The sequence below is a fragment of the Notolepis coatsorum genome, assembly GCF_963971535.1.
Source record: "Notolepis coatsorum genome assembly, chromosome: 6".
Lineage (NCBI taxonomy): Eukaryota > Metazoa > Chordata > Actinopteri > Aulopiformes > Paralepididae > Notolepis > Notolepis coatsorum.
The window spans coordinates 114,593,363-114,737,541 of record NC_140170.1 but is presented as its reverse complement, the minus strand read 5'-3'; the positions used below and the strand labels follow the sequence as shown (position 1 = coordinate 114,737,541).

The window sequence follows — 144,179 nt, the reverse complement described above, 5'->3', positions numbered from 1 at the left end:
GAGAAAGGCCCCTTAAAGAGCACCTACGGGAGGCTGCAATTAGAAACTGGCCACCGTAAATGTCCAAACCCCCCCACCCCTCCTAATAGACAGTCTCCTCCCCACCGCATGTATATATTCTCTTCCCACCGTATGTATATTTCTCTCCCACTGTTATGGTTTGACACCGACCCCAAACGCTACGACACAAAGAGAGTTGTTTCAGAGTTGCCAAAAACAAGGGCTTGTTTTATTTCACTAAATAGCAGCATAAACTTGGTAGAGAACAAACAAAGACTGGGATACAAGCATAGATGAATGTTGCTGCTCTGCAGCTTCTCCCGGGATGGTTCGTCTGGGGAAGCAGACGGTGACGTCAGAGCCGCTCTGCAGATTCCTCTCGGCAGCTCTCCGAGGTGGTAAACGGGACCGAGAGGGAGAGAGGGAGCGGGTTAGCTCAGAGTACAGTTGGGAACAGAGCAGGTGACAGGAGAAGTGACTTGTCCCAAAACAGAGTAATCCAAGTGACTGAATCTTCGGTGTAAATACACACTGTGAGTAATGTCCCAAACACAAATCCATGTGATAGAATCTTCGGTGCAAATAAACACTGTGAGCGAAGTCCCAATAATAATCCAAGTGACAGTATCTTCGGTGTGAATACACACAGTGAGCGAAGTCCCAATAATAATCCAAGTGATAATATCTTCGGTGTGAATACACACAGTGAGCGATGTTCAAGCAAATATTATCCCAATGAACAATCCAAAAAGCTGACACTGGGTGAGTGACAGTCTGACAAAAAGCAGGATATCTTCAGTGTCTAAAACACACGAAAAACGAATAGGGTCAAAGACAGTCTTGCAAAACTCACCCAGGCGCTGTGCGTAAAGAGAGCAGGATCAACAGGGCGAGCGCGTCGCCACGGGGAACGGGTTGTCCAAGCGGAATACTTCTTGAATATCCTGGGAGGCAAAGCACAGGGAAAAACAGCAGGCAAGGAAGGAACGGCGAATGCTGATGAAATATCAAAACGATCCAACAAAACTTGAATGGGGAAACGGGGTATATATAATCAAAGGAATGCTTAATTGACAAGCTGTGACAGCTGCGGGATGAGATTGACAAGCGTGTGGTTGGGGGAGCACCAATCAAACGGCGTCTACGGGAAGAAGCGTGTGAATAGGGGAATGCAATTGATTAACAGAAAACTAAAGGAACAGAGCGAGTAGGCTTAAAGGAACAGAGCGAGTAGGTGAGCAACGGACAAAAACCTCACAGTACCCCCCCCTCCACGGGAGCCACCCGGCGACCAGGCCGACCCGGCTCGTCAGGATGGGCACGATGGAAGTCAGTGATCAAGCCGGGATCCACGATGAGCTGTCGGGAGACCCAGCTCCGCTCTTCAGGGCCGTAACCCTCCCAGTCCACCAGGTACTGGAACCCCCGACCCCGCCGTCGAACGCCCATCAACCGGCGGACCTGCCACTGGGGTTGACCATCCACCATCTCGGGATGCGGAGGATCAGGAGCTGGAGGCATCAGGGGACTGAGGGAGACGGGCTTAACCCGGGAGACATGGAAAACGGGGTGAATGTGCATGGACGCAGGAAGTTTCAGACGCAGGGCCGCCGGACTGAGTACCTTCAGGACCTCGAAAGGTCCGACGAAACGGGGGTTAAGCTTCTTGGCCGAGGACCGAAGCGGGAGGTCCTTCGCGGAGAGCCACACCCTCTGCCCAGGGTGGTAAGTCGGCGCAGGAACCCGGCGCCGGTCGGCCCCACGACAGGCGCGCTCAGATGTCCGGAGCAGCGCGGTCCTGGTGATCTCCCAGACCCGTCGGCAGCGGTCGAGGTGGACCTGCACGGAGGGAACTGCCACTTCCGTCTCCTGTGCGGGGAAAAGAGGGGGTTGGTAGCCCAGGGAAACTTCAAATGGTGAGAGGCCGGTGGCGGAACTGACCATGGAATTGATGGAGTACTCAACCCAGGGAAGGAAACGGCTCCAGGAAGCTGGTCTCTCGGCTGCCACACACCGAAGAGCAGACTCCACGCTCTGGTTCATCCTCTCCGTTTGTCCGTTAGTCTGGGGATGATAACCAGAGGAAAGACTGACCGTCGCCCCCAATCCCTTGCAAAAAGCCTGCCATACCTGGGAGGTGAACTGGGGCCCCCGGTCAGAGACGATGTCCTGGGGAAAACCATGAAGGCGGAACACGTGGTGAGTCAGGAGATCCGCCGTCTCGGCCGCCGAGGGAAGCTTGGAAAGGGCCACGAGGTGAACCCCCTTGCTGAATCGATCCACCACGGTCAGAAGGCAAGTGTTCCCCTGGGAGGAGGGAAGACCTGTGACGAAGTCTAGCGCCACATGTGACCAAGGACGGCTCGGAACGGGAAGTGGCTGTAAAAGCACGGAGGGTGCCTGGTGCGAGGCCTTGCTGCGGGCACAGACCGCGCAGGCCAATACGAACTCCTTGACGTCGTTCCGCATGGTGGGCCACCAGAAACAACGAGCCAGGAAGGAGAACGTGCGATGGACGCCCGGGTGGCAGGCGAACCGGCTGGTATGGCCCCATAGCAGCACCCGGGACCGGACAGAGTCGGGGACGAAGAGTCGATGAATCGGAACGTTGCTTGGAGCACGCTGGAAGCGTAGGGCACGTCTAACCACCCCCTCGATGCCCAAGGTGATGGCTCCAACCACCCTGGCCTCCGGGAGGATGGGAGTCGGGTCCTCAGAGGGTGGAGCCCCCTTGGAGTGTAACCGGGACAGGGAGTCGGCCTTCGTATTGCGGGAACCAGGACGGAAAGTCAGCGAGAAGTCGAACCGACTGAGGAAACTGGCCCATCTCGCCTGCCGACCGTTGAGGCGCTTGGAAGCGCGGATGAACGTCAGGTTCTTGTGGTCCGTCCAGATGGTAAAAGGCTCCTCGGCCCCCTCAAGCCAATGACGCCACTCCTCCAACGCAGCCACGACCGCCAGCAGCTCCCGATTGCCGGTGTCGTAGTTCCTCTCGGCAGGGAGGAACCGACGTGAGTAGAAGGCGCAAGGATGTACCTTCTGGTCCGTAGGCGAACGCTGGGATAAGACAGCCCCCAGTCCAGTATCCGAGGCGTCCACCTCTACAATGAACTGTCTCTTGGGGTCAGGGTGGAGCAAGATAGGGGTGGAAGTGAACCTCTTCTTGAGGGAGCGGAACGCAGCACATGCCGCTGGGGACCAGTCGAACGGCAGAGCGGGAGAGGTCAGTCTGGTAAGTGGCTCCGCCACCTGACTGTAGTTCCGGATGAACCTTCGGTAGAAGTTGGCGAACCCGAGGAAACTCTGTAACTCCTTCCGAGTGGTGGGTTCAGGCCAATCCTCCACAGCTTGGATCTTGCGAGGATCCGCTCGGGTCAAGCCCTTCTCAACGATGAAGCCCAGGTAGTCGACGGAGTCGGAGTGGAAACGGCACTTCTCCGCCTTGACGAAGAGCCGATTGTGGAGGAGGCGCTCTAGCACACGGCGGACATGCTGGATGTGCTCCTCGAGGGTCCTGGAGAAGATGAGGATGTCGTCCAGGTACACCACCACGAACACCTCCAGCATGTCACGAAGGACGTCGTTTATGAGTGCCTGGAATACCGCCGGGGCGTTGGTGAGGCCGAACGGCATCACCAGGTACTCGTAGTGGCCCCTGGGGGTCTTGAAGGCGGTCTTCCATTCATCGCCCTCACGGATACGGACAAGATGGTAGGCACTCCGGAGGTCCAGCTTGGTAAAGACGGTAGCCTGGGTGAGTGGCTCGAAGGTGGAGTTCATGAGAGGAAGAGGGTACTTGTTCTTGATGGTGATCTCGTTGAGCTGGCGATAGTCGATGCAGGGTCGAAGGTCCCCGTCCTTCTTCCCAACAAAGAAGAAACCGGCCGCCACCGGGGAGGAGGAAGGCCGAATGAGTCCTGCCTCCAAGGACTCAGAGATGTACTGATCCATCGCCTTCTTCTCCGGAACGGTCAGACTGTAAAGGCGGCTGCCGGGAAGGGGAGCCCCTTGGCGGAGGTCGATGGCGCAGTCGTAAGGGCGATGGGGTGGAAGGGCCTGAGCCCTGGACTTACTAAAAACCTCCAAGAGGTCGTGGTACTCGGGAGGTATGGATGAAGAGTCCGGAGGCGACTCACCAGCGGGCCTCCGGGGCGGGGGACAGGACGCCGCCTGCAGACACAGGGCATGACAGGAGGAGCTCCAGCCCTTGATGGTACCGGAGGACCAGGCGATGTGGGGCTCGTGCAGCGCGAGCCAGGGCCTACCCAGGACCACCGGGACAAGAGGGGATCGGGTGATAAGGAACTGGATTCTCTCAACGTGGTTCCCAGCGATGGTCAGCACGACTGGGCAGGTGCGTTGAGAGATGTCGGCCAGGCGGTGTTGGTCCAATGCAAAGATCTCCAAAGGCCTCACAAGGTCCTCAAGTGGAATGTTGGCTCGGGTAGCAAACTCGAAGTCGAGGAAATTCTCGTCTGCCCCAGAGTCGATGAGTGCCTCCACCGTGGCTCGTTGGTCCGCCCAGGCCAGGGTGACGCTCATCAGATGGCCAGGTGGTGCGCGGCTCTGGGAATGGGAAAAACGGCTCACCAGGATTTCCCGGGGTCTCGGCGAGCCTGGTCTTTTGGCCGGGTGGGGCAGTTGGCGATTCGGTGTCCCTCCCTTCCGCAGTAGAGGCAGAGACCGGACCTGAACCTCGCCTCACGTTCAGCCTGGCTCAGATGAGAGCGTCCCAGCTGCATGGGTTCCTCCTCGCGAACCGAACGGGAGGGTACGCTACCACCAGTCGTGTTGAGGGCAGGGCGACCAGCAGTAACGTCATGAGTACGGGGGGTCCGGGGTCCCTCAGGAGGTAACAGTCGGGTCCTCTCACGCCTTCTCTCCTGGAGGCGTCCGTCGATGCGGATGGCGAGGCTAAACAGGTCCTCGAGGGAGTCAGGCTCCTCCCGGGTAGCGAGCTGGTTCCTGACTGCGTCACTGAGCCCCCTCAAGAAGGTTAGGCGAAGTGCAGGGTCGTTCCATCCACTCTCCACCGCCGCCAGTCGAAACTCCAGGACGTAGTCAGTTACCCCGCCGCTCCCCTGTCGGAAGGTACCCAACCGGGCTCCAGGGTCCAGACCACGGGCTGGATGGTGGAACACCCTGCGGAGCTCAGCCACGAAGTCTGGATAGGAGAAACAAAAATCTGCATCCATTGCCCAGGAGGAAGTGACCCACTGGGCAGCCCGGCCTGAAAGCAAGTTTGTCATATAGGCCACTTGGGCTCCTCTAGAAGTGAATCGACTGGGTTGATGACGGAAAACCAACTCACATTGCATGATGAATGTGGCACACTCCTCGGGATTGCCGTCGAACAGCCGTGGGACGGAGAGACGGGGTTCCCGAGGTGCGGGATCGGGAAGCGTGGGAACTGCTGGGGCTGCGGGGAATGCTCCTGAAGGAAGTGAGGGAATTAAAGCGTTAACGGTGTCGCTCAGCGTGTGAAGCTGACCGAGTATACTTGACTGTTGTCCAGCCAGAGCGGCCAGGGACCCTTGAATAGGCTGGACCTGTTCCCTGAGATCATGCACCGCAGCCGCAGCCCTCTCTAGTTGGTGACTGTGATCCTTGGTCAACTCGATCTGATTAGCTAGTGCTGTTCTGACTCTCTCTGTGTCGGCTGGGGTCGTCATTTTGGTGTTGGATCGTAATGTTATGGTTTGACACCGACCCCAAACGCTACGACACAAAGAGAGTTGTTTCAGAGTTGCCAAAAACAAGGGCTTGTTTTATTTCACTAAATAGCAGCATAAACTTGGTAGAGAACAAACAAAGACTGGGATACAAGCATAGATGAATGTTGCTGCTCTGCAGCTTCTCCCGGGATGGTTCGTCTGGGGAAGCAGACGGTGACGTCAGAGCCGCTCTGCAGATTCCTCTCGGCAGCTCTCCGAGGTGGTAAACGGGACCGAGAGGGAGAGAGGGAGCGGGTTAGCTCAGAGTACAGTTGGGAACAGAGCAGGTGACAGGAGAAGTGACTTGTCCCAAAACAGAGTAATCCAAGTGACTGAATCTTCGGTGTAAATACACACTGTGAGTAATGTCCCAAACACAAATCCACGTGATAGAATCTTCGGTGCAAATAAACACTGTGAGCGAAGTCCCAATAATAATCCAAGTGACAGTATCTTCGGTGTGAATACACACAGTGAGCGAAGTCCCAATAATAATCCAAGTGATAATATCTTCGGTGTGAATACACACAGTGAGCGATGTTCAAGCAAATATTATCCCAATGAACAATCCAAAAAGCTGACACTGGGTGAGTGACAGTCTGACAAAAAGCAGGATATCTTCAGTGTCTAAAACACACGAAAAACGAATAGGGTCAAAGACAGTCTTGCAAAACTCACCCAGGCGCTGTGCGTAAAGAGAGCAGGATCAACAGGGCGAGCGTGTCGCCACGGGGAACGGGTTGTCCAAGCGGAATACTTCTTGAATATCCTGGGAGGCAAAGCACAGGGAAAAACAGCAGGCAAGGAAGGAACGGCGAATGCTGATGAAATATCAAAACGATCCAACAAAACTTGAATGGGGAAACGGGGTATATATAATCAAAGGAATGCTTAATTGACAAGCTGTGACAGCTGCGGGATGAGATTGACAAGCGTGTGGTTGGGGGAGCACCAATCAAACGGCGTCTACGGGAAGAAGCGTGTGAATAGGGGAATGCAATTGATTAACAGAAAACTAAAGGAACAGAGCGAGTAGGCTTAAAGGAACAGAGCGAGTAGGTGAGCAACGGACAAAAACCTCACACCCACCCACCCACCCCCTCCTAATGTACAGTCTCCTCCCCACCGGATGTATATATTCTCTCCCCACCGTGTGTATATTTCTCTCCCACCCACCCACCCCCTCCTAATGTACAGTCCCCTCCCCATAATATGTATATACTCTGTCAGGATCTATGGGTAACAGTACTGTATATTTGCATATCGTATATGTCACAAATGTAACAGTACTAAATACCTGTATGTCATGTATGTGGCTTATGCCATAAATGTCATGTATGTTGTGTATGTCATAAATGTCACTATGAATTGAAAATGGGGGACCCTGATGTAAACAAGACAAACGTCTTTCTCTGGTCTGCATCCCCTTAACAATTGTGTGGGGGTTCCAAGATGGCGGCGTAGAGGAAGGACGTAGTGGATCGTGCTCCTACACAAAAAACTGATGTATCGAATATACTCCGCCTAACTTAAGTTTATGTCAACTCACGCTTATTAATCACATATCCAACAAAGAAATGCCACCCAAAAGGACCGAACCGAGCAGGAAGACGGTGACATCGCCCGGCGTTAGCACTAGTGCTAGCATGAGACCGCAAGGAGCTAATGCACCAGCTAACGTCGAAGCTAACGCACCAGCTAACGTCGAAGCTCACGATGAAACACCGCCGACATGGTTTATTGGGGAACTGGAGAAAGTATTCGACAGAATTCAAGCCATGATGGAACTTAAGATGAACTCTCTAAGCATCTCGGTGGAAAGACTTATCAATGACAACCAGGCACTGGGGCAACGTGTTAAGGAAATGGAGGGAGTGCAAGCTAGCTTCGGTGATAGCCTCGACTCCCTACACCAAGACCTCAGCGATCATAGGAAAGAAAGACACAGAGGAGGAAATCTGCGGTCTGAAAGAAAAGCTGGACGACTTGGAAAACAGAGGGAGAAGAAGGAATCTGCGACTGGTGGGATTCCCAGAAGGTGTGGAGGGGAAAAACTCTATCGATTTCCTACAAGAATGGCTCCCCAAAATACTGGACCTGGACACCGGGCAACCCATTGAGATAGAGCGGGCTCACCGTACACTCCAACGCCGTACCGAAGAGGGCAGCCTCCCCGAGCCATAGTGATCCAGCTACTCCGTTTCACCGATGTGACGCGAATCCTGGACGCGGCGTGGAAAAAGAAATCACTGGCATACGGTAATTCTACTATCAAGATCTTCAAGGATATGTCCACGGCCCTCTACAAAAAGAGAAAAGCCTTCATGCCGTTGAAGAAGAAGCTACACGAGAACAACGTCTCCTTGAGGCTACTCCACCCCACCAACCTGAGCTTGGAGCTGCCGGAGGGCAGACGCACCTTTATCACCGGGGTCGGCGGAGATGTATCTGAGTAAACACCATCCGGCTATGCTAAAGTGATCCAGCGGTCTTCACTCGACCAGAAAGGAGCGGTAAATAAAGACACATACCAGGCAATAAGCCTCATACTCTAATTACTTTTTGAAATGATAACCGCCGGGTAATATGTGTCATTATTGGCGACACTGGACTTGAGATGTTTAAGCCTCACGGGACCTTTTGATGTGAGTTCATATTACTACGGTTAATTTCAAGTTGGTTATGTGCTTATGGGTATATTTAGGTGTACATGTATTATATATATATGTGTGCACATTACATTTATGCATTTTAAGCGTTGATATTACCCCTAAAAAAAGAAAAAAAAAGTGTATATATATACATGTTTTGAAATGCTTAAAGGAGTTGTTCGTACCCACACCTTTAATTACTTAACCTAAACCAAGTAGGGAGCCCGGCTCCGCTTGGTAGGGTATGTTATACGCAAGATTATGGGAGGATATATAGGCCAGGGTATTTTTTTATGGGAAGGGGGGGTATTAAGGGGAAATGGGAGGGGTTCAGACAGGACTGTCTTTTTTTAATTGGTTTATAATGTTTACACATCTAGGTATTGTATACTATGTTTTCAGGTATCCCAGTGTCCTACTAACCAGCTATACCAACCACATGGGTGAATGACATACTCGTTTCTGAGTTGGAATATTAATGGTCTTAACCGGCAAGTTAAACGCCGTAAAGTTCTTAGCTTCATCAGAAGTCATCAAATAGACGTGGCCTTCCTGCAAGAGTCTCACTTGGATGACGCAGAGCACAGCAAACTGGGGAAACAATGGCAAGGTCAAATATTTTTCTCCTCATTTACATCTTCAGCAAGGGGGGTGGCTATTCTGGTAAGAAAAGGGATCCCCTTCCAACCAAACCTAGTTGAAAAGGATAAAGGGGGAAGATATATTTGAGTCAGGGGATATATGGGAGACCAACTGGTCACTATGCTAAATGTATATGGTCCGAACCACGATGACCATAACTTCTATGTGAACCTTTTTCTTAAAGTGACATGCACTTATAATTGGTGGTGATTTTAACCTGGTATTAGACCCTGCTATTGACAGATCCTCCCCTACCCCTAAACCTTTAACCTCAGCAGCCACAGCTCTTAAAAAAGAACTTATAGATCTTAATTGGTTGGATATATGGCGGGAGGGGCATGCATCTCAACGGGAATATAGCTTCTACTCACACATGCACAACAGCTACTCTAGGATTGATACGTTCTTTATACATACAGCAAAACTCCATCTTGTTTCATCCTACGAATACTTAGCCATGACACACTCAGATCATGCCCCCCTTTTGATTAAAATAGCCTTAAGCGACTCTCACACAAACTCCAAACGCTGGAGGTTTCCTAACTTTCTAAATAACGATAAAGATTTTATCAAATTAATTAACCAACAGTTGGACTGGTATTTATTGATTAATAGAAACTCTGCCTCCCCAGCTATAGTCTGGGAGACCCTTAAAGCTTACATAAGAGGCTCCATTATTAGTTACTCTTCCTGGAAAAAGAAACAATATCAAACCAAATTACGCTCACTAGAGACTGATATAAAAGCGCTTGAAAATCAACATTCCCTATTACAATCACGGACCTTATTGGATCAGATAACGGCAAAAAAGGCAGAATATAACACTATCACCTCGCGAGAGGTAGAAAACGCTATGTCAAGGTTGAAACATCGCTACTATGAGCAGGGTGACAAGGCAGGGAAACTACTAGCGTGGCAAATTAGAAGGGAGGATGCCGCTAGGTGTATACCGGCCATTAGGGTAATATAATATATATATTAATATAAGCAACAAAGGGGAGTTGACCCGGAACCCACTGCTCATAAATCGGGCCTTCTCAGACTTCTACAAGTCTCTCTACTCCTCGCAGGGGGAGAAGCGACAGGAGATGTGTGAGTTCTTAGACAACCTAGATATACCTACGATAACAAAAGGTACAAGGGGGGACCTTGACGGGGAGATAACTAAGCAAGAAATACTAGATGCCTTATCAAAACTGACGTCAGGGAAAGCTCCAGGGCCGGACGGCTTCTCTATAGACTTCTACAAGGCATTTATTAGCAAATTGATAGACCCTCTCCTAGAAATGTTCAACTACTCCATTGAGAATGACCAGCTACCGGATACCCTTGAGCAAGCTCTTATTATAGTCCTGCCAAAACCAGGGAAGGACCCTACTTTATGCGGGTCATACAGACCAATTTCAATCCTTTCCAACGAATATAAAATGTTTACTAAAATCATAGCCACTCGACTTGAGAGAGTAACCTCCTCACTTATTAATACGGACCAGACCGGTTTCATACAGAATCGCTCATTAATAGACAACGTGAGAAGATTTATTAACTTGACGCACTGTGCCAAATCCATAGAAGACCCAGTCAGCGATCTCGTTGGACGCGGAGAAGGCATTTGACCGCGTAGAGTGGCACTTTCTCTTCGCTGTTCTACAAAAAATGAACTTTGGCCCAAATATGCTAAGAATGATCCATATGCTGTACCTTAACCCTACGGCCAGGATACAGACCAACTCCGAGATTTCACCTTCTTTCCCTCTAAGGCGCGGTACTAGGCAGGGTTGCCCTCTTTCCCCTACACTTTTTGCACTGGTAATCGAACCCCTGGCTATAGCAATAAGGTCACATAAAGCTATTAGTGGGATCAAAGTGGGTATTGAGAGCCATGTCATCTGTTTATACACGGACGACATAGTCCTGTTTCTAACCAATCTTGACTCATCCATGCCTGCCCTTATGGAACTACTGTCAAAGTATAATGTAATCTCAGGCTACAAGGTTAATGCACAAAAAAGCGTGGCCATGAATAAATACCAAGGTCCAATTTCCCCTTCCAGTGGAACTCACAATTTGTAACATATTTGGGTCTAAAGATCCCAAACCAAATAGATAAAATGTTCTTACTAAATCATGACCCACTACTTAAAAAAGTGGAGAAGGACCTAGATAGATGGATGCAGCTACCTCTCTCGCTAATTGGACGTGTGAACTGCATTAAGATGAACGTCCTTCCTAAATTTCTCTATCTTTTTCAAACCCTCCCTATATCTATACATAAGAACTTCTTCAAGAAATTACAAAGGATAATATCTGCATTCATATGGAGAAGGAAGGTCCCTAGAATTAAAATTAAAACCCTATATAATTCCCCCCAGTGTGGTGGACTGAAACTCCCGGACTTCCAACACTATTACTGGGCTGCACAGACAAGGGCTCTGTGGATTTGGCAGAATGGGTCGACTAATTCCCTTGCCTGGAGACAAATAGAACAATGCCATACGATGGACGTACCGCTGGCCGGAATTCCTTTTATCAGGAAGTACCACACCCTGAAGAATAGTTCAAATAACCCATTTATTAAACACACAGCAAGAACATGGTTTGAGATTCAGACACATCTTGGTAGCTTTATTGCATTTCACAGGAATACTCCCTTCCACAACAATCCAGCTTTACCAGAATCACTTAGAGATGGCATCACCAAGAAGTGGTACACTCAGGGAATTAAAACTTTTGGGGACCTATATGATAATAACATACTTATGTCCTTTGAACAGTTACGCGCCACCTTCCACCTTCCAACTACTAATTTCTTCAAATACCTGCAGGTCAGACACTTCATAGGTACAGGTCAGGGAGGAAACTCCACTCTTCCAAAACCCCTCCTCATAGATGATATTCTAAAAGGAGTTATTCACACTAGAGGCATCCTATCATTAACATATAATAGAATTCTGACCAGTACAGAAATAATACCCCTAAACGCCAAGAACAAATGGGAGCGGGACCTGGACTGTACCTTTGAGGAAGATGAATGGGAATCACTATGTGAGTCCGCACTATCTTTTTCATATAACACTCGACATAAACTTATGCAATTTAACATTCTCCATAGAACCTATTTTACGCCGGAAAGACTTCACAGGATGAATGATGCTATCTCTGACCTTTGCCCTAGGTGCTCAACGGAAACAGGTAGCCTGCTCCACATGTTCTGGGAATGTAACAAACTAAGGCATTACTGGGGCTCAATTTGGGAGATTCTCGAAGAGGTCACAGGGTTTGAGATCCCATGTACACCTAAATTAGCATTATTAGGAGACATGTCTGACATTTCTCCAGATAAGAGAGGCAAGGTGCGGATCATTAAATTGGCCATGATTGCAGGGAACAAGTGTATTGCCATGCTGTGGAAAAGTGCTGAATCCCCCCCCCCCCCATGTCTATGTGGCTTAGTGAAATTTCTTCGTACATGGCATCAGAGAAAATAATGTTCAATCTTAAGAAAAAACCACATCTCTTTGATAAATGCTGGGCTGGGTTTAGGCAATACTTAGAACAGATTACATAGTAGGTTGACGATGTAGGCTATTATTGATGCTCCCTTTTATCTTTCTGATGGGTATATATTGCAATGAATGATACTGTAAATGTTATTATTTGCTCTTTGAAGAGAAAAGATGTACCGTTAGATATTTATTTGTTTGGTATAGAAGTATGGGCACCTGTTCAGACGGGTGTAACTGGGTTTACTAAATTCTCAAATTGTGTAAAAAAAATAAATAAATTGAATTAGTTGAGGTCCTAGTCTGGGGGAGGGGAGGGGGGGTCTGGCCTTGAGGTTTTCTTTTTGTTTATATTAATTTGTATTTCTTACAGGGGGGTGGGGGGGGGGGGGGGTAATTTGTATCTATTTTTTCTGTAACTCGGGTGGAGGGGAGGGGGGGCAGTTGGCAGCATTTCCTTTTGTATTGATGTTGAACTGTTGAACTGATGCTGTAAAACTGACAACAACAAAAAAATACCAATAAACATATTGTTTAAAAAAAATTGTGTGTATTGAGCCGTACTGTATTGTACCCATTCTGCAATCTGTTAAATAAAGTTTTCATTAATTAATTCATTCATTCATTCATTCATTCATTCATTCATTCATTCATTCATTCATTCATTCATTCATTCATGGAAACCTCACAGCCTATACAAAAATGGCCAAGAGTATTGGTATTCTTGATAAAACACGTCACTTGTTGAGCACTGAGGTTGCCACAATGGTATATGGTTTACCCCATATATCAATTACTGCAATTTAGTTTGGGGTAGTACTCATCAGACTAAACTTGAGCCCATATACCATCTGCAGAAACGAGCTCTAAAAATAATCAGCTGTGTACAACAAAGTCATTCTATGGTCATGCTGGACCTACAAAAGGCCTTTGACACGGTCAATCACTCCATTCTGATTGACAAGCTAAAAGCAATTGGTTTTGATAGTCTATCAGTGAGCTGGATGCAATCCTACCTTGAGGGGAGGGAACAGATGGTGGAGGTAAACGGTACCCTATACCCCCCCCTCACAGTGAGCTGTGGTGTTCCACAAGGAAGCATACTAGGACCGCTACTGTTCCTAATTTATGCAAATGACATGTCGTCAGCTTGTGACTGCAACTTGTTCCTGTTTGCGGACGACTCAGCCCTGCTGGTCTCTGACAAGAACAAGTTACAGGTTGAAAAAACCCTCAGCTCGGAACTAGGCAGAATCTGCATATGGCTCGCTGATAACAAACTATCATTACACATGGGCAAAACAGAGTCCATTCTCTTCGGTTCAAATAACAAACTCAGCAAGACCGACGGCTTCTCAGTTACAGTGGGTGACAATATTGTCACAAGGAAAGATGAAATTACCTACCTGGGTTCCATCCTAGAGGCTAATCTCTCCTGTGACAAAATGGCATCCAATGTAATAAAAAAAGTCAACCAACGAACTCGATTCTTGTACCGGATCTCCTCTCTGGTAAACAAGAACACCCTGAAGACTCTGGCAGGAGCACTCATTCAGGGGTACTACGACTATGCTTGCACCTCATGGTACCAAAGCACCTCAAAGGCGCTAAAAACAAAATTACAAACATCTCAAAACAAACTGGTCAGACTACTGCTTGACCTTACTCCTAGAACCCACCTCACCCCTGCCCACTTTGACAACCTAGGATGGCTTAGAGTAGATGACAGAGTACAACAACTTGCAATGGGCCTGGTCTACAAGATACACTACACGACCAAGGTACCCATGTACATGTCAAAATACTTCCCAAAGGTCAGTGAATACCACGATCACAACACCAGAGGGAGCTCCACAAATCATGTTAAACCCAGATTCGGCTCAAATAAGGGACTAAACACGTTTCGCAATTATGCCACATCAATGTGGAACGCCCTACCCAAAGCTGTAAAGGAATGTGGATCACTACCCACTTTCAAAACCTCTCTCAAGGGACACCTACGGGAGACTGCAATTCAACACTGGCCCCTGTAAATATCCTAACCCAACCCCCTCCAATGTACAGTCATTTACCTAGTATGGTTTTGTCAATAGTTCAATGTACAATTGTGTTTGTTTGTACAGTGTCTCCTCCCCCCCCCCCCTCAATGTACAGTGTTACTTGTTTATACAGTGTGCCCCCCGGCCCCCCCCCCCCCCAACCACCTCCAATGTAAATTACCCAGTATGGTTGTCAATATCCCAATGTACCCAACCCCCCCCACCCAACCTCCTCCAATGTACAGTTTCTACGTCAAATGTATATACTCCCTTTTCTTGACTCCTTCTGTATCACAAACAGTACTGTATTTGCAAATCTGGTATGTCATAAATGTATAGATGTAGCAGTACCGACTATTTGTATGTCATGTATGTCATATATGTCTATATGAATTGAAAATGGGGGACCCTGATGGAAACAAGACAAACGTCTTTCTCAGGTCTGCATCCCCTTAACAATTGTATGTATTGAGCCGTACTGTATTGTACCCATTCTGCAATCTGTTAAATAAAGTTTTCATTCATTCATTCATTCTTCTCGCCTCTATTCTATAAGTTAGGTATACTCAGTGTTTATCACGTGAATCATCTTCAGACTGGTTTATTTGTGTATAGTTCTTTAAACAGAGCCCTTCCCCCTTTTTTCATGCCATGTTTGCCCACAATCACCAAATTCATAATTACCCCACAAGTAGTTCCTGTTTGCTTAGACCACCCCTTTCCCGCACTTCCCAATCTCAGTTTTGTTTACTCTACCAGCCAGGGTCAAAGTTGTGGAACTCTTTGCCTCCACATATTTTGGAATGTTCTTTTCTGAAGTTCAAAAGTGCACTGAAATCTCATCTCCTACCTAGATCACCAATATTTCCCATATGGGCTCCCTTTACAAACTGTGGTCTGATGGCTTGTTGTATTTTGTTATTGTATTTTCATTTTATTATTATATATTCTTCCTGTCATTAGTTGTTTTCTCTATACCCAAAATCGTATGGCATGGGTGCCTGCTTCGCTTGTGTGTATTGTGAATGAATGTTCCTTGTGTGTGTTGGTTTGGGGGGGGGGGGAGATTTTATATTTTATGTTGATATAATATCAGTGTAATTTTGCTTCCTGGTGAATGCCACATGCAAGCCCCTAGCCAATGGTTTTTAGTAGGGATGTCCGATATTATCGGCCGACCGATATTATCGGCCGATATCGGCAGTAAAATGTGATATCGGAAAATATCGGTATCGGTAAAAAAAAATTAAAAAACAATAACAATATTTGTTATATATATATCCAGTGAAATTATTAGTTACCTGAAATTATTCAGTTTTTTGGGGGGGGGAAACCCTGCATATATCGGTATCGGTTGATATCGGTTGATATCGGTATCGTAAATTAAGAGTTGGACAATATCGGAATATCGGTATCGGTAAAAAAGCCAATATCGAGCATCCCTAGTTTTTAGGCAATTCTCCTACACATCCCTATGTGGATTGTATTGTGTTATGTAATTGTTTTATATGTGTAAATAAACAAACAAACAAACAAACTAAAGGAGTGGCACACAAGATGCTTTTGATGTTTAGTTTGATGAGCTCGCTTGATCTTGTGCTGTAACCTGTAAGTGCTATGAGAAAGGTGTAGCAGGGAGGAAAGATAAGGTGGGGTCTTGCCCAGGATTGTCTTGTAAATAGGGTGGAACCAATGTTTGAGTCGGCGGGTGTGGAGGGAGGGCCAGTCTGTCAACCAGTTTGTAAAGGTCACAGTGATGTGTATTAGAGGGGGCATTGGTGGCAAAGCGGATGGCAGAATGGTGAAGAGTGTCCAGTTTGTGTAGATCCGTCTTTTATAGCCATTTTATAGATGACATCACCATAGTCCAGGATGGGCAGGACAGTCATCTTTACAAGGGTGAGTTTTGCGGAGCATGTGAAGGAAGCTTAATTACAGAAGAGAAATGCCAGTCTGGCTTTCACTTTAGACTGAATATTGTTAATGTGAATGGAGAAAGAAAGGGAAGAGTCCAGCCAAAGCCCTAGATATTTATAGGACTTGACAAACTCCAGGTCGGTGTCGTCAGTGCAAAGGCTCTTTTTGCAATCGAATAAGATGCATTTGGTCTTTTTAGTGTTAAGCCGAAGGTGGAGGTTATGAAAGGACTGCTTGATGGAAGTGAGACTGTCTTGAAGAGTGGAGGCCGCGGAATGGAGAGAAGGGCCAGAAGCATACAGGATGGTGTCATCAGCATAACGGTGGATCCGAGAGTTGCCTGCAGCCTTCGCCACATCATTAATATAAATGGAGAACAGGGTAGGACCCAAGATTGAGCCCTGAGGCACCCCTTTAGTGATGGCAAGTGGCTCAGACAGGATATTCTCTGTCTTGACCTGTTGGATCCGGTTAGTAAGGTAGCTGGCAAACCAGTTGCAGCAGGTGGGGGATAAACCAATGCTGGACAGCCTACCCAAAAGGGTATTGTGGTCAACTGAATCGAATGCCTTGGCTAAGTCTATAAAGCTGGCAATGCAGACCTGCCTGTTGTCCAGGTCAGTGATGATGTCGTCAAGAACCTTCTTTTTTTAAATAGTTTTTCAAATGAAAATTATTTTAATTGTTTTCATTTCAGATATTGATTGAAGAAGTATCTTGATGTTGTCAATATGTCAGTGTTGTATTTCCCTGTGCTGATAACCACATTCTCCACATTCTGGTGGATCTAAATATGTATGCTATCTACAGTATATGGTGCATAAAGGTGATTGTGATTCTGTGAGAACAGCCTCTTGGAGTGGTGGCCTCAGTCACTGCTGCTGCTACTGCTGCTGCTGCTGCTGCTGCTGCTTGAAGACTATAGTAAACAGAAAGAGAGAGAGAAAGATAGAAATATCATAATTATAGAACTCGTCCATTTCATGAAAACAAATATAGTGTAATTTATCCTTAATCTTTATTACGGATCCCCATTAGTCATCACTGCAGCAACAACTAGTCTTGCTGGGGTCCACACACAACAAAACAATACATACATACATAACATTATAGTAGCATACATTTAAAAATATATTCCAATTGAATGGGGAAAGGTGAGTTCATTAGTAACATGTGGTAGAGATCACATATCTCAGGTGATATGAAGGAACGTTAACGTGTCCCACTGTCCCAGCAACACGTTGCATTTGTGCAATGCATTATTAGTCCTAAAAAGATTACTTGTTACCATGGCAAAACTGTCATTAGGCCTAAAACATTGACATGTTACCATGGGAACGCTGTCATTTGGCTGAACGTTCCATTCTCCCTCATTATCATCCACTAACCATACAGAAACGCATGCTTATTACCACACATCAGTGATGGAAGAATTACACAGTTTATTTCTAAGTCAATTAGACACATTATTACACCCAGATAAAATAGTACTGGTAAATGTAAAAGTCCTCCATTTAAAATTCAACTTAAGTAAAAGTAGCTAAATATTGTACTTAAGTATCGAAAGTAAACGTACATATTCTATGACGTTCTAGTATTTCAGTGCTTGGAAGCATTAAATTCCCAATCCATTGTGGTGTGGTCTCGACTAGTTGTGTGCAGGCTTACAATGAGAAAGTAGTAGAACATAATCTTCATCAACCATTCTTTCTTCAAAATAAATAGTATGGATGATAGGTTCAGATACATGTAGTGGAGTAAAAGTAGAAAGTTCCCTTAAGGCGAGACACTCCATGTGAATAGGCAAATATAGTTTTTTTGGTTGATTTTGTTATATTTTGCTTCCTAAACATGTCTTCTATGAAACTAGTGACAATAAAACGTCAATAACACGCATTTAGTTGGTTATTTTACAACATTTTGCCTGATTGCATCCATAAATGTGCACATATTTAATGGGGAAGTGCCTCATTTGCATATCTAAACATACAATTCAGAAAACTTGCAATATATTTTTTCTTAGTTTATATGTACATAACAAACTGGGAAAGTTTCATAGTGATATCTATTCAAATATTTGTTTTGCCTATTAGGGGGTACTACACTGTTACTACACTGTTACACTGTTTGTAGCCTGTGTGTAGTTCTGTTCAGTTCAATAACATCATTATTATTATGTTATTCAGTTATCAGGCATGTGTTTAGGTTGTATGTTACTAATGGTTTGATTAGGTATTGTGTTTGTAAATAGCTGTTTCAAAAAAGAATGTATGGCATTTTACAATACAGAACTTTGAAGGCGTTTTCCCCTAAATTAGTTTTTATGCGTTTTTCTTACATGTAAACATGTACCATTTCCATAGCACCTACACACACCATACTTTCCACATTTCTTCCTATATATACCCTGCATCTTTGTCCAGAGGGGTTTGTTGATATATCATTCATAGCCTGATTTATAGTACATTTATACCAAAAAACCTGGCGAAAATATATTTTTTATGACTGTAGACAGCATTTCCTGATTTATGGGATGATAAAAAGACATAGCCACAATCCCTTCTGGACAAAGTTCACTGTGTTATGTGTCAACATAATGAAACAAATTTTTTAAATCTGGCATCATCCAATGACCAATGTTGGTATTTATACCCTAACGTCATATGCAAATTAGTGCATATTTAATTAGGTAACGCCTATTTTGCACATATAAACATAAGATCTCAGAAAACGTGCAATAATTTTTTTCTTAGTTGTTATGTACATAACAAACTGGGAAAGTTTCATAGTGATATCTATTGAAACATTTATTTTGCCTATTCACCAGGGTGTCTTGCCTTAAGTGAAAATAGTACCTTGGAATAGTATTTGAGTAAAAACAAATCATACTTTACTCTCTGGCTACTTAAAAAATTCGCTAAAAATTTATATTCACCTTTGCCTTTATAGAAACTGTAGTCACTTTTTTATGATATCTATTTTATGAAGCACTTTGAATTGCATTAGTGTATGAATGTGCTATATAAATAAGCTTGCCTTGCCTTACTTAGTTAATGCTCATTTCCATGACAGGATCATCAAAATGGTGGTCAACTTAGGTGTACTATATAGGAGATAATTACCATGATACACTGGGGAGTATCCTGTCTACCCACTCTATTTCTATTGTCCACTCACCTTGCCACGTCCATAGTGCATCATCTTCTTCCACATCTTTTTATTGGCTTTGTGTCCAATGAGCCCATTACCATTCCTGTTAATCCCCCATGATGATCCTTATGATGGCCCTTATGGTGGCCCAATTTAGGAGAGTGGGGGTATGGGCCTGGGTGGATACCTGCCAGGTGGACTCCAGGTTAACCCCCAGGAGCTACCGGATAGGGGATACTGGAACACTATATAGGGCATGGTCCCTGGAAGCATGGCTGGGTTCATGGCGGGGTTCATGGCTGGATGCATGCCTGGGTTCATGGCTGGGTTCACACCGACAGGATATCCTGGATATTGGCCAGGCGGGTACGCTGGATTCAAAGCCTGAGGGAAGAATCCAGGAGGGGGTGCATGTGGGGTAGTGGCCTGGAGCATATGCAGGGTATGGTGAGCGCCCTGGGGGTGGAGGACCTGTGGTTCAAAACAAACAACCAGGCAAACAAACACATTATTCTTCAGAACATCTTGTACACTAATGGTGGTCTTTAAACACATGTACTGGTAATAAATGTGTCTTGTTTCCTACCTTGGTTAGGCCACATGATAACCTTTGTGACACGTCTCAGATGACACCCTGAGGAAAAGATAAATACAAGTATGTATATTGCTCACAGAGATAGATGCACAATGTGTATCTGTAAAACAATATTAGTGTAAATTGTAATGGTGTGTTTTAAAACAGCCATCACGCTATTTGTATCAAGATTATGTACACAGATAGTATTTTTGGATTTTGACTTCCCGGATTAAAGTCATGTGATCATCCCAATATTTGCTAGAAAGAAGAACTAGAAAGAAGTGGATGTGGACATATTTAGATACATTGAATTGTGGGACAGACAATGACATAAAAAGAAACAGCCACCCGTAAGCACCCGTCCATTGACTTAGCGTCCTTTTCGTCCTGAGATGTAGTGGGGAAAGAAGGGACAGAAGAACTCCAGTGATCACAATAGTTCAAGCAGCCACCGATATTATATAAATACTAAAACAGTTTCAGAACAGTAGTCTATTTATGTTCAACAAGGTGAATCTATTTTAAAGGCAGATATACCCTTCCATCTCTATATCCATTAGTATTGTCCATGGAGTATTTAGCATGCCACAAGACAATAGGTGGGACTTTGTTGAATGAGATATATCCCTATTTTGCAGAATTTTCCTATTGTTTATATCTAAAAGATAACTGGTAAAACACATGGAATAAATTAAATGTTTCTTACCACCAACACACCAAAGTGTTTGTAAATTGAAACAAAATACATTTTAATATACTATATATTGTACTATATAGTGTCTGATATTTTGAAAATACAGTATCGTAGACTATGGAATGAAGTCATGTCTCTTTCAAGACATAGCTTGTAGCACCTAAACTCTGATCACTATACTAGCATAGTTTACAATTCTTGTTTTCAGCATAGTTAATAAAAAAAATACATGATTTACAAACAAATAAAAAACAAGGTAAACAGTAGCACAAGGAGATCATTAGGATAAAAAACACTCAACACTCATGGGTTGGGGGCGGCTACGTGGCGCAGTGAGCAAGGCGCTCGCAACGAATGCTGGAGACTAGGCTCGAACAGGATGCTGTTCGAGCCCCGCTCTCCACATTGCTTTCAGTTTAGCTGGTCATTCACAGTAATACACATTGGCCGTATTACGGGGAGGGAAACTGAAGGGTGGGGATCGGGCGTTGTGGACAGCGACTCCTACAGGTCGGTTGGTGCGCCTGCGCAGTACAATCAAGAAGCGACGGGGGCGGGGCCCCTCCAAAGCCCAGACCCCCGACGCTGAAAGATCGAGCCGCGCAGGTGAAAAGATGCGACGGCTGTTACCTCGAGTATCGGAGGGGACTCGTGCTATGTATGACTTAGTCCACATTGCAGCCGGCTTGTGGGAGGCAAGAAACAACGTTCAAAAGACAGGGGAGGGTTGAATTGGACGATATGAAAATTGGGATGGGAGAAAAATAGAAAAATGCGAGAAAAAGTGGATACAAAAATAAACACTCATGGGTTGGGAGAAACTTGAGGGTAAGACAATAGAAAGTAAACGTCTTGTTTAAAATTAAATCAGTTATTAGTAGTAGTAGTAGATTTCATAAGACTACCTTGGAAGCTTGTCTTCAACCAGACGGACTTGATCAGGAATTCAGTGTTAAATGTTTCTTCCTTCAGGGTGGACTGCAGTACAAAGGAACAGACAAGCCCATATACAGCCCCAAGGACAATTAAGCCCCACACACCGGTATGCAAACCATCTTCACATTGTCATCAGTCCAGTCCTTAACGTAATGGAGCCTGAAGTAACTCAACCAAAGGTTATCCCTCTCTTCAAAACGGGAGACAAACATCAATTTACTAACTATAGACCAGTGTCACTACTGTCCCAATTCTCCAAAATACTTTAAAAGCTATTTGTAGAAAAATTAGACCAGTTCATTGAAAATAACATGTTACGGAGTGAGAGTCAGTATGGATTTCGGTCCAATAGATCCACTGCTTCAGCTGTGACAGACATAGTGGAGGACATAGCAACAGCTATGGATAACAAAATGTTCACTATAGGGGTGTTTATTGATCTCAAGAAAGCTTTTGATACGATAGACCATTCCATACTATTGTCAAAGCTTCACTCATGGGTGAGAGGAATAGTGCTAGACTGGCAAAAAAGTTACTTAGATAACAGGCAACCGTTTGTGAACTTCATTGGAAACGTATCTGAACATATGCACATTGAATGTGGAATTCCACAAGATTCAGTTTTAGGACCTAAACTGTTTATTTTATATATCAATGACATATGTGAAGTGTCAAAACTAAGTGTATTATTTGCGGACGACACACATTTTTACAGCTCAGGATATGATTTAAAAGCTTTAGCAAGCATTATCATGCAGGAAATGGACAAATTCAAGAAATGGTTTAAGGAAAATAAACTTTCATTAAATGTGAAAAAAACAAAGTTTATGATCTTTCGCAAGAGAAAAAAAGAGGAACATGTTGTATTGTCAATAGATGGAGTTAATATTGAAAGGGTTACAGAACTGCGTTTTTTGGGAGTATTGCTGGACGAAGGTTTGACCTGGAAACCTCATATTGCACACGTAAGGAAAAAAAATTCTAAGAGTATTTTTATTGTGAATAAAGTTAAATATGTATTAGATAACAAAGCAATGCAAACATTGTACTGTGCACTCATATTGCCGTATCTTAATTACTGTGTGGAAGTATGGGGTAACTCCTAAGAGTAATATAAAACCACTGTATCTCCTACAGAAGAGAGCTATTAGGATTATTTGTAAAGCAGACTATCGAGAACACACCAACATATTATTTATTAATTCTGGATTATTGAAATTGCAAGAGCTAGTAAAGTTACAGACATTAGTATATGCACAAGGCCAAAAGTAAAGCATTACCAGCCAATCTACAAAACAGGGTTGTCCTCATATCACAAAATGGAGAGCATATAGGGAAGGTCATTTTAAACTTCAGTGTGCACGGACAACCCTAAAACAGATGTGTATATCAGTGGTGGGAGTCAAACTCTGGAATGAGTTGAAGTACTGTAAAAATATTTTCCAACAAAAAAATACTATTAAAGACAGAACAATGAGAACATATGAACAGCAGGTATACATTTCTCTGTATCTGATTTTATTTATTTTTTGTTTATTTCTTTTCCATGCATCTGAGGCTCGTGATGCAGGTTTTTTTGTTTGTTTATTGGTATCTAGCAATATTATTATTATTATTGTTATTATTACTATTATTGTTATTATTGTTATTATTATTCATGGTCATATTATCATTATTATTATTATTATTGTTATCATAATTATGGTAATGATTATTATAATATTATTATTATTATATGGTATGAAGCTGTTAGGTGCACTTGAGCTGACCATTATGTTAAAATAAATATGAAGTTAGGAAGGGGGCAGGAAACATACGTTTTCTTCATCCTGCTCCTTTTCGGCCATGGGTGTATCATGGTAAAAAAAAAAGAAAAAAAAAGATGTTGGTGATATTGTGCATGTTTCGTACCCCCATGTACGAAACAAAATAAAATGAAAAAAAATAATAATAAAACCCCCCCCCAATTTTTACACATAACAATGGTAACTAATAGGGAAAAAACTGGTCTGGTGGGTTTGTTATTTATGAAGGCTAAACACACCTGAATGGACTCAATGACTCACACACACCATACCAAGTCATGGAAACATGACGCCATGGATCAGTACAATATCAGACAACACCATACATGAGTTCAATGTTTTTATTTGGAAACTATAAAATAACAGAAATGTGAATCAGAAATGACCAAAAAAAACAAAACAAAAAAACACTCAATCAAAATCAAAAGACTAATAACGAAGGTTATCCCATAACCCTAGTTATATGATTACTGGCAAGTGTCTTGCTCGCTTATTGAACTGGCTCGTTTATACCTATTGTATACATTGAAAGTATTACTCATGCACCTTACATCTATCCAGCCACGCCCACCTCCGGCTACGTATATAACCCCGTGGCGTGGCTGTGCTCCTCCTTCCGAGTCTGAGTTTCATTCGAAAAACAGTCAGGGGTCCTCAGGGCCGCAAAGCAAGACGCTTGCCAGTAATCATATAACTAGGGTTATAGGATAACCTTCATTATATTTCATTACTGGCTACGCGCCTTGCTCGACTATTGGACTAATGGGTGGAGCAAGGCGTGTAGACCCGATAAATGTACCCACTGAGGTCCCTTACGACCATCAGAAAAAATGGGGAGGGTCCTGGCCCTCACACTTGTCCTAACGAGGAGCGGAGGGATAGAACTCCGATTATGCGTAAATAGGGCGCAGTTCCCCAAAAAACGCAGAAAGTGAGTAGACGGCGTCTACTTCACCTTGCATCCCGCCCATCACCTAGCGACGGGATGCAGAGGAGGTTCCAACCCTATGGACCGCACGAGAAACAGGGCTCTCTGTCAGGTCCATGAGCTAGAACCCGACCAAGGGACCTGGTGAGGACAACGAAGCTGCGGCATACGTGTCCTCCACAGGCGTTGTTTGTGACACCACCTCCCCTTCGTCAGGGCCACCGTGCCTTAGGGGCCTTTCTCACTCAACATTCTAGTCCGTTCCGTTCCGTTCCGTTCTGGTCCGTTCCGTCTCTGATGCAAACCCCCCCCCCCCTCTCCCCCCTCTAGTTTGTGTTCACACTTCAGTCTTGGTGCGCTCCCGGCACAATTGTGGAGAGCAACACTCCGATACAGCAGGTGACGTGTGTGCGCCTACTTGGTTTTTGCGGTCGCCAATGAGCCAATGAACACAAGGGTATACTTGCGTCATCTAGTACGCGACAAGTCGTACAATCACACAGACAAGTCGATTTCATACACAGTTCAAGAGACGCAATGGAGTCCTTCATGATCATGTGTCTACTCTTTTGGAAGCTATTCCTCAATCAAGGTACCAACATATCTCAACGTCGCCGTCGTCGCCGTCGTCTCCGTCGTCGCCGTCGTCTCCGTCGTCGGCCACCTTCTCTAGTCCAGTCACCTTCCAGCATTCGAATTAACCGTTGACTGGTAGGTGGAGGTTCAGGATTAGTCCTGAGATCTAGCCCCTTTCGTGACTGTGATGCACGCCAACAAGGTTTGGCCGAGTGAATCCACAGTCCCTTGCTCCTCAATGGCAAACCAACCTAGATTTACTCTGAAGAACTGGTTCTAACCGAACAGTTCGTTATACAAGTATCACAGAGACATTTCAAAGGTACTCACAGTTGCACAAGGTTTTCGAACAGACAAACGTTAGGGTTTGAAAGCTTGGCGTTGCTAATAAACATTTTAAATAGTTTTTATAAACTGGTCAACACTGGTCAACACAGCTTTATTTCCGGCATTGGGTGCCTGATGCGCCTGCGCTGTGATCACTGTGATCATATAAAGCTTGGCGTTGCTAATAAACATTTTAAATAATTTTTATAAACTGGTCAACACTGCTCAAAGCGGCTTTAGCTGCCCCTCGTGCAACTGTGAGTACCTTTGAAATTTCTCTGTGATACTTGTATAACGAACGGTTCGGTTAGAACCAGTTCTTCAGAGTAAAGGTTGGTTTGCCATTGAGGAGCAGGGGACTGTGGATTCACTCGGCCATCACAGTGTCAGTGTGCATCACAGTCACGAAAGGGGCTACCTGAGACCCTGATGTAGCCGCAACCTTTATAACCGGTGACCAGGCGGGGGGGGGGGGGGCGTCTGGTATGCTGCGTGATCACTGGCATACCGAGGAGACATCCACTCCTTGAGGAGGATTTGCTCCTTTAACCCATGCAGACAGGTTCCTTAGCGAGAGCAGGGCTCGACCGTGCCTGGAGGAGCCACACAGGGGGCGTTTAGATGGCTGACTGCTCAAAAAACAGTACCTCGATGGCCCACCCGCTGGAAAAAGACAGTCAAAAGACCGTCCCGTGGGACGTGGACGGTGGCCCTGCTCCCTGCCTATCATTGATATGGGTTCTCGCCCTCCGCAGGGTCTCTGTTTGGGGAAAAAAAGTACTTCTGTATTTTCCCATAAACGCGGAGGACGGGGCCACTGAGCAGGCTGACATCATCCTCTTTAGCCGGTGGGCTGTTGCTTAACAGGCGCCTGCGAGGATGGTATTCTGAAGGTTTTTTTCTTTTTACAATCGGCTGATTGGAAGATATGTTCAGTATGAGCCTGACCCTCCCCTCCCCGTTTTCTTAGGTATCAGAAAACAGGGGATAGACCCTTACATTACAACCCATTCATCGGGACTGTAACTGGCCTGCTTTGCCAAAAAAAGACATGACTCGAATCGATCTTTGTTTGGCCAGGGCTGTCGTAGCTGCAGGCTGATAGCAGAGCCAGGTTCAAAAAACCTGTGAACGGCGTTGGGCATATTGATAAGCCCTAACTCATAGTTTCTCCCCTATCTGTAGGAGCCCTTGACATGGGATTTCCATACAGAACCTGGGAAAAAACACCTGTCGTTATAGCCACCTCTTTGAGAGGCGGATGCCATTAGTTTATCCCACAGAGCCAGATCCATTTGACAGCATGAGCTGGGATTTTAGCTAAGCAGCTCAACAATTACCCCCTCTCGGATTAATTCAGAACTGGGAACCTGTGATGACATTTAGGAGGGACCCACACATAACCCCACTCTTTTAGTCGGCGGGTATGGGGAACCCCCCCCCCCCCCCCTCTGCGCCGAGCAGGATATGTTAATATCTGCTCTGATGCTGAGGACGTCAGATTATCCTGACAGGGCAGGACCCCACGTACATACGCCATCATGTCGACGCGTACAGGGATTCCCCTTAATGACGAGCACACCTGGCAAAGACTCTCGCTTATTACACACACCCCTTGTCAGGTCTTTGTCTTGACATAATTGATATATCATACCCAAAAATAAGGGTTTATATTTCCACCCCTCAGACAACCTCATGAAAGCAAAACATACGTGAATCTGAAACCTCGAGGAGCAGTGTTTAGCCCTGTGTTGATTATAAGTGGAAAACATACGCAATGCATATGCCTTTTATCGCTTAAACCCAACACGAAAACCAAACCACCATTCGTGGGCTCTGAGCTACGTTGTTTAAAAACGTGTCACACAAGAGCCACCATGGCTCCATTTCACAAGACAAACAATTGTCGCCCGTTTACTTTTCTTTATCAGACAGGGTAACGTGGCTCACTTGTTATTTAGTTTGAGGTACACATTAAACACATTAGTGAAATGACTGCACGATTGTTTTAACCAAAAAATGCTGCTCTACCAAAGAGTGGACTTTTTTTTTATTTAACAAAAATCATATGCAGGGGAGAGGGGGGAGGGGGAAATCACAGGCGTCTTAGGCCTGGTCCCACAACCTTCACCTCTTGCTGCCTCGTGTGCCCTTGTGTGCCCTTGTTTGCCCTGATGGGCAGATGACCTGGTTGGACGGGTCGGGGTCGTGCAGCAGCCGCTGGCAGGTCCCTACCTTCCCAGCCGAGCGCAGGGTAAGCGGAGGCGCTAGACTCGCCGCGGGAGCGGTGCACGCTGCTGGGCCCATCCCGTTGCCGTGCGCACAACGCCTCTCTCTAGGGAGCGCTGGGGGGAGTGCTGTGGGGAGCGTTGCGGGACGCACTGGCCGCGGCCTTGCGAAGCCTCGCGTTGGGTCGCTCCCTGGTCTCCGGCCTGGAAAATGGCGGCCAAGGAGCAACCGCTGCTCCTCCATCTCTCGACAGGCCACCGACACCTCCTCGATGGACGAGCCGAATAAGCCGTCCTCGGAGAGGGGGGCCAGGAGTAGAGGCAGCCTTCTCCGGTCCTCCAGAGAAGACTGCTCTAACCACAGGTGCCTGTGTATCAGGGTGGTCAGCGCCATTAGTTTCCCCGACGCTATGCCCTATATAGGGCCTGGGGCGAGGCTAGCCCCCAGGGCCTGGGCGAGGAGCTCGCAGTGGTCAGGGCCCAGCGTCTCCCCACTCGTCACCAGCCTCGATTGGAAGGACGAGAGCTGGGCGATGTTGGTTGCGGCGGCCAGGTTTTGGGTTGCGGCAATGTAGGCCTTGTCGGCCCATTCCGCCAGCTGCCGGGCCGATTTCCCCCTCAGCATTGGCTTCTGTTTTGGGTGCCACATCATTTGGGGCAGAGGACTGCTGCCAGCGGCTTATCCACCCGTGGCACGCCAGTCCTCAAACCCCGGACCCGACCCTCCACCTGTCCCCTGGCGACGTAGGCGTCCATGGGCGGAAAGCCCGGGCACAGCATGTCAGGCCTGCCACGCGGGTCCTCCCTGAAGAAATGTTCCACCATGCCATCGGGGACAGGCATCGGCAGGGGCTCTGGCAACGGGGTACCGTTGGCTGCAGCCGCCACTGCCATCAGCCTCGGGAAGAGAAAACAAAGCTTATTTTGCTGTCTCTCTTCCTCCAAGGTCACATCTTGCGGGGTCGGGGTTGTTAAGCCCGACGTGCCGAGCGAGGCATCGGAAAAGGGATCCTCCATCTCCTCCGTCTCCACCGACGGTGGCCTCAGGAAGGTGTATGGGTCCTCCTCCGGATCCAGTGCTTCTGCGGCACTGAAGGCCTCCAGCGAACTCTACTTCCTCATCCCTCGACCACCCGCTACTCTCGCTCTCCGTTGGACGGGAGCAAGCGTGAACGGAAAGTTTGAGCCACAAGTCATCCGCCATCAGAGAGACCACACCTGGGCTGGTTGGTGGTCTACCCAGACAGGGCTGGGGATCCTCCTCACACGCGAGGGACCCGCCACGGCCTCCAGGCGACTCAAACTCGGCACAGCACGCCGCAAGGGCTCACCCGCCCGCCTCGCAATGAGCGGTGGAGGCAGAGAGATGGAAGCGCCGGTGGAGTCCTGAAAAGGACTTTTTGGTTGGTGGCATTGCCATCTCTAAACTAAATTCGCTTATCAAACACTACCTCTAACTCTCACACTGCAGAGATGCTTCCGAGCAAAACACTTTTGAATGAAAGAACGAGGGAGAAGGAGCACAGCCACGCCACAGGGTTATATACGTAGCCGGAGGTGGGCGTGGCTGGATAGATGTAAAGTGCATGAGAAATACTTTCAATGTATACAAAAGGTATAAACGAGCCAGTTCAATAGGCGAGCAAGATGCGTAGCCAGTAACGAAATATAACTAGTATGCTGGTGGACACATTGGACCTCATTATCGAAAGTGTAAGTAACTATCTTCGTAATTATCTCGTAAGTCCGTTCGAGCATGAGGACCATTGTTTTTTTGTTTATTTTTAAGTAATTTTTTTTGCGTTTATCGCTTTTTACTACTGGGCAGTCCAGTAGAGAGAGAGAGAGAGGAGTAACGGGAGACAGAGCGGGGGGAAGATATTCGGCAAATAACGACCGTGCCGTGACTCAGCGCGTTATGTGGTTCGCCACTGGGGCGCCCGAGGACCATTGTTTTTAATAGAAACAAGGGTAAATACTTTAAAAAAATATAAATTTATATTAACACTTTGAGTGCCAGCAGGGGGAGCCAGATTTAGCGCTTGAATGCCAGCGCTTAAGTCAATGAGAGGGCGAGCACATTTGCGAACACATAAACTATATCTTAAATTATGGCTATGTGTCTAATACGCCCGTCGCTTATCAATGACTTGCTTGCAGTCAACATGTACGAAACGGATTGTTTTTTCATCTGTACATTTCCGTTTTATACCATTTTGAAAAACGCTCGTTTTTGGACATTTCCAGAAAAAATATATATTCCGCAGGAATCGCCCTTTAGTGGAATACACAAAACACGTTGTAATTTTTCGGCATATTTATGAATCGTTTTCAAATAAACGCTAGATTATCGATAGTATATGTGTACTTATGCACGCTAGAGAAGCGGGCTGAAAAATCGATTATCTATTTCCTGATCAGCACACACACACACATATATAGGGGACACGTTGATATATATGTGAAAAAAACTCTGATTACCCCAAGACTGGTAAAATAGATTCCTTACCTCAGATCAGATGTTCTCCAAAAAGATTATTCCAATTCCTGATCGCCATTCCAAATATCGATCGCGTTTATTGATCCAACGCTGGGTGCTTGAAACACATATTCCACGCTGTTCAGAGGGACCACAATGACTGCAATCGGCTCGGGTTACATGCCTGAAAAGTAAAATGTGGATTCCGGATTTTCTTTTCACCATGCATTTTCATTCAATCCATTCCAATGGGTGCATTACCATCCGGGAGACGATAGGGGGCGGTATTTTCCCTGTTCGAGCTCAAAGCCAGTCCCAATGGTAACGTGAGGCTAGATTGATGAAAAATGAATGGAAATCGCTAATAAAATAAAGAATGATTAAATAATAAGATTTCTTGTACCTGGCACTCAATGCATGGCATGAAATAACGAGATTTCTCGTGGCTGGCACTCAAAGTGTTAACATATCAGTGAATGGTGAGAGAGTGGTGGAAGGGAATATGAATCAGGAAGCTCAATAATGCAAATTTATCAAGATATTCTATAATTCTATATAGTGACTGACAGTGCAATACAATGCATTTCATGCTAACACAAATGAAAACCATGCTAAAAGAAAGAAAAACAATTACAAATCATATAGATTGAGAAACATGAAGTGTGAGTAATCTCTCTGCTACACATGCAGCGGTCAGTCTGGCGTCTGCATCGCAGTCCCAGCAGTCTGTCATAATGTCTTGCATTGCAGACACCTGAAACAGACATGAGTCAAATATAAAATATTGATTTGATTCACTTCTCTCTCTTTATTTATATTGGCCTCCTCTGGGAAGATTGACTGGGGACATTCAAGGAACACGCCAATATTATGGGAAATGCACTTACCGTCTTCTCCAGAGTCAGACAAGAAGATAGATACCAATCTCTGTGTGTTCAGTAGAAAACGATCCGGCTGCATGCTAGCCTAGCTTAGCACAAATGCATGGAAGATACGGAACAGCTAGCTTAGCTGTTGGCCAAAAACGCCTCTCCCGGAGGCGTCTATATTAATCCCAGCCGAAGAGTGCAAGAGCGCTTCTGCATTTTGCCCTGATTGGCCCCGGTAACGCCCTCCAAATGCGCATTTTCTTTTTCGCCGCTCAGACGCCGAAATGAAATGGAATACATGTATATTATCGCGACGCGGACCAGATTCACTCGCAATGACATAACGTTATTTCCCTGTACATTGCAACGTTACGGAACGCAGCTGTCAACTGTACTTTACATATTATCCAAACGAGGACCACATAATGCCATAACACGCCATAACGTTATTTCCCTGTACATTGTAACCACAACGCAGCTGTCAACTGTACTTTACATATTATCCAAACGAGGACCACATAACGCCATAACGTTATTTCGCTGTACATTGTAACGTTACATATTATCCAAACGAGGACTACATAACACCATAACGTTATTTCGCTGTACATTGTAACGTTAACACAACGCAGCTGTCAACTGTACTTTCATAACGCCATAACGTTATTTCGCTGTACATTAACACAACGCAGCTGTCAACTGTACTTTGTAACGTTATGTTATTTCGGGCATTCATAACGTTATTAACAGATTGCAGAATGGGTACAGTACAGTACAGCTCAAAACATACAATTACCAAAGTAAACAAACCCTGGTCACACAATACAGCAATTACAATTAAAACTCATAGTTACATGTTGTCTAGTCAATGTAGTCCTTGTATCAAGAAGTCAATCAACCAGTCTCCTTAATTTCTTATTGTTTCTGGTGGTGGAGACTATACCCTGTGGTTTACATTTGGATCACTGATTGGGCCTTTGCTGCATAATTAAAATAATTGAAGACACACATTACTTTGAAGGTGACTTTTTATTAATTCAGTACACTCACCAGAGGTCTGAACAGGGGAGACTGTTATAGCAAAATCAATTGTATAAATCTCAGATTAGCCTATTTTATAACCCCTCAACCTCAAACATTCCATTTGAACAACCTTTGAAATTCACATATTTGACATTCACATAGATGTACAGTATTTTCGCAATAAAACATACCCCATAATACGCCCATGAACAATAGAAACATGTACCGGATGGTCTCAGCCTTTCAGTTTAATGTTGCCATTACAACACCAAGCGAGGACCTCATGCGCATGCGCGGCGAGCACCTGGGCGAAGGAAAAGGAAATGCGCATTGCTTACCGGCGAATGGGGAAGAATGCGCGGCGAGCACCTGGGCGAAGGAAAAGGAAATGCGCATTGCTTACCGGCGAATGGGGAAGAATGCGGAAGCGCTCTTGCACTCTTCGGCTGGGATTAATATAGACGCCTCCCGGAGTTTTAAGCCAGGCTAGTGGTCCGTATCCGCTTATGTATGTTCCTTTAACTCTTTTTCAGCAATGCCCTGCTTCACACTTCATACACTAAACACATTCACATCTGGGAGCTGTCCAGTAGGCTACAGCCATAGTCATAGTTCAAGTTCAAGTTTGTTTTTATTTGTCAGAACAAAATACAGGATACTTTATAATGAAATGCTTGTTTCTTATGAGCCCCTGAGAGTGTGCTACATACAGTAAAGAGAAAGTAAGTAAAAGATTAAGAAGTAAAAAGTAGGTAAAGTCAATATACATAATACAATATACAATACAGAGTAAAATGAGTACCAGTGAGGTAGAATGCAGAGGTACAAAACTTGGGGTAGAGTGCAAATGAGGTATGAATGTGGTGCAAATAATAATAGATAAATATAAAGTGTGTTAAAGTGTCTAAAGTGAATAAAGTGAGTGGTAAGGTGAGTGTTTGTTTAAAGTGAGTGTGTACATGTGGATGTGTGTGCAGTGTGTAGAAGATGATGGGTTGTTACATAGTGTCATTGTCATTGAGCATCCTGATGGCCTGGGGATAGAAGCTCCTTCTGAGTCTCTCTGTACTGGCCATGAGGCTCCGGCCTGACAGTAGCAGTTCAAAGAGGCAGTTGTTTGGGTGACTAGAGTTCCATAGTACCTGTAGGTCTAATGTTACTGCAATCCAGGCTTCCTTTTTATGTAAAATGTTTTATTTAAAAAAATGTATATTTAAAAATATTTTAGGGATATAAACGTGTCCATATCCCCCCACGTTTTCCAAAACACAACAATAAACAAGGGGGGGGACGATGCCATACTCATGCAAACATGATAGGAAAATGATCCCCTGTGTAAAAAAAAAAGAAAAGAAAAAAAAAGAGACACTCATCCTGGAAAATACCTGGGGGATCCGTTTCCAATGTTTAGGTATGGAGGGCCGCTTGTTCATATGGGACACAAGTAGAATGAGCCTCTCCAATGTCAGACTGGCTGCCAGCTCGGCTTCATAAGGCAAGCGATGCTCTGGTACTGGGCAGCCTGCAGATGGAGACATTGTTTGGATTTGACATCCCTTTAGTATTAGCTCATAAAACAATAATATATAGGTGAAAGGGTGGAGTGGGACGAAGGGATGGTGGTGGATGGGATTCCCTCATCTCAATTAGTTTATTAGTGTTACAGTTCTTTAGAAAATGCTCCAGCAATTGAAGACAATGGATCTGAGATTAATGGACCACTTCAACATTTTCAACCTCATCTCTATCTATCCAAATTAGGGATATAGTGTTAAAAAACGCCTGCAGTTGTTTCCGATGCTGTGACGTGTATGACGCGTGACGTGTATGACGTGTACAGGTGCCGGAAGAACTACAGCTTGAATTTCTAGTAGCCAGTGGGTGTGGTCTAGATGCCACTCATCAAAAACAAAAGTTGTTCTCTTTGCCTGTATTGTAAACGATAGGTTATGTAGATAACCTAGTTATATTAGTATTGGCTAAGCGTCCCGCTCTGAGCCTTACGAGATACTCCTATCTCCTGTGATACCTAATGTATCTCCCACGAATAAAAACACATGCACCCCACCTGTATGGGGCCCCGCCCCTTATTGTGGCACCGCCCATATAACCATGACCCTGGTCATGAAACACCCTTCCTCGCCAAAACCCGTCCCAGGAAAAGATCCCTCAAGAGGGAACTCAGGGCGCGCAGAGCGAGACGCTTAGCCAATACTAATATAACTAGGTTATCTACATAACCTATCGTTATATTTCGTATTGCATCGCGTCCCGCTCTGAGCCTTACGAGATAATGGGGAAGAGCGGGCGCGAGACCCGACAGATGTACCCCCTGAGGACCCGTAAGCCCACATCAAGGGGTGCGGGGAGCCCTGTCACCCCATCCTTCCTAACGAAGGGGGGGCGCAGTCAACTCCACCTGAATGCGAACAAGAGGGAACTAGAACCCCTTGAACACACCGTACAGGCGGAACCACGTGTGACTCAACACACTGTGGCCCAAACCCATACACTCCTGCTACCCGACCAAAGGACGGGAAGCAGGAAAGGCCACAGACCCCAGAACCGCCTGGGAGACAGAACCCCCGGTCATGTCCATGAGGAAAAACCTTACAAAGGAGCCCGGGGAGGACCATGAAGCTGCAGCACAGATGGCCTCCACCGAGGCCCCACCCAGGAGAGCGGCAGAGGCAGCCACCCCACGAGTGGAGTGCGCCCTGACGCCCCCAGGGGGATCCTGCCCAGCCAACGTGTAGCAGAGGGTAACACCCTCGCACAACCAATGGGACAGGCGCTGCTCCGACAGTGCCTTACCAGCACGAGCCCCACCGTAACAGACAAAAAGCTGGTCGGTAACCCTGAAATCCTGAGTACGGCTGAGGTAAATCCCCAAGCACGGACTGGACATGACAGGTGAAGGCCCGCATCTAACTCACTAGTGTGAGGAGGAGGACGAAACGCCTGAACCACAATATCCCGGGAGCGGAAGGAACTCCGGATATTCTTAGGCACGAAAGCAGGATTAGGTCGCAGAGTGACACCGCAATCGGTCCGAAAAGACAGGCACTCTGGACGTACCGAGAGAGCACAGAGCTCACCTACGCGTTTAGCGGAAGTGACAGCCAGAAGGAACGCGGTCCTGAAGGACAGCTGTCCCAACGGCGCCCGCTCGAGCGGCTCAAACGGGGCCAAGGACAACCGACCGAGGACCAATTGAAGATCCCAAGTCGGAGCCAAGGAGCGTTGCACCGGCTTAACGCGTCGAGCGCCAAGCAGGAAACGCTTCACAAGAGGGTGGCTGAACAAGACATCCCCTCAAACCCCTCATGATAGGAGGATATAGCTGCTGCATATACCCTCACCGTCGAAGCCGACAGTCTATCAAGGAGAGACTGGAGGTAACTAAGGACAGCATCCAGGGGGCAGGAGACTGAGTCCCGGCCCCCCGCCTTACACCACACTTGGAACATACGTCATCTGCCCGCGTAAGCGCGACAGTGGAGGGAGCATGCGCATTCCAGATGGTAACACCATCAGGATCAAGAACCTGCGCCCCTCAACGTACCCGTCCCAACAACTGACCTAACAGATGTATGGGGAAGAATCCCTGGCGGCACGGCATCGGTCCCAGACCTGCCTGGCCATGTCCAGACACAATCCTCACCCGTCAGGATGAGGGCCGCCCCGCGACAGTACACCTGCACCCACATTCTCCCTGCCGGGGATGTGGGGAGCCCTTAGGCCGCGCAGATGGAGGACGCCCATAGCCAGCCGCCCGCCGCCTGGTGCAGACAGGGGGAGCGTACTCCTCCCTGTCTGTCGATACACGACACTGACGTCGTATCGTCCGTCCTGATCAACACCATTTGTGGACCAGAAGGACCGCTTTCAACACCAACACATTGAACGTAGCGCAGACCGGGCAGCATGGTTTGCCAGCTGCCCCCTACTGCGTTGGCCCGACGCATCACCAGCGAGGGAGGCGTCGGTGAAAACGCGACGTGAGACAGCGCCGTAACCGTCCTAGGACGGAACCTCCCGAGCGTGTTGACAACACGCTCTGAGATGGATGCCCATAGCCCTCCAACCGTTGACTGGGAAGAGGAATACTCTACATCCAGTCTACAGCAACCCCAGGCTGGTAGAGACCTGCCTGGTACGAGACCTGACGATCCACCTTGACCGCGAAGGACCAGAACGTCATCAGGGCAGAACACTCCGTAACCCCGGATGACGCAGAGGCCCCAGTGCGGCCTCCACGCACTTGGTGAAGATGCGGGGGCCAGAGAAAACCGAACGGCAGCCTCTGGTACTCATACGCTAACCCTGCAAAGGAAGCGTAGGTAAGCCCTAGGATGGAAGATCGGGGATGCGCATACGCATCCTACAGGTCTATGGAGGAGAACCAGACCCCCACCTGACAGTGTTCAACAGGTAGGAGACGATCCAAAAAATGCTGAACCTTCCCATGGGACAGGTCCAGCCTGGGTCTTACACCCCTCCCTCCCGACTTCTCGGGCAGAGAACACCGGGAGGAGAACGCCACGACGATGGCTTGCTTCGTCCACAGAGATTGGATCTCGTCGACCAGAGCTGTCCCTGCTGGAGACCCCGACAACAGGGTCTGTACCAAACCTGAAAACGGGTGGGGTTGTGTAAACACAAGTCCCCGCCTCACCATTCTCTCCATCTACCTCGACATATGGTACTGCCGTAGTCATATGTGACGACACTCCCAACGCACCTGCCGTCACGTGGCGCAGGTCCGCCAGGAACTGTAGATAGTTGGCCCGGTCCCCCCGCTGTGCGAAGACAACCCTGGAACCGTGCGAGGAGCGCGTTCCGTGTCGGAACACCTGCCCTGACACCACCCACGAGGCAATCGCACCCAAGGGGGAACCCCGACAGAAAGGGCCTGTCTGATACGGGGGGCTTCCGATCAAAAAAGCCCCCCCACTGAACACCCCTCCAGAACATGCTGAAGGAGTTGTTCTGCAGCCGGACATGCAAGGTGTAAGGCCCCCATGGGTTCCTACACACCGTAGCCCTGCAGTGATATTACTACCACCCCAAACCATGTGAGCTGCGACCACTTGCCAATATTTCAGGAGTGGGAGCACCAACATGATACCTGGCCTGGCGAAGGCGAGGCCGGGGAAGCCCGCACTGTGTGCCTCAAAAGGTTTCGAGCCCCCCTGCTGACAACACTTAAGTTGACAGACGTAACACCAGGCTCAACCAACACAGTTCAAGGTGTGGGAGCCGCTTGACAGCACAACATTCTCACGGACAGACCCAGGCTCAGCCATCAACTGGGTGTCAGCCCCTGTCCCCATGAGAAGCGAAAAGGGGGGCCGCCCGCGCATCAACGAAGGCACGCGGCCCGCAGCCAAAGGAAACAATCATACTTTTTTAGAGCCCACTTCTTCCGCTGGTGTTGGGGAAGGGAGTGATCGGAGAGCGGGCTGCTCGCGGCAGGACGGTGACGGCTTGTTTGTTCAAGCCGAACCCATCCTACATGGCCGATCCCTCGGCCGCCAAGGCTGTCGGCCTTGTGGACACCTGTCGAATCAACGCCCAGGATACCTCTGGCGGGGGAAAAACATGGCCGCCTGTCGAGGGCCCCGTCATCGCCGCTGACGAGGCCGTGCTCTCTCTTCTTCTGGCTGCGCGGTGTGAGGCGGTGTAGGGCCTAGGACAATACCGCCCGCGCTCCAGCAGAAGACCAAAATCCCCTGCGGAGAGGGGAACCCTGAGCGGTTATAGCTTGCGGCTGGGTCAAAGCTAATAACGTCAACAACCTCGCGCGATGTGTCGACGTCGGCTGGCCCCAAGGCCCCTCCACCAGACACCATTTTTCTTAATAGAAAAAACACCAATTCGAACACAGTTCTAATCGTTGCCAATTCCATACCGTGGCGGTATAAGCCTTAACAGCCCACCAGCCACTCGCCAGGCCGACCCACCGAAGGTGTCGGCCGGGCGGGGCATTGTTTCAATATATCAAAAACAAAGGACTGACGTTAACATGGAGCACCAGTGGTGATTGCAAACAGCACCCTCCACTGTGGTGTGCACCATGAAAAGGTTAAATGAATAAAAGAGCTAAACCACAAAAACTGTAGAATGAGCAAACCCATACACACAAAGTTAAGGGGAGACGGACCAGACCCGTCTTCATTCAAAATATTCACAACAGAACACCAGCCCTAGTTTAGCCCATTTACCAAAAAAGGTAAACAAAGCCCCCCCCCCGCACTACTCCTCCAGTATACCGATTGACCGTCAGTATGAATGGTTTGAGAGGAGAGAAAGCTGTAGCAAGACAGACCTTCTCATAGCAGAGTGACAAAACGAAACAATAGCCCCCTACACAGGGCCGCCCCAGGAGATGGGGGGCCTCGCGTCTAAAAACGCACAGGGCCTCACATTTCTCCCAGGCGGCCCTGCCCTTATACTACTGCAGCCTAACGCCAGGCAATGTGGGATCCAAGACAACAATTGCCTGTGCACAGACACGCAACATGTTTATCATGTCGGCTGGACCCATAGCCCCACTACCCGACGCCAACCCAGATGGGAACACCGTTCAACAAACCCCGCCGGAACACAAGGTAAAATACCTGGCTAGGAACCTAGCCACGACCTACCCCGTTGTCAACCTATTTACCCGAAAAAGGTAAATAGAACTCAAAAACCCCACAACAGCTACCGACTGACCTTCATTGATGAACCGGGCAAGAGGCGGGAGAGTGACAACATCTCACGGCGGAGACATTAAAACAGCATAGCAATTAGCAGTAGTAATAGCATGCGGCAGTAGCGATAGCATGTTAGCATAGCTTTAGCTGTTTTAGCAGCACGCCCAAGACAGCTTGGAAACCGTTCCCTGCAGAGAACGTTCACCAAACCATCCTGCCCCCGGCGCCAACACACAACATGGTTGTGTTAACAAAACAAACCAGCATTACTAACACTAATACCCATGCCTGAAGACACAGGGCCTACCTGAGTACAAGCTGGCCCGACAGCCAGCCTTGTACAGCTGAACCTCGATGTGCAGTCATCAAACGAGGAACATCACAGGCCCGTCGTGTCGCCGAAAACATGCGTCGAAGATGCCAGGGGCCAGCAACCTCCGGTAAGCTTCCAACATTATTAATCTTCCTTAATCTTTTCATTCCGCTAGCTCGTATGGTGCACGCATCCAATACGCTGGGACGAAAATAGAGGAAGGGTGTTTCATGACCAGGGTCATGGTTATATGGGCGGTGCCACAATAAGGGGCGGGGCCCCATACAGGTGGGGTGCATGTGTTTTTATTCGTGGGAGATACATTAGGTATCACAGGAGATAGGAGTATCTCGTAAGGCTCAGAGCGGGACGCGATGCAATACGAAATATAACTAACTTTGTTTTCAACAGCGAAAATGGCATCCCAAAATTTTGTGTGCAGAGGATTTTATGGACGAGGACACATTCCACAGTGTTTTGGCTGACTCGGATATTCAGCCATATTTATTCAAGCCAGAGAATAGTAAAAATGCAGTAGCCAGCCCCCAGAGAGCCTGTGTGTACATGAAGGTTTTACTCCTCACTTGGACAGAGGTGTGCTGGGTAAGATAAAGTGGAAAAGACAACCAAGACCATGCAGCACTGTTGCAGCAGGGCCAAGAGGGCAGATGATTGAGTGAGTATTTTGATCACCTAACGCTAGTGAGGTCAAACGTTCAAATGTAATCACAATGGGAGCTCCACTCCAGTGGCGAATCCTTATGGAAGCCAACGGAAGCCATGCCTCCCTAATATTAAAATATGAATTAATATCAAATATGAAATATGAAAAAATATATATATATATATATATATTTTTTAACACTTTGGTTGCCTAAGGTTAAATTAATGATATACCATAGATTGCCAGCGCTATTTGTCTATGGAGAAAGTCCCCTTCTTTGCAGGGCTATAACTTTTTAAATTCTATTGCTACATTGCCATTATTAGGGCCCATTCAAAGTCCTATATGTATTGTTCATTGTGTAGCAACGTTAAACTTTTTCATTCACATATTCATAGTAAAGTATGGTCTAATGTATAAGTATGTTTTCATCTCTTTCTGCAGCTTTCTCCAGAACGTGATATATAGCCCCAAATGCATTATATTGATGATGAAATACAGTTTGATGGCAATCAGCGCGATATAAAAAATTCCAACTAGACGTACTTCTAGAAGTTACTACACGTCATCTGATGTTGACCGGATGGGCGAGGGGGCGTTTATAATTCCGTGGGCAGCGTTATACCAATCATCTAATGTGGGTCAAATGTTGATAATATCAGTTATTATCGAAGACGGTAACGTTACACGCTGAAACTCACCCCAGTCTCCGCGCGCCGTTGGGCGATCATCGTAGAGTAGAAATGTTATCATTATGGGATATATTATTACCCGGTCCATCTCCAGCTTGTATAATGGTATATACGTCCAAATCATGTTGTTTATCGAGTTATTGGCAATCGATCGCTATGTAGAGTGACGAGCTAGAGTCACGGGACATGTACCGAGTGGCCGGAAGCAATACGGACGTCTAGCAAAACCTCTAGTGCGCTTCCTGTTAAGCGCTTGCGCCGATCGGCCACCAGATGGCGCTCCTGAACCGCCAGAGAGCTCAGTGGGTCCTGCTGATGGATCTCAGGCCAGCGGAGGGACATTATGAATCCGATCGCAGATTTTTGAAATATTGATATAAAGACGACGTACAGCGTCCCCCGGCAACTTTAGCATGGCCAGCAAAGACGTCTAAAGACGGCTCCCGGCACCCAAAGTAGTTTACATTCTTTTTCTGTGTTATAATTTTTTTTTTTTTTTTTTTAAATGTCTCCCTCTTCTCCTTCTCACTCCCTCTAACACACTGTCAGACTCACTGTGCTCACTGCAGCTAGTATAGGAGAGAGGCAGGGGGTAGGTCTCTTTCTCCAGGCTTCCAGCATTATAGAGTCCAAATCCGATCCTAGCCAATCAGATTCGAGCTGACTGCCACACCCTAAAAGTTTAAAACGGGGCTGTGAGGAAGACACTCAGCATATTTTCCCCTCTGCACTCTGAACATTGTATTAACCCGTAACTGTTCCCACGGGCCGAATATTGCCCCGATCCTCGCGAGATTAAATCCACGGGGACCTCTCGGCGTGCCGAAGCTTATCCTAAATCACTTCCATCATCGAAAACGAGGGGAAAAGGTCGGCTCGCGACCCTGAAAATGTCGCGTGATTTTAAAAACGCTGTATTAAGTGAGCCTATTATGGGATCCACGCGAGCTTTCTATCGTGGAAACATCTGGGCGTCCCGCAACTTTTACTCATTCACATGTAGCCCCGAAAATGCTTAGAAAAGGAAAACAGAAAGCGTGGAATAAACTCGCCGAAACGGAAAAGTGTCCCACGGGCGCGCCGTGATTCCGATCCGCGTGAAAATATTCACGGCCATAGAGGAGACCGTGGGACACCTTTTTGCAACCGAATATGTGTCTCGAATTTGCTCCCACGCGGCGCGCAAAATCGTGCAAGGAAAAGTCGGACCAAAAATGAACCAATGCTCCAGCAGTATTAATGACCCTGATGTAAACAAGACAAACGTCTTTCTCTGGTCTGCATCCCCTTATACAATTGTGTGTATTGAGCCGTACTGTATTGTACCCATTCTGCAATCTGTTAAATAAATAAAAAGAAAGTTTGACTGGCCGCCGAGCCATACTGTAGTGTACATGGTGACTGCTTGACTAAAAAAAAAAAAAAAAAAAAAAAAAATATTAATAAAAATATTTAATAATTTTTTTTTTTATCATTTTTTTTGGCTTCCCCTGTTATTTTACCCACGCGACGCCACTGCTCCACTCACCGACTTCTGGGTGCTTTTTAACTGACCATTTACCGGTAACTCTGAATTGCATGATATAAGCTAATATAAAGCTATGAAGAAGCTAAAAAAATAAGTATATATTTATATAAAGTACATTAGGAGCTCAACAGAGCAATTGTTTACGTTTATAACCCGGGTATTATTATTATTAATTATTATTATTATTATTATTATTATTATTATTATTATTATTATTATTATTATTATTATTATTATTATAATAATTATTATTATTATAATAATAATAATTATTATTATTATTATTATTATTATTATTATTATTATTATTATTATTATTATTATTATTATTATTATTATTATTATTATTATTATATTATTAAGTTGACCGTGCTGATGGGAGTTTTGTATACAGTTAACCCCAATTGAAAACGCTTACGGCTCCGTGAGTAGGATAACTCAGATTTCTCTGTCAATATTGCTACACACTGAGGAATTTACTTTGCTTCAATAATAGACTACATTTACCATCAACACTGATTGGACATCCACATAAAAAGTGGCAAAATTCCCATTTAAGTGATGGATTTTGACTTGTGTTACTTTGATTTCTATGATGTTTCGAAGCTCCAGGCATAAGGCAACTACCCACGGTACGTTGTCTGATCGTCAAACTCTTGTGGGAGAATGGGACAGGCTTGGGCCAAGATGAGCACAACTAGAAACGTCCTTATCCACTGAATCTCTCGTTCACCCATTAGGCTACCTGACCAGGGCCGGATTAACGACCGGGCCGTCCGGGCCGCGTGAATATTAAAGGCAACCAACTTGAGTTGGTTGCCCGCGCTGCCGCTCGCGCGCGCTCCTTGGATTTCATTTGGGACGTGGGACGACCGCTTGCCTGCGCGTGGGGGCGCGGCTAATCAGAGAAAAGCCGAACACAAGTTGGTTGCCTTTAATATTCACGCGTCCGGGCCGCGGCCCATGGGCCTCTAGTGATGAGGGGCCTAAAAAAATGTAATTAAAATTTTTATTTTCATTTTTTTGGAGGCCCCTCGTCACTAGAGGCCCCAACATTTTTTTAATTTTTTTTTAACTTAAATTTTAAATTTCTTTGAAGGCCCCTCGTCACTAGAGGCATTTTGGAGGCACCTCGTCACAAGAGGCCCCAAATTAGTATTATAATTTTTTTAACTTTTATTTTTTATTTTTTTGGAGGCCCCTCGTCACTCGAGGCCTTTTGGAGGCCCCTCATCACTAGAGGCCCCAAATTATTATTATTTTTTTTTTTACTTTTTTTTTTTTTTTTTTTGGAGGCCCCTCGTCACTAGAGGCCCCAAATATTTGTTTATTTTTTTTTTACTTTTATTTAAAAAAAATTTGGGGGCCCCTTGTCACTAGAGGCCCCACATTCTATTTTTTTTTTTTCTTATTTTGGAGATCGATGTCATACTGTGACACTGAAATTAAAACATATTATCAACTAAAATATTTAGTCAACAAAAATATTTCATCAACTAAAATATACAGTACGTCACACCCTGCCATCTGCAAGTGGCTAATCTTGAGTATTTTTTCTCCTCTTCATAAGAGTTTGAGGTTTTCCGTTTGAGGTAAAAACAGCAATAAAAAGTCAAAACTTGCATCTCCACATCCCAGCCCCGACGCCTGAATACTTTTACCAACGGATTTCCAGGTCCGCGTTCGCGTTCTGCGCTCTGATTGGCCACTGACGTTTCTGGTAGCGCCAATCGTGTGACGCCTCTTTCTTTCACCGGTTAATCTTAGGCACTCTTTCGAAGTTGGTTAAGGTTAGATTTTGTCTTAGAGCAGGGCTATAGAACATCAGCCCTGATTCCATACTCTAACCTTAACCAACTTCGAAAGAGTCGCCTAAGAAACGTCAGTCAATATTTCTATTGTATTTTTTCTTTTATACATACATACATACATATATACATACATACATACATACATACATACATACATACATACATACATACATACATACATACATACATACATACATACATACATACATACATACATACATACATACATACATACATACATACATACATACATACATACATACAGCCCTACCCCCACCCAGTGGCGTCCTTTCACTAAAAGGCAAGGTATGGCGAGGAGGGTGGGGGGGTGAAGGGGCGGTTTCCCCCCCTTGGTGGATTTTTTTGTCAAATCAGTTGTGCAATAGTCACTTTTGGTGAGTTGTTTTCTATACAATTCAGTTATATGACATTTAGGTATGACACAGGACTACACAAGCATTTTTAGTATAGAAATGTGTCAACAGACTAAAGCAGGGAACCACAATATTTTGCATACGAATTATGCAGAATGTAATATCATAACTGTCTATTACTTTTCTTGCAATTGAGCCAATTTTCCTTAGGTTTTGAGGTGTGTGTTCAACAGAATGTAGTATCAAAAACACATTCACAAAAAGTATGGGTTACTGAATGCTGAACTGCACTGTTATAATCACTAAGCCAGACCTTACCTGTGTCCCTGTATCACTTGTCTCTGCTGCCCTTTGATAAAAAAACATCCCTATGTCCATTTTCCTTTTTTTTGGGCATATTTCAGTTAGTCACAGCAAAAGTCACCTAATAAAAGTGAGATAATTGACAATATCAAAACGTGCTAGGGCTGTACCGAATAGTTCGAAGCTTCGTTCATTATGTTGACATTCAAATTCTAAATCAACATAAAAAATTGTAAAAAAAAAATATATATATATATATATATTTTTTTTTTACGTTTTTTTTTTTGCCAAGGTATGGCGAGTGCCATACCTTGCCATACCAAATGGACGCCCCTGCCCCCACCTAATAGACAGTCCCCTCCCCACCGTATGTAATGTATATATTCTCTCCCCACCGTATGTATATTTCTCTCCCACCCACCCACCCCCTCCTAATGTACAGTCCCCTCCCCATCATATGTATATACTCTCTGTCAGGATCTATGGGTAACAGTACTGTATATTTGCATATCATATATGTCACAAATGTAACAGTACTATATACCTGTATGTCATGTATGTCCCTATGCCATAAATGTCATGATGTCATATATGTTGTGCATGTCATACATGTCACTATGAATGGGGGACCCTGATGTAAACAAGACAAACGTCTTTCTCTGGTCTACATCCCCCAATTGTGTGTATTGAGCCGTACTGTATTATTTGTACCCATTCTGCAATCTGTTATACAATTTTCATTAATTCATTAATTAACAGACAGTAACACAGGACAAAAACACATTTCAACCCCCTCCCTCCCCTAATTATAATTTAAATTGACATTCACGTAAAAGTAAGCTTACTATTCTAATATTATATTCTTGTCTCCAACATGATGTGTTTCTTTTCTCTTCTTGATTGATTGATTGAAAACTTTATTAACAGATTGTAGAATGGGTACAGTACAGTACAGTACAGTACAGTACAGTACAGCTCAATAATTGTTAAGGGGATGCAGACCAGAGAAAGACTTTCGTCTTGTTTACATCAGGGTCCCCCATTTTCAATTCATCATAACATATAACATACATGACATACAGATAGACAGTACTGCTACATCTATACATTTATGACATACCAGATTTGCAAATACAGTACTGTTTGTGATACGAAAAGAGTCCAGAAAAGAGAGTATATACATTTGACGTAGAAACTGTACATTGGAGGAGGTTGGGTAGGTGGGGTGGGGTTGGGGGGGTGGGGGGTACTGTACATTGGAGGTGGTTCGGTGGGTGGGAGGGGTGGGTGGGTGGGGGACACTGTACAACTGTACAAGCAAAACTGTGCATTGGAATATTGACAAAACCATACTTGGTCATTTACTGTACATTGGAGGGGGTTGTGTTAGGACATTTACAGGGGCTAGTTTCGAATTGCAGTCTCCCGTAGGTGTTCTTTGAGAGTGTTTTTGAAAGTGGGTAGTGATTCACATTCCTTTACAGCTTTGGGTAGGGCGTTCCACATTGATGTGGCATAATTGCGAAACGTGTTTAGTCCCTTGTTTGAGCCGAATCTGGGTTTAACATGATTTGTGGAGCTCCCTCTGGTGTTGTGATCGTGGTATTCACTGACCTTTGGGAAGTATTTTGACATGTACATGGGTACCTTGGTCGCGTAGTGTATCTTGTAGACCAGGCCCATTGCAAGTTGCTGTACTCTGTCGTCTACTCTAAGCCATCCTAGGTTGTCAAAGTGGGCAGGGGTGATCAAAGTCCTTTTAGCTTGGCCCTCAGAGCCCACCACTTCTAAATATTCTATATATTTTTTAAAGTGACATATAAAAACGCCACTGTGCGTGCGTACACGTGTATGTGTGTGTGGGGGGGCCTCCACAAGAATCTGGCCCAGGGGCCTCTGAAGTCTTAATCTGGCCTTGTACCTGACCCACTGACACGCAGGGGGGACTCACCGTCAGACAGGTCCGAGCAGCGCAGCCAGATCTCCCAGAGCAGCAGGGCCAAGGCATAGATGTCTCCTTGCAAGAGACCCCAACCACTGCTGAGGTCTGCAGAGCCCTCCAGGATCTCGGGGGACATGTAACGCAGTGTGCCCACCAGGGCACGACCCTGCAGGGAAATAGAGAATCGACACAATTAGCCCTCGAAAACGTGCTAGATGTCGCTACTGCGCATACAGGTTTAGGTCTTTTCAAGCTGGGACAGAACATTTACAGTTAATTATTAAATGAATACGCCACAACTGCTCCATGTCCACCAAGGTGACATTTAATGTTTTTAATATAGAATAGAATAGACAAATTCTTCAACTGTTTACTTATTTTTTTTACGAGTTGATTGTTCAGTATTGTTACTTACTAGAGTGCCTAGACTGAACTTGGTAGACCTGCTTTTGGCTTTTTTGCCCCTACATCATGGAATACCCTGCAGGAAACACTGAAACTAGACACTCTATGTCTATGGGTCGGTTTAGAACCTTAATAATCAATCAGGTCACCACAATAATTATGTAATTGTTTTAAAATGATTACCTCTGTTTAAATTTCTTGCTATTTTATTCTTTTAAAAATGTTTATTTTAATTTGATTTATTTATTTAATTTTTCTCGCCACAATACGAATGACTCGCCTTCACAGTTCCTTGGTGGTTCTGACAGCTGTGGCGACCAGGACATGTACGCAGGATGGTGGAGCAGCCGAAGTCACTCAGGGCACAGGTGCCATCTGCTTGCACCAGAACGTTACTGCTGCTGAGGTCCCGGTGGGCCACCGCTGGTTTGTGCACACCTGCAATGCATGAACGCACACAATACACACACACACGCACGCACGCACGCACGCACGCACGCACGCACGCACGCACGCACGCACGCACGCACGCACGCACGCACGCACGCACGCACGCACGCACGCACGCACGCACGCACGCACGCACGCACGCACGCACGCACGCACGCACGCACACACACACACACACACACACACACACACACACACACACACACACACACACACACACACACACACACACACACACACACACACACACACACACACACACACACACACACACACACACACACACACACACACACACACACACACACACACACACACACACACACACACACACACACACACACACACACACACACACACACACACACACACACACACACACACACACACACACACACACACACACACACACACACACACACACACACACACACACACACACACACACACACACACACACACACACACACACACACACACACACACACACACACACACACACACACACACACACACACACACACACACACACACACACACACACACACACACACACACACACACACACACACAGGGGTGTAAAAAGTACCCAGAAATTATACTTAAGTGAAAGTATGGGTACCATCTTTTTAGTTAAAAGTCCTACTTTTAAATGTACTTAAGTACTAAAAAGTAAAAGTACTTTTTTTTTAAAGGGATAAACCAGGGGTCTCAAACTCATTCCATCGTGGGCCAAGTTTTCATTTTAACTATACATTGCACCAGGTGAGTTAGTTGAAGAGGTGAGCCAATTAGTGAAATCATCAGCTGGTGTTTAGGCAAGGCTGGAATGAAACCAAGCATACACTCTGCCCACAATGGAATGTGTTCTGTGATAGACAATGCTGAAATGAAAGAACAGAGGACACTTTTTTAGCATTAAAATTATTTAATGCACTTCTCCATTGAAGGTAAACTAACATGGACGGCATTCACATCACAGCATGAATAATATCACAATATTAAAAACAGAATGGTGTATCCTGAATAATATCACAATATTAACCACAGCATACTGGATTATCCTGAATAATATCACAATATTAAAGACAGAATACTGGAGTACCCTGAATAATATCACAATATTAAAGACAGAATACTGGAGTACCCTGAATAATATCACAATATTAACCACAGCATAATGCAGATCTGACTGTCTATTCTTCTGATAGCAGGTGTTCAATCAAAGATCCCCGCTTTCTAGTGTTGCACAAGGACCAATCAGCATGGGTATGGGCGGGTTCATTTTCCATTGATGGGGATTTGATTGGCTGTTTACCTGCGGTCGCAGGATTAATAACGTTAACGTTAGTTCGGCCAGATAAACAATTAAAATATACGAATTAAAATGGTTGGACCTGTGAGATTTGTACTTTGTACTTTGTAGGTCTGTATTTTAAATGTAAGGAGTAAAAAGTATTTTTTTTTTCTGAAATGTAATGGAGTAAAAGTACAAAGTATACTAACCTAATAATACTCGAGTAAAGTACAAATCCCCCAAAACAGTACTTAAGTATTGTAACAAAGTACAATTACTCAAGTACTTTACACCCCTACACACACACACACACACACACACACACACACACACACACACACACACACACACACACACACACACACACACACACACACACACACACACACACACACACACACACACACACACACACACACACACTAAGATGCATTGCGATGCGGACATGTATTATCGCAATGCGGATTATTGTATTATTAAAGATAGTGCTCTGGTCATGCATCCACTCAACTCATAGAAAATACAGCATCAGGCTATTCTAAAAGTATTGATACTAATACTGATACTAATAAAAAGAGTATTGAACTGTTTTTAACAGTTGGTATCGAGATCTGTATCATGCAACACTAGTAAAGACATTTATTTTGACATTCTGATTTAAGAACTTTCTAAATAAAAGTTAATTTATCTGACTGCTTGTATTAATTGATGAAAAAAATAGCCATGTGCAGTAATATAGATTATAAAATTCAGGATGTAATGTATTATTGAGCTGCATCGAGATGCATAGTAGAATAGAATAGAATCGAATCTGTGAGGATTGGTCCGATTCCGCACGCTTCAAGGTACCAATTACCTTCGCGCACCTGAAGTGAGTTCTAATCAGCTCGGTGGAGCCCTTATATACTCTGGTGTTCCTAACGTTCTGTGTCGGGTCGTTTTGGATTACCACTGGCTGCTGCTTGTTTCCTCCCGTGTTGTACCTCGTCTGTTTTTCTCCAGGACGTCTATGGAAGTCGCCGCTGTGGCTTTTCTCTGCCATCCGTTGGATCTGTGCCTCGTTGCCTGCTTTGCGCAATTGCGCCTGGGTGAGTTTTGGAACGTACTTTTTTTGGATACTCTGTTTTTCCTCGCATCTTCCTGACTCGGGACCTTTCTGTTTTTTGTGTGTTTGGGTAACACTGAAGATGTGCCGTTTTTGTTTGTACTGGACTCAGCTAAACTTGTGTGTTTGGTAAACACTGAAGATTTGTCACTTGTGTTTATACTGGACTCAGCTAAGGAGGACTGGACTGCCTTATTCCGTTCGCTTGTTTGTTGACAATTCTCTCTCTCTCTGTTCCTCCCCGAGTGGATCGTCAAGTAGCTGCAGAGCCGCAGAGTCAGAGGCGCAACGCCACAGTGCCGTCTCTGCTCTGAGACGAGCTGCAGAGCCACAGACAACTCTGCCAAGAACATTCCCCACTTGTGCTTTTTGTTGTTTTTGCATTTCTCTGTTATTGGAAATAAATACGCCCTGGTTTTTGGCTAACTCTGAACTACCTGTCTGTGCCGTGCTGTTGGGGTTGGTAACAAACCATAACATTACGACCCGACCATGTCGACCCCAGCCGACACAGACAGAGTTAGGGCAGCGTTGGCGGTCCAGATCGAGTTGACCAACGACCACACCCAACAGTTAGGTGCGGCTGCGGCTGCTGTGCAGGACCTCCGGGCCCAGGTCCAGCCTATTCAGGAGTCTCTTAACACTCTGGCCACCCAGCAGACAACCCAGGGTAATCAGCAGGCTGATATTCTGCACCAGCTACAGGCTCTCAGTGCAGCATTTAACACCCTGCTTTTAACCCCACCTGTCCCAGGAGTCCCAGCCAGATCACCACCCGCAGCCGCGACAGACCCCGCACCTCCCGACCTCGCACCTCGGGAGCCCCGTCTCTCTGAACCACGTTTGTTCGACGGTAACTTCGAGGATTGTGCCACATTCATCATGCAATGTGAGTTGGTTTTCCTTCATCAACCCAGCCGATTTACGTCAGAGGGAGCCCGAGTAGCTTACATGACTAACCTGCTCACAGGCCGAGCAGCACAGTGGGTTACTGCTTCCTGGTCTATGAGATTTTTGGTTCTCCTACCCAGACTTCGTGGCAGAGCTCCGAAGGGTTTTCCACCACCCAGCTCGTGGCCAGGACCCAGGAGCTCGGTTGGGCACCTTCCGGCAGGGCAGTGGCAGTGTCACCGACTACGCGCTGGAGTTCAGACTGGTCGCAACCGAGAGCGGTTGGAACGATCGGGCGCTTCATCTCACCTTCCTGAGGGGGCTCAACGACGCTGTAAGGGACCAGCTCGCGACCCGAGAGGAACCCGATTCTCTCGAGGGCCTAATCAGCCTCGCTATTCGCATCGACGGACGCCTCCAGGAGAGAAGGCGTGAGAGAGCCCGACTGGGACCCCCAGACGTTCCCCAGACCCCCCGTACTCGTGACAGTACTGCTGTCCATCCTGCCCCCTCCGCGACTGGTGGTCCTTTCCCCTCCCGGTCTGTGACCGAGGAGGAACCCATGCAGCTGGGACGCACACACCTTAGCCAGGCTGAACGGGAGTCCAGGCTCAGGTCCGGCCTTTGCCTCTACTGCGGCCGGGATGGACACCGTATCTCCAATTGCCCGTCCCGGCCAAAAGACCAGGCTCGCCGGGACCCCGGGAGATCCTGGTGAGCCGTTTTTCCTGTTCCCACACCCGTGCACCACCTAACCGTCTGACGAGCGTCACCCTAGCCTGGGCGGACCAACGGGCGACGGTGGAGGCACTCATTGACTCGGGTGCTGATGAGAGTTTCCTGGACGTTGAGTTTGCCACCCAGGCCAACATTCCACTTGAGGACCTCGAGAGGCCCTTGGAGGTTTTCGCGCTGGATCAGCACCGCCTGGCTGACATCACTCAACGCACCTGTCCTGTCCTCCTCACCATTGCTGGTAACCACGTTGAGAGACTCCAGTTTTTTATTACCAGATCCCCTCTTGTCCCTGTAGTCCTGGGTCGGCCCTGGCTCGCGCTGCATGAGCCCCACATCGCCTGGTCCTCCGGCACCATCAGGGGGTGGAGCTCCTCCTGTCATGCCCAGTGTCTTCAGGCGGCGTCCAGTCCTTCGCCCCGGAGTTCCCCTTGTGTGCCGCCCCCGGACCTCTCAACTATTCCCCCCGAGTACCACAACCTCGGGGAGGTTTTCAGCAAGTCCCGGGCTCTGGCCCTTCCGCCTCACCGGCCTTACGACTGTGCCATCGACCTCAGCTCAGGGGCCCCCCTTCCCGGCAGCCGCCTCTACAGTCTGACCGTCCCTGAGAAGGCAGCGATGGAGAAGTACATCTCTGAGTCCTTGGCAGCAGGCCTCATTCGGCCCTCTTCCTCCCCGGTGGCGGCCAATTTATTTTTTGTTGGGAGGAAGGATGGAGACCTTCGACCCTGCATTGACTATCGCCAACTCAACGAGATCACCATTAAGAACAAGTATCCTCTTCCTCTCATGAACTCCACCTTCGAGCCCCTCACCCAGGCTACCGTCTTCACCAAACTGGACCTCCGGAGTGCCTACCATCTGGTCCGTATCCGAGAGGGCGATGAATGGAAGACCGCCTTCAAGACTCCCAGGGGTCATTACGAGTACCTGGTGATGCCGTTCGGCCTCACCAACGCTCCGGCGGTATTCCAGGTGCTCATGAACGACGTCCTCCGTGACATGCTCGAGGAGTTTGTGGTGGTATACCTGGACGACATCCTCATCTTCTCCAAGACCCTCGAGGAACACGTCCAGCATGTCCGCCGTGTGCTGGAGCGCCTCCTCCACAATCAGCTCTTCGTTAAGGCAGAGAAGTGCCTTTTCCACTCCGACTCCGTCGATTACCTAGGCTTCATCATGGAGAGCAGCCTGACCCGAGCTGACCCGAGCAAGATCCGGGCCGTGGAGGAGTGGCCGGAACCCACCTCTCGGAAGGAGCTACAGAGCTTCCTCGGGTTCGCAAACTTCTACCGAAGATTCATCCGGAACTACAGCCAGGTGGCGGAACCACTTACCAGGCTGACCTCTCGCTCCCTGCCGTTTGACTGGTCTCCAGCGGCCTGCGCTGCCTTCCGTTCCCTCAAGAAGAGGTTCACCACCGCCCCGGTCTTGCTCCACCCAGACCCCAAGAGGCAGTTCATTGATGAGGTGGACGCCTCGGATACTGGACTAGGGCTATCTTGTCTCAGCGGTTGGCGACGGACCAGAAGGTCCATCCGTGCGCTTTCTACTCACGTCGTTTCCTTCCTGCCGAGAGGTACTATGACATTGGCAACCGGGAGCTGCTGGCGGTAGTGGCTGCCTTGGAGGAGTGGCGTCATTGGCTGGAGGGGGCCGAGGAACCGTTCACCATTTGGACGGACCATAAGAACTTGACGTACATCCGTGCATCCAAGCGCCTCAACGGCCGGCAGGCAAGGTGGGCCAGCTTCCTCAGTCGGTTCGACTTCTCGCTGACCTTTCGCCCTGGGTCCCGCAACACGAAGGCCGACTCTCTGTCCCAGTTACACTCCAAGGGGGCTCCAACCACTGAGGATCCGACTCCCATCCTCCCAGAGGCCAGGGTGGTGGGAGTGGTCACCTTGGGCATCGAAACCGTGGTCAGGCGTGCCCTACGTTTCCATCCCGCTGCCAGCAATGTACCCGTTCGTCGCCTCTTCGTCCCCGACTCAGTCCGGTCCCGGGTTCTCCAATGGGGCCATACCAGCCGGTTTGCCTGCCACCCCGGCGTTCATCGCACTTTCTCCTTCCTGGCTCGTCGATTCTGGTGGCCCACCATGAGGAACGACGTCAAGGAGTTTGTTCTGGTCTGCACGGTCTGCACCCGCAGCAAGGCCTCCCACCAGGCACCCTCCGGGCTATTACAGCCACTTCCCATTCCGAGCCGCCCTTGGTCCCATGTGGCGTTGGACTTCGTCACGGGTCTTCCATCGTCCCAGGGAAACACGTGCCTTCTGACTGTGGTGGATCGGTTCAGCAAGGGGGTTCACCTCGTAGCCCTTCCCAAGCTTCCCTCAGCTTCCGAGACAGCGGACCTCCTGACAAGCCACGTGTTCCGCCTCCATGGTTTCCCCCAGGATGTCGTCTCGGACCGGGGTCCCCAGTTCACTTCCCAGGTATGGCGGGCCTTTTGCAAGGGATTGGGGGCAACTGTCAGTCTTTCGTCTGGTTATCATTCCCAGACCAACGGACAAACAGAGAGGATGAACCAGAGCGTGGAGTCTGCTCTCCGTTGTGTGGCCGCCGAGAGACCTGCTTCCTGGAGCCGGTTCCTTCCCTGGGTCGAGTACGCCATCAACTTCCTGGTCAGTTCCGCCACCGGCCTCTCGCCATTCGAGGTATCCCTGGGCTACCAACCCCCTCTTTTCCCTGCACAGGAGTCGGAAGTGGCAGTTCCCTCCGTGCAGGATCATCTCGACCGGTGTCGTCAGGTCTGTGAGATCAGCAGGACTGCGCTGCTCCGGTCATCGGAACGCGCCAGTCGTGGAGCTGACCGACGCCAGATCCCTGCGCCGACGTACCACCCTGGGCAGAGGGTATGGTTGTCCGCCAAGGATCTTCCGCTTCAATCCTCGGCCAAGAAGCTTAACCCCCGGTTCGTCGGCCCTTTTGAGATCCAGAAGGTGCTCAGTCCCGTGGCGGTGAGTCTTAAGCTTCCTGCGTCCATGCGCATTCACCCCGTTTTCCATGTGTCCCGGGTTAAACCTGTCTCTCTCAGTCCCCTGATGCCTCCTGCTCCAGATCCGCCTCCTCCCGAGATGGTGGACGGACACCCCCAGTGGAAGGTCCGTCAGCTCATGGACGTCCGACGGCGGGGACGGGGGTTCCAGTACCTGGTGGACTGGGAGGGATACGGTCCGGAGGAACGGAGCTGGGTCTCCCGCCAGCTCATCATGGACCCCGCCCTGATCACCGACTTCCATCGGTCCCATCCGGGGAAGCCGAGGCCGGGCAGGTCGCCGGGTGGCTCCCGTGGAGGGGGGGGTACTGTGAGGATTGGTCCGATTCCGCACGCTTCAAGGTACCAATTACCTTCGCGCACCTGAAGTGAGTTCTAATCAGCTCGGTGGAGCCCTTATATACTCTGGTGTTCCTAACGTTCTGTGTCGGGTCGTTTTGGATTACCACTGGCTGCTGCTTGTTTCCTCCCGTGTTGTACCTCGTCTGTTTTTCTCCAGGACGTCTATGGAAGTCGCCACTGTGGCTTTTCTCTGCCATCCGTTGGATCTGTGCCTCGTTGCCCGCTTTGCGCAATTGCGCCTGGGTGAGTTTTGGAACATACTTTTTTTGGATACTCTGTTTTTCCTCGCATCTTCCTGACTCGGGACCTTTCTGTTTTTTGTGTGTTTGGGTAACACTGAAGATGTGCCGTTTTTGTTTGTACTGGACTCAGCTAAACTTGTGTGTTTGGTAAACACTGAAGATTTGTCACTTGTGTTTATACTGGACTCAGCTAAGGAGGACTGGACTGCCTTATTCCGTTCGCTTGTTTGTTGACAATTCTCTCTCTCTCTGTTCCTCCCCGAGTGGATCGTCAAGTAGCTGCAGAGCCGCAGAGTCAGAGGCGCAACGCCACAGTGCCGTCTCTGCTCTGAGACGAGCTGCAGAGCCGCAGACAACTCTGCCAAGAACATTCCCCACTTGTGCTTTTTGTTGTTTTTGCATTTCTCTGTTATTGGAAATAAATACGCCCTGGTTTTTGGCTAACTCTGAACTACCTGTCTGTGCCGTGCTGTTGGGGTTGGTAACAAACCATAACAGAATCGTGGACAGCTGAAATGTAATCTAATCGAATCGTGAGGCCAGTGAAGATTCACAGCTCTAATACAGATACATAGTCTCTGCCATATAGCCTGGCTACCTATCTACAGCAGAGACTGTGTACAATCTTGCAAGTTGTTTGACCCTCTTCTTTGATAGGATTGCAATTTTTAAGCAACAGCAAATTTATGAACATGTCTGATACACACACACACACACACACACACACACACACACACACACACACACACACACACACACACACACACACACACACACACACGCAGTACTCACACACATATGAGCAAAATTGTTGAATTGTGTCTGGTCCATACCGTGGCTGTGGAGGTCAGAGTGGAGATAGGCCAGTGCCTGTGACAGAGACAGGGACAGCTTCAATGATGACCTCCAGTCACTGGTGTTCTTACACAGGAAAGAGTGAAGGGTACCCTAAAATAAAATAAAGTGAATAAATGTTTAAAGACAATCTTTATGGTGTTTTTTATCTTTATGATATCTTTATGATATAGGTTACTCGCATCATTATGTGTCCCTAACTAAATGAAACCTAATGCTTACTAGGAGTGATCCAGAACGGCTACAGTGAAATGAACTCTGATGGAAGCTGTGATGTCAAGTTAAATCAAATTAAAGGATTTAGAGATGGAGGGAATGTGCACTTATAAAGTATGCTGTTCCTCACTGTATGATGCCATTTGAGTCAGATGATCTTCTACTACACAACATGTGAAGGGACGGTTGACTGTTCTCTCGTGTATACTGCCACCTAATGGAGGGAGTGTGCACTTATGAAGTATGCCGTTCCTCACTGTATGATGCCATTTGAGTCAGATGATCTTCTCTACAACATGTGAAGGGACGGTGTACTGTTCTCTTATGTATACTGCCACCCAATGGCTCCCAATTTATTCTATAATGAGGCGAATGATCCCTAAATTGCAGTAATGTGTTCAGTGTCCCGACCACCATTGAATCTCAAACTAGGAAGAAGCAGTGTTGTCTCCTTGTACTGAATGTACTGTATCTCTACTGTACTATCCAGATCATACAGTATCTCTACTGTAGTATCCAGGTCATAGTATGCACCCCAGCTACCAGGGCACCCCATAGATCTAGGATGCAATCAAATCTGTAATCCAAATTTAAACAAACAGAGAGCTCAGCCACTGAATGACCAACCGTGAGATTGGGGAGATTCTTTTTTCAATCTCTTGAAACTGAAATGTTTTGTTTACATTCGTAATGTTTCAATACTTTGATTTATTACAGTTCCATCTACGACTCAAACCCTTCAAGAATATATGTGCCTATAGCCAAAATATACAGTATATGGTCAAATAAATTACAGATTGTGCCTTTAAAGCCAGAATAATATCTATATCATACCCCACATCATGTCTCAAATAAAACCCAAGAACGTACTTGTAGAGAATGGGGATCACATTCCATGCTCAGATCAAAAGTCACCGCTCACATATGCAGCGAGGTCCATGACGATCAGCCACTCCCCACTCTCCACGTTTCTCCCGGCACCCAGGAAGTGGACGATCCCAGGATACTCCATTAGTGGCAACTCATGGACCTCCTTCTCCCAAGTGAACTCCTGTTTCCACCCTGCAGGGAAAACCTTTACTGCCACCTCAGACTGCTGGTAGTTCCCCCTCCACACCGTGGCAAAATGTCCACGGCCCACAATCTGAAAGGAATACATGAGCTGTGAAGATATACTGTTGAGGCGATGGGAAGACAAACATGACACATGAGAGATAGAAGAGAGCATGGGTGGAATTTATACTGATCCACAAGGATTTTACAATAATGACCAGTGCAAACTGTACATTTCTATGGGGTCTAATGGAGCTGGTATGAATATGACAGTGATCTACCAGGCATGTGCTCAACATTGGTAAGTTACACCCCTAGGTGAAATATGGAATGAGAGAAGGATATACAGTAAGTAAAATATGAGCCTGTCATGGTCTATGGTCACATGGGTAGGGCTCCAGGCTCATGATTGGAAGGCCATGGGCCAGGGTGCTGTCGGAAAGCGGTGGTGGATCCGCCATCAGCTCTATTTTCAATCTTTCAAAATGTTCAGTTGCTATGTACTTATTTGTGTTTCATTACACGTATATGTACATGCTTATCAACTGTTTCACCTGTTTTATAGCAACACTACTATAACCGACAAGAAGGGAGATCCCTCCTTGAACGGCCCTTCTAAGGTTTCTCCCCTCCACATTGCCTGTGGTGCTTTTTTCCTATTGCTAGGTTTTTAGTGAGTTTTTCCTTACCTTCGCGTGGGGTATGTCTGGGAGTGTTGCATTAATAAAAAGAATTATTTTACATTCTATTTAGGATTTTCTGGTGTTTTTGTCTTTGTTTTTGATTTATTGTTTCTTCTTGACTTGTTTAAAGAAGACGTGTCCGGCCCATGGGGACATTAACGTGTGTTGTCGGGCCTTACAAATAAATTTGATTCGAAATTTTGATTTGGTGTTATCCAGTGGGGAGCCCTCTGTCTGGACATGGTAGTAGTCAACATGGCAGGGGCACCATACCTTTGCTTGTGCCGTCCTTCCGATGAAACATTAAAACAAGGTCCTGACTCACTATAGCCTCTGAATAATTATATTCTATTTTGAAGTGTCGGGGTTCCCCAATCTTTCTGGCCAAATTCCCATTCAAGTCTCTGACACCAAGGCCAGCTAATCATCCCTCTCCTCAATTGACTGATATCAATTCCTATCTCCTGGGCCTTTTAGCCATTGTGTGTGTCCTGGTACCAATGTATGGCAGCTGTGGCCCTGTGCTTCACCCCAAGGTTGGAGGCAAGTTACCCTCTACATTGCAAAACGCTTTACACCCTATTACTTGAAAACCACAATATAAATTCCACCATTCATTATTGGTATATCCATGGGTGTAAAGTACTTGAGTAATTGTACTTCGTTACAATACATAACTACTGTTTTGGGGGATTTGTACTTTACTAGAGTATTATTGGGTTTGTATACTTGTACTTTTACTCAATTACATTTAATTACATTTTTAAAATGCAGACCTACAAAGTACAAAATACAAATCTAGCAGGTCCAATCATTTTAATTAGTATATTTGTTTCTCTAGCCGAACTAACGTTAACGTTATTAACTTATTAATCCTGCGGCCGCACTTTATTTAAAAACAGCCAATCAAATCCCCATCAATGGAAAATTAACCCGCCATGCTGATTGGTCCTTGTGCAAGACTAGAAAGTGCACGGGGATCTTTGAAGTTAAACCAAAAGTGTTGAGTAAATACAGCTACTGCTGAAGTTAACATGGCACATTCTGGTCTTGTGAGCAGTTGTGAGCAATTATTTTTATGTGTATTATTTTTCTATGGCAGTGGTTCCTATATCTGTCTTCAAGGCACCCCATGTATTTGCTTTGTTAAATTCCACCAACAGCACACTTGACCTGAACTTAAATCAGGTCAAATAGTTGAAAACCCTTTTAAATTCTGCACTATGCTTACTGAGAAATGTCCACTGTAAGCAATGCTAGTGGTGGAAGCGAATGGGGTCAGCTAGCCAGTATCTGGTTTGGTAAACTAGCAAGCTGAACCCATTTGTTTCTATTAGCATTGCTACAAAATGCTAACAAGCTTTCAGTGGATATTTTCATTAACCACTAACCAGTGCCGATTTAAAAATGATTTTCAACTATTTGACAAGAACCTTAGGATGTGCCATGTCGAACCCACGTATACATTTAAAAAAATAAAATAAAAAACTAAACCCTTAATTTTGTCCAAGGCTGTAGTTTGGCCAACTTTACAATTGGATGCTGTGATGTGAATGCCGTCCATGTTAGTTTACCATGACATGTTTTTTCAAATTCGAAAAAGTGCATTAAATAATTTGTATGCAAAAAAAGTGTCCTCTGTTCTTTAATTTCGGGATTGTCTATCGCAGAATATATAGACAATTAATAAACCCTGATTTTCCCACACCCTAACTCACACACTCCCATGCAATTTTATCCTGCCCCCTCCCCCTTGTATCTCTTCTTGTGCTCCTCTGTGTGCTATATTGTACTTTGTGCTTCCCTATCCGTGTGTTGGCCTACCTATTCTCTGAATGTACTGTCTTGTCTTGCTGTATTTTATATGTATATTGTATTTTTTGTATTTTTGTATTTTATATTATGACATTTTATGCTTTGATTGTACAGCACTTTGGTTGGCTCTTGAGTTCTTAAACGTGCTTTATAAATAAATGACTTGACTTGACTAGAACACATTCCATTGTGGGCCGAGTGTATGCTTGGATTCATTCCAGCCTTTCCTAAACACCAGCTGATGATTTCACTAATTGGCTCACCTCTTCAACTAACTCACCTGGTGCATAGTTAAAATGAAAACTTGGCCCACGATGGAATGAGTTTGAGACCCCTCGTCTATCCCTTGCAATAAAAAAGTTTTTAGTTTTACTTTTTAGTACTTAAGTACATTTAAAAGTAGAAACTTTCTTACTTTTACTCAACTGTGTTTTTAGCCAGATACTCTGACTTTTACTTGAGTACGATTTTGAGACGGTACCCATACTTTCACTTAAGTATAATTTCTGGGTACTTTTTACACCCCTGGGTATATCCCAGAGAATCAATTGTGCCTGGTGCTACTACTTCTAAAATCTAATTTCATCCATAGGCCTACCTGCTGTAGCTCTAAGCTGTCACAGTCCATCACAGATGTTTCTAACGGACAGCAGGAACACGGTGGATTGACGGTAACCTCACTGAGAGACTGGAACTTTGTATCTGAACAAGAATGGAGATATATGTACCATGAAATGCATATGACACACTCTCAGGACACACTTGCTAGCCAGGAAACTGTGACACTATATGCCATCAATTCATTTGAACATAGCTTGAAATCTATCTGAAAGAATGGCTACAGAGGAGAGTGTGAGATGAACGAAGAACAGTTCAATTACTGATTACTACTAAGGTCAGTCCAGAGCAAAAGAGAGAGTCACATCATGAGAACTGTATACAATGACAGGGATAATTCTATTAAGAGAGAATTAGGGTTGTCACAAAAGCATTGATGCATTCTGGTGCAAATCAAACAACACTGATATACGGTTGGAATCAAGTTTCATTGAAACTAGAATGGAGATGCTATACCCACTCTACAGCACATGAACCCACCCTCCAGTCATGAATATTTAGGAGAACACCAAGTAAGTAGTAGGAGGAGAATCATAATATTGTATAGTCCAGATCTTGCGTTAAACTAACTTGCATCGCCACCAGTAGCATCATAGAGTTATTATCAGGGGCGGGGCGGGGCGGGGCTAGGGGGTGGCTACTTGGGCTCAAGCCCAGAATGTTTTCTGAAAAGCCCCGAATCTACTTTAAAATAAAAAAAATCATTGTTACATGAAAATATGTTTGCACCAGATTTAGCAGAAGCTAATTTCCATCTGTAGTCTATCCAGCTGCTAACTGTATTTGAGTGAGTTAAGTCTTGGTGTTATGGTAGACTCAGACCTAAGCTTTAAATCACAATCAACAAGTTGACAAAAACATAATTCTTCCACCTTAGAAACATAGCAAAAGTACGGCCATTTATAAATCAAAAGGACGCTGAAAACCAGATCCATGCCTTTATCTCAAGCCAACTCGACTACTGTAATGCACTCCTTACCGGCCTCCCGAAAAAATATGATGATAACTATTTCATTGCAATGCACTATTGCATTATTTTTATTCTATTTTACTAACTATTTTATTGCACTGAACTATTTTACTTTGTATCAGTGATAATCAAACCGTAAACAAAGACTTATATTAACACTTTCAGCGCCAGATGGCGCTGTTTACTGTTACTGTTGAAAGGCCAGCGCCTTTTAACATGGGCATATGTGGCTGTGTTTGCAGGCCTAAAGCTATATTATATATTATAGCTATGGATCTAATAATATAGTCGATTGTCATTGAGTTTCTTCCGGTCAAGATGCAAGAAACAGATAATTTTTCCATCCATACATTTCCGTTTTATACCATCATGAATATGAGTGTAGTTTCAGGGTGGTCTGGTGTAATTTCCAAAATGCTTCGTAATGGCCGGCAACGTGTATTCTAGTAAACGCGTTATAGTTTCTTCCCTGGACTAGCTACTGTTCTCAAATCAAATATCGAATAAAAGAAACAACGATGAAAACCCGACTATACTCTGGTTTTCGGGGGTCCTGGCGCTCAACGTTCGGCGAGTTAACCCTAGATCTTAGATCCTAATATGAAAAACGATGTGATTTAATGTTCTATGTCTTACCTTGACTTTGTCTATTTTGCTGCCATCTGTTTTATGCTTTATGCACTTTATGCATTGCTCTTGATCTGCCAATGTTGTGCTCATTTTATGTCTGTCTTTTTTTACTGCTGTGAAGCACTTTGAGCTGCAATTCTTGTATGAAAGGTGCTATACAAATACAGTGTATTATTATTATTATTATTATTATTATTATTATTATTATTATTATTATTATTATTATTATTATTATTATTATTATTATTATTATTATTATTATTATTATTATTATTATTATTATTATTATTATTATTATTATTATTAATTATTATTATTATTAATTATTATTATTATTGTTTGCTTCATTAATTAAAGGGTGTGAATTTAAGTGTTCTCTAGTGCCTTTTGTCCGCTTTAAGGTGGTGGTATATGTTAAAGGTTGTGGTGTCGAAGTAAAAAAAAATCGTCACCTATCTGGGCTAAGCCCCGGTTCCCCTACAATCCTAAATCCGCCCCTTGTTATTATGCCTAACATCCTATATTAACCTCTTTAACGTAGCATCTCTTTAACCTAACATCCTATATATAACCTCTTTAACCTAGCATCCTATATTTTATTTTATTTATTTCGCACCATTTCAGCAAAACAGTAAAAACATTGACCATGACAGAAAGTGTATAAAGGTGCTGAGTAGAGGAAAGAGACCCAGATGGGCCTATACGGGGCCTCAACTCATTAAATCATTGCCATTGTATTAAAAAAAAAACACACAAAAACAAAAGTAAAGTGAAATAAGTTCATAAAACAATTAGCATAATATTAAGATAATAATAACAATAATAATCAAAGTAATAATAATAATAATAATAATAATAATAATAATAATAATAATAATAATAATAATAATAATAATAATAATAATAATAATAATAATAATAATAATAATAATAATAATAATAATAATAATAATAATAATAATAATAATAATAATAATAATAATAATAACAAAAACAACAACATTAATAATTAGTCTAAACAAATTAACATGAAACTGTAAAACAAAGTGACATTAATGGTTTTATGAGATTGAAGCTATTCATTTAACAATGTATATTTAAGCTTGGATTTGAGTGATGAAATAGATGAGCACATTTTAATTATGGAGGATTTTGAATTCCAAATAGTAGGACCTCTAAATATTATACTGAACTGACCTAATGTTGTGCGGAAGAAATTACGATGAATATTGTTTGATTGCCTTGTTGGATATGAATGAATACTGGAGTTTGATATGAAAAAACTATGGAAAACAATAGGAAATAAATCTAAATTAAAAGTGCAGTTAAACATAAAAATACACATCTGGTATACATTAATATCAAAGATTGATAGTATTTTAAGTTGTTTAAAAAGAGGAGCAGATGGTTCAAGGTGATTAGAAGTGGCAAGCCTTATGAATTTCTTTAGCAATATAAAAAGTTTATGAAGAGAAGTAGGAAAAGTACTGGCCCAAATAATATTACAATACGATAAATATGGGTATATCAAACTATAATAAAGTGTCAAAAGACAGGAGTGATTCACAAGAGAAGAAATCCTTTTAATAATGCCATATGATTTCATAACTTTTTTGCAAACTAGCTCAATATGATTTTTCCATGTAAGGCCTTCATCAACAATGACACCTAAGAATTTAGCATGTGACACCTGTTTAATTTCAATATTATTAATATGTCATTTAGAGTACTGTTTTGAATATTTTTATATATATATATTTTTTTTTATAATATTTTTTTATTATATATATTAACCTCTTTAACCTAGCATCCTATAGGGCGGCTACGTGGCGTAGTGGGCAAGGCGCTCGCCACGAATGCTGGAGACGCTGGGCTCGCCTGTTCGAGCCCAGCGCTCCACATTGCTTTCAGTTTAGCTGGTCGTTCATACTAATACACATTGGCCGTATTAGGGGGTGGGAAACTGATGGGTGGGGATCGGGCGTTGTGGACAGCGACTCCTACAGGTCGGTTGGTGCGCCTGCGCAGTAGAATCAGGAAGTGTCGGGGGCAGCGTGAGCCTCCCACGCGTTACTCCTCGCCACTGAGAGATCGAGCTGCGCAGGTGAAAAGATGCGACTGCTGTTACCTCAAGTACCGGAGGGGACTTGTGCTATGTATGACTTAGTCCACATTGCAGCCGGCTTGTGGGAGGCAAGAAACAGCGTTCGTGACAGGGGAGGGTTGAATTGGATGATACGAAATTGAGATGGGAGAAAAATATAGAAAATGGGAGAAAAAGTGGACAAAAAAAAAACCTAGCATCTTATATACTTCTTTAACATAGCATATGAACCTCTTTAACGATAGGTTATGTATATAACCTAGTTATATGAGTACTGGCTGAGCGTCCCGCTCTTCGCCATATTGAGATATACCTCATCTCCAGTACCTACTGTACTACATAACAAAAACAAAGCACCCTTGCACTTGACCAGGCCCCGCCCCAGTGACTTACCCATAAGACACCAGGCGTGGTCACACTCGCCCTTCCTCGGGAAAAGTTTTCCATCAGAAACCCCCCCCCCAAGGGACCTCAGGGCATGCTAGAGCGGGACACTCAGCCAGTACTCATAACTAGGTTATATACATAACCTATCGTTATATACTCGTACTGGCGATCGCGTCCCGCTCTTCGCCATATTGAGATATGGGGCAGAGCGGACGCAAGGCCTGACAAATGTACCCCCTGAGGACCCGTAAGCCCACACCAAGGGGGAGGGGAGTCCCGTCACCCCTCCTTCCTAGTGAAGAGGGTGCGGCAGTCAACTCCACCCAAGTGCGGTCAAAAAGAGGGAACTAGAAACCTCCAAACGCACAGCACAGGCGGAACCACGTGTGACACAACACCTTGTGGTCCACACCCACACATCCCTGCTCACCCACCGAAAGGCGGGAAGCAGGGGAGGTACCAGACCTCAGAACCGCCTGGGAGACAGAACCTCCAGTCATGTCCATGAGGTAAAACCTTACGAAGGGACCCGGGTAGGACCATGAGGCCTAAGCACAGATGTCCTCCACTGAGGCCCCTCCTAACAGGGCTTCAGAGGCCGCCACCCCACGAGTGGAGTGCGCCCTGACACCCCCAGGGGGGGCCAGCCCAGCCAACGTGTAGCAAAGGGCAATACCCTCGCACAACCAATGGGACAGGCGCTGTTTCGACAGTGCCTTACCAGTGCGAGAGCCACCATAACAGACAAAAAGCTGATCGGTAGCCCTGAGGTCCTGAGTACGGCTGAGGTAAATCCCCAAAGCCCGGACCGGACATGACAGGTGAAGGCTCGCCTCTAACTCACTAGCGTGAGGAGGCGGATGAAACGCCTGAACCACAATATCCCTGGAGCGAAAAGAGCTCCGGATATTTTCTGGCACGAAGACTGGATTAGGCCGCAGAGTGGCACCGCTATCGACACGAATAGACAGGCACTCAGGCCGCACCGTCTGGCCACACCCCTATCCGCTACCTTCATAAGCAGGTGTGTGGCCCAATCTTTCACCACAAGGCGAGATCAAAGGCTGCAGTGGCATCCAGACGCTGAGCGTCACCAGTATTCATAGAACTTGGTTATATTCATAACCTTATGTTCTATATCATACTGGCTGCCGCTCAGCATCATCTGCACTACGGGAGCTGAACGGGAGCCTAAAGCTCGACAAATGTACCCCACTGAGGCCCCCCACAACCATCAGAACCGGGGGCGTCTTCCTTAATGACAAGCAAGCAGTGCAAGAATGTACCGTAGTGGCGTGCAGTAATGCGCCTTTCATTTTCCTTCGCCCAGCGCCCAGGTGCGTGCACCGGCGGCGGCGGCGTGCTCGCTCGGCTCAGGTGCGTGCGTGCGCCGGCGTGCTCGCGAGGTAAAGGTTGTAATTCCTTCATAGTTAAATACAGTAGAGGTTGCATACTTCATTATCTAAAGATGGTAAGTTAGAGTGTTGTGTTCACTCATAGTTAAAGACTGTAGAGGTTGAGTACTTCATTATCTAAACATGGTAAGTTAGTTAGAGTGTTGTGTTCAGTCAGACAGTAGAGAAGTAGAGGTTGAGTACTTTATTATCTAAACATGGTTTGATTGATTGATTGAAAAGTTTATTAACAGATTGCAGAATGGGTACAGTACAGTACAGCTCAATACATACAATTGTTAAGGGGATGCAGACCAGAGAAAGACTTTCGTCTTGTTTACATCAGGGTCCCCCATTTTCAATTCATCATAACATATATGACATACATGACATACAGATAGACAGTACTGCTACGCCTATACATTTGCAAATACAGTACTGTTTGTGATACAAAAGTGTCCAGAAAAAGGAGTGTATATACATTTGGCGTAGAAACTGTACATTGGTGAGTTAGAGTGTTGCGTTCATTCATAGTTAAAGACAGCCGAGGTTGAGTAGTTTCTTCTGATATTCCATAGTAAAGTACACGTTAACGTTACAATGTGTTGTGTTCACAACAGCGTTTAGTCCGCCGACGCGTCGCGATAATATACTATATTCGCGAAGTACACGTTAACGTTACAATCGTCGCGATAATATACTATATTCCATAGTAAATTACACGTTAACGTTACAATGTTGCGTTGTGTTCACTCATAGTTAAAGACAGTTGTGTTCACTCATAGTTAAAGACAGCCAAGGTTTCAAGTGATTCGTTGCAATGTACGCGGAAATACCATAGCATTTGTCTAAGCGGGGCCTGAAAAGAAAGGCGCTTTACCGTACTGGCATGCGATGACGAATGCGGAAGCATTTTTGCACTGCTTGCTTATCATTAAGGAAGACGCGAACCGGGGAGGACCGAGCCCCCCCGACCCTCCCTAATGGAGGATACCCCCCCTATTGGAGGACGGGAGGGAGACGGATCCGACCGTGCGAAGAGAAACTTGAGCAACTCAACGCACAGGGTGAGCAGACCGTGGCTTGACCCCACGACTACCCACACGCACAACCCGCATGCCACCAGGGAACGAACGGAAGGAACAAACCTCGTTACCGCCCCAAAAAACACACGTGGTCGAGAGCAAACTCAACCCTGTGGCAAGGCCGTAGCAGCGGAGCGCGAAGGAAGACCCAGACCCACTGAAGGGACTGGATCCCCCGGAAAAAGGGGGCCCGGAGAGGTCAATGACGCCACAGCATCAAGACCTCACCAGGCGGTCACTTAGTGACACCGACCCCCACATCGCCAGCGTATTCGGACAGGGCCCCTCCAAGAGCGGGCCCTTCCCCCCACTAGTACGCCGCCTGGCACACTGACCCTGACAAACTCAGGCAGTCAGCATGGCCGTAACTCGAAGCACACAAAAGGCTACACTACAGCGGAAGCAGGCAGCGCACCGGGGAGACGACCCCAGAGGGGGTCGATCCCTCAAACCAGGCAGCAGGCGTTTGACCCAAGCCTGGAGCACTGCGGACGAGACAGGCACCAAAGGGGTCAACTGAAAACAGCACCCCGGTGGAAGGGGCGTATGCTGGCATTGTTGCGCACCATGTCAAAGCCTCCACCAAAAAATCCCGACCCAGAGGGGCCGAGGCAGAGAAGGCTGACACGATTGGCAGACGTCATGAACGTGCAGGGGCACACTCAACCGGGTAACCCGGGAGTTGACTCTGCTCCAACACACCAGGGAATCAACCACCCTCTTGGTACCACATGCGGTGGTTGTTCCTATAACTGCTCAAGAAAAAACTCCAAAACACACCTGCGGGTACACACTGGCTATACCGCAGTACAAGTGTTACAGTTTTCAAAAAGGGGTTATTCCAGGCCTACGGGTCGACGAAACACAACTTTGGACCGGGCCCGGCGGCTCGGGAAGCACACAGGGCTGCCAGAGGAGGTCCATAAGACCACCCCAACAGCCCCCTCTTCGCCATGCGTAAGAGAGGAGCGAAAAGAATGGAGAACCAGCCCCTTCATGATAGCGCAGGGTACAACATGTACCCAACAAAGGGCCTCCATAACGCCCAACCCTGTGACACCCGGGCCGACCCGGCATTTTCCCCCCCGAAAAAAGCACAAGTCCCTCAGGGTACCAGAACAGCAGATCTGCGTCCCCGGCGGACAACGGGTTAACTGACCTGGACCAGCTTGACCAGAACCAGTCCTGTGCCCTAACCACGCCGACATCCCCACTCCAAGAGAGGGGGTAGGTACGCGTGTCGATCTAAAAACATGAAAAGAGGGCGCCACCCAGACGGTCCCATTCGTACCGCGCTCAGTGGCCCACCCCAAGGGCGTGAGACCCCTCTACCTATGTTTTGATCTATTCCGTTAACATCCCCCAGATATGAACGAGAATTCGTCGAGACCTAGTAACAGGCGCTCGGAAGAGAAAACCTCCATCCCAGTTGCCCTATAAAAACCCGTTTTAATAATGAGCAACCAAGGCGTACCAGCCTCATGCGTGATTCTTATCAGAAACACCCCGAGCCAGCACTATGTACGCGTCGAGACCCAAACACATCAATGGATAGTCCAACCAGACTCCAGACATTGGTCCTTCAAGTCGCCTGGGAGAACGACAAGGAGTTGTCGTGCTTCATATTCTTCCCTCTTTTTATTAAAAAGAAAGAAACACAGACTGACATGAATCCCACGTGACGCGGCTGAGGGTAAAACATTTTCATTCTTACATCCTGCCACCCTCACCACAGAGAGGAGACGGGAATCCTCAGAGAGACTTCCCACGTGAGCCATGATTTGAAAAGTCACGGTAACATTGAGCCATGTGACCAACAGACTCAAGTTACACGTATATCGAGCGTAGCAGAACACTAAGTTCCTACGCTCTGCCCCGACAACTTGACAATGACAGACCCTACATACGGGTCTGAAAAAACTCACGGAAGCCGTCGTCCAATAGAAACGTGCCCAGTTTGTCTATGGAGAAGTTCCCCTTCTTTGCAGGGCTATACATTTTTTAATTGTATTGCTAAATTGACATTACTATGGCCCATTCAACGTCAATTATCTAGCGTTCAGGACGTAGGATACTAAAATACGGTCTAAAGTATAAATATGTTTTTATCGTTTTCTGCAGCTTTCTCCAGAACGTGATTTATAGCCCTAAATGCATTATATTGATGATCAAATACAGTTTGATAGCGATCTGCGCAAGATAAAAAAATTCAAATGGACGTGCTTCTAGAAGTTACTACTTATCATCTGATGTTGACCGGATGGGGGGGGGGTCGTTTATAATTCCGTGGCCAAGGTTAGATGATTCATCTAGTGTGGGTGATATGATCATTAGAGCAGTTTGTACCGAACACGGTAAAAAAAAACGCTGAAACTCACCGTAGCTTCCTCGTAGCGTTGGGCGATGAGTGTGGAGCAAAAATATTCCTATTATGGGATGTTGAAATATGCGATCCATCTCCAGGTTGTATAATAGTATATACGTCCAAATCATGTTGTTTATCGAGTTATTGGTAACAGATTGCTATCCATTGTGTCTAGCTCGAGTCCCGGGACTATTAGCGAGTGATCGGACCAAATTGGAATGAGCACCAGCTTCCGTTTCCGGTTTCCGGTTTGGGCGATCCGCCAATCGGCCACCAGATGGCGCTCTTGAACCGTTGGAGAGTTGAGAGGGGATCAACAGTAGATCTCAAGTCTCCGGGGGAGAAATATGATTGCAATCACAGATTTTTGAAATATTGATCTCAATGACGTGTTACGGCGTCATTGGCAGAATTAGCATGGCGGGGAATGACGAGTTTAGGCGTCTCTGGCAGAGAAAGTGTTAAGTAGCCAGTATGCTAATGAACAGCGCAAAGCTAATTCAATGCGCGCTAGCCACAGACAAGTCTGTGAACAGGGTTTATAACAAGGCCAAAGTTATATATGTGTGAACCCGACACCCGTGTTTATGTTGCAAGACACAGAAAATCTGATAGAGAGAGAGAGCGGCCTGAACCGCGGTACCTTTACACACACGAGCATTACTGCAGACCAACACAACAGTGTTGCGGCTCAATATCACTGTATAAGCAACAGAGCACACAACTAACCTCTACCTTTATGTGAAGACCTAACTTTCAGGTCGAGGCAGAAAAAACCTTTTTCAACCGAGTGTAAGCTGCAGGCCTTGCTTAAGCTCTAACATGAAATGTAGCGACCAACAAGACTTAAAAGTCTAGCCCTTCTATCAAACCCACACTAGCGAAAGGTTCACACATCGTATCCCCATCATATGTAGTGCATAAACACACAGTTTGTAACAAAAAATAGTCCCTCCCAGGAGGGACCTTTTATTTTGTTACAAAATCATATGTTGGGCCGGGAAGGGAACAGGGGGGACCACAGAGGGAAAAAAGTCACTTTTAGCGACACCTGCCACGAGCCGCTTGGGACTTGCCACCCCGGGGAGCCCCGGAGGGACGGTAAAGGATAGGAGGCTGGTCACGACGATCCTTACCGTCACCTCCGAGCGTGGATGGGCCGGCTGCAGTGGCAGAGGCGCCCTCTTTCCTCCTGGCCTTCTTTGCTGAAGGGCCAGCAGTGGCGGTGGTAGCAGCGGCGGCTACGGCGGCGGAACCCCGACGACAAGCCTTCCGTCTGACTCCACCGGCGACATCGGGCGGGGGGAAATGAGGCTGGAGCACGGAACGCTCCTCCTGCATCTCCCTGCAGGTTGAGGTCATCAGCTGCAACGCCGACCTGAAGAGCCCAGCATCGGAGAGGGGTGCCGTCAGAAGTGGAGTCCTCTTCCTTTCCGGCACCCGCGCCTGCTCCAGCCAAAGGTGGCGCTGGGCTAGAGTGGCCAGGGCACGTACTTTCCCAGCGGCGATGGCCTGCAGCTGGATCAGATGCAGGATGGCTCCTGCCGACTGGGCGAGCTGATCATGTTGCAAATCGGTCAGCTCCGTACCGCCCATCAGTATCCCGGACATGAATCTCGCCAGCTGCGCGATGTTAGAAGTGGCAGCCAGAGATTGAGTCGCGGAGATAAATGACTGGTCACTCCAGTAAGCCAACCGCCTCGCCGATTTCCCTTGGGGAACCGGCTTCCGTAACGGCTCCCACACCACCTCAGGACAAAGGAGAGCTGCCATCGGCCTATCAAGCCGAGGCACCCCCTCCTTCATGCCGTCTACCAAACCCACCACCCTCGTGACTCGCACGTAGGCGGGGGTGAGGCCCATGATGTGGGAGACCACCTGTCCCTGACGGACGTAGGCCTCCATCGAGGGGAAAAATGGACAGACAACGGCCATCTCTCTCACAGGACGGCGTTGCCATAGATGACCTATGAGATCATCAGGAACAGGAACAGGCAGTGGCTGTGGCAGCGGCATGCCGTTTGCGACTGCCGCGGCCGCCATGAGCTCGGGGAACAAAGCATGCAGTTCCCCCTGCATACTTTCCCCCACTGAGCTCGCGTCCCTCACATGCAGCAGACTACTGGTTACAGAGCCACATTCTGATGTGGCTGATAGCAGGGCATCCCGCCGCCGAGTCGGAGGTTCTAACCCAACATCCGCGTACGAGGGACCCCAAGGAGACCTATCACCTCCCTCCAGTGTTACCTGGACGGGCGGCGGACATGTCTCCACCGGGGCATCAAATAAGAACCCGTCTGCTTCTACCATGTAGTCCTCTGTTTCCATCGGCCATGGAGAATCAGACGCATCCTCATCCGGCTCCAGCAACTCACCAAAACCAGGCCGTTCGCGTCTACAAGCCACCATCTTACGACGGGAGCGAGCCGACGCAAAAAGTTTGCGTCTCAAATCCTCCGCCACCAGAGGAGCCGGCCGCCCAACAGTCCTTGGAGAGGCAAACTACCTATCGGACGCCTACCGGGCGCGGCTGCCGACCACGAAAGTGGCCTCAACCCCGCTCCAAGACGCACGACAGAGGAGGCAATGGAGAACCGCTGGTGAAGGGTAACGTTGCTATCGCGACCCTCCGAGGTAAACATTATGACTTCGCTTTTTTCTTTTTAAAGTTATGAGAGAAAGAAAAAAGCAAGAAAAAATGTAAACACGTAACTCAACTTTCTTCAGCTTAAACAACCTCGTCAAGTGATGTATACAACAGGCACTTCCTTGTGGTGAAAGTGAAGAAGGAGGCGAGTGTGTGGCCACACACCTGCTTATGAAGGTAGCGGATAGGGGTGTGGCCAGACGAATGTTGGTATGTAAAGGTACATTGTGGATTTTTATTCAGTGCATATGCACGAAGTGAGGTTAGTGCAGATGACGCTGAGCGGCAGCCAGTATGATATAGAACCTAGCATCCTATATATGAACCTCTTTAACCTAGCATCCTATATATTAACCTCTTTAACCTAGCATCATATTAACCTCTTTAACCTAGCATCCTATATAATAACCTCTTTAACCTAGAATCCTACCTCTTTGCCTAGCGTCACACAGTCAGAAACCTTGTCAGTCGCCATCTTGGTCCACTATAAACCAATGGCTAAAACATTTACTTTGATCCACGTCATCAATCTTTGGCAGATGAGAAAATGTATTCAGTAGTAGTCTGTGGCTGACTATAGTGTAATTTATTGAAATGAATGCATAACTTGACCATTTAATTATAAATATAACGCTGTGTGAATGAATAACTGATAACTAATCATTTGTATGGTATCTATTAGATAATTGCTTACTGAAACTGTAGTGTGCCATTACCTTTGTTCTGTATATACCCATTATACTTTGAGTAAAAGTATATAGATTGATTGAACCATGCTCAAAATGTAAGATTTTATGACATATAGAATCTTTACATAACTTGTTGTAATAAAACAGAATCATTGCTGGATAAAATAATCACACCCTAACAGAGGTTGCACATAATATAAAAACAAAGCACCTCTCTACTTTATTTTCAGCAATGATAGCCAATCCAATGACTTTCCAATTCCCATTAAAAATGTTGAGAGAAGGGCGCTGCTATTTGTCCTTGAATTGTACATGTTTCCCAAGGGGAGGGGTTGTGTAGAAGCAGTCAGCGGTATCAACATCTGAAGAATCTGTGACAATGGATTCCTCCTTTGCGTCTGCCCACACAAGCATCTGCAGGGATCAGGAGGTGACTCATACGAGTGGCCTTGGACTAGTCCAGTGCCAGATAACACTCTGACTTCGCTATGGCATGTAGGCTACTGCAAATACATGGGGTTTAATCCAACTCAATTCCTGTTAATTTCTATTGTATCTAATAAAGGATACAATGAAAATACTTTCTGTATCTGAAACAGCTGGGCTCAGTTTTATTCATGCATACCCACACTGAGATGAAAATAACAATAGAAACCGTTCTTACTGTGCCCTCTAAAGATCCGTCTCCATTTGATTGCCAGGACCAGGATGGCTCCAGAGAGGACTAGGAAGGTTCCAATGGGAATCAAAACCACGGCAGTACACGCTTCATCTGAAATAAGGGTGCAAACACACAAAAAAGAACACCTTCATAAAAGGTATCATCCACACTCTTGAAATAAGAGGAAGAGTTACACATTTCACTATAAACAGGCTCACCGACACTGTGAGGGCAAAAAGCTCCGACCCACATTTCATATTTGGTTTGCTGACCCAAAGCATAAAATATTGGAAGAGAGGAGAGGAGGTGTGGTGGATGGGTTTTATTTCCTTGTTTTCTTTAGGAAATACTTAAAAAGGGAAAATACTTCCTCTTACCAAAACAAGTTGTCTCACTTTCATATTATGTCAGAACTCAAGATCACAAAAGATCTACTGTGTATGCATTGTCTACATCATTATACAATCAAAACCTGGCTGAAACCAGCATGTTTTCATACCTAAGAGTGTGAGTTGAGGCCGTTCAGGCTTTGGATTCCATGTGATGTTGCCGTTACAGAGGTCCACGCTGCAGGCACACTTGATGCTGCTGTTGAACTGTGTTCCTGATGCCTTGCAGGTTGTATCTGGGCACATCTTTCCAGCTACACCACAACCTGCAACGGGAAAATGTGTCACACAATGGACACGTGCTCTGCAGGACATAATAGGAGCCCCTTAGTGCGCAAATACACCCCTCATCATAGCAGCCTGAGTCTGTAGAAGGGCTGTAGACACGGCTGATGGCTGAAATGTTGAAATGTAAAAAGAAATTGTGAGCTGCGGGGGGAGAAAATGCAATATTCATTAATTATAGAAATATAACAACGTTAACTAGACCCAAGATACTATAGCTGTACATATCCCTTACCTACTAGTAGTGACACTGCTGGCCAGTATGACTTACTACCATAGTGTCTTTGTACCTGCATCACTGTACATTAATACAACTCTGTACATACATCTGATTAGCACTATTACTCAGTAATACTCATTTATATATGTTATACCCAGTTTAATCACCTGTATATTACTATTGCACTTTACTGTTATATTTGCACTCTGGTTGGATGCCAAACTTCTTTTTGTTGTACTGTACTTGTGCTGTATAATGACAATACATTTGAATAAAATATAATCAAATCTAATAATAGCATCTGCTCTTGCTTGTTAATATGCCTCGCTCATATAGGAAGAAACATCTGAAAACACATGGTTAAGTTCTATGGCACGGAAGTAGACCAAATATGGCTTAACTCACTCTCAGGAGCCCTTTGGAGGGCCAAAAATAATGAATGCATAAATGAATAAATAAATTGAGAGGCCTGCTTTAGGTGGCATTGTTATGGATAGGTATGGCTTTCTATCAGTATAGAAACACAGTATCCAGGGAAACAAATGTCCTGTGTTAAGAATGACTTCAGGGCTTCTTACCTAGAAGGTCTGCCACTGGCTGGCCATTGTTTAGCAGGAAATAGCCCACGCAACAGTGGGTGTAGGAACAGAGCTGCTCTGACCCGGTCACGTTGCCTAATGATGTTTGGTGTTCGATGTTGTGATCCTCTGCAAAGAACACACAGCGCCTCCCCTGCACTACAGACTGTCCAGAGACGTAGAGAAGGATGCATTCTTGGGTGAGGAACAGAGAGAGAACACAAGGATTGGCAACAAAGAGAAAAAATGCACAACATCTATCAAAATACCATGGCCTAATAAATCGAGCAAATGGGTACATGAAAAGTGGTTTGTTTTCATTGGTAATGTTTATTACCATTGTAGTAAAATAGCTATGATTTACAATGTTAAGACATGTCCAGCCTGCAGATCAAATTATTCATCAATGCATGTGAATACCCTACATTTAAATATATTGCATTGGGGCTTTAATGGAGTGAGGAACAGAGACTGAGAACACAAGGATTGGCAACAAAGAGAAAGAATGCACAACATGTATCAAAATAGTATGTCCTACAAATCAAGGAAATAAATACATAAAAAGCCACTATATTGAATAATATTATGGAGCCTTGAATACTTGTACTTTCTATGGGAGGGGGGGTCTAAGATCATATAAGATTGCCTATATAGCAAGCTAGACTTCCATCTCCTGCCTTACAGCTAAGCTGTAGGTTGTCAGTCTAGCGAAACGATAGAATTTTAGCTAGACCCAAGGGATACGTTCTCCAAATCAGTGTAGTGATTGGCTAGCAGATACTTCAGGAATACAGAGATGGGACAAACACAGCAGTGATAGCTAAACAACATATCTATTCAAAAGGGGCTGCTCAGATCAGAACATCATCTGTTGGTTGCATTAACAAAACTCTCTGCACTCAGCTCCATTAAAGGAACTCACAAGTTACAACACATTCACCTTTTTTTAAGCGAAGGGGTGCGGGTTATAAGGTACAGGAAGGACTTATCGGTGAGTATATGACCTTTTTAAGAAGCCCAAACTACCATACTTACACACCCTTCTCTTCTGGTTAAAGTCCATCATGAGTCTTGAAAGATTTGTGCTTTTAGCTTTAGGTCTCATTAACAACTCAAAGTGCATTTTGCGCCTCACTGGCTCCAAGGTCATACTTTGTGGAGGCAATATAGGATAGGTCAATTGTATACTTTCCCTCTGAATCTTTTTGCATGATAACTCAAAGAATTCCATTCACAAACATTTCTTCTCTTCAAAGATCTCTGGTGTCATTGTTACAACATTATAATGTTACAATGCATTGATCCATTATCGTATAGCTTTTACATAAACAGTATACAATGCATTGGCATACAGTCAAGTTTCTTTAGTCATATCATATGTATGTCAACATAAGGTCAATGTTAGGTAATGTGTTGGACAAGAGAACAGGTCAGCTCAGCAGTAAGAGCACTAGATAAACTTAAGTAAGCAGATATGCAAAGTGGAATATTTGTGTTTATTAGTTGAGAAACCTGAAAGAAAAATCTGTATAGTCTGCCAGATGGTAACAGGACAAACAGTCTGCGTGCTGGGTGGCTGTGGTCCTTGATGATGCATTGTGCCTTCTGCAGACACCCTTGATGAAAGATATCCTGGATAGCCGAGAGTCTGTTGCCAGTGATGTGCCGCCTCCACTACTCAGCTGTGGGCAGAATAGTTTCTGTACCGGGCGTGATGCAGCCCGTCAGCAAGGCATCGATGGTGCACATAGAGGTTTGTGAGGATGCTGGCATGGCATCTGTGCCAAACTTCCTACACATTCACCACTCGTTTTTCTAGGTATTTTAAGTATTCTCAATAATCACACTAATTATGAATGAATGTATAAATGATGAGACCAATTCATACACCTCCCCGAAGCAATATGCCCATCTCCTCAACCACCAGTAAACCACAGCACATAGAGAAATAGTACAGAATTAAGTTTCACTTACCCAAAGTTCCAAACAGAAGCCACGTTGACATGCCCATGATTTCTCATTCAGATTCAGATAACGTATAATATCATTGCCGGGGTTAAAACACGGTCTTGACAGGACTCTTGAAAAGAAACTCATACATGACACAAAACAAACTATTATGAATAAGAAAAAATGCGGGTTGTTGTTTCTTGTAGTTGTGGCTGAGCGCTCTGAGCCCACTCTGTTCAGGATCCACTTATCAGTCATGGGAAAGGGAGAGCAGCGGAGGTTCCCACCCTCACTCCCACTATCACACACACACACACACACACGCACACGCACACGCACACGCACACACACACACACACACACACACACACACACACACACACACACACACACACACACACACCTGCAGGGAACACACACACTAGATCCACAGATTTCTCGATTAATTCGGCACTGTAACAACATGGCCGGACATGTTGCATTCTTCTTCTTCTTGGCATCCAACATAAAAAGGTGCATTACGTTTCTCGCAATATCACCCCGCTCCCTATTTTTATGTGGGTATTAGCTACTGTATTTTGTGTTCGTTTTCATTGGTAATGTTTATTAACAGAGCTATGATTTACAATGTTAAGAAATATCAGAGTGTATTTTCCATAGGCCTACAGAGCAAATTATTTAATGCATGTGAATACCCTACACTTGAATATCTTGCATTGAGACTTTAATGGAAAAACAAACTGTCCCCCCCCCCCCCCCCCCCCCCTCGCCCTACTGGCTCAACAGTGGTTAGAGGGCGGGGCGGGGTTGATGCTTAGAACGTGTTTATTGGCCCAGCTGGAAACTACAACATGTGCTCATGCAATTAGCAATTATATTAATTGGATAGTTACCTGAGAAAGGCTGGCCAAAATAGACCACACAGGGTTGCGGACCTTTGACAACACGATAAACGACATGGTAAATGTATCTTTATTTTACTTTGTATACGTTACAGTGACACTTAATGCAGTAGGTTAAAGCATCATGGTGGAATTTATGACTGAAATATATTGGATTTTAAATGAAATCTTTATCCTCAGGAGGGTGCTTTGGGGATGCATTCCCTTACAAAAGAGCTGGCAGATATTTTTGAAGAGTCTGAAAATGATCGAACGTTTTATGGATTTTCTGACAGTGAAAACAGCGACTTCTCTAAGGTGTGTGGCTGTGCTATTCGTTATTTGTCTGTCTGCAATTTTTCCTCTGCCCATATGTAATTTGACTTAACGGAATGTTTGATTTAATTAGCTGCTAATTAAATTATGTTATGAGGGCTGAACTTGTAAAACCTGCCTTTTTAATAAACCAAATGCAATGTGTCCGATAGGGCTCAGATTCTGAAGGTGGACATGAAGCCAAGCCGGACCCTACTTCCGCTAAGCAGCCTGTCCGTCCCTTCAGGCTGAGGATAGCACTGCGCTCGCGCTCCTCCATCCACCACTCTACTGAAGAAGAGGAGGAAGAGGAGACTCTGGAGAGAGAGTTGAAGAAAGATGCAAAGAGTAAAAGAAAGACTCTAAAAATAGAGAGACATGTTAAATTTGAAGAGGAGGAGAAGCCAGTGGCTCAACCATTTATATCCATGTCTGGCTCTGGTTCAGATGGTGATGAATACAGTTCTTTCCTGGACAAAAGGGCGCAGAACATCAAGGCAAACAAAGCAATGGTAAAACCCCAGCAACACTGAATCCACATGCAATTTAGTCATGGGGATCCACCGATATCAACATTTTGGCAGATGCGGATAACGAACGGTATTCCAATTTTGTGCACAGTGATGAGACGGGAAAGCAGTGTAAAATGGGAAAAGTCTTCATTTCTTTTTCAATGCTGTTGTGTATCATGTGCAAGAACCCAAACTAAATCTGTATGGCAAAATAACCACAAAAGCTGCCCAGCTAGACAGAGAAACAATCAATGACCATTCAGACTGATGCCTATTAAAGAAAATCACTATCGTCAGTCGATATACATCTGCCCAGTTTCGCTTATTGGGCCGATGTATAAAAAATAATCACTAATATTGGCAGATACTGATATGGTCACCAATATATTATGCATGTAGTAACATTCAAAAGTACTATTTAGAAATATTATCTTAACATTGTGTCTCGTGGTACATCACTGGTACTTTTTTGGGGTGCAGTGAAGACATGTTTCCTTTAGGGGTGGGGATTGTCAGTCGCAAGACGGTAGGATAAATAACAAACATAATACAAAAATACTAGTCTTTATCAGAATTATCCATCCTAGGTAACATTGTGAATGAATGAATGAATGAGAACTTTATTTAACAGATTGCAGAATGGGTACAATACAGTACGGCTCAATACATACAATTGTTAAGGGGATGCAGACCTGAGAAAGACGTTTGTCTTGTTTCCATCAGGGTCCCCCATTTTCAATTCATATAGACATATATGACATACATGACATACAGATAGTCAGTACTGCTACATCTATACATTTATGACATACCAGATTTGCAAATACAGTACTGTTTGTGATACAGAAGGAGTCAAGAAAAGGGAGTATATACATTTGACGTAGAAACTGTACATTGGAGGAGGTTGGGTGGGGGGGGTTGGGTACATTGGGATATTGACAACCATACTGGGTAATTTACATTGGAGGTGGTTGGGGGGGGGGGCCGGGGGGCACACTGTATAAACAAGTAACACTGTACATTGAGGGGGGGGGGGGGAGGAGACACTGTACAAACAAACACAATTGTATATTGAACTATTGACAACCATACTAGGTAAATGACTGTACATTGGAGGGGGTTGGGTTAGGATATTTACAGGGGCCAGTGTTGAATTGCAGTCTCCCGTAGGTGTCCCTTGAGAGAGGTTTTGAAAGTGGGTAGTGATCCACATTCCTTTACAGCTTTGGGTAGGGCGTTCCACATTGATGTGGCATAATTGCGAAACGTGTTTAGTCCCTTATTTGAGCCGAATCTGGGTTTAACATGATTTGTGGAGCTCCCTCTGGTGTTGTGATCGTGGTATTCACTGACCTTTGGGAAGTATTTTGACATGTACATGGGTACCTTGGTCGTGTAGTGTATCTTGTAGACCAGGCCCATTGCAAGTTGTTGTACTCTGTCGTCTACTCTAAGCCATCCTAGGTTGTCAAAGTGGGCAGGGGTGAGGTGGGTTCTAGGAGTAAGGTCAAGCAGTAGTCTGACCAGTTTGTCTCAACACATCCATGTATCATGGCCTTCAAGTCTTAAATCGCTCTATATGTTGTCTCTCAACAGTTGGCTCAGCTGATGGCAGACCTGCAGAAGATGCCAGGAGGTGGAGGGCTTTTGAAAAAACAAGCAGGCAAAAAGCCAAAAGAGAGAGGCCCTGTGAGTAGATGATCACATTATTCTCGGTTACCACAGATGAGTCTGCCTGAACGGAGCACAGAGGAACTCCACAACGGTCTGTTGTAAAACTGATATACTTGAGATGTGTGATTAACCTCCACTGGCTCTGTTGCAGCGGCCTCCCCGCTCTAGCATGGACAGAGGGGAGTCCAGAAAGAACCCAGAGAGGGCGACGCGGAGGAGGACTCGCTCCATGGGGGGAGGCGAGGACTCCCCGGCCCCGAAGGAAGAGCTGGAACTCAGCCTGGAGGAGGAGTTGCTCGAGGTCAGATCCTCACACTGATCACCAGATCACCAGGGTTTCAAATGGATTCTAGTAGCTACCGACTGGTAATGGCTAGAGTTTCAGTTCTCCATCAGATGGCCACTTTTTCCTCATTAGACACATTTTCAAAGTAAAGCCGAGGTGGACTTCAGGGGATCAGGGACGGCTAATGTAACTCACCAGGATTTGAACCATATAACTACCAGTCAGCCAAAGGGGACCTCCCCAGTCAAAGGAGATATTATTATGCTTACTAGGCTTCAGGCAGGTCTACTCTATACACTCATCTCCCGTCATAATAATAATAATAATTCATTTGATTTTAAAGGTGCATCCAAGGTCACCGTACAGGGTTAAAAACAAATACAGTTACACACAGTAAAAACACAATATTACAGAGTTACACATAGGGGAGCAGTTATAATAAACTTAAAATTAAAGTGAATATGCCAGAATGAACAGATGTGTTTTGAGACGGGAAACAAAGGTGGGGAGGTTGTCTATTGCACGGATGTCTTGTGGTAGGGAATTCCAGAGGTCATGGGGAAACCCGTCCGGGTCACAGCACTACTGTAACCCACCTGAATTCGAACACTGGTCCCCCACATGGGAAACCGAATGCCTACCAGTCTGGCTAAGTGAGAGGCTTACTAGGCTTCAGACAGGGCTACCCTGCTACACTAGCTTGGGAGTTGGATCACTGTTTTAGCCCAACTGTTGGCAACAGGATGCAAAGTGAATCACAGTTTTTGTTGGGGGTAATCCCTGGTTAGCTGCGTTGGGTCCTGCAGTGGAAACCAGGCCATTTGAAGGTTTATACTTGATTGCAAACATGCATTTCTCTCCTTGTATTCCAGGTACGCGGAGCCCCCCGGCGCCGTGGAACCCCGCGGCCCAATCAGAGCAAACCTCATGTTATTCGTCCAGCGGAGGAGATCACAGAGGATGAGATTCAGCTGGTGGCAGACAACATGACTGAGAAAGTCTACAACCGAGCCACGGTCGGTTCTCGGATAGACTCTACCCCCCCCAGTTTAAGCTATGTGTTAACACTTTGAACAAAATCAGACAAAATGTGCGTCTTCTTTTTAGGGCTCGACTTGCCACCAGTGCCGCCAGAAGACCATTGACACAAAGACGTGCTGTCGCAGTAAGGACTGCCGTGGGATACAGGGTCAGTTCTGTGGACCATGCCTGAGGAACCGATACGGAGAGGATGTCAAGAAGGCTCTGCGTGATCCGGTCAGAATTCTGAATGAATGGAGTCCCAGCTCCATTCTCTCATTTTTAAAGGGCATTTCGCCAATTTTTATTTTTTTTTATTTGTGAGGACGATATGTGATCATTGTTAACATGAGAGGCTCATTGCCCATACTGCACTAGTGGTGGGATCTGGTATATTGGTAACTCACCTGAAATATGGCTAAGACCATATCTATTGCAATAAAAAATTGTCATGTTTCGTCTACAATGTCTTCTGTTGGTGAGATGTACCTGTGTTGGTGAGATGTACCTAGATTATTAATTGTATTATACTCCTGGGCATTTGTGTGTCATGGTTCTACCTCACTCTCCACTGTTGGTCCCTTATCAGCTTGAGGTACACGGTGTTCATTTATCAGCATGATGGGGGAAGGGAGTTGGGAAAGGGAGGGAAGTTCAGGAACTCCAGCTCTGTTGTTGTTTTTTTCCTCTTGGGTGCATTCCCCTTAATGTGTATTTATTGAGATGGGTGAATAGGCAAGTTACAGCAGACAAGGTTTTGACGGGACAGTTCTGGCCCAGTAGGGGTACATGTTACAAAGGCCGAGGTCTTAACCCATACACCGTACAAGGTTCAGGGTGACAGATTATCCTCCATTTAAATACTATTACCAGTTTATGACCCGTTTATGTTTTCAGGATTGGCAGTGCCCTCCCTGTCGTGGTATTTGCAACTGCAGTTTCTGTCGCGCTCGTGAGGGTCGCTGCCCGACCGGCATTCTGTTTCCCCTGGCACAGTACCACGGCTTCTCTGACGTCCACTCCTACCTCAGCAGGTTAGTTGTTTCCCCTGGTGTAGTACCACGGCTTCTCTGACATCCACTCCTACCTTAGCAGGTTAGTTCTGTTTCCCCTGGTGTAGTACCACGGCTTCTCTGACGTCCACTCCTACCTCAGCAGGTTAGTTGTTTCCCCTGGTGTAGTACCACGGCTTCTCTGACATCCACTCCTACCTTAGCAGGTTAGTTCTGTTTCCCCTGGTGTAGTACCACGGCTTCTCTGACGTCCACTCCTACCTTAGCAGGTTAGTTCTGTTTCCCCTGGTGTAGTACCATGGCTTCTCTGACATCCACTCCTACCTTAGCAGGTTAGTTCTGTTTCCCCTGGCGCAGTACCACAGTTTGACATCTATAATAACTGGACTTTGGAGAAGTCTTTATTTGGCATGCAGGCAGACACCCATGCGATGGGCGGCACACATGCATGCAGTTAGTTGGGTCGCCAACGCGATTTGAGTCTCTGCACTTGACCCATCCCATCCCCCCCCCCCCCCAATGTTGTGCATGTTTTTCCATTGGGTTTCTCTTATCGGTGGGGGGGGGGGGGACCCTTGCGAGCACGGGGAGAACATGCAAACTCCACACAGAAAGGCCTGGGAGACCTGGCAACGCGGAAACATGGTCCCCAAGCGGGAATTGAACCCTGGACCTTCTAGCTGTGAGGCGACAGTGTTAACCACTACACCACCATCTAATCCTACCTCAGCAGGTGGTGTGTGAAGGTTTACATTGTATTGTAAATGGAGTGTAGTTTTTTTAATGGCTTGGGGTGAGTGGGCAGTTTACACCATTAAGAACACTCGGAACAGCTTGGCCCACAGGAGTAGTTAATGGTTGGATGCCTTGCTCAAGGGCATAGCTAAAGTAGTTATTGGGGATGGGTACTGTAATTTTTAGATTTTTTTTATGTTCATGTATGCTTTTCAGGCTGTTACAGAACCAAAAAGATAAATGAGCTAGATAGTGTTCAAGTCTGCAACTTCCTGCATTGATTGTAATGTAATTGATCAATGGACTAAAATGTTGTCTTTTCTCCCTGTAGTCTACGCAATAAGCTGAAGAATGGAGAGGAGGATGTGTGACTGCAAGACACTAGAGGGAGCAACTGGTCAAGTGTTCTCATTATTATTGGTCAAGGCAAGCTGAGTTGTATGTAACATTTGTAGGCATTGCATGAGTTGTGATTTTAATATCCAAATAAACTTTACAAGTTCCCATGAAGTTTGTTCTATAGCTGCTTGGAATGTCCCAAGTCTTGTTTCAGCAAGCTACAATTACTTTGTTCTCATTTATTGTTCAAGCGGAGTTATATGTAACATTTGTAGGCATTGCATGAGTTGTGATTTTAATATCCAAATAAACGTTATACAAGTTCCCATGAAGTTTGTTCTATTGCTGCTTGGAATGTCCCAAGTCTTGTTTCGGCAAGCTAGAATTACTTATCAGAAATTTGTCATGGGTTGTTCTGTCAAATGTAACTACCATAGATCGTTTAAAACAAGATTTCCATAATCTTTGATTACCTAGGAACCTGGCCTGCAGTTGATGGTACTTGGTGAGGATACATCAAAGCAAATCAATTAAAATTAGACCATTTTAATTGTATTCATACATTTTAATCCAGCTGTTGGCATTTGTAGAACTATACACATAAAACCAACTCCCTTAAAAAAAATGCTTAAGGGCACTTGTTTTCTGATGAACATACATGGGCAAAAGGGTTGAAAGGATGTTTAACAATGTTGTTGGATATAATACAAATTAGAAATACATACATTCTGAACTTAAAGCGGGAGTGGATAGTTTATAGTATAAAAGTTCAGAAAAAAAAACTGAATTTACTTGCAACTAGGGATGTCCGATATTATCTGCAGATATTGGCATAAAAATGTGATATTCTATAACCTTTATTTACCCAGGCAAGTAAGAACAAATTCTGATTTTATTTATTGTCAAGTATGCATAATGTTGTGTTAATTCCACAACAAGAGATATGTAATGTTAATTACCTGAAATTATTCCGTTCTTTGGGGGGGGGGGGGGGGACCCTGCATATATCGGTATCTGTAAAAATGCCAATATCGAGCATCCCTACTTGCAACAAATATTTTTTATTTAGACTTAAATGTTGTGCATCCAAGATTTGACATCAGTTTGCTTGACACCTTTCCAGTTAACCTTAGTTTTTGTTAAACACCTGCATCACAGGAAGTATTTAAAAAAAACTCATGACTTGGACAAAATATTCTTAGCAAAATTCTATAAAAAAGGGATTTGAACCTTTGGTATGAGCTTACATGTTTTTGCTGTCTGGATATGAAGACTAAATATCAGAAGTTGATATAACAAAAAAATTTAAGTAAAGTAGCCACAAAGAAATGTAATTTCAAAGTCATCTCAGACTGGCAGGCAATGTCAATAGCTTAGTTGATAAGTATAACACAGGGGGGAAAGTACTGGAAGAACTGGACTGTATAATATACATACATAGTTCTATAAGACAAGACTCAATAGTTTACAAGCAGAATCTACATTTATATAAAAGTGATAACATAAGTTTAAGATTGATTGTGTATGAGAGGCTCACACAACTAAAAAGGCAATCTCTTGCAACCATAAGTTGATCCTTCCTATGGTAAGTATTATGTAGCCTTAACACATTAGAAAAAATATATATACATAAAAAGATCTATCAAAGATTGTTTGTGCTATGATAAATGTATCAAAGCATGATGGCTTAAATGTGTACCTAATATATTGAATCATATATAAAAGGCAAAAAATAAAGAATTCAGGGTAACTTTCAAACCTACATCCCGTATTGATTAGTGCTTCTGGGCCTGAAGTCACTGGTCATCATGACCCAATATGTGTCAGTCCTCTCCCAACCCAGCCTTAAAATGAAAATCTGGGCTAGAAATTGTTATTCCCATTGTCATGGACAGTTTATTCACCATTTAATAAAATACAGTCCCCTTTACCAGGGCCCATACTCAAAGCTTACCAAAGTAGGAGTACTGATCTGGGGTCAGTGACCAGGAACACCGGTCTTCATGATCTTACTCAAATTAATTGACTGAAGTGGACTCTAGGTCAGGCTTTGTGAATAAGGACCCAGACAACCAAATACTGACTTAACTGTCCCAAGATCAGAAAGAACAACACCCTATTTCATGTGGGAATTCAATGTACAGGCCAATGTGGCCCGGTTAGACCTATGGAGTATTGGAAGCCCTTGCCTGATATAAACAGCCCATGCCAAGAGGGCAGAAAATACCCGAGATGAAAAGGGCCAATGTAGGGAAGTGGTCAGTCTCAGAGGCTATGACCTGGGGCTAGGACCTGGACCTGGAGGCTAGAACCTGGACCTAGGACTTAAAAAGCCACTTCACCAAAAAAGAAAAAAAAAAACACTGCACATAATCTCAGATATCCAAAAACTGCCAACACTAAAAATGTGTTTGAATATGGCCACTAGTGAGTCATTGGGGACATTGAATCCTTGTGTTGCTATTCTTTTAATCTACATAATTTCATCAAGCTGAAATTAACATAACAAGGATTCAATGTCCCCGATGACATCACTGGTGGCCATATCCAAAACTCATTTACTTTCAATAACTACCAATGGATGCGTTTGCGATTATGTGCAAAATAAATCAGCGTTTTTGGTGAAGTGCCCCTTCACGAGTAGTGTCTCCTCTCTACAAGAGGCTGGTGGAGAGAGCGACTTTAATGCAAGCCCGACAGGTAAAGAGTGCGCAGGTCTTTGTGTTCTATTGCAATCCCCATTTATGAACTATAAAAAGTCTGTCTGCAGCACAAGTGATGAATGTAGTGCCATCCATCTCCCTTCACAACAACGACGGCATGATTTCTCTTTCGAATAAATGGCTTGATTTCATTACCACTCATCACATCCACCCATGAATGCCATAGTCATCTATATATAAGGAAAGTGTCCATTTCCCCCGCCTCAAATGTTAGAAATAAAAACAGCCCTAGAGTCTACTGTGCTGTATGTATCAACACCTCTCCTGCCGGTAGCCCTTTGGGGTTGTGAGTCTGAAGTCAGACATGCCCTTCTTAACCCTCAATGTTCAATGCAATGTCCACTGTCCTTCTCCTCCACTCAGTAGCTGCTGCCATTCATTTGGTGAAGGTCCACTTGCATCACGTTGATTCCGCTGCTGGCTAACCGCGCTATGCTCTCAGCGGACAGGGTCTCCATGGTGACGAGGGTGTGCTGCTGGTCGTTTGCCGCGACTGCTCCGGCGCCGGCCTCCGTTCCCGCGGCGGGGGAGGCCGCGTCGCCCGGAATGGTGGTGCCCCCGACGCCCGCCGCTTTCTTGTTCAAGTGGGTCTTGATGTGCTTGGAGAGATGGTCGCTGCGCATGAAGCGCTTTGGACACTCTGGGCAGTGGAACCTCTTTTCACCTGGACAGAAAAGACAAACTACTATTAAACATGTGAAACACTTTTAGTAGAGACATAACAAGTACTTTTAGTAGAGACATAACAAGTACAGAGTACAGACAACTACTCCTTTCAATTGTGGTACTAAAAATAGAACTTGCATAAAACTCAAGTACAGATTAAGATTTTGACACGACATGGAAGACTGACCTGTGTGTGTCCTCTTGTGGCGCTGCAGCTCATCTGAGCGGGTGAAGCGTTTCCCACAGAAGGACCAGCTGCAGACGAAGGGCCGTTCTCCTGTGTGCCAGCGGAGGTGAGCCCTCAGGTGAGACGTCTTGCCGTAGATCTTGCCACAGCCGGGGATGTCACAGATATGCTGCTTCTTCTTACTTGGGTCATTCCTTTTGAAGAGGAGTTCATGAGGATTACGACACAAATTTTATTTACTATGTCTGGTCACTTAAGAACTAGTCTTGCTGTACTGTAGCTCTGTGCCAGTGCAGAAGAGGGGTCTGGCAGAACTTATCATTGCACACGAGGGAACACATGTATTCTAGTTTGTTTTTATTTCTATAACAGATCACAATCCTCTTAGACAGTGTTGAACCCAAAATGCAACTTGCACAATAGAATCAGTTGGGAACTAGGGATGCACGATAATTATCGGGCCGATATCAGCAATTATGACGTCATCCCGATAACGTTATTGATAGCTCCGATAATATATAATACATTTTTTGGTTAAAAGAAATCCGGTGTGGGTGGATTTGGATGAAGGGCGCTTGTTTTTATTATAGCCTCCTCCCGTTTTGCCAGTACTGTGGTACGATTGATAGCGTGTGGTTTAGGAACAAGGAGTTTTTCACAAATCCAGCGCTCCCTTTCTTGGCTGTGACGTAGTCACGTTACATTCGGAGGCAGACAGTCGATCTGCCAATTACGTCCCACCGCTTGCACCCACCTCTTCTTCTTACCACCAATCGGAAGCTCTCGTTAGTTTATTTACTTCCGGATTGTCAGCCATTATTCTACTCGGAGCTAACGTTAGTTCCCCGCCAGCCACATTGACAAGTACCAGCGCTTATACATTACTGGCAAATGTCTTGTTGCACTTGTGGCAACGAGCGTTGTCAGCATCGACTTTAGTAAAATAGACCCAGACTTTTGAACGTTTCGTTCTGTCCGCCATGATGAGAGCAGAGCTGTCTGTACTCGGCAGCACCTGTGTGTGTGAGTGTGTGTGAGCACAGCCCGCTCCTCGCGCAGGCAGAGACACCGAGGCAGGAGAGATATAGAAAACGGCCAACAAGATTAGTTTGCGACGTTTAAATTCCTCAAAAATTCCTCAGACCCATTGTGAATGGGTCTGAGCTCGAAAAGGGCAAATACCGCCGCCTATCGTTTCCCAGATGGTAATGCACATCATTGGATTGGAATGGGTGGCCATAGGGGTGGACGGTATAAACGGTATACGGTATAAATTTGCTCTACGGTATGGATTTTGACTATACCGTGTAACCGGTAGGGCAGCTCTAAAATAGCAATGACGTCATGTAACCACAGCGCGACTATTTCACTTGCATTTGCCCCTAAAAATAGATAGAATTAGTCATAGATAATAGATATGTGCGAACTGGAAAAAGTTATTTAGGAGGCTTCGCGCAGTGGGCGTGCCAGCCCCTACCGCACGCATGTAAACACGGGTCTAGTAGTCTAGTGGGACGAGACATGGGAGGACGGCGGCGTCACCCTGAGCTAACGTTAGCTTAGCTACCGTTACAAAATGACCCAGTCAACTATTCACTTTTAGTTTAATACATGATGAGGCATTGTCTAACCGAACGGTATCTAGTCGGCCAGCTACCGATAGCTCCTGACATCAACAAACGCTCCACAAAGTCTAGTAGAGACGTGTATGCTACCTGTTAGCTCACGTTAGCGCAAGTTAGTTCACCGTTCAAAACGAAATGTCCCATTGAACTAAATAATTCACTGAGGCGTTGTATTAACGTTATATATCCGGCTAGCAGTAGCTACAGATAGCTCCTGATATCAATGTCTTATAACACTGATTCGATGCGTATTCGAGCTGAGGGCTTGCTGAGCACAGTTAAGTAACGTTATGCCAATAGGGTCCAGGTGCAGCGCCGGTGAATCCTGGCCGTAGCTCTGCTCGAGGCTACTCGAGTATAGGTCCAGGTGCAGCTCCGGAGAATCCTGGCCGTAGCTGGAGGCTACTAGAGTACACACAGACAGTGGAGCTTGTTGCGTGGTGGCGATGTCTCGCAGATAATACAAGTACAAGTCTAATTATATAATATATATATTTTATAAAAAAAAATAAAAAATTATATAAAATAAAATAATTTTTTTTTAATCAAAAACGATGATACCGTGATGATATATACCGTTACCGTCTATGCTTCAAATTATACCGTGATATACATTTTAGACCATACCGTCCACCCCTAGGTGGCCATGTGCATCAGAAAAAAAGTCCGGCCCGGGGTTTTCCCATCTCTGGGAAGCAGTATCGTGTTACCAGATTGACTGAGGACCCTCAGAGCAGTGTCGATTATGTGTTTCGGACTATAATGTTGGATCAATAAACGCTATCAATATTTGGAATGGCGATCAGGGATTGGATTAATCTTTTTGCAGAACATCTGATGTGAGGTAAGGACTCTATTTTACCAGTATTGGGTTAATCAGATGTTTTTTTCTCAGCCATCGCAGCGTGTCTGTGTGCGTGTATGACGTTAGCACTGACCAGGTCATGGATAATAGATTTTTCAGCCCGCTTCTCTAGCGTGCATAAGTACACACTATCGATAATCTAGCGTTTATTTGAAAACTATTTATAAATCAGCCTAAAAATGTCGTGTTTTGTGTATTCCACTAATGAGCTATTATCGCGGAATTTCTCTGGAATTACTAGAACTCTCCAAAACTATACTCGTATTCAAAACGGTATAAAAACGGAAATGTACCAATGAAAAAACAATCCGTTTCGTACATGTTGACTGCAAGCAAGTCATTGATAAGCGAGGGGTGTTTTAGCCCCATAGCTATAATTTTAAGATATAGTTTAAGCCTTCGCAAATTTCCCCGACCTCCCATCGACTTCAGCGCTGGCACGGAACGGCCATATATGGTCAAAGGGGCGTGGCACTCAATGTGTTAAGAACAAATTCTTATTTACAAAGACGATCTGGCAAGCAGAAATACACCTCTTCAGGATAAGTTAAAAAACAAAATGTAACAAAAAGTTCAACTACATAAGAATAAAATTACAGGTCAGTTTCATCCAAACTACGTTCAAAAACAGCAACCAAAAAAAAAGATTTCTTCCAAGTAAATTAGAAACACACTAATCACAAACTGGCCATGGGAGGCAGTCATTATCATTGTACATAAGAGTTCGCTCTATCTGATGAGTTGAGTGACATACCGTCCTTCTCCGTCCTTGCAGAAGGGGCAGGTACAGGCTTCCCTCCGGTTGCGTCGCCCTTGGGGTGGCGGGCTCACGTCCTCATCAATGGGCGCACCTTCGTCCAAGCGGTCACCGCCTGTCTGCATCCCATGGTCTCCTGTGGCCAAGACAGGGGAAATGGGTTCTAGTGTGAAATCCTACATTCAGGAGGAACTTCCAGCTCGCAAGAAAACCTTTTCAAGTTAAGGTGCAACTAACAAAGTGCAAAAGAATGATCAAGAACACAACACAATCACATATGCTATATGTTGCATAATTACTTAAATACTTCTTATTCAAACACGAGTTATGAGAGATAATTGTGGTTAATGGCATTAGTTCCTATAGGCAGGAGTAAAGGTTTGTCCACTGCCAAGGAACAGCTGTGTCAAAGTAATTATGCTGTGCAAATTCATAGAATGTTGGATGGTTGATGTTCAGCACATGATTTTGTGACATAGATAACGGAGCAAATTATGTGCAGCCGCAACGACTCATAACCTGCACAAAAAAAAGGAAAGCAGACATTTAGCCAGATAACAACCCCCCTCCCCCCCATTTACTTCCTCACAAAATGTTAAGTGTTTGCCACAGATGGCCATGCGTAATCTTCTTAACCCATTTAGACCTAAAACGCATGCTAAGAATGCATTATATAGCCTGCAATAATACACACAAATGTGTTTCCCGGTTTCAAGGGGTTAAATGGGAGGGACCCATTTTATGCCTCTACATAAGACCCGGAAGACTTGATAAAGAGTAGAGTATGATGGGTGGGGTCAAGTTACACCCCTTCTATAACGATACAACAGTTAACCCCCATTACTATTAAAAGAGCTGATTAAATGCTAGGTCACCCAGGCAACACGGATGGAAATTCGTAGTTCAGAGCCAACTCTGGTGCAGTACTGAAATTGTGCCTGGCCCCTGTCAAATAACCAGAACTGAACTTGTTTAAACTCAATACACACAAGGAAACATTGAGAACCACTTTGTGGGCACAGACGCAATACGCATCACAAACACAAAGGCTTAACTGGTCAAACCAGTATAGTATGTAGCTGACACACAAAGTGGGAATCAGATCCAATTTAGAGATAAAAATAAAGGGTGCTCTGCATTTCAGGGCAAATGCTGTTCAAAGAGTACCAGCGTTATAGCCTACATATACCATGCAAATATTATTATGAACATACTGTCAACAGATATTTAGGGCCAGCATATTATAAATACAGTATAAGATGGTAATAATAACAACCTTAGGTCGGTAGGCCATCCTGTATATGGCCCTTCATTAGCCAATTTGATCACTATTATTCTGTCGCCTATTAACACATTGAGCGCCATAAGCTTCCCCCATCCTTCACTGTCTAGCGCCAGCTTTTCATGACCATTTTTCACGATCTTTGCGGACACTATTGTATATTATAGCTATGGAGACAATAGTATGGCTCATTTGACAGACACTATTTCTAGTCCAACATGTAAAAAAGATTTGTTTCTACACACTGTAGTTTATTACACGCTAAACATCGTCCATTTCCAAGATAATCCAGTCTTTTCCCATAGATTGCGAGATAAAACGCGTTATATGCAATAAGCCCAAACCGTTATATGTAATAAGCCCAAACCGTTCTGGTTGATCCCCTGAAACCCCAAATACTCCCAAATCAAAAAGGTATATACTAGGCCTGCCACGATAACACATTTTGCTGGGCGATTAATTGCCCCCGAAAATATCGCGATAAGCGATATTATTGCGACCGGTTAGAGAATTTTTTTGAGAAATTTATTTCCCAAAACTTTTATTTTGAAGCCCACCGCTCCGTCTTTTCCGGTGTTTAAGACTTTTATTTTGAAGCCCACCGACCGGACCGGAAGTATTGTTGTGATTATCCTAGCCGACAACTTGTCTCGTCCGGTTGTGTTTTTTAGTTTTAACGTTAGCTACTACAGGCTACTACGTTAGATGCAGCTACTACAGGCAATCAACGATGAGGAGGAAGCGTCAAAGCAGTATATAATAGAATAGCTGTGGTGCGTAGGCACTGCAGCACGACTCGAAAACGACCCGTTATAATAAATTAATTCATGTTTAACTTGTCCCCGTCTCCAGTCCTTTGACTAGCCCCACCCGTTCATTGTAAACAATGATGCATGTAATTGTATTAACGTTATTCTGTGTTATTCTAACGTTACACTACAAATAACGCTACTTGGTTAAAAGGAGCAACACTATTGAGAAATGTAGTTAAGCTATATGTGGCGTTGCTACTGCCCCACGGAGCTCCCGTGCTGTGTTCTGTAGTAACGCCAGCGGCCCCCCACACGGAGAGTGACTGACAAGGGGCACTGGTTCCGCCTCATTAAAACAAACGCGCAAATAGCAATTAATCGCGCCCGTCAAAATCATTGCATTCATTTTAATTATCGCGGCAATTAATCGATTTATTGCTTATCGCGGCAGGCCTAGTATATACCATGTCAGGGCTGTACGTTAACTTTTTTTGCACATAGCACTGGTGCTATAAAGGTTGATAGTTTTGTAGCACAGGCCAAAATCTTGTAGCACGAGTATAAAACATATCTAAAATCTCTAAAACCAACCACACGACGTAGTGCAGTTCATCACTTAAAGGTATGTGACTGGCAAAGGACATTTTCAGACAAACATTTTCTCTTTATTTGCCCATAATGGTAGATTGTAGGGATGCACCGAATGGGAAATTCTTGGCTGAAACCGATACCGAAAATAGGAAACAGTTGGCCGAAAACCGAATGCCGAAAATGATTAATATAAATATATATATAATGTGTGTTTTTTTTTCAGCTACCTGATTATGGCAAAAAAGACATGATTATGGCTAAACTTAACTTAAATAATATTAATAATCACTATTATGGGCCCATAAAACATTTATTCAGCACTTTTGAATGCATACATTAATTCCAGACTGACTGCTGAAAGATTGTACAATTTAAACATTTTCTCTTTGCATACAACAAAATGTGCATTAAAGTCAAGTGCATTTTCTTTTCTCTGTAGGATAACTACAACAAAGTGCATTCAGAACAAAGCCACAGTGCTTTAAAACGGCATAACGATCTGCATAAAGACACACACACACAGGACTGTTGTATTTACTACATCTCCCATGACTCTTAGCGGGGGATGACGTAGCTTACGAGAGACGAGTGAAAGAGGAATGGAAGCATTAGCTAGCTTACGGGCATATAGTAATAGCGAGGATATAAAGCATGTTAAAGACGCATTTATTGGATGCGTTGCTCGCGGTCGCGGAGTTTACATAGAAACAGCACGACTCCCAAGAGGAGTTAGTTATCACAGGCTGCAGAACGCAGGAAGAGCTAGGGCTGGGCGATAAAACGATAACGAAAAATATCGCGATAAATTATTTCCTCGAAATAAACATGAAACGTGATCGCAAAGTTTCGATATATTTTCCAAGTTTGGATATCAGGCTCAGCACACTCACTAACAACAACCAACAACAAGCTGCCGCTGCCCCCTGGTGGAATATAATAATCTATGCACTGGGGTCTTTAGAAGAAGGTGCACGGACTGATGACGACATCAACTCGAGACAAGACATTCAGTTTTGGTGGTTTGAAATCACGCGGCATAATCACAAGAGAAAACATTCATTCAGACTGTGTTGGAACAGTTGGATATAACAAAATGGATTTATATGGATTATGGACTTGGACACATTCATGGAGAATTCAAGCCGGGACCACAATGCTTCTCAAAGGGTTGGCTCGACATGCGACGGCTCTCCAACTCGTCTCGTAGTGACCGCAGCCAAACAAGTGAGTCTATTAATAGCCCGTCCGTCGGCGCCGGGCATAAGAAGTTAATTAAACTCGACAGAAATGTATATCGGCGATAATTATCGATATAGAGTTATATGAAAATAATTTTATCGCGATAACGTTTTTGGCCATATCGCCCAGCACTACAATTGAAATTATTCGTTTTTGCAGCTGTTGGCTAATTAGCTATTATGCTTTATAACAACACTGCAAACATCTTATACGTTTCAGACCCCGTTAGTCAGAGTATACACACTAGGGATGTGCATCTCCTCACTGAGGCCGATGCGATGCGCATCTCGATACGGTGCCAACGATACGATACATTAACGATACATTTGAAGCACCGGGCGATGCGATACGATTCACCCCGTTGAGATACGATTCGATACGATTTGATTCAACATAATGCGATTCGGGGCGATACGATGCGATTCAACACGATGCAAAATAATGATACAATTTTATGGTATGACAGAGGATTTGGTTGTATTCCTTATATGCAGCTTATATTATTAAAAATAAAATAATCTACTGTAAGACAATTTATATAAAAACTCTTGGGTGCCTAAGAAGAATTTTGCATAAACTGTCTTTTCTATCCACTTTAGCTAAAAACACACGAGAGAGAGAGCGTTAGCATGTTGATCAATTCTATTCATGTCTCCTCGACTTCCACTGTGTTGATAACTGTGACGCGGCTCTCGCCTTATGTAGTAGCGAAGCAATAGTATCTGCTGTGTGTGTGTGCAGTCACAGTGCACTGCTGACAAGTGGATGAGAGGAAATTATATGAATGCATCGGTTTTTGACCGATGCAAAGACGCTACAACAAGATGCATCGCAAGTTCAGCCTGACATTTTGCCGATGCGCACTTATTCCACCGGTGCACTCGCATCATGAACGTCATGCCGGCGCACCGATGCAAATCTATGAATCGTCACATCACTAATACACACAGACAGTGGAGCCGTTTGCAGATAGCGAGCATTTTGACTTGTTGCGTGGTGGCGATGTCTCGCAGATAATACAACTACAAGTATAATTATATAATATATATATTTTATTTAAAAAATTATCGGTATCGGCAGTGTATCGGCCGATATGGCTCATAGACGATCTGTGGCAAAAAACGTGATCGGGGCATCCCTAGTCTCCCATCATCTCTCCACATCGGACGTGGTTAAAATAGACTGATATCCGCCCCGTTCTTCTTGCAGAGCAAAATTAGTGGCTTAAATTTATTGAAAGGAAGTTCTTCTTTGGCGATGCAATAGGCCACATACATTTTCATCTTAACTTCAGAGTTTCGTTTCGATTGTTTGCTAGGAATTATGGGATTTGGTGTTGGCTGTATGGACTCTACGCAGACGGGGACACAGTCTTTAATCACACGATAGACTACAACTACCAAGTAGCGTAGCGTGGCCCAGGCCCATGGATTCACTTCACACGCAAAACAAATTTCACACACACAGGCTGTCAGGCTATCGCACGGGTGCTACGCAGTAAATTCATTCATCGCAGACAGATTTTTTCATAGCACGTGCAATATATATGTCGCACTGTACAGCCCTGCATGTACATATGTGCATTCACAAAATCATCAAAACTGTGATCGTGTTTGTCAAGCATGTTTTACGTCCGGTAAAATGCAAAACTGTGATCGTTACAGAAACATGTTTCAGGTTCGGTAAAATAGACATAGGGGGTCCTTACCTTAGCCAGAAGGTAATCAAAAAAGAATAATTCCAATGATCCCATCGGCGATCGCGATTACTCGTTTATATGTAATTACACGTGTTTATGGGACACTATAGGTTGAGGCGAGCAGGCAGGGAGCGAAATTAACTTTTTGACTCACCGGCCAGTGGCGGGTAGATGGGAAGAATCTACCCGCCAAGCATATTTCTTACCTACCAAATCTTTTTTGATAAAAATATATATATATATATATTTTATATATACAATTTTTTTTTAAATAAAATATATATTATATAATCATACTTGTAGTTGTATTATCTGCGAGACATCGCCACCACACAATAAGTCAAAATGCTCGCTATCTGCAAACAGCTCCACTGTCTGTGTGTATACTTGCCTCCAGCTCCAGCAAGGATTCTCCGGCCCTGCAGCTAGACCCTATATTCAGCTAGACCCTACATTCAGCATGCAAGGATTCTCCGGCGATGCAGCTGGACCCTATTGGTATAACGTTACGGTTCTTTTGTCAAATCACATTCAACATGCCCTCAGCTAGAATACGCATTCAATCAATGTTATAAGACATTGATATCAGGAGCTATCTGTAGCTACTGCTAGCCCGGTAGATAACGTTAAGACAATTTAGTTTACTGGGACAGATAGATCTAACGTGAGCTAGCTAACGTGAGCTAGCTAACGAGGGAACGGATGTATTATGCACTCGAGTCGACTATTGCTGGAGCATTTGTTGATATCAGCAGCTATCAGTAGCTAGCCAGCTAGATACCGTTAGACAATGCCTCGTCATGTATTAAACTAAAAGTGAATAGTTGACTGGGTCATTGTTTAAACAGTAACGGTAGCTCATGGAGGTCCGCTCTTCTAGACTAGAGCAGACTGCCTCTGTGTTGACACGAGCACTGCGAGCAGAAGCCCTTAGCCAATAGTATCCCGCTGCAGGGCTGGGCGGATATGACTCGTTGCCACGTTTTTTTTCAAAATAAGAGTATCATACGAACCTAATGTTGCTAACTGCCAGAGCCATCGATATTATGACTGGAGATGCGCTTGGGGCGGAAATGAGACCCGCACAGATTTTCAAAATAAGAGTATCGTTATGAACTTGATTGATTACACGCCACACGGCGGGCAGCCCTCTAAGTGTCAAGCGCCAAAGGTAAAAACTGAGCGCCCCTGGCGGGCGGCGGGCTTTAGTTTCGGTCCCTGCGAGCAGGTCTACTAGCGATTGCTTTGGAAGAGCTCCCCGCCCTCAGAGCAAGTCTCGATAGTCCGGTTCATTCATTGCCTCTCCTGACCCATTTCTTTCTCAGTTCAAAAGGTAGGCGATACTGCTACCTGGTGAGATTCGATCGGCATTGCAATTCCAATGTGGGCAAACGAGCCAGGGACACAGAATGATCCGGATGATGGTTTAGAACGGGGATCAGAGGAAAAAGATCAAAGGATCTAAAAACGTATTATTACGCTCAAGCGTTGACGGTGAAACACGTAATATTACGTGTTTGGCGCCCAATGAGTTAAGTAAGGCTGTAGACTACAGATCTGTCAATATGACACAGGTGTGTTGACTGTTGATCGTTTCTGGTACAAAAGCTATACTTAATCTTTTTGGTACTGCATTGCAACCTATAAAAAAAAAACACTTGTGAACTGTGTGGTGTTCTGGAGGAACGGGAACAAAATATATAAACGTACAAACCCTCTGAAAAACTAAAAAGGCTTGAAAGTTGAAATTTAATCTATATAAAAGCAAATGGAAATTGCAACGACTTTACCCATCTCATTAGCCTGTAGATGCAGTACACAATTACACTAGCCTTTCAGGTCCTAGGCCTCCATCTAAAACATTTATAAAACAGACCAAAAGCACTAGGCTATATATATATATATTATGTGCCAATGTAATTAAAGATTTTGACAAACACTAATTTGGCACCAAGATGCAAACTATATCAAAGACTTTATATATTTGTGATTGAGTAACCTAAAATAGGAGTGAGCTTCTGACCACCTTTATTTTTATATAATAAAACATTTTTAAAAAGTACAATTATGCACTGCCTCCCAGTCTCCTTCGATTCTACTGACTGACCTGCAGAGTTGGCGATGGTGATTGGGACCCCTTGCAGTTGGTGCATCTGCAGCCCCGAGTTGCTGAGTGTGTTGAGGTTGATGGTTTGGAGTCCTGGGATCTGCACCGTGTTAACAGCCATCCCTCCAATGGCAGCTCCGGTAGCGCCCTGAGCCTGGCTTAGCTGGGACAGAGACTGCACTGGGGCCAGAGTGATCTGAGTTCCCGCCGGGCTCTGGAGCTGGATGGTCTGAAATGTCACTTGACCATTGGGACCCACGGTGCGCAAGAGGATGGGACCCGTGTTGGGCATGATCTGAAGGTTCTGGAGCCCTTCCTGTGTGAGCGTTGGCGCAGCGAATACCTGACCCCCTGCAGCACCAGCCTGTATGGTCTGGAGGGATGCCCCACTTTGGATAATTTGCTGGGGCTGGATGAGGATCTGCTGTGGCTGATGGTGGCCATCTCTGTTGTCTGGCTGAATAGCAATGCCCCCTGTGCTCTGCTGGAAGCCACTCGTCACAATTCCATTGGTGTTCTGAGCCATTCCGTAAGATGTGGTGGTTTGGGTGGTGCTAGTGGTTCCACCGGTGAGGTACCCACCAATGACAGACTGCTGCTGTATATGCTGCTGACCAGATCCTGTATCCCCTCCTCCACTACCATCCCCTCCTGTAGCACCAGTTCCAGCACTCACAGGTAGTAGAGTGATATTGCCGTTTAGGGACAGTGGCATGTTTGCCAGAAACTGAGGCTGGTTTTGCAACACACCATTACCTAAGCCTAGATTCTGTATGGGGATGGCTCCCTGTATAAGACCGGGCATGGTTATGATGTTCCCCGCTCCACCCGCTCTGTTGGTGGTGATGATCTGCTGGCCATTAGGCGAGGAGACTATCTGGAACTGCTGCACTCCTCCGGAAGGGTCTTGCTGAGCCTGGGTAAACTGCAGCTGCTGGCCGTCCATGGTATGGAACTGGGGAATCACCTGATACTGAATGTTAGACATCACACTTGATAAGGCGGTGAGCACCTGCTGACCTTGCAGCGTCGGAGTCTGAGTTACAACATACTGTTGTGGCTGGTGCTGCTGTCCCTGAGTGCCTCCAATGGCCGCAGACAGCACATGTCTGTTCTTCCCCATGTCCACTGCTGACATCACCGCCAACGAGTCGGTGGACATGGTGGTGGTGCCTGAGGAAGTCTGGATGCTGACTGGTATCACCTGCCAGCCGTTGGCAGTGGAGGTCAAAATGCCTTGGTCCAATTCCAGCTGTTTCTGGTTTACCTGCTGTTGTTGCTGGTCAGTGGGTGAATCATTCTCTCCTGGAGTATCGATCCGACTGCAGGTGGCTGCTAACAGAGCGAGAGGCGATGGTTGCTGGGAGTCCTGGAAAAAGGTAAAGAAAAGGAGAAAATGGGTAAATATGAATAGAAATTAAAATGCAAAGAAATGTAGACATTGCAATTTTGACAATTCTAACACTTTTGATCTGCTGTTAACAGCTAGGTGTAACAACAGGTGTAGGTTACATGGGCTAGTGGTTCTCAAAGTGGGGTCCGCCCTCCTCCCCAGGGTTCCTAGAGAGGGTTCCAGGGGGTCCTCAGAAAAATGGGTAATAGCTTAATTCCACTAAAATTGTATTCACAATAAGTTAGCCCAACGAGAGAATGCATAAGGAGGACAGGTTTCACTCTCTCAAAACTAAATAAAAATCGTAAGACTTAAGAGCCAGGAAGTGATTTTATATTCCTTTTGGACCAGGAAAATGTATGAAAACAAAACGTAAGCAATGTTTTATTCTTTTACAAAGCAAATATATGTAGTTTCCAGGGTGAAATATTATATTCAATAATATAAAAACTGGCCATTTAATTGGCTAAATGTCTAGCAAACAGTGTTATATTACATTACAGTTACCCATCTGCTATTATAACAGCTACAGTTGCTTTATCTCTCTCTCAGACCAGACTGCTGATCAGGGAGTGGGCTGGAATGAGAGAATAGAGGGGGTGGGGTGGGGGTTGCAGAGTGGGAGAAAGGGTGGGACCACATTTTTCGAGAGCAGCGGCGGGCTCGGCTTCCCCTCCCCCAATCCACCCATCTCCCTCCCACACTTTATCTTGCCCTATAAACTGACTCAGTCCTCCGAAGCCACCCCCTCCAAGGACAGCCGAATGGGCCGAGCGAGAAGCACATGAAGTGCGGGGCTTGACGGGAACACCCCGTGTGGGCGACTTCACCTGCCCATTCCCCACCCAGTGACATGTGCGCTTGGAAATCAACAAAACACAGACCTAATGCCTTCACATGGCAAGCAGCGAACCATTTCACATGTACGCAGTATATACGATTCGCAGTGTATATCGGACTAAGAGGGTTGGTGTCATGTTAGATGGATAAATAGAAATCGAACGTCAAATGATCTGGTAAAGTCCAGCTAAAGGTGCCTGGCTAACATACTTGTGTATTCGTATTTCGCTTTTGATTGAAGCCTCCGCCGCTCTCCATAGCGGCCATTTCATCTTGCTGCTGGTCTGCGGGAGAAGAGTGAGAGGATGGTGATACTCACACTGAACAAACACAGCTAGCTAATGTGGCAACTGCATACATCATCATTAGCGACATAAACGCGAAGAAATCCACAGAATTCCTCCAGGTGACAAGCCAAATAGACAATTATGAGGAAACAATCGAATATTTGTAGATGCCAAGCTATATAGTAAGGAAATCCAAGCAACAGTTATACTGCTAAAGGCCAGTTCACGTTTGCTAGAAAGTATGTTGCCCCAGCTAGCTCACGTTAGCTAGCTGTATCAAGTAATGCCTTTAATTTGGGCTCACGTTAGTGTTAATATACGTAAAATGTCATAAACTGTTTTAACTAAATGCTCGTAAAGTAAGTGATTAGCTAACGTTCGCTATTAAGAAACGGCTCGAGTTCTCATTAGCAGCTCATGTTAACGTTATTGGAATTGAGCTAAAGTTACGTTAGCTAGTTGGCTAAATATCGTTAGCCAGCTGCCGGACAAGTAAGTTTTAAATTGGTTGAGAAGGAAGTAAAAAAAACAACAACAACGTACAACATTATATTTGCTGCGATTTAAACATTTGTAAATGCCATGCCTCAATTGTATTTACAATCGCCAAACCACAGCTTCATTCACTGCCACAATCTAGTAAAGAAAAAAGTTCACTTACTGCTCATGATTTCAAGACGGGAGGAGTTTCTCGAGCTCCTTTTCGGGTTGACAACTTTTCACAACGTCACACAAACTTGATGATCTTCGCTATGAAGGAGACCAGAGAGGTGCGCTTGTTTTGCAAACCTGTGTAGCCCACTCGGTTGGTAGTCGAGAGTGCTCCTGGCTGGGACGAACATCAAACAGCCAAGTTGCTGCATTTAGCTGCTAACGTTAGAAGATTCTATTTTCAATTCATACCTTCTGCTGCCTTTTGATCGTGATAGCAGTTATGTGAGTGTAAGTTAGGCGTCATATAGCTAAATCGATATCTAACGTTACTACATCACTAGCTAAATCGACTATAAGTAACGCTAGCTAGAACACACGCTTAATAATACAGTGGGTGTACTTGAATTAAACTTTTTAGGGTAAACATACATAATCGTACTTGGCAATAGCGATGAATGTGAAATATCTTGAGATTAAAAACCAGCGAACCCCTTAAAATTCTGCCCTTGAGTGACCGTTACGTCAGTCCAATGGGGATTGTTATTGTTGTTAATGCGCAATAATTGACCAATGTGATTTGACCAGGGGCGGTGATATGGGCGGAGTCAAGTAAAGGTAGGTTGTATCGCTTAGCCTGATTGACATGACGTTGACTAGAGTCGTTTTCTGTTGGAAAATTCGCGCCATTAGTAAACAACATACTGTCATGTAAACAACTAACTTACACTTCGAAAATACCATCTCCAATACCCATTATAGTCCAATTAATGTAAGTGTATTAAACAATGTATCAATATTAGGGGGAGGGTAGAAAGGCAAATCGAGTTGAACTTTTGGTTCCGTGGCCACTCCCTGGTGGCGTGCAGAGGGTTGGGATTGTGAAACAGCGAGGGGGTTGGGGAGGGTGGGGACTGGGGAGACATGGAGGTGCACTGGCTGAGTGGCTGTGGCAGCGATGGGAGGAGAGAATCGTTCGCGAGTAGGAGGGATTTTCTTTTCAGATGTGAAGCGAGCGGCACATGTGTGGATGGATGTAAACATGTCCCTTTGGATGGAGGGTGGAGTCCCCAAGCCAAGCCACAAAGGCTACCACCACCCACCAAAATATGTAGAGTAGGCTATCAAGTGAATGAAGCAGGCAAGCAGCATACAAAGTTGTGTTCTTGACTTTTATATAGACGTTTAATTTCCCTCAGTTGTCTGGAAATTACCTAAATAAATATCTAGGTGAAAATTGTGTGGTAGCTTGTGAGTATCCTACTCTATCACTGGGGGGTGGGGGCATGCTAGGACATGCTAAGACATTATTTTCAAGGAGAAACTTTGTCACAGGAGTTGGTCGTGGGGGTAGGAGGGATCTTTGGGGATGGAGGTTTATGTCAACTAAAAGGACATACAAGTGTTCTAAATCAGTGGTTCTTGAAGTGGGGTCCAGGGTTTTGATTGATTGATTGAAAACTTTATTAACAGATTGCAGAATGGGTACAATACAGTACAGCTCAATACATACAATTGTTAAGGGGATGCAGACCAGAGAAAGACTTTCGTCTTGTTTACATCAGGGTCAAAAATGGGGGACCCCGACAACACAAGTAATAGTTTGATTTAATTAATATTCTATTCACCAGTGACTAGACATTTTCACAAGAGAATGTATAAGAATGAATGACTATTCTGATCATAGTTTTCGCTCTCCACAGTTATCTCCCCACCTACATACATTGTAATGTAGACTAATGGAATTCTGGACTAAATCACACCTACAACAACAAATATCTTCTCAGATGGGAGTCACTGGGGCAAAATCTTATAAAAAGGGTAAACTGACCTGACCTATATGGGTAATCAGGGCAAGATGCCCCACGTAAGAACAATGTCTAATATTCAAGGCAAAAGAGCTTCATTTGGTATTGCACTTTGTTTATATTTATGTTTTGAGCCGATATTTGGGTTGGGTTATAGTAACTTATAGTGTGAGTTTCTCCAGACTTCTCTTGGCAGACTGGAAGGTGTGGCCAGCAATAGCAACCACTCCCTTATACATTTACATTTAGTCATTTAGAGGGCAGCTGGGTGGCGTAGCGGAGATTGCGCTCGTCACCAATGCAAGAGACTCCGGTCTCGACTCCCCGAGTCAGCATTGCCTGCGGCTTGGGCCAGTCATCATACTATCTCAATTGGCAGAGGTAGCAGGTGGAAAGTCGATGGGTGGGGATTGGACGTTGTGGACAGCGACTCCTACAGGTCGGTTGGGTGTACAGCAGAGACAGGATGTATCGGGGGCAGCGTGAGCCTCCCACGCGTTACTCCTCGCCACAGAGTACGCGCTGTCTGGTGAAAAGATGCGACAGGCTGCCTCGTGTACCGGAGGGGATACGTGATGCAAGGCTTCTATCCTCACTACAGCCGACCAGTGGGAGGCATAGTCTAGCAACGTTCAAGACAGGGGAGGGGAGAATTGGCAATGCGAAATTGGGATGGGAGAAAAATAGAAAATAAGGAGAAAAAGTGGATAAAAAAAACATTTAGTCATTTAGCTGACACTTTTATCCAAAGCAACTTACGTTCTGTACAACAAGTCATCAGGAAGGGCACAACTCTTATCAGCTGAGTAACAATGTTCATCAAAGTGTTGAGTGCTACAGTGTAGGTTAGTTTATTAGGACAAGTGCATGACAGTAAGGTTAGTTAGTGTTAGATTTCTAAAAAAAAAAAAAAATGTATTTCAGATAATGGTTGAAGAAGTGCGTCTTTAGTCGACGGCGAAAGATTGGACGGGTTTCGTCTGTCCTAACTGGGGTGGGTAGTTCATTCCACCATTGTGGGGCAAGGACTGAGAAAAGGCAGGTTCTCCTTAATGACCCTCCCGGAGCTCGGATAGGAGTGGGTCTGAGATGGCCAGAAGATGCAGAGCGTAGGGGTCTTGAGGGTGTGTAGTTAGAGACCATTGACCGGAGGTAGGCGGGAGCGGTTCCCTTTGCCGCACGGTATGCCAGGTCGAGGGCCTTGAAGCGGATTCGCGCAGCAATGGGGAGCCAGTGCAGGTCCCTAAGAAGTGGGGTGACATGGGCTGACTTCGGTAGGTTTGAGATCAGGCGGGCCGCTGCATTCTGAATGAGTTGAAGAGGCTTGATGGCAGTGGCCGGGAGGCCAGCAAGCAGTGCGTTGCAGTAGTCGAGGCGGGAGATGACTGTTGATTGGACGAGGAGTTGGGTGGCTTCTTTTGTCAGGAAGGGGCGGATCCTTCTGACGTTGCTCAGGAGGAATCTGCAGGTTCTGGTTGTTGCTGCGATGTGAGCGGAGAAGTTCAATTGGTCGTCGAGGACAACACCAAGGTTCTTGGCGGTCGGGGACACGGTCACAGCTGCATTCTCGACTGATGGAAAGGTAGGTCAGGATTTGGCCGGCAGGTGGAGCAATTCTGTTTAGCTTAGGTTCAGTTTGAGGTGGTTGGTCGTCATCCAGGCGGAGATGTCGGACAGACAAGCCGAGATCCGCTCAGAGACGTGGATATCTGAGGGAGGGAAGGAGAGGAAGAGTTGAGTATCATCGGCATAACAATGATACAAGAAGGCATGAGACGTGATAATGTTACCCAGTGATTTAGTGTAGAGGGAGAAGAGAAGGGGTCCTAGGACTAAGCCCTGGGGGACACCCGTCCGCAGGGGGCAGGTGGCCGACAGGGTCCCTCTCCATGACATTGAGGTATGATGTCAGCCATGTCAGCGCAGAGCCAGCCACTCCCATTCCTGCGAGGGCCGTGAGGAGGATCTGATGGTTGACTTGTGTCGAAGGCTGCAGATAGATCTAGGATCTTACCTTATCACCATTCAACTCCAACCATCAGACCAAAACAAATACAAAGCGGGGCAGATTCTACCTTTAAGTACCCTAAACACATTTAGAGGGTAATTCATTCATAACAGACTACAACTTTGTTACTAAACGTAACATTTTGAAAAGGGGCATCGTCCGCCACTCGTTCCCTCAAAAGTCCTTCTCTTACACGTTTATAGATTACAAAAACAAATGGTTATTTTTTGTTCAAACTAATGGTCACTCTCCCTTTGATTCTCACATTAATTATAAAGCACAAATATTTATTTCTTAATGTCGAAATATTACATACATTTATTTCAAAACTTTCTTTGGTATACCCAATGGTAAATGGACTGCATTTAGCACTTTTATCCAAAGCGCTATACAACTTACAACTTATGCCTCACATTCACTCAGACATGCACACACCGACGGCGGAGGAAACTATGCAAGGTGCCAACCTGCTCATTGGGAGCAGTTTATGGTTAAGTGTCTTGCTCAAGGACACTTCAACACACTGCCGGGAGGAATCGAACAACCGCTCTACCTACTGAGCCACTGTCATCCCACTGTATACCTCCCACTACTAAAATGAGTTGGATGCTATTGTCATCCCTGAAATTATCTGAAATAAAATGTTACTCCATTTAATGGTTGTGGTGTGTGTGGGGGGGGGGTTACATTATGTGGTACACACAATGATGGGCATTTACAACCTCAGTGTAGTAAGTTGCTGCACCAAGTTTTGGCATTAATGCCACCTTCAAATCTTCCTGGGAAGTAAATATGAATGGTCACAGGTTCAAGTTTGGTTGGAAATGACAATCAAATGGATGCTGCTCTAATATATTTTTTATTTCCATTGACATTTACGAATCCAAAAGCCATAATTTTTTTTTTATAACATAATACTGTAGCTGAGCATTACATTATAGAAAGTGCATAATTGTTGCAAGGGCGTCCATCATTTCCACAGATTCTGCCATGTTTACAATACAGACACCCCCCCCTAAACGTCATAAGCTACGTTCCATGTGGTGTTGGGTATATGGGAAAGATGAGTTTCCCAATGATTGATTGATTGATTGAAAACTTTATTAACAGATTGTAGAATGGGTACAATACAGTACGGCTCAATACACACAATTGTTAAGGGGATGCGCAGGGGTTCTCAACCGTTCTGCTGCCAAGGCACCCCTGTGTTCAATAAAATATTCCAGGGCACCCCTACATACGATAAAGACTTTTCCGGTCCTGTCTTTTTTGCTACAATGATGACAAAAGTGCTTGCTTTCAAAATAATGTTTATTTAAGAAACCGGGAAACACATTTGTGTGTATATGCCTATATAATGCATTATTAACAGGTGTTTCAGGTCTAAATGGCTTAGTACTGTTGACATTACACTGCTTGTAGTAGTAAATCAAATAGCATATTTCTTTAAATAAAATTGCAGAAAATGATCACTAAAGTGCTATCTGTTGCAGCTGCACACTTTTCCATAAAAATAGCATATTGGATAAGTGTGACCATTTCTCAAAAACTGAAAATCATGTATTTTTTTTTAAATACAGAAAAGGATCACTAAAGTGCTATCTGTTGCAGCTGCACCGCTCCATAAAAATAGCATATTTGGATAAGTTTGACCATTTCTCAAAAACAGAAAATCATGTATTTTTTTTAAATACAGAAAAGGATCACCAAGTTACCATTTCTCAAAAAATATAAATAAATACAGAAAATAAGCACTCGTTCACTCAGTGGACATTTCTAGCTCAATGAGAGGTCTGCTGCTGCTGGCTAATAATACGGTCAATACGTGGGGAGATCTTTGACAAGGCAACACGCATGTCATCCTCAAGGCTCAACTTGGCCCTATATTTTGTTTTCAGAGCTGTCATGGATGAAAAGCCAGCTTCACACAGATATGTGGTGCTGAATGGTATCAACACCTTATTGATTGATTGATTGAAAACTTTATTAACAGATTGCAGAATGGGTACAATACAGTACAGCTCAATACACACAATTGTTAAGGGGATGCAGACCAGAGAAAGACTTTCGTCTTGTTTACACCTACGCTTCCTTTGCAGGGCTTAGCGTACGGGTACCAGAGGCTGCCGTTCGGCTACTCCGCATCTTCACCAAGTGCGTGGAGACCGGGGGTTACGAATTTTATTCTACCCTGGACGACGTTCTGGTCTTCGGCCGGTCAGGGAAGGTCGCCAGGTCTCATACCAGGCAGGTGGTGGAATTCCTCACCAGCCTGAATTTTGCTATAGACTGGAAGTAGAGTACTCCTCTTCCCAGTCAATGGGTGGAGTACTTAGGCTTATTTCTAAACTCAAGGTCTATATGGGCATCCCTCTCAGAGCGGCGGCGAGTGGGTGGTTCTCGGCGCGCTCGGGAGGTTCCGTCCTAGGATGGTTACGGCGCTGTCCGTGATGCGCCTGCTCGGTATGATGGCATTGCGCGCTCCGTCCACTACCGCGGCTTACGCTGAGAAGTGGCGTATGGTCGAGTGTGGGGCCAGAACATTGTTCAGCCACCCTCTTTTGAAACGTTCCTGCTTGGCGCTCGGCGTCTCAAGCCTGTGGAACGTTCTCTGTCTCCGAGTGGGACCTCCAACTGGTCCTGGGCCGGTTGTCGGAGGCCCAGTTTGAGCCTCTTGAGCAGGCGCCATTGGATCGGCTGTCTTTAAGACCGCGTTCCTTTTGGCCATCACCTCCGCTAAGCGTGTGGGTGAGCTGTGTGCTCTCTCGGTGCGGCCTGAGTGCCTGTCTATTCGGCCGATAGCGGTGCGACTCTGAGGCCTAATCCAGTCTTCGTGGCAACGAATATCCGGAGCTCTTTTCGCTCCAGGGATATTGTGGTTCAGGCGTTCGTCCGCCTTCTCACGCTAGTGAGTTGGAGGCGGGCCTTCACCTGTCGTGTCCTGTCCGTGCACTGGGGGTTTACCTCAGTCGGACTCGGGATCTCAGGGCTTTTGTTTTGTTACGGTGTCCCTCGCGCGGGTGATGCGCTGTCCAAGCAGCACCTGTCACACGTTGGCTGGACAGGTCCCCCCTCGGGCTGCTGCCCTGTTAGGGGGGGCCTCGGTGGAGGACATCTGTGCTGCGGCCTCCTGGTCCTCCCCGGGTCCCTTCGTTAAGTTTGACCTCGTGGACATGACTGGGGGTTCTGTCTCCCAGGCGGTTCTGAGGTCTGGGACCTCTCCTGCGTCCCACCATTTGGTGGGCTAGCAGGGGTGTGTGCCACGGGGTGCTGTGTCACACGTGGTCCCGCCTGTGCTGTGCGTTTTCAGGGGTGCCTGGTTCCCCCTTTTTTCGCACTTTGGTGGAGTTGACTGCCTCCCCCCCTTCGTTAGGACGGGCGGGTGGACGGGACTCCCCTCCTCCCTGGCTGGGGCTTACGGGCCATGCGTCCGCTCTGCCCCTTATCTCAATATGGCATAGCGAGACGCGATTGCCAGTAATGCTATATAACGAAAGGTTATCCTATAACCTAGTTATATGAATACTGGCTGAGCGTCTCGCTCTTAGCGCCCTGAGGTCCCTTGGATGGTTTTTCCGTGTATGGAAATCGTTCTGAGGAAGGTGGAGCGTGATCATTTCCGGCGTCATATAGGGAGACGCAGGGGCGTGGCCTGGTCACGTGCATGTGAGTGCATTTCTTTGTTTCGTGAGCACATTAAGTGCTAGGAGATAAGAGTTATCTCAATATGGCTGAGCGTCTCTTCATATAACTAGGTTATAGGATAACCTTTCGTTCTGAAAAATTCCAACGCTCATTGAAAGCTCTGGATGTCCTCTTCTCAAAATGACACTTTAACCTATTGGTAAACAAACGTATTGATGAAAATATACATTATAACTGCTGTTGTGACATGGTTATGATGTTTATTCTTGAATACGTTTGAAAAAAAAATTATAATTATGTCTGGAGATCTTGATTTATGACGTGATGTCATTTGCGGTCCGGCCCCTCTTCCGCACGGGCGGAAGAGGTTAAGGGAATGCAGACCAGAAAAAGACTTTCGTCTTGTTTACATCAGGGTCCCCCATTTTTGCAATAGCGACTCCTACTGGTCAGTCAGGGAGCTTGTTCAGCAGGGAGGGGATCTACCCTGCTGAAAAAACAATATTATCAACTTGGTAGTTTCTGTGTTTCGAATTATTTACTTTTGTTATTTACTTATTGTTACAACATTTCTTCCAACTGTGGCACATGAATGCTAGCAGGTTAGAAGAAGAATGTTGCAAAATTAGCTAATGTGGACTTTCCAAGTTCTTGAACCCAGCTATATTCCAACGTACCTATTCGTAATTCTGACTTTGTTGCACGTTTCATGTACACTCATGTCATATTTACAATATTTATGATTTGAAGGTGGTATAGCCTATGTATGGCTACCCCCATTAACTCTTTCACAGCCAATCACGAAAAAAGTCGGGTTATCTCGCCAGCGGTTGAGCGCCAGAACCCGAGAAATCTCGGGTTTTCGATAGTTTTCATAGTTTTTTCTTTTATTCGATTTTAATATTCTATACAGTCTCACAGACCTCGGTGTATCATTGGGACTCATTCTGAGACCTTGAGATTGCAATGCCGGCTGAATCCTGCTAGGTGGCAGTATCGCCTACCCTTTGAAACCTTATTTCACACTGTGTTACATTTTATATGGTCCGGGCGGAGAAATGGGAACCGGGCAAGTGAAAGGCTTCATTCGAGCCACTTGGAACGCGTCCAGCGCACTTGATGCATAGCTTGTCCCATTTCATGTCAGGGACCCGATGGACATCAATACTGGAAATTGCGATCAGACCATTGGAATATTCATTTTGGAATACCTCCTAGCAAAGGTAAGGACTATATGACATCAATCCTAATTTGATCCTACAATGATTTCACATCGATCGCAACGATTATATGTCACTAGGGATGTCCGATATTATCGGCCTACCGATATTATCGGCCGATATCGGCATTCAAATGTGATATCGGAAAATATCGGTATCGGTTTTCAAATTTAAATGAATTTTTTTACATTTCTATAGAAATGATGTCCGATATTATCGGCCGATATCGGCATTAAAATGTGATATCGGTTGGTATCGGTATCGGAAATTAAGAGTTGGACAATATCGGTATATCGGTATCGGTAAAAAAGCCAATATCGAGCATCCCTATATGTCACATACTCCAAAACGTCAGAGCATCACAAAACGACCCCCCCCCCCCAGCTCAGCTTCCAGGAATACAATATTCACCACGGGATAACACGCAAACGTATACATGAATTAAAAAAAATAAATTACATGTTGGACGAGAGATAGTGACTGTCAAATGAGCCATAGTATTGTCTCCATAGCTATAATATAGAATATAGATATAGCTCTGCAAACATTGTGATGCACCGTGAAAATGCCTATCTTTTAAAAGCGTGGCCCATTGACAGCAGGGATGGTGATACACGCTGGCGCTGAATGAGTTAATGATATCATCAGATATTGGACCTCATGCACCAACGGACTTATGACAAGTTACGAGCAAATTTCATCAGAGCGCCACTTATGACCTTTTCGGGACGATTTTGGCATGCACCGACTTCTCAGGGATTCGCTTGTAGCTAAGAGCAGGATTTACGAGCATGGAAGAGCAGTCGTAAGTCGGACAGACTGGTGTGCACAGTGTTCTTAAAGGCTTTATTTGGGATAAATCATGGTGATTGCGTTCACGTCGATTCTAGACATCCTCGGAATTAAATAATTATAATAATAAATACGACAATCTTTGTCTATAATAATTTATTCATGAAAAATAAATAAAAGCACTACACCAACACTGAAAATGACAGTGAATAAATAAATAAGAACTAAACCCAATCGCGTGGATATAGCTATAATGGAATGTGTTGTGAAGGGCCAGATTAAACCGCATATATATATTTATTTATATATATATATTTAATTGTATTTGTATATTCTCTAATATTCCCTGATATCCCTTGTATATTCCTTGTACAATATGCATTGAATATCCATTCTAGCCTACTGAACATCCCATAATAGTCTCCATTCTACTATTGGTCGAGACCTTGGTGCCAGGCTGCCATACCCCTCAGACCCAGTTCAAACGTACCGCTCGACATGTACGAACAAGTCCTAGTTCCGCGTAGGAATTTGGCTACCGCACCACTAATGGGACTATTTGTTCATAGTGCGTATATATACTGCGCTACTAAAGTAGGACTTTCTTTTCAGTCCAGTTTCTTACCCTCCAATAGAGTCACAGACGTAAAGCCTCCCCGCGATGCCACGTGTGGGAGTAAGGCCAAGTTCGGCCTACCATCGGTATTGAGACATCGTGTATATTAATATTTGAATAGTCATATTTGGCACTATATCGTCGAGTTGGACGTAGTCTATTAAGCTAATAATAGTCTGTTAATATATAGTGCTTCGTGCGGTGAGAATACTACCGTAGTCAGTACCCCATCGTTTCGGGCAGAGAACTGGCTGCTTACCCAGGGTGGTTGACCCTATGTGAAGCTGCACCCGAGGAGCCCCAGAGCCGACGAGCGAGTGGACCTGTATACCGGATTATTCTACCGACGACAGCCCGCCTTCCCAGGCACGGATTATGCTTTGGATACTTTGATTATTCTATGGATAAAGACCCCCGACACTACCGTGTGTTGGAACCCCCCCCCCTGGAGAGGACGCAAGGTGAGGAGACGCTCTGCAAGACGAGGTCTCTCCACATCTCTCCCCCGTGGACCGGAGAGAGCCGGCCCACAAAGAGTCCACCTGCTTTCATCTGTGGTCCAAGGATCGCCGGCGCATTGAACGGCACTACAGTGGGTTCACCTGGGATACCCTTGGCCGGACGAGGCAGCTGGATTCTACCCCCCCCCCCCCTCCTACTCCTGTCGGCTTACAAGCGACCGGATTAACCCCCTCTAGTGTATCCAGCCTATAATCATTAAAGTATCATTGCTGTTATTCCTTAACTATTCCAGGTCGTATATTTACCACCTGCGCCTTCAGAGATTGGACATTATCTATTGATATACCGACGAATACTCCTTGCCATAAAAGTGCATACTATTTCAATTCATAAATGTAATTAAGTGATTAAGTGCTTATTCTACACACCATCGCTGTGTAGGAAATAAAGACCTGTTTCTAATTCGTACATTTGTGTTGGATCCGTTTCATCTACGTGAGAGTGTTCATGATAATATATTTATGCCGTGTACTGGGTGGCCGAATATTAAGTACAAAGGTAGTGGTAGTAAGTATCATATCTAGTAATACAGTCAGGGAATTGTACCCCTCAGTTACAATTGGTCCTTCGAGCCGGAGGGTAATTAGTGTAATATTAATATAGTGTTATTAATATTGAAATGGCCTATGATGAACACTCCACAAAACGATCCTCCTAACCAACGCCCGCAGCGCGAACGACGGCTCCCTCAGTACTTAGAGGCTTACGCTGTCAGTCAACAACCTAGTCTTCTACTAACAGTAAACGCGGTAAAACTAGAAAGTAAAAGTATGTCTAACCCCAACGCCCAGACTACCCCGACCATAGAGGCCCCTACGGGCTCTAATGTAACTGACCAAGTTCACGGTGGGGACCAGTGGGAACCAGACATGACTTCACACCCCGCCAGTACTGAAGAAGTAGTCCCCGATGAGTTCCGGGAGGAATACAACGCTACCGAGAGAGAACTCGGCACGGAAGAAGACGGGGAGAGCACCGTGGAGATAGAGCTCCAAGGCTCCGCAAGGAGTACCCCGAGGGAAGGCTCCCCTATACAACCGCCTTCTCCCAGCGAGGCAGAGAGGACCCTACAGCAGGCATTCCTCGTCAGCCTGAAAGCCTCTACTGAACGCGATAGACTCCAGGGTGAACGCGATCGATTGCAGATACAGCAACGGAGCGAAGAAGAGCACATACGCCTGGAAATAAGACGCATTCAGATGGAAGAGAATGTGGCCCGAGACCGAGCAGACAGCCAGCGAGCAGCTGCTGGTGCTCTACGGGACGCAGAGCGCGACAGACAGCAAGCGCAACTAATAGAACAGCTGATCAGACGGACAACACCCTCTCCCTCCGCCAGAGGCTCCAGGAACTCGTCTAGACACACCTCCAGGGCGGCATCCCCTAGCCGAGTAAACAACCCTGAACTTGACCAACAGACGAGGTCTATACCCCCCACAGACCACCTCCCCCCACCGGTCCAAGCGAGACCTAGCAACCGGGAAGGAGCAGCATATCCTGTGGAGAGGCTAAACCAGAGACTACAAGCACTGGATGACCTAACTGAAGACGAAGAGGAAGAGGAGGAGAACCGCGCCCGAAGACAGCACGGTACTCTACCGGACCAGGAGGTCCGGTACAGCCCAGGCTATACTCCCGCGGAGCTGCGCTACAGACCCCCGACTCTATACACGGGTGAGCACGACGCACGACCCGCACCGAGGAACAGCACCTGGACAAGCGGGCCATGGTACACTGCCGGTACCAGCCCATACCAAGGAGCGGGAGGAGACTCGCCTAGGAGGCCTCTCCCCCAACGCTCGCCGATGTATCCACAGTCAGCGTCATACATTGGCACGCCTATGGTACCCGACTTCACCCAAGAGAACCGGGCCCAGTATACAGAACTCCGCATGTGTCTGGAGACCATGTTGGTGGATGTATTGGATGAACGCCACAAATACGCCATCCTACTGCAGCACTTAAAGGTGCCCCGCGCACATAATATAGCGCTCGCCTACGCGACTTCCACCACCCCATACACAGCAGCGCTGGTAGCATTGGACGGATTACGTGATCCAGGAGATCCGACACATCGACCGCTTACCCCCAGCAATAGACAATCGAGCACTGGACGACCTGTCCATCAGAGTGCAGTCCCTGGTAGGGATGTTGGGAGCGCAAAGAGAGAAGGGGAAGTATGAACTTTACGCCAACTCAAATGTGGAAAGGATTCTGGAGAAGCTGCCGCCCGCTCGTCAGGAGCGCTTTAGGCGGCAGAGGGACCACAGAGACCCGAATGGCCCCGAACCGAACCTCCTCGATCTAGCAGACTTCCTGGCGAGAGAAGTCAGCAGCCTACGGCTAGATACATTCGGACGGAGCACCCCTGGCTCCAGAGAAGGAACCAGACGACTAAATGATGGAAGAAGATCGGTGACTGTGATGCACCAATCGGAGTCAGTACCGAGCAGCAGGAGCCACAGTACCCCCTCCAGAACGGAGAAGTGGAAGATAGTGTGCCCCTACTGTGAGAAAGAACACTGGCTAGCGCAATGTGACTCCTTCCCCAAGCTGAACGCGGAGGAAGCAGGTCAATGGATAAAGTCCAACAAGCGCTGTTTTCGCTGTGCGCGCTCACACATGGCAGCCGAATGCCGCTTAAAGAAAAGGTGCACCAAGTGCGATGGAGCCCATCTGGACATACTTCACGACAGTAACAGACGGCGCCCTTCACCTGCACCATCCAGCCGCAAAGCGAGCGTCATGTACATCGATCCCGCCAGCAGCAGTGGAGCCCGAGTACTCCTAAAAGTAGTGCGTGTGACACTAAGCTACCAGAATAAAGTCCTGGACACTTACGCCGTCCTCGATGACGGGTCAGAGAAGACCCTGCTGCTCGCCTCCGCTGCGGCCCAGCTAGGGCTGCGGGGAAGCGAAACCCAAATGACAATTCGGACAATAAGACGAGATTTGAAGACGATAAAGGGCGAGAATGTCTCATTCTCTATCGCAGCAAGCGGCCAGCCTGAGCGACGGTACCAGATTGCAGACGCTTTCACCAGCCAAGAAATAGGACTGTCGCGGTACACATACCCCGTCGCCAAGCTGATGGAGAAATATGCACATCTGCGCAAGTTACCGATCCCGCTCATAGACAATGCTATGCCGACCCTGTTGATAGGCTCCGACCATGCAGACCTCATTGTCCCGATAGACCGGGTTCATACCGGACCCCGAGGCTGTCCTGCAGCAGTCGAGACCCGTTTGGGATGGACTCTCCAAGGCCCGCTCGCCAAATCTCTCAACCGAAGTACAGCCACTAGATGTCTCCACTCCCGAGTCAAAGAGGGAGAAACCGCACTCCTGCAACACGTAGAGCGGCTATGGAGCTTGGAACAAATGCCCTTTAAGAATGGAAAGAAAGACATTCGCTCTAAAGATGACATTTACGCCATTCACCTCCTCGAGACAGGGACCAAGAGAGTCCCGGTCAACGGCGTGTTGAGATACGCCACGCCACTCCTGCGGCGAGAAGGAATGCCTACTTTCCACGCCAAGACAGACGCCATAGAACGGTACCTGCTGAACACGGAGCGGCGCTTAGCCAAGAACCCCGCCCAAGAGAGTGTATACCGCGCTGAGATTGAGAAGCTCATCACAGCGGGACACGTCACAAAGATGGACATTAAAGAGGCTGACCAGACCACTGAATCGTGGTACGTGCCCCACCACAAGGTCCATCACAACGGTAAAGACCGCATAGTATTTAACTGCAGCTACCAGATCGGATCCCAAAATCTGAATAAAGAGTTACTGCCCGGTCCCACACTCGGCCCCTCCCTACTCGGCGTTCTACTCCGCTTCCGCCAGGAAAAGGTGGCCATCAGCGGGGACATTAAAGGAATGTTCCTGCAGGTGAGATTAGTAGAGGCGGACAAGCCCCTGTTACGGTTCCTATGGAGAGAGAAGCCAGGAGATGAGCACCCAGCCATCTACCAATGGGAAGTCCTCCCCTTCGGAACGACGTGCAGCCCCTGCTGTGCGACATTTGCACTACAGAAACATGTAGCAGAGGACCCAGCAGCGGACGAAGAGGTCCGACACAGCGTAAAGAACAGCTTCTACGTAGACAACTGTCTACAAAGCCTTTCAACCCAGGAAGAAGCCGAGGCTCTCCTGATTAAACTCCGCGCCTCATTGATCAAAGGCGGCTTTGATCTCAGGCAGTGGGCCAGCAGCGATCCGCAAGTACTGCGCAGCCTCTCCTCCGAGGACAAGGCAGCCAGCAGCGAGACCTGGATGGCTACAATCCCGGGAGAAGCCCAGGAGATGACCCTGGGATTGGTGTGGCGATTCAAAACAGATTCGCTTCACTACAGACACAAGCCCCTGACTACGGAGCAGGGAAGGCCGGCGGCGGCGCCGACCACCAGACGGAGTGTGTACACAACACTCGCCCGACAATATGACCCGCTAGGATGTATTCTACCGTACACCACCAGGGCAAAAATGATTGTACGAGCATTGTGGGACAAGGACCAGGGCTGGGACGACCCCATTCCTGCACACCTTGCATCCACCTGGAGAGAGTGGGAGATGCGTTAATATGCGTTAATATGCGCCGAAGCTACTTCCCACCCACGGTGAGGCCAGAGACATGTAAAATGGACTTACACGTCTTCAGTGACGCCTCAGAGGTCGCATACGGATCAGTAGCCTACTTGCGGGCCCAAGACCAGGGGGGAGAGATCTACACAGCATTTGTCCTCGCCCGCTCGAGAATAGCCCCACGCAAGCAACAATCTATCCCACGTCTAGAGCTCTGCGCAGCCCTAGCCGGAGCGCACCTAGCCACGCTCATCCAACGTGAGCTCACCATACAGGTGTCTAGAACAATCCTGTGGTCAGATTCCACGACGGTACTCGCCTGGATCAAATCGGACTCATGCAAGTACAAAGTCTTCGTGGGAGTCAGAGTCACCGAGATTCAAGACTTAACCGAAGAGTTAACCGGAGAAACAGAGTGGCGCTACGTTGATACAAAACAGAACCCAGCTGACGTCATCACCCGGGGGATCCCCCTGGATGACCTCACCCGTCGCAATGTCTACAGTGACGGCCCCGCATTCCTAAGACTCCCGGAAGGACAGTGGCCCATGCCTATCCCGAGGGAAGCAAGTCCAGAGGAGGTGGAAATTAAGAAGTCTGTGTTCTGTGGATTGAGCACCGTAGCCTCCACCGACCCTAACATAAACGATTGCACGTCCATAGAGAGTGCACAACAAAGAACATTCCTGCGGTACCACCCGGAGTGCAAGTCCCCCGCTGATATGTCAGCAGCTAACTACGAGGAAGCAGAATTGCTTCTACTGCAGCGAGCCCAGAGAGACTCGTTCCCCGATGAATTGGCCTGTCTACAGGGAGGAAAGCCCGTCCCATCCGACAGCAGATTAATTCACCTGGCCCCCGAGAGCGACGCTCACACCCTCATCAGAGTGGGTGGTCGCCTACGCAGAGCCCCCAATCTACCGGATGACATTAAATACCCGATCGTATTGAACAGCCGACACAAGGTCACAGAGCTGATTATAAAGAAATACGATGAGGATGTACATCACGCAGGAGCAGAAAGAGTCTTCGCGGAAATCAGACGTCGTTACTGGATCCTACAAGGAAGAGAGGCGGTACGACGCTTCCAACGAACATGTCTAGACTGCCGCAAGTGGCGCGCGCAGCCCAGCATACCAAGGATGGCTGACCTTCCTCCATGTCGCCTCCGAATCGGTGACAAGCCATTCCACTCAACGGGTATGGACTGCTTTGGCCCGCTGCACATAAAGAAAGGAAGAGGAACCGAGAAGCGGTGGGGTATTGTATTCAAATGCATGACCACCAGAGCGATACACATCGAGCTTCTCCCGACCATGAGCACAGACTCATTCCTTATGGCCTTCCGTAGATTCATATCACGGAAAGGAAGACCGTCTACCCTATTGTCCGATCATGGGACAAACTTTAAAGGCGGCGAAAGAGAGCTGAGAGAGAGCTTCCAAGCTATGGGCCCAGAACTTAAGACCCACCTCGCTCCAGCACAGGTTGATTTCCAATTCAACCCCCCAAACGCACCCCACTTCGGTGGCACTTGGGAACGAGAAGTGCGCTCCATAAAGACAGCCCTGTACGCAGTACTTGGGGCCCAGACTGTGGCGGAAGAAGTCCTAATGACAGTCCTCACGGAGATTGAGGGAGTACTTAACTCGAAGCCCCTCGGATATGTCTCCAGTGATGTGGCGGATATCGACCCAGTTACCCCCAACACACTCCTGATGGGGCGGCTAGATCCCACATTACCCCAGACAATGTACCGGCCTGAAGAAGCGAACGGCCGACGAATGTGGAGGTACAGCCAAGTATTAGCCGACAAGTTTTGGAACAGTTTCCTACTGCACTACCTACCGTCTCTACAGACCCGCCAGAAGTGGGTAAAGGAGAGAGACAATTTGACAGAAGGAACAGTCGTCATGATTATTGATCAATCACTGCCCAGAGCTATGTGGCCGGCCGGCCGCGTAAGCAAAGTGATCACCGGTGCCGACGGCAAGGTCCGAGCAGCTGAAGTGCTCGTCCAGGGTCGCACTTACACCCGTCCCGTGGCAAGGCTCATAGAACTGCCTCGACTCCCAGACACAATCGATGATGACCATGACCCTACAACCCTATGACTTTGTGAAGTTGACTGACCCCTACAGCAAACCCTTATGTGTAAATAGACAACGCGATTAATCTGTCTCCGTTTAACTGATTAGGTCTGGGACCTATTCAGGGGGTGGCTGTTGTGAAGGGCCAGATTAAACCGAATATATATATTTATTTATATATATATATTTAATTGTATTTGTATATTCTCTAATATTCCCTGATATCCCTTGTATATTCCTTGTACAATATGCATTGAATATCCATTCTAGCCTACTGAACATCCCATAATAGTCTCCATTCTACTATTGGTCGAGACCTTGGTGCCAGGCTGCCATACCCCTCAGACCCAGTTCAAACGTACCGCTCGACATGTACGAACAAGTCCTAGTTCCGCGTAGGAATTTGGCTACCGCACCACTAATGGGACTATTTGTTCATAGTGCGTATATATACTGCGCTACTAAAGTAGGACTTTCTTTTCAGTCCAGTTTCTTACCCTCCAATAGAGTCACAGACGTAAAGCCTCCCCGCGATGCCACGTGTGGGAGTAAGGCCAAGTTCGGCCTACCATCGGTATTGAGACATCGTGTATATTAATATTTGAATAGTCATATTTGGCACTATATCGTCGAGTTGGACGTAGTCTATTAAGCTAATAATAGTCTGTTAATATATAGTGCTTCGTGCGGTGAGAATACTACCGTAGTCAGTACCCCATCGTTTCGGGCAGAGAACTGGCTGCTTACCCAGGGTGGTTGACCCTATGTGAAGCTGCACCCGAGGAGCCCCAGAGCCGACGAGCGAGTGGACCTGTATACCGGATTATTCTACCGACGACAGCCCGCCTTCCCAGGCACGGATTATGCTTTGGATACTTTGATTATTCTATGGATAAAGACCCCCGACACTACCGTGTGTTGGAACCCCCCCCCCTGGAGAGGACGCAAGGTGAGGAGACGCTCTGCAAGACGAGGTCTCTCCACATCTCTCCCCCGTGGACCGGAGAGAGCCGGCCCACAAAGAGTCCACCTGCTTTCATCTGTGGTCCAAGGATCGCCGGCGCATTGAACGGCACTACAGTGGGTTCACCTGGGATACCCTTGGCCGGACGAGGCAGCTGGATTCTACCCCCCCCCCCCCTCCTACTCCTGTCGGCTTACAAGCGACCGGATTAACCCCCTCTAGTGTATCCAGCCTATAATCATTAAAGTATCATTGCTGTTATTCCTTAACTATTCCAGGTCGTATATTTACCACCTGCGCCTTCAGAGATTGGACATTATCTATTGATATACCGACGAATACTCCTTGCCATAAAAGTGCATACTATTTCAATTCATAAATGTAATTAAGTGATTAAGTGCTTATTCTACACACCATCGCTGTGTAGGAAATAAAGACCTGTTTCTAATTCGTACATTTGTGTTGGATCCGTTTCATCTACGTGAGAGTGTTCATGATAATATATTTATGCCGTGTACTGGGTGGCCGAATATTAAGTACAAAGGTAGTGGTAGTAAGTATCATATCTAGTAATACAGTCAGGGAATTGTACCCCTCAGTTACAGAATGGAATGGACACATCTACATTCTGCTCTCAGAACACCCCATTCCTTTCATAGGCTATATATTTGCCATGTTCTCTGTTGTTATTATTTATTGTTGTTTTTTTGTATTTGGTTTTATTTGTATTTTTGGACATTGCTTATTGTATACATTATAAGAGCCAGTGAAGAAACATTTCACTGCTCATCTTGCCCGGACAACAGACATGCTGTCCAAGTCTGACAATGATTAATTGCACAGATATAGGATGAATAAAGCCATTAAACATGAATTAGACTTACTTACCCGGAGGGTGGTGTCAAGCCTAGGTTGTTGAAACCTAGATTGAGATGACACTCCCCCCTCCAACTCTAAAGTCTAAAGTTACATCCTTAATTTAGTATCGGGTGGTGGTGGGATGCGAGATGACCCTCGGGATAAATAACGTATTTCTATTCTATTAAAAAACAGGAGGAGCTATACCATTAGATGATGGGAGAAAGGTATGGTGATGTGATTGGCTGTTAGACATGAATGGGTGCAGGCTGATAGGCTCCACCTGAGGGAGGGTGTGTTGAAGAAGTAATTTGAATACTACAGCTCTTTCCCCTGAAATTACATCATAGATTTCAGCTCAGAAGTTTGAGTTTTTAGTTATCAACTGACAGCAGACAGAATGATGACCGGTTTATGGGATGGCATTATACATTTACATTTAGTAATTTAGCTGACACATTTACCCAAAGCGACTTACAAGTTCTGTACGACAAGTTAGCAGGAAGGGTACAACTCTTTCAGCTGAGTAACAATGGGTCTCATTCCCGAAAATTTTTCAAAGATATATTCTGGAAGACTTATCTTGGAACCACTGAGACATAATCAATGACAAGTTCACTCTGAGTCCTGAACGTGCTGGTAATATGTCTTAAGTGGCTGAAAAGGTTGCACAAATTATATGATCTGATATCTGCTTGGAGAATGGCATTCTGTCTTAAACTCGAAAGCGCGTTCCCGTTCAGGTCATTTGCATACAAAACAACGCCTCCAGAGCTCCGTATAAGGCAACTAGTGACGCAGCTGTGTGCAAATGGAATGGCGGAAGTGCTTTGCGAGTCTTGCGAGCCGCGTGATTACGAAACCTAGCGTCAGTCAGTGCCAATCAGAGAGCGTCTCCGAGAAATGCGGCTAGGTTTCGTAATCACGCTTGCGCGCCATCAAAACTAGATTAGATTAATGTATTGGCATCATATACAGCTCGCGGTACACCTGCCGCAGCGCGCACACACACACACACGCACGCGCAGTACTGTATATAAATGAATGAATGAAATATAATATATATAGCCTACGGCGGGCGTAATGAATGAACGCAGTATGGCTTATTATTCCATAATTAAGCCTATAGGCTACTGTTCATTCGTAGGCACACACAAGACTTGTTATGGAATATTAATGCAGTCTATTTCCACCGATTAGCTTTAGTTCTTATTTATTTATCCACTGTCATTTCAGTGTTGGTGTATAGGCTATATAGTGTATTTCAATATAAGTTTAATTGATTAATGATATATTCGAAGGAATGTAGGTTTATAGCTATATCAACCCCCTCCAATGTACAGTAAATGACCAAGTATGGTTTTGTCAATATTCCAATGTACAGTTTTGCTTGTACAGTGTAAGTCTATCCCCCACCCACCCCTCCTATACCCAACCTCCTCCAACAGTTTCTACGTCAAATGTACTCTCTTTTCTGGACTCTTTTTGTATCACAAACAGTACTGTATTTGCAAATCTGGTATGTCATAAATGTATAGATGTAGCAGTACTGTCTATCTGTGTCGTGTGTGTCATATATGTTATGATCAATTGAAAATGGGGGACCCTGATGTAAACAAGACGAAATTCTTTCTCTGGTCTGCATCCCCTTATGTAATTGAGCTGTACTGCTGTACCCATTCTGCAATCTGTTAATAAAGTTTTCAATCAATCAATCAATCAAACAAAGGTCTGTCCCATTGTATACCAATCAATGGGATACATTGCATGTTGACAGAAGGCATTAAATAATTATTATTTTCAATCATTTCACAATAATTGCATAATTGTGTTTGAATATCTGAGTAATTAAAGTAATTATACATTTGTCCAAAATAGCTGGTTCAGATATGGTTAAGCAGCTGCCCTGTGATCAGATGAATCCATATTATTTATTTTTCCGACATCAAATGCGTAATTTCTTATCGTACAAATATTGTCATATTTATTTTAATTATGATTAAGTAATTAATTCCAAGGAGGCCTGTAGCGTTGACGTGAAGGAATCACTATGAGAACACAGTCTGTCAAGTTATAATGAAATTTTAAATTAGTCAATCAATCATGAGATTTGATCGTGCTCCTCAGCACTCTTAAATCTGCTCTCAGCCACGATCAAATCTGATCTCAGGAAAATTTGGGGACTCCCACTCCCAGCCCTAATATGTCTTAAATGGGCCGAAATCTGGCTAAGACGAAAATTTTTGTCGTAACTTCGTTCGGGAATTAGACCCAATGTTCATCACAGTGTTGAAACTTGGGTGCTATAGTGTTGAGTGCATAGTAGTAAAGACATATTAGTATAGTAGGTAGTAATATAGGCAAGGAAGATTATTTAGTGGAAGAGTGCATGATAGTAGAAGACAGTAAGAAGGTTCGCTTTTATTAAAATTGTCCTTCTTTCATTTCAGATATTGATTGAAGAAGTGTGTTTTTAGTCGACGGCGAAAGATTGGTCGGGTTTCGGCTGTCCTAACTGTGGTGGGAAGTTCGTTCCACCATTGTGGAGCAAGAACAGAGAATAGGCAGCTTCTCTTTGATGACCCTCCCGGAGCTCGGATAGGAGTGGGTCTGAGGTGGCCAGAAGGCTGATTTGGTATGTGTATGGCAAGGTGGCATCAGAGATTATCCAGTTCTGATTGGCTTATCCACCCTGCGGTTGCCACTCATGTTGGCTGGTGCACCCTGAGGATGTCACAATCACGGCCAGAGCCTCTCTCTCTCTCCCCCTGCTTCCACGTCCTTATATGGGCAGCTTCCTGTCGATATGTTCACACGCTGTCAGCCAAGCCCTATCTGCACACCTGAGACTCGTCAGGTCATCACCAGCTCTAATATGAGCCCTGCGGTTCCTGCCACTCACCGTCCGAGTGTTGCTATACCTACCTAGGTACGAGGACGTAACCTACCTTGCTGCTCTGTCTGATTCCCTGCCTTGTTCTAACCTCTGCCTCCCTGTGCCCAGGACCATCTCACTGCACTCACTGTCAGCTCCGCTGAGCATGACGAACAATGTAGTCAGTTTGCCGCATACATCGCTGCCCAGTCAGCCCAGACATTCTCACTGGAACCGGACCCCGAACCGCCAGTCCCACCTCTGTACAGAGAGCCTCAGGTCCCAGTGCCAGAACGCTACGACGGGGACGTCTCAAAGTATCGCACCTTTATTTTTCAATGTTCATTAGTATTCGGGCAACAGCCACACACCTACCAGAGTGATAAATCTAAAGTCGGGTCTGCTCAAAGGGCCTGTGTTGTCATGGGCAACAGCTCTCCACTTCAGCCAGTCTCCCCTATGCACTTCGTTTGCCGCTTACGTCGCAGACATGCAAAGAGTTTTTGACCACCCTCTCAGTGGTTCGGATAGTTCTTCCAGCTTGCTGTCCATCCGCCATGGCCACCACACCGTTAGTGAATACTCGATTGAGTTTCGTATCCTGGCAGCGGGTTCCGGGTGGAATGACTTTGTGTTAAAAGGGGTATTCTGTCAAGGTCTCAGTGACATTCTCAAAGACGAGTTGGCTGCCAAAGAGAAACCGAACTCCTTGGACGAGCTAATTGAATTAGCCAGAGATCTGGTCACGCGTCTTTGCGAGCGCCGCCGTGAAAGGGCTAGCGGCACCCGCCCTTCGTTATCCAAATCACCTCGCTCTTCTCTCTCCATGCACGCCGCTCGTTCAGGCCCTGAACGTTACCTCCCCGAGCCAATGGAACTTGATCGGTCTCGCCTTCCCCCCAACGAACGCATCCACAGGCTCTGGTCTGGGGCATGTATGTACTGCGGTCAGCTCTGTCACTTCCAGGATACATGTCCGCTTCGCCCAAACGGAGGGGCTCGACAGTAATGCTGGGCGCCTGTTCGAGCCTGAAATACCCTCCCAGCTCCAGTCCTAATATGCAATTCGATGCCACCCTGTGTTGCGGTGACCAGTGACTCCCCCTGTCCGCTCTAGTTGATTCGGGCGCTGACGAAAACCTCATAGACGCCGGCATAGTCTCCCGCTTCCGCATTGCTACCGATGCACTGCTTATCCCCCGCGATGCCCAAGGTCTGAATGGGAGGCTGCTCGTGCAGGTAACTCATCACACCAAGCCGATCCGCCTGTTACTCTCGGGTAATCACAACAAGGTTATTCGGTTTCACGTCATTAGTTACCCCCATATAACCCTATAGTGCTCTGCATGCCCTGGTTAAAACTACACAACCCTGTCATAAACTGGCCTACTGGCTTGGTCACTAGTTGGAGTGCTCACTGTCACGCCGCCTGCCTGCAGTCTGCTCGACCACCACTAGAGGTAGCCGATTCTCATGCTACCAACGAACCCGTTGACCTCTCCACTATTCCGCCAGTCTATCATGATCTAGAGCAGACCTGGGCATTGTACGGCCCGCGGGCCGGATACGGCCTGCGGGTTGATTCTGACCGGCCCGCGAAAGATTACATGATAAAAAAAAAAAAAAAAAAAAAAAAAAATTAAACTTTTTTCTTTTCATGTCAACGTTTACACACACAATATACGCTTACCTAGGATTTGACTTGATTCAACAACAAAGCAGTTGGGGCAAGCCGAAAACGGTCGAAAGTGTGGTTATTTGAAGTTTGGATTTCTTTTTTCACAACTGAGGTAGGTAGATTACATTTTTAGAGACTAAAGTACAGAAAAAGGGTACCGTTGGGTACCGGTATCGATTCACAGGTACCGGTACCGTATCGGTTCAAATGTGAACGGTACCCATCCCTACTGAACACACAACTGCAGGGCAAGGGCATTTTTGCTCATGAAATGCATAGCCATGTGAAAGCCTTCATGACAAAGTTGCAATTAATTTCCAGGCACCTAGGCAGCAACAATCTCAAACACATGAAAACCAGCGCTCTCGACCAGAAGCTACACCCCTGCGCCTTCCTCTCTCGCCGCCTGTCCCCTATGACATTGGGAACCGGGAGCTCCTGGCGGTCAAGCTGGCCTTGGAGGAGTGGAGGCACTGGCTGGAGGGTTCCGAAATCCCCTTCCTCATTTGGACGGACCACAAGAACCTCGCCTACATCCAGACGGCCAAGTGCCTGAACTCCCGCCAGGCCCGATGGGTGCTGTTCTTCGGTCGGTTCAACTTCACCTTGACCTACAGGCCTGGCTCCAAGAACGTCAAGCCAGATGCCCTTTCCCGGCAGTTTGTCCCCGAAGGGGGGCCTCCTCACCCTGACACCATCCTTCCCCCCACCTGCTTGGTGGCTTCCGCCACCTGGGAGATCCAGTCCGTCGTCAGGGAGACCCAGCACACCCAGCCTGATCCAGGTAATGGCCCACCTAACCGGCTTTTTGTCGCCGACCTTGTCCGGTCCCAGGTGCTCCAGTGGATCCATACCTCCCGGTTCGCCTGTCATCCTGGGATCGACCGAACCCTGTCCCTGCTGAAGCAGCATTTCTGGTGGCCATCCATGAGGGAAGACACCCGCGCCTTCGTCCTTGCCTGCACTGTCTGTGCTCATGGGAAGTCCTCCCACCGACCACCTGCCAGGCTACTCCGCCCACTACCTGTTCCTGGACGACCTTGGTCACACGTCGCCCTGGACTTCGTCACCGGCCTGCCTCCCTCACACGGTAACACTGTCATTCTAACCATTGTCGATCGGTTCTCAAAGGCCGTTCACTTTGTCGCTCTCCCCAAACTTCCCTCTGCTTCAGAGACTGCGGACCTGATGGTGCTCCACGTTTTGCGCTTTCACGGGATCCCGGTGGACATCGTCTCCGACAGAGGTCCTCAGTTTATCTCCCAGGTCTGGAAGGCCTTCTGCCGAGTCCTGGGGGCCACAGTCAGCCTCTCCTCTGGGTACCACCCGCAAACCAATGGCCAGTCTGAGCGGGCCAACCAGGACCTGGGGTCCGCCCTCCACTGCGTCACGGCCCGTAACCCCTCCGGCTGGAGTGCCCACCTGCCGTGGATCGAGTACGCTCACAACTCCCTGTCCTTCGCTGCCACAGGTCAGTCCCCCTTCGAGTCTTCTCTGGGCTACCAGCCACCACTGTTCCCAACTCAAGAGGAGGAGATTTCCATCCCCTCGGTTCAGGCGCACCTTCGCCGCTACAGGAGGATATGGGAGGACACCAGGGCCGCGCTGCTCCGCTCCGCTGATCGGAATCGCCGCTTTGCTGACCGCCACAGGACCTCAGCCCCAGACTACCAACCAGGTCAGATGGTTTGGCTCTCGTCTCGAGACCTTCCACTAAGGTCCGTTTCCCGGAAATTCTCTCCCCGTTTTGTTGGTCCCTACGAAATCCTGTCTGTCATTAACCCCTCAGTCGTCAGACTCAAGCCTCCGTCCCATATGCGTATTCACCCCTCGTTTCATGCGTCGCAGTTGAAGCCGGTGGCCTCCAGTCCTCTGTCCCCTCCAGCTCCGGAACCTCCCCCTCCTCTGATCATCGGTACCTAGTGGACTGGGAGGGCTATGGCCCGGAGGAGCGCAGCTGGGTCTCCCGTCAGCTGATCCTGGATCCTGCCCTCATCCGGGACTTCCACCAAGCCAACCCGGGCAGGCCTGGAGGGCCGCCAGGAGGCGCCCGTAGAGGGTGGGGTCCTGTCACAATCACGGCCAGAGCCTCTCTCTCTCCCCCTGCTTCCACGCCCTTATATGGGCAGCTTCCTGTCGATATGTTCACATGCTGTCAGCCAAGCCCTATCTGTACACCTGAGACTCGTCAGGTCATCACCAGCTCTGATATGAGCCCTGCGGTTCCTGCCACTCACCGTCCGAGTGTTGCTATACCTACCTAGGTACGAGGACGTAACCTACCTTGCTGCTATGTCTGATTCCCTGCCTTGTTCTAACCTCTGTCTCCCTGTGCCCAGGACCATCTGCTGCCGGCCTACACTGTCTCACGAGACACCGCCCGCCAGGACGTTTCTGTGGAGCACGAGGAGTGCCCCTGCTCGCACCTGTCGAACATTCCTGTTTGCAAAACCTGTCTGCATGGTACCTGTTACATCCCAATGTATATATTCCCCAGTGTGTGTCTCCATGTGTGTGTGTTCTCCATTTTTCTTTCCTCCCTCCAGCCATTGTTCCCTCCACCATTGGTCCCTGCCAGGCCTGCCCTTCCATTATAGCAACACAGCACCGATTGGTTGATGGTTTTCCAGACTCCAACACTAAATCAACACCACCCAATCATGGATCACCACACACCTGTTAAAACATGGCTTCTCACTTCAGTCACTCTCTCTCTCTGGCATGAGGCTAGGCCTAGTGTGATTTGTAGCCTTGACTTTGACAATATTGCATTTCGTTTATTGGCCTTTGGTGCTTAGTGGAAATTGCCTTGTGTGTGTATGGCCACAGAGAGAGCATTGCTAGTTATAGTTTGTTTTTGTATATATTCTGCCTTTGTTTTATGTATCATTAATGTGTTTTTCTCTCTTTCTCAGGAAGCACAGATGGGGTGAGCTGCCATTTCCTTTGGATATTGTTTTCTCCTGTTTTGGTTAGGTAAGAGTAGTTTAGGTAATGTAATTTCTTTTACCATAGATTAGATTGGGTTTATTTGGAGTATAGTGGTGTTTGTTTGTTGTTTTGGCCTGGGCTCACCCTTGAGCTACATGTGCTTCCTTTGCATCTATCAATAAATATCATTGTTGTTTACAAACGTGGTCCATCTTTTCTGTCAACCAACTGTTATGTTACAGCCCTTTACCCTTAGACTCACAGGGGTCGTAACATAATTGGGGGCTCTGCCTGGATCTTGTAACCCGTGTTCAATTGTTGGTTGATGGATTTGGTGAACTGTGTTTGTTTACACTTGTATAGTAATTAATTAATTTGTGTGTAAAAATGGCATTTGTGTAAAAAAATGGCAGTTAGTACTTTTGATCTGGGGAAATTCTTGAGCAATCCTACTTGGGAAGCGCTGGATAGCTGCCACAAGGCAGACTTAGTGGAGATTGCCACACATTTTAAACTCTCGGTTCAACAAAAGCATCTTAAGCAGGATATCAGGTGTCTTGTGGTAGATAAGCTGTTGGAGCAGGGGACGCTTGTTTTACCTGTGGTCTCTGATGAACATGCAAGTCCTCCTGGTGGACCTACGGAAGCACAGCCTTCTGAGGAGCAAGCTCATGGTGCTGAGAAGGCAGGTGTGAAAGTCACATTGCCACATTTTCACTTGGCCTCTCCTGTGTCATCTGGGTCTCGAGAAGGGGCCCAGGTCAAGGTTAGAATAGCCCGTCTCCAGATGGAGGCTCAGGAGAAGGCACAAGCACGTGAGGCAGAGTATCGGCTTCGTAGAATGGAGCTTGAGGCGGAAAATGAAAGGGCTGTTAACATCCGTAGGTTGGAGCTTGAGGTGGAAAAAGAGCTCAGACTGCGGGAGTTGGAGCTGGGAGACCAAAGGAGTGGATCCAACTCTGCTACACCGACTCCTCCACAAGGCCCGGGTATGTCCTCCTCCACAGCTTATTCATCACACACTTTTGACTCACAGGGGTCGTAACAGTACCTATTGGAAACATTAAAGAACCTAAACCGCTCCATTCTCTCTCCCTTGTGTTCTGCTTGTGGGCTCCAGTTTAACGCTACCCTAACAGAGGGTAGTGCCAGCCTGAGGCCGTTGAGGTCCATGTAGTGCTGGCACGCCTGAAAGGGTGATGTGAAATCAGAGTCCAAAAAATCGCAAAACACAGAGAGATGCTGGCCACTGGAGGAAGAACAGCGGAACAGTCCGATGCTGCGCTCGGCGGGGGAATGAGTGTGTGCATGGCTCTCATTGTAGGCTACCTCCTGCTCCGTCTGGGGGTTGGTAAGTGGGGTCATCAACCACAGGGCCAGCGCATATCCGCGATCTCCTAGTAAAACAAGTCATTAGAAGAATAGAAGCCTACTGTTGCTGGAACTATTCATTACGCACATATACGTACCAATTAGCCAATGCGTCTCCAGTCTCCTTTCTCAAGGTGCACACCCACAGAGTTGTTCTATAAGATGTAGGAGTCATGTACACCTCATGGGAAGCGGGAGACCACGTTAAGCAAGTTGTTCTGGGTGTCACAGATTATTTAAACGTTGATGGAGTGGTATTGCTTTCTGTTGAGATATGGAAACACATCTGCCCAAGGTGGACAGTACCTGGATGTGTGGTGGCACAGGGTTTGAGCATCTGGTCCGGCTCCTCAGTGCTGGCTCCAGGGTATTGCACAGGTCTTGGTAGTCTGAAACGTCCCACTAGGTACTCATCGCTCTCTGCGAATAGGTTGCGGTACTGGTGCTCCCTCCTCAGTGTATGATCAGTGATATCTTCCATCAGCAGTAGATGCCATATTGTGTGTGTGTGTAGGCCTAGCACTGAGCGCAGCTGCCCAGTAGCATGGAATAAACCTTTAAAACTATTTGTGTGGAATAAACCTTTAAGGTTATTGACGCCTCCCATTTATTGTGATTCTGAACATTCTGAACTTACCCTTTAACATCTTTTAAAGGAATAACCTATATGGTCGTTGTTACATCCCAATGTATATATTCCCCAGTGTGTGTCTCCATGTGTGTGTGTTCTCCATTTTGTTTCCTCCCTCCAGCCATTGTTCCCTCCACCATTGGTCCCTGCCAGGCCTGCCCTCACATTATAGCAACACAGCACCGATTGGTGGATGGTTTTCCAGACTCCAACACTCAATCAACACCACCCAATCATGGATCACCCCACACCTGTTAAAACATGGCTTCTCACTTCAGTCTTTCTCTCTCTCTGGCATGAGGCTAGGCCTAGTGTGATTTTGTAACCTGTACCTTTGACAATATTGCATTTCGTTTATTGGCCTTTGGTGCTTATTGGAAATGTCCTTGTGTGTGTATGGCCACAGAGAGAGCATTGTTAGTTATAGTTTGTTTTTGTATATATTCTGCCTTTGTTTTCTGTATCATTAATGTGTTTTTCTCTCTTTCTCAGGAAGCACAGATGGGGTGAGCTGCCATTTCCTTTGGATATTGTTTTCTCCTGTTTTGGTTAGGTAAGAGTAGTTTAGGTAATGTAATTTCTTTTACCATAGATTAGATTAGGTTTATTTGGAGTATAGTGGTGTTTGTTTGTTGTTTTGGCCTGGGCTCACCCTTGAGCTACATGTGCTTCCTTTGCATCTTTCAATAAATATCATTGTTGTTTACAAACGTGGTCCATCTTTTCTGTCAACCAACTGTTATGTTACAGCCCTTTACCCTTAGACTCACAGGGGTCGTAACATAAATGGGGGCTCGTCCGGGATTTTGTAACCCGTGTTCAATTGTTGGTTGATGGATTTGGTGAACTGTGTTTGTTTACACTTGTATAGTTATTAATTAATTTGTGTGTAAAAATGGCATTTGTGTAAAAAAAAAATAATGGCAGTTAGTACTTTTGATCTGGGGAAATTCTTGAGCAATCCTACTTGGGAAGCGCTGGATAGCTGCCGCAAGGCAGACTTAGTGGAGATTGCCACACATTTTAAACTCTCGGTTCAACAAAAGCATCTTAAACAGGATATCAGGTGTCTTGTGGTAGATAAGCTGTTGGAGCAGGGGACGCTTGTTTTACCTGTGGTCTCTGATGAACATGCAAGTCCTCCTGGTGAACCTACGGAAGCACAGCCTTCTGAGGAGCAAGCTCATGGTGCTGAGAAGGCAGGTGTGAAAGTCACATTGCCACATTTTCACTTGGCCTCTCCTGTGTCATCTGGGTCTCGAGAAGGGGCCCAGGTCAAGGTTAGAATAGCCCGTCTCCAGATGGAGGCTCAGGAGAAGGCACAAGCACGTGAGGCGGAGTATCGGCTTCGTAAAATGGAGCTTGAGGCAGAAAATGAAAGGGCTGTTAACATCCGTAGGTTGGAGCTTGAGGTGGAAAAAGAGCTCAGACTGCGGGAGTTGGAGCTGGGAGACCAAAGGAGTGGATCCAACTCTGCTACACCGACTCCTCCACAAGGCCCGGGTATGTCCTCCTCCACAGCTTATTCATCACACACTTTTGATATAAGTAAACACATTGCTTTGGTGCCTCCGTTCCGAGAGACAGAAGTTGATACTTATTTTAATGTGTTTGAGCGTATTGCTGCTTCATTGCGCTGGCCAAGAGAGGTCTGGCCTTTGTTGCTTCAATGCAAATTGACTGGTAAAGCCCAAGAGGTTTGTTCAACACTTTCCCTAGAAGATAGTTTACTGTATGATACTGTGAAGGCTGCCATCCTTCGTGCATATGAGCTTGTGCCCGAAGCTTATAGGCAGAGGTTTCGCAGTCACAAGAGAGCTGTCAACCAGACCTTTGTAGAGTTTGCTAGAGAGAAGGGAACTCTCTTTGATAAATGGTGTGCAGCAAGCAAGGCCTCAGATCTTAACTCTCTCAGAGAACTCATTCTATTAGAAGAGTTTAAGAATCGTTTGCCAGAGCGTATTGTAATTTACCTGAGTGAGCAGAAAGTGTCCACTCTGCAGCAAGCTGCTGTATTAGCTGATGAGTTTGCACTAACCCATAAAACTGTGTTTGTAGATAGGCGTGACTCGTTTCTCCCCCATGATTTCTCTCAGAAACATTCTGTCCCCAACCATTCAGAATTCACACACCCCCGACCAAAAATGTCACCTCCACGCTCAAAAGAGGAGCGGACATGTTACTACTGTCATAAGCCTGGTCATGTTATTTCTGACTGTTTAACATTGAAACGTAAGCAGCAACCGTCCTCTCAGAACTTTAGACAACCCAAAGGGGTTGGTCTGATTAAAATGGCACCTGATTCCGATCAACAGATGCACAATGATCAGGATGTTCTCGATCCTTGTTTCGGGCCATTTACTTCCAAGGGTTTAGTTTCCTTGACAGGGGATCCAAAAGATCAGTGTACAGTTCAGATCTTACGAGATACTGGAGCCTCACAATCCTTTATCCTCTCTGATGTACTACCTCTGTCTGAGAAATCTTCCTGTGGTTCTAGTGTCCTAGTTCAAGGTATTGAGATGGGTTTCGTGCCAGCCCCGTTACACTGTATTCATGTACAATCTGATTTGGTCACTGGGTTCTTTAAAATAGGGGTGAGACCTTCCTTGCCAGTTAAAGGCATTTCCTTTATCATGGGAAATGATTTAGCTGGAGGACAGGTGAACGCTGTGCTGGAAGTGTTGGATCACCCAGACACAGATTCTCTGCCTGATGACTTGTCACAGAACTTCCCTGAAGTTTTTTCTGCAAGTGTTGTCACTCGGGCTCAATTGAAAAAGAGAGGTGATGAAACTAATTTGTCTGACTCTGTTTTTGCTTCAGCTTTTGTCAGGGAGGAGTTGCTGGCTCCAACTTCTGATACCGCTGACAAACCACCGACTCATAGTAAGGTACCCCCACAGACAACTGTAACTAGTTCCGACGCATTGAAGTTACCCGTTACTCGTGAAATGCTAATTACTGCCCAGAAGGCTGACCCTTCTCTTGCAAAATGTTTCTCTTCTCTTGAAACAGAACAGAGGAGAGAGTTGCATTCTTATTTTGTGGATGAAGGAGTTTTGATGCGTACATGGAGGTCCCATGGTACTAGACTGGCAGAGCATGCACAATCGGAGATAGGGCTACCAGATCAGGTACCAGACTGGAGCACTGTTTATCAGATTGTTGTCCCTGGAGTTCACCTTGCTTGTTAGCTCCCAAATCGGATGGAACTCCTAGATTTTGTACTGATTTCCGAAAGGTAAATGCTGTCACCGTGCCTGATTCCTTCCCACTGCCCCGCATGGAAGATTGTATTGACAACCTTGGATCTGCCACCTATGTTAGCAAACTAGATTTGTTAAAGGGTTACTGGCAGGTCCCTTTGACCCCCTGTGCCTCGGAAATCTCAGCGTTTGTTACTCCTGACAATTTTTTGCAATATACTGTAATGCCTTTTGGAATGCGTAATGCCCCGGCCACTTTCCAGCGACTGGTGACCCTAGTCCTGGCTGGTGTTCCAAATTGTAATGCCTATCTCGATGACCTGGTTGTCTATTCGACCAACTGGCGTGACCACATGACAACCTTACAAACTGTCTTTGACCGCTTAGCTGGAGCCTCCCTGACCCTTAACCTTGCCAAGTGTGAGTTCGGCAAGGCTACGGTTACCTATCTTGGTAAGCAGGTAGGACAAGGACAAGTGCGTCCGGTGGATGCAAAAATATCTGCAATCACAACTTTTCCAGTGCCTACTACTAGGCGGGAATTGCGTAGATTCCTTGGGATGGCTGGGTATTACCGTGGTTTTTGCCGAAACTTTTCTTCTGTCGTCACTTCTCTCACTAGCCTGTGTAGCCCGTCCAAACCATTCATTTGGACAGCTGATTGTCAAAATGCATTTGATAGTGTTAAAGCTCTCTTATGCAGTTCCCCTGTTCTCTCTGCTCCAGATTTCTCCCTGCCGTTCCAGCTGGAGGTGGATGCCAGCGGGGTGGGAGCTGGAGGGGTGTTATTACCGGAAGATCACGATGGTGTCAGTCACCCGGTTTGTTATTTCTCCCGGAAATTTAACAAACATCAACTAAACTATTCCACTTTTGAAAAGGAGACTTTGGCTATGTTGTATGCGTTGCAACATTTTGAGGTGTATGTCGGTTCGAGCGTATTACCAGTGGTAGTATACACCGACCACAACCCATTGGTTTTTCTGTCGCGGATGTACAACCACAATCAGCGCCTCATGCGTTGGGCGCTCATAGTGCAAAATTATAACCTCAGCATAAAGCATAAGAAGGGGTCTGAGAATGTGTTGGCGGATGCTCTATCTCGGAGTTAAATCTCTCAAGGCTGTCGACTTGTCTGTTGCTGTGGACTCGTTGTCTGTTGCTGTGGACTCGTTGTCTGTTGCTGTCGACTCGTTGTCTGTTGCTGTCGACTCGTTGTCTGTTGCTGTCGACTCGTTGTCTGTTGCTGTCGACTCGTTCTACTGTATGTTGCTGTCGACTCTGTCTATGTTGCTGTCGACTCGTTCTATGTTGCTGTGGACTCGTTTTATGTTGCTGTCAACTCAGTCTCTCTTGCCGTCAACTCGTTCTGTCATTGTTGACCCGAGTGGTTGTTGTACCAATTGCTAGTTTTTTTTATAGCTCTTTGTTTTGAAGTACATGTTATCTCAGAGATGTTATCTCGTTGTTAAAAAAAAAACACATGTTTAGTTGGTGTTAAGTGTCAAACATGTTTTTGTCTTATGTATGGGGGTGTTACATCCCAATGTATATATTCCCCAGTGTGTGTCTCCATGTGTGTGTGTTCTCCATTTTGTTTCCTCCCTCCAGCCATTGTTCCCTCCACCATTGGTCCCTGCCAGGCCTGCCCTCACATTATAGCAACACAGCACCGATTGGTGGATGGTTTTCCAGACTCCAACACTCAATCAACACCACCCAATCATGGATCACCCCACACCTGTTAAAACATGGCTTCTCACTTCAGTCTTTCTCTCTCTCTGGCATGAGGCTAGGCCTAGTGTGATTTTGTAACCTGTACCTTTGACAATATTGCATTTCGTTTATTGGCCTTTGGTGCTTAGTGGAAATTTCCTTGTGTGTGTATGGCCACAGAGAGAGCATTGTTAGTTATAGTTTGTTTTTGTATATATTCTGCCTTTGTTTTCTGTATCATTAATGTGTTTTTCTCTCTTTCTCAGGAAGCACAGATGGGGTGAGCTGCCATTTCCTTTGGATATTGTTTTCTCCTGTTTTGGTTAGGTAAGAGTAGTTTAGGTAATGTAATTTCTTTTACCATAGATTAGATTGGGTTTATTTGGAGTATAGTGGTGTTTGTTTGTTGTTTTGGCCTGGGCTCACCCTTGAGCTACATGTGCTTCCTTTGCATCTTTCAATAAATATCATTGTTGTTTACAAACGTGGTCCATCTTTTCTATCAACCAACTGTTATGTTACAGCCCTTTACCCTTAGACTCACAGGGGTCGTAACTGCTTTAATGGTCGAATCTGTATTTTTTTTTTTACTATAATAGCTATAGCTTGTTGTTACTATATTCAATTAAATTCAAACTTTATTTATTTATTTATTAATATTTATCTATTCGCTATAGCTTGTTACTATATAGCTATAGCTTGTTACTATATAGCTATAGCTTGTTACGTCATAAGTCAGACAGACTGGTGTGCGCCGTGTTCTTAACTTCATTTAGGAGAAATCATTTGGTGATTGCGTTCACGTCGTTTCTACAGGCATCCTTGGAATTAAATAATTATAATGATAATAAATACGACAATATTTGTATCAATAAAAATTCAGTTTTACATTCATAGTCATGCCTCAACGAGGCATCGTGATGTCCAAAAAATACATTAAAAACACTGCAAATGACAGTGAATAAATACATACATAAATAAATAAGAACTAAACTCGATTGCGTGGATATAACTATAGTGGAATAGAATGAACACATCTACATTTTTCTCTCAGCACACCCCATTCCTTTCATGTAGGCTATAATAATATATATTATAATGTATAGTTTATTAGCAACTACGCACTAACGTACATTACAAACGTTGTATTGTACTTGTGCTGTATAATGACAATACATTTGAATCTAATCTAATTTTGATCAGTCGCTAATCGTTTACGCGCTACCTGTTGAATACGGGGGTAAGCACAGCCCAGATGCAATGCTGAGCCTCTTGCTTCCGGTATAAGGAGCTGTTGAATCTCTTTGCACACGGTCCTTCATGCCCTTATAAGGAGTTGGCGGGGCGTTTCTGTATGCAAATTCAGGTGTACGAGAAGTTAGAACGCGCTTTCAGTTTAAGAATGAGTGACGTTCTTCATTCAGTTTCGATAATTTCAGCAACTTAAGAGCACCTCTCCACGCGTTCAGGAATCCGGAGGAGGACATTGTTGGTTTCCTCTTACGGACTTCTTACAAGGTTATTTACGAGGAAACTTACGAGAACGTTAGTGAATGAGGTCCATTGACTTTCACATTACCAAGTGACTGACCTATCCGGGTGCTATTTCAGGTGCCTGATAAAGTTTGATGTGGTCGATCCAGCATCCTTTATTTTGATAGCGCAGACGTTGCATTTAGCGATTCTTTTGTTTTGGACTTGTGTGAACTTATTATAGGCAAGGGTTATGACAAATGGCACAACAGTTGCAGGTTCAAGTTCAATTCTTGTGTTTTTCGAGCTCAGACTCAACAGTGCACAATTAAGAAACATCAAGGAATACAAGAATGGTAACAATAGGTAGTAGTAGTAGTAGTAGTAACATCAAATAAAATATAAAGAGAGGTAAGATAAAATAGTAAATTATTTACAGAAAGTGTCTTGCCTTGTATGTGCATGATAAGGTGCAGGGTGTGTGTCCAATAACAATAAGTAGTAGTAGTACGATAAATGAAATTAAATATTCAATAGGGCCATCTCCTGTTCTTGTCCTTGTTCAGGAGTCTTGTGGCTTGTGGGAAAAGGTGTGCTCTCCATGGTACATGATTTCAGAATCACTCTCCACTGGACAGCTCCCCCTTATTGCTTGTGCACCAGATGCATAAGGTTGCGCATTATAATAAGGGAGGTAATGATATTCAGCTCTTCAGACATTTCCTTAATGTTAATGCTCCCAAAAAATACAAATACAAAATAAAGATAGTTCATGAGTCCTAAATCTCGAGTCTGAGTCGACTCAAGTCTTTTGAAGACAAGTCCAAGTCAAGTCTCAAGTCACTGTGTGTGCAATCTAAATGTGACTCGAGTCCAAGTCGCAGACTCACTAACTATTATACCGTTACCCTATTGATTGATTGATTGAACATTTTATTAACAGATTGCAGAATGGGTACAATACAGTACAGCTCAATACACACAATAGTTAAGGGGATACAGACCAGAGAAAGACTTTCGTCTTGTTTACATCAGGGTCCCCCATTTTCAATTCATAATGACATTTATGACATTATACAGATATACAGATATATATCATGACATACATGACATACAGATATACAGCACTGTTACATTCATGACATACAAGATATACAAATATACAGTACTGTTAAATAACAGAGATCCTAAGAGAAAAGACATACATTCAATGGGGAGGAAACTGTACATTAGGAGGGGGTTGGGTGGGTGGGGGTGGGTTTGACATTTACGGGGGCCAGTTTCGAATTGCAGCCTCCCGTAGGTGCTCTTTGAGGGTGGTTTTGAAGGTGGGTAGTGATTCACATTCTTTTACGGCTGTGGGTAGGGCGTTCCACATTTTTGTGGCATAATTGCGAAATGTGTTTAGTCCCTGTTTGAGACGAATCTGGGTTGAACATGATTTGTGGAACTCCCTCTGGTGTTGTGGTCGTGGAATTCACTGACCTTTGGGAAGTATTTCGACATGTACATGGGTATCTTAGTGGTGTAGTGTATCTTGTAGACCAGGCCCATTGCAAGCTGCTGTACTCTGTCGTCTACTCTAAGCCATCCTAGGATGTCAAAGTGGGCAGGGGTGAGGTGGGTTTTAGGAGTAAGGTCAAGCAGTAGTCTGACCAGTTTGTTTTGTGATGTTTGTAGTCTTGTTTTTAGTGCCTATCACCAGTGGTGTTGCGCAATATGTCGGGGCCCCCCCGCAGAGCAGACCATGAGGCCCCGCCCACTCCACTAAATCAATAATAAAGTGGGAAAATGTAGCCTTTTTTCTCGCCGCGTGGGAGCAAATTCGAGACACATATTCAGTTGCAAAAAGGTGTCCCACGGTCTCCTCTATGGCCGTGAATATTTTCACGCGGATCGGAATCACGGCGCGCCCGTGGGACACTTTTCCGTTTCGGCGAGTTTATTCCACGCTTTCAGCTTTCCTTTTCTAAGCATTTTCGGGGCTACATGTGAATGAGTAATAGTTGCGGGACGCCCAGATGTACCCACGGTAGAAAGCTCGCGTGGATCCTATAATAGGCTCACTTAATACAGCGTTTTTAAAATCACACGAAATCTTCAGGGTCGCAAGCTGACCTTTTCCCCTCGTTTTCGATGATGGAAGTGATTTAGGAAAAGCTTCGGCACGCCGAGAGGTACCCGTGGATTTAATCTCGCACTCGGGGGTGGTAAGATAAGTGATATAATAATAACAACAACGACCACTGCCCAGTCCGCGTACAGTCCGCTCGACTATGGGAGCACCTTCACGCTCAGCTCTGCGGAGCGACACAAACAATGTAACCGTACATGTAACCTGTAGTAGCATACTGGTTATGGCGAATAAAACGTTCTATTCTTCTAACCTGTCTCTGCGGCTGTAGCGTGGCTGTGGGCCTGGCTGGGCTGTCTGTCTGCCTGGACTCGGAGCTGACCGGGGGGTTGAGGTGGGGAGCTTACTGCCGATGCATCTTCAGTAACGTTAGAGTCAGTATACCTTTGCTGCCTGCTGAAACAATGATGTTCTTTTTCGTAGCTTTGCCGTCTCCTGTTTGGCTTTCGCTCTCATCTTGTTTTTCTTACCGCTGTGTTTTGAACGGCAACGCTGCCCAGCCTGCCAATGAACATTAGTCAGCCGGCTAGCCCTATCACAGGTGAGCAAATAATTACAACATAGCAGGGAGGGGGGGCCCCGCCCTCTGCGCGAGATGCATCCAGCTGCAGCCCCACAGAACCATACTCCCACTGCCACACTGCGACCTGTTTGTTACGAAATCTAAGAGGATAGCCTACAGTGGGGGCGGGGCCCCCTAAGCGCCGGTGCCACCCCGCACCGCGGGGGTAGCGGGGGCCTCCGCTACGCCACTGCCTATCACACAATTACACTTAGGAGTGGGCGGTATGGCCTAAAACTTATATCACTGTATATTTGTTTTTCTTATAATAATAATAATAATAATAATAAAAATGCTTTAGGAGCTGTACAAGACCCTGGGATTGTTAGGACTCGGTAACAGGTGGGCTCAAATGCACAACACGGGAGACAGGATAGCGTTCAACCCCGTAGGGCATTTATTAATACTCCGAAGAGGGGAAAAAACTTGCGGTGTGTGTGTGTGTGTGTGTGCGTCTTTTAGCCTGGCGGGCGGATGACCGTGGCCAGTGTAAAACACTGGGGGTAACGAGCTGTGGATGACACAGCGAAAAACACGAATAAGCCTTCACATGGAAAAACAGCACACACGATAGAATAGGAACGTCAAAAATCACGGGGAGGATTGTATGTAGGGAAATACGACGGTGAGAGAATTCATACCATACAAGAAAAAACATCATTATGAGAAGTAATATAAAGGATACTTGCCAGGCCATTCTGAAGGAAGATCTGACACTGTTGAATGGAGACCCAGGTATCTTGTAGTGTAGAGTGATGATTAGAAGACAGGTGCGGAGCCTCCATCCATGATGATTTCCGCGTGATTTCCTTCACCTGTGCGGATCGCACAACTGTAGCACATGCGCCGAAGTGCAGGGGGTGTGTGAGATGGGCACGGAAGGTTGAGCTGACGTGAAGGAGGTGTGTGCAGATGGTATGGAGGGTTGTGATGGTGAAACCGTAACAGGGATGGTAACAATTTATTCTGCACGCACGCACACACACACAAGAGGGAGGAAGAATGGATTATAGTAGACTTAATGACTTTAGAATATTTAGCTAATATTTATTGTCATCAAGTATCCAGTTCGTTTTTATAGACTTGGCACAGATTTCTTCTAGTATACCAGTTCAACCGTTATACTGCCCACCCATAATTACACTGTCATACTATTACACACTATATTACACATTATTACACTATTACATGGTAAGGAAAATGTATTTGTAAAGTCTGGTGGAAATTGGATCAGGAGATACACTAATTTGAGTATTGAACGTTTGGCCTGATGGTGGCGGTAGAGAAAAGGTCATGGGATCAGCATAAATCTTCCTCTTGGGGTCATGAATGTGCATCACAAATTTTAAAAAGATTAGAATGAAAGGTATACGAGATATACTAATTTTAAGATTGGCCTGATGATGGCGCTAGAGGAAATGGGGTCAGCACCATCAATAGAGTTCATCCTACAGCTGTCATGAATGTACTTCTATTGTACAAAAGGCTGGGAGATTTAGGAGACTGTCCCTTTAAGACGCCGGTTGTCTTGTTGTGTGTGGCTCGCGACCCGCGAGTAATAAGATAGTACGTTAGAGAGTTGAAGTTCAGTCCGTTAGACACACTCGTTGAAAGTGAGCGTTAACTTGAATAATTATTTCATTTATGTGGGATCCATCCTGTAAGATTCAGCTAGTTAGAAGTCAATGATATAAAAGTAAGTGCCTGCTGTTTATCGTTTCACCTGTTAAATAGATCGCAAATTCGGCAGTGTTCAGTGATTGATTGGAAGAGGTTAATGTGATATTTCCTGATTGAGTTAACATACCAACCGTCATTATTTTCTTTCATGTACAGTATAAGCTAGCATAGTGCTGTTTGTGTCACTGGTTAAATGTGCAAAATATATATATATTTTTGTATCCACTTTTTCTCCTTATTTTTCTCCCATCCCAATTTCGCCTCGCCAATTCTCCCTTCAATTCTCCCCTCCCCTGTCTCGAACGTTGCTAGACTATGCCTCCCACTGGTCGGCTGCAGTGAGGACCAAGCCTTGCATCACGTGTCCCCTCCGGTACACGAGGCGGCAGCTGTCGCATCTTTTCACCTGAACAGCGCAATCTCTCAGTGGCGAGGAGTAACGCGTGGGAGGCTCACACTGCCCCCGTTACTTCCTGATTCTGCTGTACAGGCGCACCAACCGACAATGTCCGATCCCCACCCACCAGCTTTCCCACCCCTAACACTGCCAATTGTGTTAGTATGAACGACCAGCCAAGCTGGTAGCAACGCCGAGAGCTGGGCACTGGACACTTTCGTTATCCTCGACGACGGCTCTGAAAGGACTATGCTGTTACCAGCAGCAGCTAAGTCTCTGAAGCGCTGCCTCTGTGTATGGTCCGCCAGGACATCCAGGTACTCCATGGACACATCGTGTCTTTCCGTATCTCTCTGGCTACCAACCCGCAGACTAGCTATAAGATCGGTGGTGCCTTTACAGCTGACTGCCTTAGTCTAGCTCAGCATACTTACCCTATCGACCGCCTCCAACAGAAGTTCAAACACCTACGTGGCATTCCTATCCCTGCCTTAAAGGAAGCCAGGCCATCACTCCTCATAGGCTCCGAACAAACCCATCTAATCACACCTGTTGAGCCAGTCAGACTCGGCCCACCTGGTGCCCCAACAGCAGTCCACACCAGGCTTGGGTGGACCCTTCAAGGCCCCATCCAATTCATGGGGCGGCCAGACCACTCTGTGCAGTGCCTGTTTAGCTCATCCTCACCACTGATGGATGAGCTATACAAGCATGTCTCTGGCAAGTAGACACTATACCTTACTGGCATGAGAAAGAAGTGACTCGGTCAAAGCAGGATCATCAAGCTGTAGCGTTGCTTGAAGCCAAAAAGGTCCGTACAGAGGTAGACGGAATCCTGAGGTATACTACACCAGTGCTGCGCCACGCAAACATGCCACCAGTGCATGCGCCAAAGGAGTCAGTCATGCCTATGCTGCGTAGCACTGAGAGGCGTCTCTTGAAGGACCCTAAACAAGCGGATGCCTACAAGACAGAAATGCAGAAGCGCATTAAAGTAGGTGCTGTGAAGGAGCTCACACAAGAGGCTGCTGCTAAAGACGACTGGTACATCCCCCACCATCTCATCAGCCACAACAGAAAGAATCGCCTAGTCTTTAACTGCTCTCATCAATATCTCTGCTCTCATCTAAATGTAAATATCTCTGGCAGACTCTGAACCAGTATCTGCTTCCTGGTCCTACCCTCAGTGCCTCTTTGCTTGGAGTCTTGGTGAGGTTTCATGAACATCCCATAGCAGTTAGTGGAGACATCAAGGGAATGTTTCACAAAGTACGCCTTCTTCCTGATGATCGCCTTGAAGTTCCTGTGGCGTCACCTGAAGGTAGATGAGCCCCCAAGAACATTTGAGTGGCAGGTCCTGCCCTTTGGTATGACCTGTAGCCCCTGCTGTGCATCATATGCTCTGCAGCACCACGTCGCGGACCACAGCCAGCCTGGAAATTACCTGAGATTCTCCGCTGAGAACTGCTTCTGGTCGGCTGCAGTGAGGACCAAGCCTTGCATCACGTGTCCCCTCCGGTACACGAGGCGGCAGCTGTCGCATCTTTTCACCTGAACAGCGCAATCTCTCAGTGGCGAGGAGTAACGCGTGGGAGGCTCACACTGCCCCCGTTACTTCCTGATTCTGCTGTACAGGTGCACCAACCGACCTGTAGGAGTCGCTGTCCACAATGTCCGATCCCCACCCACCAGCTTTCCCACCCCTAACACTGCCAATTGTGTTAGTATGAACGACCAGCCAAGCTGGTAGCAACGCCGAGAGCTGGGCACTGGACACTTTCGTTATCCTCGACGACGGCTCTGAAAGGACTATGCTGTTACCAGCAGCAGCTAAGTCTCTGAAGCGCTGCCTCTGTGTATGGTCCGCCAGGACATCCAGGTACTCCATGGACACATCGTGTCTTTCCGTATCTCTCTGGCTACCAACCCGCAGACTAGCTATAAGATCGGTGGTGCCTTTACAGCTGACTGCCTTAGTCTAGCTCAGCATACTTACCCTATCGACCGCCTCCAACAGAAGTTCAAACACCTACGTGGCATTCCTATCCCTGCCTTAAAGGAAGCCAGGCCATCACTCCTCATAGGCTCCGAACAAACCCATCTAATCACACCTGTTGAGCCAGTCAGACTCGGCCCACCTGGTGCCCCAACAGCAGTCCACACCAGGCTTGGGTGGACCCTTCAAGGCCCCATCCAATTCATGGGGCGGCCAGACCACTCTGTGCAGTGCCTGTTTAGCTCATCCTCACCACTGATGGATGAGCTATACAAGCATGTCTCTGGCAAGTAGACACTATACCTTACTGGCATGAGAAAGAAGTGACTCGGTCAAAGCAGGATCATCAAGCTGTAGCGTTGCTTGAAGCCAAAAAGGTCCGTACAGAGGTAGACGGAATCCTGAGGTATACTACACCAGTGCTGCGCCACGCAAACATGCCACCACTGCATGCGCCAAAGGAGTCAGTCATGCCTATGCTGCGTAGCACTGAGAGGCGTCTCTTGAAGGACCCTAAACAAGCGGATGCCTACAAGACAGAAATGCAGAAGCGCATTAAAGTAGGTGCTGTGAAGGAGCTCACACAAGAGGCTGCTGCTAAAGACGGCTGGTACATCCCCCACCATCTCATCAGCCACAACAGAAAGAATCGCCTAGTCTTTAACTGCTCTCATCAATATCTCTGCTCTCATCTAAATGTAAATATCTCTGGCAGACTCTGAACCAGTATCTGCTTCCTGGTCCTACCCTCAGTGCCTCTTTGCTTGGAGTCTTGGTGAGGTTTCATGAACATCCCATAGCAGTTAGTGGAGACATCAAGGGAATGTTTCACCAAGTACGCCTTCTTCCTGATGATCGCCTTGAAGTTCCTGTGGCGTCACCTGAAGGTAGATGAGCCCCCAAGAACATTTGAGTGGCAGGTCCTGCCCTTTGGTATGACCTGTAGCCCCTGCTGTGCATCATATGCTCTGCAGCACCACGTCGCGGACCACAGCCAGCCTGGAAATTACCTGAGATTCTCCGCTGAGAACTGCTTCTACGTCGACAACTGCCTGCAGAGTGTGCGTAAAACCGACAAAGCCAAGCAGCTGCTAGATCGGCTCAGGGACCTTCTGGCATCTGCAGGCTTTGATCTGCATCAGTGGGCCTGTAATGACACAAGTGTCTTGAGTCACCTCCCCCAAGAAGCCAGATCTGAAAGTCTGGACCTATGGCTAGCACAAGATAAGTCCAACCCTCTGGAATCAACACTTGGCCTCAGCTGGAATTGGGAAACCGACTCCTTAGGCTACAAGTACAGACCTGTGACCTATGAGGCACCTACTATGAGGAACATATATAGAGTCTTAGCTTCTCAGTACGATCCCTTGGGGTACCTGATACCCTTCTCCAACCGAGCAAAACTCATCATCCGGCAGCTGTGGGATAAGCAGCATGGTTGGGATGACCCCAACTTACCTTCTGAACTCCTGCAAGCCTGGTCAATCTGGGAGGCTGAGCTCAAGTCCCTACCTCGCCTTACCTTT

The 144,179-nt window shown here is 46.0% G+C and overlaps 3 protein-coding genes and 1 long non-coding RNA gene across 4 annotated transcripts in view; 1 reads left to right on the top strand and 3 right to left on the bottom strand.

Annotated features, from left to right (window-relative positions):
* Window positions 1–46,348: 46,348 nt before the first annotated feature.
* On the bottom strand, window positions 46,349–76,095 carry LOC311229649 (anti-Muellerian hormone type-2 receptor-like; the record flags this gene model as incomplete). The annotated part of the gene is made up of 8 exons (XM_084315726.1): window positions 46,349–46,552; window positions 47,072–47,229; window positions 55,688–55,802; window positions 56,848–57,069; window positions 73,064–73,137; window positions 73,526–73,681; window positions 74,499–74,664; window positions 76,057–76,095. 8 exons carry the CDS (start codon window positions 76,093–76,095, stop codon window positions 46,349–46,351), a joined length of 1,134 nt encoding a protein of 377 aa, XP_084171852.1.
* Window positions 76,096–76,158: 63 nt separating this feature from the next.
* LOC311229648 (cell division cycle-associated protein 7-like) lies at window positions 76,159–83,255 on the top strand (the record flags this gene model as incomplete). Its single annotated transcript, XM_084315725.1, has 8 exons — window positions 76,159–76,251; window positions 77,818–78,156; window positions 79,753–79,845; window positions 79,982–80,131; window positions 80,989–81,132; window positions 81,224–81,373; window positions 82,034–82,170; window positions 83,216–83,255. The coding sequence occupies 8 exons, from the start codon at window positions 76,159–76,161 to the stop codon at window positions 83,253–83,255; spliced, it is 1,146 nt and encodes a 381-aa protein (XP_084171851.1).
* A 521-nt stretch (window positions 83,256–83,776) lies between these two features.
* On the bottom strand, window positions 83,777–100,969 carry sp1 (sp1 transcription factor). The gene is made up of 6 exons (XM_084317033.1): window positions 100,898–100,969; window positions 100,160–100,233; window positions 97,717–99,085; window positions 90,044–90,182; window positions 86,800–86,993; window positions 83,777–86,610 (listed from the first exon to the last, which is right to left on the bottom strand). The coding sequence occupies exons 1-6, from the start codon at window positions 100,902–100,904 to the stop codon at window positions 86,306–86,308; spliced, it is 2,088 nt and encodes a 695-aa protein (XP_084173159.1). The 5' UTR covers window positions 100,905–100,969; the 3' UTR covers window positions 83,777–86,305.
* A 38,024-nt stretch (window positions 100,970–138,993) lies between these two features.
* The window catches only part of LOC311230531, a 13,923-nt gene continuing 8,737 nt past the window's right edge, over window positions 138,994–144,179 (bottom strand). The window contains exons 3-4 of the long non-coding RNA XR_014619815.1: window positions 139,270–139,546; window positions 138,994–139,091 (exon numbers count right to left, since the gene is read on the bottom strand). This is a non-coding gene — a long non-coding RNA (uncharacterized lncRNA). The remainder of the gene's footprint in view (window positions 139,092–139,269; window positions 139,547–144,179) is intronic.

Excerpts from the sequence above, each read along its gene's own strand:
- sp1 (XM_084317033.1), bottom strand. Across the intron at positions 90,183-97,716 it reads CACCATCGCCAACTCTGCAG|GAGACCATGGGATGCAGACA; the intron begins GTCAGTCAGTAG and ends TCTTGGCCACAG. Across the intron at positions 86,994-90,043 it reads TGCAAGGACGGAGAAGGACG|GAATGACCCAAGTAAGAAGA; the intron begins GTATGTCACTCA and ends CCTCTTCAAAAG.